This window comes from Arvicola amphibius, chromosome 8, assembly GCF_903992535.2.
Source record: "Arvicola amphibius chromosome 8, mArvAmp1.2, whole genome shotgun sequence".
NCBI lineage: Eukaryota > Metazoa > Chordata > Mammalia > Rodentia > Cricetidae > Arvicola > Arvicola amphibius.
Window position 1 is genome coordinate 70,811,311 of NC_052054.1, and position 142,248 is coordinate 70,953,558.

The 142,248-nt window shown below is 46.6% G+C and overlaps 4 protein-coding genes and 1 pseudogene across 8 annotated transcripts; 2 read left to right on the forward strand and 3 right to left on the reverse strand.

The window, feature by feature from the left end:
- Positions 1 to 12,535: 12,535 nt before the first annotated feature.
- On the forward strand, positions 12,536 to 20,644 carry Bbc3 (BCL2 binding component 3). Its single transcript, XM_038339277.1, has 4 exons — positions 12,536 to 12,804; positions 15,003 to 15,291; positions 16,544 to 16,734; positions 19,722 to 20,644. The coding sequence occupies exons 2-4, from the start codon at positions 15,018 to 15,020 to the stop codon at positions 19,836 to 19,838; spliced, it is 582 nt and encodes a 193-aa protein (XP_038195205.1). The 5' UTR covers positions 12,536 to 12,804; positions 15,003 to 15,017; the 3' UTR covers positions 19,839 to 20,644.
- Positions 20,645 to 26,679: 6,035 nt separating this feature from the next.
- Sae1 (SUMO1 activating enzyme subunit 1) lies at positions 26,680 to 83,208 on the reverse strand. Its single transcript, XM_038339689.1, has 9 exons — positions 81,424 to 83,208; positions 71,573 to 71,684; positions 65,610 to 65,783; positions 63,730 to 63,872; positions 61,853 to 61,952; positions 53,645 to 53,750; positions 34,241 to 34,385; positions 29,956 to 30,025; positions 26,680 to 27,586 (listed from the first exon to the last, which is right to left on the reverse strand). The coding sequence occupies exons 1-9, from the start codon at positions 81,522 to 81,524 to the stop codon at positions 27,494 to 27,496; spliced, it is 1,044 nt and encodes a 347-aa protein (XP_038195617.1). The 5' UTR covers positions 81,525 to 83,208; the 3' UTR covers positions 26,680 to 27,493.
- Positions 77,418 to 77,702, reverse strand: LOC119820948 (40S ribosomal protein S27-like). Its single transcript, XM_038339691.1, has one exon. The coding sequence runs from the start codon at positions 77,694 to 77,696 to the stop codon at positions 77,442 to 77,444; it is 255 nt and encodes an 84-aa protein (XP_038195619.1). The 5' UTR covers positions 77,697 to 77,702; the 3' UTR covers positions 77,418 to 77,441.
- Positions 83,209 to 99,421: 16,213 nt separating the features above from the next.
- Zc3h4 (zinc finger CCCH-type containing 4) lies at positions 99,422 to 139,595 on the forward strand. Of its 5 annotated transcripts, none has more exons than XM_038339028.2 (15): positions 99,422 to 99,819; positions 100,680 to 100,845; positions 116,469 to 116,688; positions 116,972 to 117,082; positions 120,759 to 120,981; positions 122,005 to 122,156; positions 122,690 to 122,786; positions 122,878 to 123,017; positions 124,476 to 124,586; positions 126,051 to 126,162; positions 126,515 to 126,624; positions 130,822 to 131,180; positions 131,348 to 131,739; positions 134,769 to 135,017; positions 135,990 to 139,595. In XM_038339028.2, the coding sequence occupies exons 2-15, from the start codon at positions 100,685 to 100,687 to the stop codon at positions 137,477 to 137,479; spliced, it is 3,927 nt and encodes a 1,308-aa protein (XP_038194956.1). In that variant the 5' UTR covers positions 99,422 to 99,819; positions 100,680 to 100,684; the 3' UTR covers positions 137,480 to 139,595. The 5 variants fall into 5 exon arrangements, with proteins under 5 accessions (XP_038194956.1, XP_038194960.1, XP_038194957.1 ...); XM_038339029.2 differs by having other exon boundaries at positions 99,427 to 99,459; XM_038339031.2 differs by lacking the exons at positions 99,422 to 99,819; positions 100,680 to 100,845 and adding an exon at positions 100,998 to 101,107.
- Positions 128,859 to 129,063, reverse strand: LOC119820565 (annotated as a pseudogene).
- Positions 139,596 to 142,248: the final 2,653 nt, after the last annotated feature.

The window sequence follows — 142,248 nt, forward strand, 5'->3', positions numbered from 1 at the left end:
CAAACACACACATCATCCCTGCCCTGGTCCCTGGAAGCTAAGTGCACGTGGGATGCTGGGAGAGAGATGCAGGGAGGACGTGTGTTTGTGTATTTGTGTGCAGTTCCTCCCCCTTCCTGCACTTCCTGGGGGCGGGGCCAAGCGGCTGCCGCTGTTACCGGGTAAACTTCCCCGCCTCCCCCCCAGTGAGGCCATTAGTCACCCCCCCCCCAGGATGATGTCATCGCCTCATTCTGGAGGCTGAGTAATCCTAGTCCCCGCCCCCTCCCCCCAGGTACCAGGGAAGGGGTGGACCGCACCTGGGCTCCGCCGAGGACTGGAGCTGGGGTCCGGAGCTCAAGGCTCGGCGCCTTGGCTGTCCCTGGGGTGGGGACTGAGGAATCTGGGTCTCTCTAAAGTGACCTAAGAACGCGTATTAGGGTCCCTGGAGACTGGGCTTCTAGCCCTGGATCGGGGCTAGCAGACCCCGGGATCTTCTTTTTCTTAATGCTCGCTCATTTGCTTTATGTTTGATGTGGGGTTTGCTTTGTGTTTATTTATTTGTTTATTTGTTTACTTATTTGGCAGTGCTGGGGCTTCACCCATGCTAGGCAAGGTATCCACCAATGAGCTACATCCACATCCACATCCACGCCTCCCCCCCTTTTTTGTGAGACAGAGTTGCCCCCTGAGGACAGAATTGTCACTAAGTCACCAGGCTGGCCTTGAAGTCATTCTGTTGTCTCTGCACACTACAAACTTTCTATCCTTCTGCCTCAGCTTCCCAAGTAGCAGGGAATACAGGCTTGTATCAGTGTGCTCTGCTTATTTGTGTTCTTATGAAAATAGAGTCTTGCCGGGAGGTGGTGGTTCACGCCTTTAATTCCAGACAGAGGCAGGTGGATTTCTGTGAGTTCAAGGCCAGCCTGGACTACAAGAGCTAGTTCCAGGACAGGCTCCAAAGCTACTTAAAAATAAGGGCCGGGCGATGGTGGCGCACGCCTTTAATCCCAGCACTCGGGAGGCAGAGGCAGGCGGATCTCTGTGAGTTCGAGACCAGCCTGGTCTACAAGAGCTAGTTCCAGGACAGGCTCCAAAGCCACAGAGAAACCCTGTCTCGAAAAACCAAAAAAAAAAAAAAAAAAAAAAAATTAAAATTAAAATAAAAATAAATAAGAAAGAAAATAGAGTCTTACTCTGTAGACCAGTGTGACCTGGCACTCTTAGCAATGAGTGTCCTCCTGGATATTAGAACGTCAGGCATGAGCCATCAAATCTGTTCAGTTGTAAGGTCTTGATTACTCCAAGATACTCCCCACATCTATTTTAAGGGTTGGATTTGCTCTCTCTCACCCATGTTTGGGGGTAGAGCCTGCTCAGGGTGTGTGATGTTCTGTGGTCTGGGACCCTAGGTCAGGATGGATTGGGTGCTAAGGAATATACAAAGCTGTGAGGGCAGAAACCCTGCTTCTGGGAGATCAACAAGATGGACCCTCGGAACAAGTGCTCACAGGAGAGAACAAAAAGCAGACTTTGAGGATGGGCACGTGATCAAATGGATGGAACTAGATACCTGGCTGTCTGGTGATCCATGTGAGCTAACTGTGGCATCACAGGGTCTGCTTCCCAAACACCTGAGTCTCTATGTCCTGTGGACTGAGACATGGATCCTTATTTTCAAAGGATCATTCAGACGTGCCTGGCTCCCCCTTCAACCCCTCTAATTTTTCCAGACAGGGTCTCATATAGTCCAGGCTGGCCCCCAAAACTTACTATGTAGCCTTGAACTCATGACTGTCCTGTCTCTACCTCCCTATATTTGGTATTGCAGGGGTGGACCACTATCCTCAACTTTACAGGGTGCTGTGGATGGACCACAGGACTTCATGGACACCTGGCAAACTCTTGACAAACTGAACCTCATCCCCAGCCTGGCAGCCTTTTAGAGGGAACTCAAGGCCTTGTCTCCTAGAGCTAGTATTCCCTGGGAAGAAGGAATTGTATACTTGTTTTGTAGCCCAAGCTCTGCTTAAACTTCCCACTTAGCACATGCTGGCCTTGACTCTCTGATCCTCCTGCCCCCTCCTTCCAGATACTGGGATAAGCTGGGATAAAGGGGTGCACCACCATTTCTGGCTCGTGTCCTTGCTTTTTTTTCCCGTGTTGTTTTTGGTTTTGAGAAGGGATCTCAATATGCAGCTCAGGCCATCCTGTAACTCTCAATGCTGACCATGCTGGCCTTGAACATAAAGAGACTCCTCCTGCCTCTGCCTCATCTTGCCAAGGGTTGGAATAAAAGTATGCACCACCATGCTGGTCAATGTCCTTGTTTTTATGATTCCAGACATAGCTGAATTCATTGTGTGTGTTTTGGGGGAGGGTGTTGCCTGTCTGTTTTTGAGAAAGAGTTTTGTTATGTGATCCAGGGTGGCCTCAAACTCCTGGCAATCCTCCTGCCTCAGCCTCTGGAGTGCTGGAATGACAGGCCAGCATTGCCTTACCTTGTGTACCAGTGTTTTTGTGAGGCCATAGATGGGTTTCTTTTCTGGAAAATCTTCCAACTTATTTTCCACGGCCAGGACTCTGAATTCTGTTACGAGCATGGGTTGAGTCACTCCCTGCCTCCGTGGGGTCACCAGGCAAAGGTCTCTTTATGGAAGGGACATACATGGTGACTGTTTTCCTAAGACCAACTCCATGGGACTCTCCAGCAGTGTGTGTGTGGGGGGGGAACTTTGCACATCTGCCGTCCCGTCCCCACTCCATCTTAACTGCACATCCTTGCTCTGTAAAGGTGCAGGACAGCATGGAGAGCAGAAGACTCACCCCAACCGGCCCCGAGCAACCCGCAGCTCCCCGGGGCCCGGCTCCCCCACACTCCCACCCAGCACCGAGGGCTCCCCCAGATCCGGGAGGACTTTGGCGGCGACCAATGAGCGCTCTCGCCGTCTCCGGGAGCCGGGTCGGCTCTGCCCGCCTGGCATTGGGCACGCGATGGGCAGCGGCGGGCGGGGCCTGGGGGCTCCTCGCGCCTGGTTGGGCCAGGCTTGTTGCTGGGTAACGGGGCGGCGAGTTTCCCCTGGCAACGGCGGCGGGTACCGCTCACTGGCTGGCCGAGATGGAGGCAGGGCACAGGCAGGCAGGCCCCGCAGACCCCAGCAACAGCGCGGCCCCCGCCCCGCGCCGAGCTGTAACCTTCACACGCACAGCTCGGACCCTGAGGACGCTGGGACGCCCCGCCGCCCCCTGCATCCTGGCCCCACTTGGGGACCTAGGATGTCACTCCCCATCCGGACCTGGGTCCTTCGGTGGAAAGTTAAGTCCTTCCCAACTCCTGAGCTGCAGTTTCTTGCTTTAATTTTTTTTTCACCCTTATATTTTAGACAAGCTCTTACCATGGAGCCCAGACTCGCTTCCAATTCACAACAATCCTCCAGCCGCAGTCTTTCAAGTACTGGGATGACAAGTGTGCACCACACTGAGCTAACAACTGCTTATTTTTTCATATATATATATATATATTGAGACAGGCTCATAACATACTCCTGCCAGACCTGAACCTCACTATGTAAACCAGGTTGCCCTCAAAACTCACAGAGATCTGCAGACCTCTGCTGCCTGAGTGTTGGGATTAAAGACCTTCATCATCACGTCCGACTTGTTTAACTTTATTCTTGAAACGGTCTCATATAACCCAAGACTGGCCTCTAACTTACAACAATTCTCCTGTCTCAGCCTCTCGAGTTCTGGGAAGACAGGGATGAACCGCCATACGGGGCTGACATCTGTTTATTTATTTCATTTAATTTTTTTTTTCTTGAGACAGAGTGGTCTAAGACTTGCTACATAGTCCCAGATGACCTTGAACTTTTGACCCTCCTTCCTCCATTTCCCGGTTCTGGGACTACAGGCCGGCACCACCACATCCAGTCGTACAGGGTACCTGAGACTGAACTCAGTGCCTCGTAAATGCTTAGCAGACACTACAATGGAGTTGCATTCTCAGCGCTGACATCTGAATTTTGGAGCCAGCATCTCACTGGGAAAGTGTGACTCCTGGAACAATCCTCAATCTCAACATGTTGCGAGCTCCAAAGTCCACCCAGACCTTTGTTCAGCTTTGGGATAGATGGGGAAAGAGAGACAAAGAGAGGCAGAAATACTTCATTGAGTGTTTTGGTAAGCTGACTTCAGAGTCCCCAGACTTGTCCACTGCACTATGCAGGAGGCCCTTGAAGGAGCTTTAACATTCAGAATGAGAAACACGGTGGGTGTGGTGAAACACAGTTGGAAACATAGCATTGGAGAGATTGGGGCAGAAAGAGGTCTCAAGTTCCTGGCCAGCCTGGACTACATAGTAAGACTCTTTCTCAAAGAAAAAAATAAATTTAAAAATCTATGGAAGGGGGGCTGGAGAGATGGCTCAGAGGTTAGGAGCATTGCCTGCTCTTCCAAAGGTCCTGAGTTCAATTCCCGGCAACCACATGGTGGCTCACAACCATCTATAAATGAGGTCTGCTGTCCTCTTCTGGCCTGCAGGCATACACGCAGACAGAACATTGTGTACATAATAAATAAATAAATATTTTTTTAAAAAAAATCTATGCAAAGCCGGGCGGTGGTGGCGCATGCCTTTAATCCCAGCACTCGGGAGGCAGAGGCAGGCAGATCTCTGTGAGTTCGAGACCAGCCTGGTCTACAAGAGCTAGTTCCAGGACAGGCTCCAAAGCTACAGAGAAACCCTGTCTCGAAAAACAAAAACAAAACAAAACAAAAAATATATACATAGGGAGCTGGAGTTAAGCTTAGCAGTTAAGAGCACTGCATGTCAGGTGTGATGGTGAACACCCTTATCCCAGCACTTGGGAGGCAGAGGCTGGAGAATCTCTGAGAAAAGGCGATTGGCCAGTAGGCAGGCAGGACAACCAAACAAGGAGAGCGATGGGAAGAAGGGCAGAGTCAAAGGAGACAGGAGGAGACCGAGGAGAAAATGAGGTAACAAGGCATGAGCCACGTCACAAAGCATAGATAAGAAATATGGGTAATTTAAATGTAAGAGTTACCTATAATAAGCCTGAGCTATCAGCTGAGCATTTATAATTCATATTAATCCTCTGAGTGATTATTTGAGAGTGGCTACAGCACAGGAAAACTCTGCGTACATATTTCTGTCAGTTCGAAGCCAGCCTGATCTACAGGTCTACAAAGCAAGTTCAAGGACAGCCAGGATTGCCATACAGAGAAACCCTGTCACATTAAAAAATAAATTAAAAATTAAAAAAGGACTTGGATGCTCTTCCAGAGGAGCAGGTTCAATTCCTTTATACTTACTTTGCAGCTCACCTCACAACTGTCTGTAACTCCAGTTCTGAAAATCCAAAGTGAGACCTTGTATCAGAAAATGAAAACCAAGTGAACAAAAAGTTTTAATAAAGACTGGGGTTATAACTGAGCAAAACAATGTCTGTCTAGACTAGTCTACCCACAGCCCTAAGTTTGGTCCCCAATGGAACAAAAAGGGAGGTCAGCCTAACATCTGAGCTTCCTGCCTCAGCCTCCATAGTGTTGGAATTACAGAGGTGCTCCAGGGGCTACAGTAGCTTTTCAGTTTAACTCACTGGGGATTCTAGGCAGGGCCTCTACCACTGAGCCAATGCCCCCAGCCCCTCACTAGGGGATTCTAGACAGGGGCTCTACCACTGAGCCACACTCCAGCCCCTCACTGGGGGATTCTAGGCAGGGGCTCTACCACTGAGCCACACCCCCAGCCCCTCACTGGGGGATTCTAGGCAAAGGCTCTACCACTGAGCCACACCCCCAGCCCCTCACTGGGGGATTCTAGGCAGGGGCTCTACCACTGAGCCACACCCCCAGCCCCTCACTGGGGGATTCTAGGCAGGGGCTCTACCACTGAGCCACACCCCAGCCCTCACTGGGGGATTCTAGGCAGGGGCTCTACCACTGAGCCACACCCCCAGCCCCTCACTGGGGGATTCTAGGCAGGGGCTCTACCACTGAGCCACACCCCCAGCCCCTCACTGGGGGATTCTAGGCAAAGGCTCTACCACTGAGCCACACCCCAGTCCCTCACTGGGGGATTCTAGGCAAAGGCTCTACCACTGAGCTACACCCCAGCCCCTCACTGGGGGATTCTAGGCAGGGGCTCTACCACTGAGCCACACCCCCACTCACTCCAGAGAACATTCTGCCTTGTTTGGAAAGGTACTGTGGCATTCTGTGGGCAAAGAGGTCAGATGTTACTCAGTATGCTAAAATGGCTGACAACAGAAACTTATTTAGTCCTAAATGTCCATGGAGCTGAGGAGAAGAAATCTGGGTCTAGATTGACTCTCTGCCCTACCACTCTCTCCCGACCCTTCATGACCACTCTATCCCCATCCCTCATGACCACTCTATCCCCATCCCTCACGACCACTCTATCCCCATCCCTCACGACCACTCTATCCCCATCCCTCACGACCACTCTATCCCCACCCCTCATGACCACACTACCCCCACCCCTCATTTCTTCCATTTGGCCTCTTGGGTTTCCTCCACTTCTGTGACGTTGAACTGTCAGTCTGCTGCGTGGGCACCTCACCTCTATCTCTCATCTGTGACTCCTTCAAGCTTCAGAGCCTCCCCAAAGATGGTTTCAGGAGCTTAGGCAGGGAGTCCTGCCAGAATGTCTGAAGACAATATCAAAATGAAAATGAAGGTGGGGTCTATACAATCTCTGTCACCCTAGAGCAGTGGTTCTCAACCTTCCTACTGCCGTGACCCTTCTATACAGTTTCTCATATTGTGGTAACTCCCAACCATAAAATGATCTTCATTGCTACTTTATAATGCAATTTTGATGCCAGGCAGTGGTGGCGCACATCTTTAATCCCAGCACTCGGGAAGCAGAGGCGGGTGGATCTTTGTGAGTTCATGGCCAGCCTAGTCTACAAGAGCTAGTTCCAGGACAGGCTCCAAAGCTACAAAGAAACCTGTCTCAAAAAAAAAAAAAAACCCATAATACAATTTTGATACTGCTATGAATCGTAATGTAAACATCTGTGTTTTCTGATGATCTTAGGTAACCCCTGTGAAAGGGTCATTCAACCCCCAAAGAGGTTGAGATCTACAGGCTGATAGTCACTGCCCTAGATTAAAGGGGTCTCAAAACACAGCCCTTCCTAGCTGGGAAGATGGTTCAGTGGGTAAAGTCTTTGTCACATGAGGATGATGACCCAAGTCCAGTCCCAGCACCTGTGAATAAAGCTGGGCATTGTGGTGTGGGCCCGTAACTCAGACATTGCAGTGTGGGTCTGTAACTCAGGCATTGTGGTGTGGGTCTGTAACTCAGGCGCTGAGAGGCAGGGACAAGAGGACTCCAGGCTCACTAACCAGCTAGTGTAGCCAATGCCTGAGCTTCAGGTTCAGTGTGAGAGAGACCTTACTTTAAAAAATAGGGTGATGGCCGGGCGGTGGTGGCGCACGCCTTTAATCCCAGCACTCGGGAGGCAGAGGCAGGCGGATCTCTGTGAGTTCGAGACCAGCCTGGTCTACAAGAGCTAGTTCCAGGACAGGCTCCAAAGCCACAGAGAAACCCTGTCTCGAAAAACAAAACAAAACAAAACAAAAATAGGGTGATGATGCCTGGTGGTGGTTGTGCACACTTTAACCCTAGCTCTCTGTGAGTTCAAGGCCAGCCTGGTCTACAGAGTTTATTCCAGGACATCCAGTGCTACTAAGAGAACCCTTGTCTCAAAAAAAAAAAAAAAAAAAGGCATCGGTCATCGCCACCCACCTCTGAGAATCCATCTTGATGGTCCCAGCTGAGTTGAGTTTTATCTCCAGCCCTCATTTTACTTTTTTGGTTAAATTTCATTATTTTTATTTTATTGTATGCTGTGTGGGGGTGTTGGATCCCTTGGAGTTGGAGTTACAGACAGTTGTAGTTGTGGACTGCCCTGTGGGTACTGGGAATTGAACCTGGGTCCTAGGGAAGGGCAGCCGGTGCTCTTAACCGCGGAGCCATCTCTCCAGCCCCTCATTTCACTTTTTAATTTTGCAAACTTAATCAGTAAGCTGCTGCTTTTATCATTCTCCTGCTTCGCCCTCTAGAGTAGCTGGGATGAGAGGCCTGGACTAGTAGGCTAATCTTTACTGCCAGCCTTTATTTAATCATGGTTCTTGACCCTCAGGTTTGGGGTGACAGGAGGGTTGACTTTAGAGGTGCCTTTGAGAGATGCTGAAGCCTGGCTCTTCACAGCATCTCCACCCACAGATTCCCACCCATTTCATACTTAATTCCAGCCAGTGTGGTTGCTGCTGGGTCTTGTGTTGGTAGCCTGAGGTCACTGGATAGTGACCAAGGGACCCAGGCTGCACCACAGGCAGAAGGCAAGAGCCTGTCCCCTTTGCAGCTACTTCACTGTGAGGCCCAGAGCAAACACTGTTCCTAATTAGTCCCACTAATGACAACAGCAAATACTGATTAGGCCTTCGTGTCAGACGCTATGTTTAATGACTTCCGAGAAACATCTCATTTAATAAGCCGAAAGCAGGGTTGTGCTGGTCCCTCTAAGCTTGACCTACTGTCAGAAATCTACCTTTACAGCTGACATGGGTGGCTCATGCCTTTAATCCCAGCCCTCGGGAGGCAGAGGCAGGCGGATCTCTGAGTTCGAGGCCAGCCTGCTCTACAGAGTGAGTTCCAGGATAGCCAGGGATATTTAAAGAAAACCTGTCTCGAAAAAGGAGGGGGGGACGGAGTTAGAGAGATGGTGGTTCAGCAATTAAAAACACTGAGTGCTCTTCCACAGGATCCGGGTTTAATTCACAACTGTCTGTAACTCCAGTTCTAGTGGATCTGACACCTTCACACCAATGCACATAAAATGAATTTAAACAAACAAACAAACAAATAAATAAACAAATAGAAAACAAAAAATACAGCCATCTTTGCATCTTCTGTGCCTTCACTATGGTTTGCTGGTTTGTTGGGGGTGGATCTCATATATCCTAGGCGCAACTCAAATTCGCTGTGCAGCTGTTAATGGCCTTATCCTGACTCAGCCTTGCACGGGCTGGGATTGCAGGTGTACACCACCATGTCTGGTCTTATGCTGAGGATGGAACCGAGGGTTTTATGCATGCTAGCCAAGTACTCCAGCTGAGCTATATCCTCAGCCACATTTGGGTGGGATTTTTGTTTTAATTATTAGTTTAAATTAATTAGTTTAATTTGTTAATTTAGTTATTTTGCATATATGTGGTGCTGGGGATAGACCCCAGGACCTTATGCCTATTAAGCAAGTATTCTCTTTGTTTTTGAAACTCCCCAGGCAGGCCTCCTCTGCAGCCCCAGAGCTGGGAGATAGGCTCAAGGGCACCACACCCAGTAAAATGTATAATCAAACTTATTGTTGTGCCCAAAAGCTGTATTTTATTGCCTGTAAATGTTTATCAAGGAGTTGCACTACAGGTTGGTGAGCTGGGGGCTGGGGTGGGGGTTTGGTGATAAAGGATTGGAGTGATATCTCCCTAAGCCCTGTGCCCTGCACTAGTGCCCAGGGCCAAAATAAAAAACCCTGGGAGAAAGAAAGGATGAAGCAGGAAGGAATGGAGGAAGGGTCTAGAAGCCAATAACAGTCTCAGGTGTTTGAAACAGTAAGGTCTCTCCTGAGATTTTGACCCTTATTTTGCTAGATCTAAGTTCCTGGTCATGGGGCAGGTCATGTTTGAGAATCTGGCCTCTTTTTCTCTCTGTTCCTTTTTACTATTGTTCTCCCCTCCCCCTCCCCCACAGGCTGTTATTATTTTGAGACAGGATTTCTTTATATAGCTGTCTGGGCTAGAAGTGCTATATAGATGAAGCTGACTTCAAATCCACAGCGATCCTCCTGCCACTGCCTCTAGTGTTGGCATTAAAGGCATGTGCCACCATACCTAGCTATTTCTATGTGTTCGTTTTCTTCACGCTAGATGCTTTGATCACATCCTTCCCCTCCCCCAATTCCTCCCACATTTTTACTCACCCAACTTTATATTCTTTCTCTCTGCCTTAGCAAAACAAAAGAAAACCCAAAAACAGAAAATCAAAACAAACCAAAAAACCAATAAGACAACAGACAGTGGTAGCACACACTTTTAATTCCAGTTCTAGGCCATCCTTGGGGGTCTTTCTTTCTCAAAAAGCAGGTGCTGGAGGGATGGACCTGTGGTTTCTGCACCAGGTGGCAGTGGCAAATGCCTTTAATCCCAGCACTTTGTAGGAAGAGGCAGGCAGATCTCTGTGAGTTCAAGGCCAGACTGGCTCCATAAACTAATGGAAACCCTGCCTCGAAATACCCAAACAAACAAACAAACAAACAAACAAACAAAAATACCAATAAGACAAAAACTAACGAACAAAGAAACAAAACTAGACTAAGCTAAGTAAAAAAGCACACACAAAAAACCCATGGAGCCTGTTTTGTGTTGGCCAGTGATACTCCACTGAAGGAAACTGCTTTTCCCTCTTCCAGCAGGCCAGCAGATACTAACCGCAAATAGCTTCTCGGATAGAGGTGACACTTGGCGCCCCCTTTCCCTTGTCAGTGCTGGGATTTTGTGGGTAGTGTGTGTGCACGGGTGGTATCACAGCCCTGTTGTGTCTGGAAGACACTGTTCCTTTGGAGTCATCATTGCCTCTGGCTCTTAGAATCTCTCTACCTCCTCTTCTGCCTTCTGAGCCTTCAGGAGAAGGCTTGGATGAAAACATCCCGTTCATGACTGAATGCTCCAAGGTCTCTCACTGTCTGTACATTGTCCAGTTGTGGGTTATTTCATTTTTAATTATGTGTATGTCTGCGGGTACGTGCACACAGATGCAGGTGGTGAGAGCTGCTCGGTCTGTAAGGCAAGTCCCCTGGAGGAGCAATAAGCACTTTTTTTTTTTTTTTGGTATGCTTGTTTTGTTTTGATTTTCAGAACAGGGTTTCTCTGGTTATCTTGGAACTCACTCTGTAGACCAAGCTGGTCTCGAACTCACAGAGATCCACCTCCTCTGCCTTCCAATTGCTGGGATTAAAGTTGTGGGCCACCATCACCTGGAGCAGGAACCATTTGGCCATCCTTCCAACACCTGCTTCACTTTTTTGAGAAAGTGAAAGCCCAAGGCGGGCACGGAATTCACGATAACTCAGGCTGGCTCCAACCTTACAGTCATCCTCCTGCTTCAGCCTCTTGACGAACTGGGAAAACAGGTGTAGTTGTCAAACAAGTTTCTGTGTAGCTTTGGAGCCTGTCCTGGAAGTAGACCAGGCTGGCCTCAAACTCACAGGGATCTGCCTGCCTCTGCCTCCTGAGTGCTGGGATTAAAGGCGTAAGCCACCACCGCCCGGCTTGTACACGATCTTTTCTCACATGTCTCTGTGACATTCTTTCTCCATCATCCCCAGTGCTGGGCATCTGCAGGTGAGTTATATTCTTGGTGAGCTGACTGGATTTGGGCAAGACCCGGACAGACTGTCAGGTACCAGACAGAATGATGTCCAGGGCTCGGGAGGGGTAGAGGTCACTCTGTTTTATAAAGGGAGGGAAATGACAGCTAGAAACAGAAAGGGGAAAGGGAACAGAAACAGCAGACAAGATGAAATAGGGTTCAGGGGGCTGCCCGGGCATGTCAGTGCCAGGAGCTCAGGGCTGCCTCCTCCCAACGGGTCCAGTGCCAGACTGGTGGGAAGCTGGGCCAGGTGTGCATGTTCATGAGCGTATCCCACCATCGGGCCACTTAGCAGGACAGGAACCTGTCACAGGAGTGACTTTGTGAGCACAGGTCAGGGGTCAGTTTCTTCTGTGTCGGATTTAGTCTGTTTTGGAGGGTCACTTTCCAAACCAGCTAGAGCAATCTTGTGGGTGTGCTTTGGGGATGTCATTCTGGGGGTGCCGTTCAGATCGGAGTGTGTGTCTGGCGTGACCTGGCAGGAAGCTGTTCTGAGGTTTGGTGTGAATGTCGTAGGTACCTGGGGACAGGGTTTGTGAGTCTGAGCCGGCTGGAGCATTGTTTGTGAAACTATGTGTGGGGCTGTCACTGTCCCTGTGTGTCCCTGTGAGCTGGGGGGGCTTAATCTGGGTATCTGGGGCGGGGGTGATGAGCTTGTGAGTCCAGGCCCTTGTTCCATGTGTGCATCTGTGCCTGTGGCCAGGTATCTGACTTTGTGTCCCTGTGGCTCAGTCAGCAGTAACTCGATGCACCGTGATGCGCCCGTGGGTCACTCTGAGAGCTTACTCCTTGGGTGTGGGTGTGGGTCCCAGTCAGTGTGTCAGTGTGTCAAGTGTGTGTCTGGACACCCAGGGTCTGGGCTGTCCCCACGGTGCTCCTCCTGCCCTGGCCAGGCCTTGCCCCGCCCCTCGGCTGTAGGGAAACCCCCCGCGCGGAGGTAGGGGGCGCGGCGCCCGCTTGCAAGCCCCGACTTGTCCCCGGCCGCGGGCGGGGCCCTGGCGTCACGCGGGGGCGGGGCGTGGGAGCAAGCGAGAGGCGGGGCGGGGCGGGGCTGCCGCCGAACAAGCGGGGCCAGGGGAATCGCCGGGCGGCCTGAGACGCGGCGCGGATCCACATGCGAGCGGGGCACCCGGGAGGCGGCGGCGACACCAGCGAGTAAGCAGCAGTGGTGATCCGGCCGCAGAAGCGGACGCGCCAGTAGCAGTAACAGCAGCAGCCACTGCAGTTAGAGCAGCAGCAGTAGCAGCAGCTAGGAGTCTCAGTAACAAGCCACTCGGCGGCGCGCCCTCCAGAAGGTAGCGGCCCGCCACCCAATCGCCGCCCTCCTCTGGAGTGTTCATGCCCCCGGGGTGAGTACGCACCCCGATTCCCGACGCTGCTCACGAGCGACCAGGCCGGGAGGGCTCCCTGGAGGAGGTGACGGGATGCACGGGCAGAGCGACTGTCTCCTTGCATTCCCGCTGCCCGTGCCCCAATTTTCGTCACTGGGATCAAGGCTGTGTCGGCTGGGCCGGAAGGAAGCACCTGGGACTCGGGGCACCCGGTCTGGGCGCACAGGTGCCACAGCGGTCTGGCGGGTTTGTTTACAAACAATGGGGTTCGGGCTCGCCCGCGCCCCCTGGTGGCCAGTGAGGTCGGGGAGGAGCGTGGTCCCGGGCTCGCTCGGGTCCCCCGAGTCCCGCTACGGGAGGGTCAGAGTGGGGGGTGGCACCTATGATCGGCCACACCCAGGGCGCGCGCCCGCCGGGGGCGGCGACAGGGGGCGGCGGAGGCTGCGGCTCCCGCGGGCGGGGGCTGCGCCCCAGCAACAGCCGGTTATTGGCCCCGCGCGCGATGGGCGGGCGGGGCGGGCGCACGTGGCGGCGTGGGGGGGGGGGCTGTGACAGCGGAGGGGTGGCGGGGACCGCGCGTGCGGGACTGTGGATCTGCAGGTGTCTCGCCTGGGTGTGTGTGCTCGTGTCTGGCTCCCGAGTTTGTGTCCTTACACCGAGATGTTGGCGTTTGTCACCCGGAGGGGTGTCTGCGTGAGTCCTTGCCCGTGTGCCTGCGGGGTGGGGTGCACCTGTCCGTTTATGGGGTGTGGGTGGCCACCCCCCACACACCAGAGTTGTGTGCGTGTGCTCTTGAGGGGTGACTAGAGGGGAAAGCTATCGCCTGCCTGGTCATTTTGATGGTGGTGCGGGCGATGTGGGGGAGACACTTGAGCTGTGTTTGTGTGTCGCTTGAGTGAGCTGTGTTGGTGTGCAGGGGTCTCTTCCGAGTGTGTGTTGCGTGTGTGCGCGCGCGCGTGCTGTCTCTGGGTATCTCCAAGACATTCATCTGCTGCACCCAGCATTTGGGATAGGGTGCCACCCAGTGCTTGATCGCTCCCTGGGTGACTTCTGAGTGTCAAGGAGGCACAAGGCTATCTCCTCGCTGAGGATGGATGGCTCTGGGGGGATGATTTAGTCAGCGCAGTGGCAGCCTCTCTGCATGGTGTGTGTGTGTGTGTGTGTGTTGGGTCTGAGGGGCTTGTCACTGTGATCCGTGGCTCATATGTGTCATGTGGCTCTCTTCCTCTCTCTGTAGTGTTTATACCAGTCACGTGAGGCCAGTGTTTTCTGTCTCTGCTTTAGGTGTGTGCTGCTGGTGTGTGTGTGTGAGTGTGTATGTCTGTGTGCGTGTGTTCTGGGACTGACAGTTGGCTATGGTGTTTAGGGGCTGGGAGAAGAGGCTGGACTGATTGATGGCTTCTTCCAGCTGAGTCTGGTCCTTCCCGTGTTGCTGCCCCGCATGCGAGGTGGGGGGGGTGGATGATGTATCCGGTTGTGATGACATGTGTCTGTGTATAGCTGTTGTATCCCGGGAGCTCAGAGTTGGGGGTGGGGGTGGGTGTTGCACATTCAGGTGTGTTTTGGGATGATGGGTGTGTGCGCTAAGGTGTAGTAGGGGTGTCTGTGTGTATGCATGAGAAGCACGTTGAAGACTTGTATGTTTTGTTTCTGTGTGTGACGGCTGCATTGTGGATGGGTGAGTGCGGGCTTGTCAGCATTGGGTCAGTATGAGACTGATGTAAATATGTTTAAGGCAGGAGGAGGGCTCTGAATGGCTGTGCATGCATGGCTAAGTGTGTCCCCTTGTGTTTCTGAGTGGACCACCTCACTGGGTCTGGTGGGGTGGAGGTCAAGTTGGACACTTCTGTGAGTTCTCTGATGTCTGAGTTGTGTTCCCATCACACATACACGCACAGGCACACACACGGATCCTGTGTCATTCCTGTATGTCCTGGGAGCCCCAGCACCCCTGCTGCGCTCCTCTCTGTTGGGAAAGTTCTCCCTGGCCCAAACCCTGAGAGTCCTAGGCAGTTTGCTCGGAGGGCTTGCCTCTAGCCCCAGACGCAGTCTGTGCCCCCCCCCCCCCCATGCGTCCATCACCATGTGTTCCGGCCAGGCTGCCCCCTGGGGTCACCCCTCGTGGGCGTGAGTGACCTCCAGGCGGGGTGTCTGCAGGGTGGGGTCCTGCAGCCCCCCTGCAGTCGCCCCGCTGACCTCCCCGCTGTGCCCCGCAGGCTCCAGGGAGCGCCATGGCCCGCGCACGTCAGGAGGGCAGCTCTCCGGAGCCCGTAGAGGGCCTGGCCCGCGACGGTCCGCGCCCCTTCCCGCTCGGCCGCCTGGTACCCTCCGCCGTGTCCTGCGGCCTCTGCGAGCCCGGCCTGCCCGCCGCCCCAGCTGCTCCCGCCCTGCTGCCGGCTGCCTACCTCTGCGCCCCCACCGCCCCGCCTGCCGTCACCGCCGCCCTGGGGGGCCCCCGCTGGCTTGGGGGTCCTCGCAGCCGGCCCCGAAGCCCACGCCCGGACGGTGAGTGCCCACCCCGCACCCGGGGACGCTGAAGCGGGAGACGAGCTGAGTGGGGCCACCGGGAGGGTGTGGCCAGTGTGGTCTTTGTGTAGCAAGAAGCAGGAAGACTGAGTGGGAGACAGGGATGGAAGGACCAGGTCGAGTGGGAAGTCCCTCTTGGAATCTGACTGCAGTTCCCCGAGTTGTAGCCCACGTCCCTTCCAGGGCCTCGGGCAACAGCTGTTTCTCAGCTCCCCTCCCCCATCCCGGGTCCATGGGCGCCCCCCACCCCCTGCGAGGATTGCAGTAGGAAGGAGTGTGGCCAGTGGGAGGACCGTCACCTCAGGACTTTGGGAGGGCTCGAAGGCCTTTCCCTTTTATTTGAGTCTCTTTGGCACTCGCTGGGCTAGCCCGCAGTCCCCGGGGAGGAAGGGGAGGGGGAGGGGCCATTGTGTTGGGAAAGTCCCCCTCGGGGAGAGGGTGAGGCTCAGGGAGGGAAGGGTTAAAGGTCCCCTGCCTGATGGGCTGTTAACCCTGTGGTGCCCGGCTGCGGGTAGTGACCATCTGGGTTTCCCTTCCCATCTCCCCCAACGCCCCCATACAGTCTCCTGAACCCAGGGTTAAAGAGAGAAAAACTTTACAACTTTCCCCGGGTTTCAGGACGAGATTGAGAGATGATGAAAACCGAGGCCCAGGACCTGGTGTGACAGGACGGAGAGATAACGACGAATGCCAGAGGGGGCGGGGCAGAAAGACTTAATCTAGCACCCCTGCCATCCTCACCCCACCCCCAGTCCTCTTGGGCAGCCCCAGTCTGGCCTTCTGGTCATCAGGCCAATGCCACATCCGGGGGTGTGGCCTCACTGTGGTTGGGCAGGAGTGAGCTGGAGACCTGAGGGTAGTGACTGGGTGGGGTCAGTGGCTGAATCCCTGTGTGACCTTGGCCACTGCTCTGGGTAGGACCTCAGTTTCCCTGTCTGTCAAATAGAGCAGGCTAGATTTGACTGGGTTTTAGAAGAGTACTCAGGTCGGATTAGTTGAGGAACTTCCGCACTGATATGGGGTTTAGTAGGGGACTGGCCAGCCAGGTGACCCCAGAGCCACTTCCTCAAGACCCCTTTCTGGGGCTTAGGGAGGGAGTAAGAAAAAGGAATTCTAGAGCGTGTCGGAGGAGGAGAAGGGGAGAAAAGCAGGCCTTAGCTCCCTGGGTGCCTCTGGGACACCTAGGGGCCGGCAGGGTGGATGGTGACCACGCCCCTTCCCCCTCTCCCAGGTCCTCAGCCCTCGCTGTCACCAGCCCAGCAGCACCTAGAATCGCCCGTGCCCAGCGCCCCGGAGGCCCTGGCGGGCGGCCCCACCCAGGCAGCCCCGGGAGTGCGTGGGGAGGAGGAGGAGTGGGCCCGGGAGATCGGGGCCCAGCTGCGGCGGATGGCGGACGACCTCAACGCACAGTACGAGCGGCGGGTGAGTGCAGGGCGGCGGGCAGGTGGGGAGGGGGACCGCACGCCCCCGCCAGATGCGCCGCAGCTGCTGGCCCAGCGCGCGCGAGGTCGCGCCGGGGACAGGCAGATGGGGGTGTGTGTGGGAGGAATCGGATGGAAGCTGGGGTCCGGGATGGGCCGGATCGGGAGCAGAGCCCCAGGCCGGGTCGGAGAAAGCTGCTCGGAGCTGCGGCCCGGCCCGGAGTCCGTGGCCACGGGGACTGAGGGCGGCGCTCGGCGCGGCGGCTCCTATATCCCAGGCTATTTATAGCTGGTGAGTCAGCAACGCGCCGCGCCCGCCCCGCCCGCCCCCGCCGAGCTGCGCCCCGCAGCGCCCCCCGCCGGCTGCTCCGAGCCCGCACTCCCGGGCCAGGTCCGCCACTCGGTGTTCCGTGCCCCCCCAGTCCCCAATGGAACCCCTCAGTCATCCGCGCTCGCCCCCTCCCATCCCCAGCGCTGTGCTCTCTGCACATGGCCCTTGCATTGTTTGCTGATTGCAACAGGAAGGCTAAAGCAGAGAGGAGAGAGAGAGCCCACTGATGTTGGATGGAGGCAGACCCCTCTCTTGCTCTGCTCCCGGGCCTTGTCCCCAACCTCCTTGTGAAAGGGGCCTCCCTCCTCCCAGCCGCGGCTCACTCCCAGCATTTTTTTTTCACCCGCTTACTTGCACAGTCAGGGGCGTTGTTTTTAGCTCCCATCCTGGCTCTGGCGTCTTCCAACTGCAGGTTTCTCAAGTCCTCCAGCCCCTTTATTGGTTACCACTGAGGATATATGAAGTCAAGTAGCTTGGCTTGGTGGCAGCGTGGCCTGGTGGCAGCTTCCTGTAATCCCACTTACTCAGAGGGAGAAAGAAAGTTCAAAGCCAGACTGGACAACCTAGTGAAACCCTGCCTCAAAATTAAGAGGAAGGAGCCTTTGAGATGGCTCAGAGGAGAAAGGCTCTTGCTACTCAAACTGATGTACTGAGTTCAATTCCCAGGACCCACATAGAGGAAGTTCAGAGTCAACTCCTGCACAGTGTTCTTTGACCTCTCATGTGCTGTTCACACATAAATAAATATGACATACAATTAATATATATATATTTACATTTATATAAAGTATGTATGTATATATGCACACACAGAGATGTATTTATGCATACATACTTAGTGTGTGTGTGTGTGTTAAGAAGTGCTCAGTGGTTAAGAGCACTCTTGCAGAGGACTATGGATTGTCTCCTAGCTCACAACTGTCTGTAAATCCAGTTGGGGGGGGATATCTGACTCCCTGTGGTCTCCAAGGGCACACATACATTAAATAAAACTTTTTTAAAGTTTATGGGAGGCTGATATAGCTCAGTTGGTAGCGTGTTTACCTAGCAGACACTAAGCAGTGGGCTCCTTCCGCAGCCCAGAGTGCGATGGCAGCTTTGTTGGAGGCCTTAGCATCTGTGGGCCAAGGTCATCCTCAACTACATAATATAGTTCTGGAGAAGCCTAAGCTACATGAGATCAGGTCTCAAAAATAAGTTTTGGGAATTTGTGTGTGTGTGTGTGTTTTGTTTTTGTTTTTCAAGACAGAGTTTTCACCCTGTGAACCAGGCTGTCCTCAAACTCAGAGATCCACCTGCCTCTGCCTCCCAAGTGCTGGGACTAAAGGCGTGCGCCACTCCCCACAGCTTTTGGAGCACCTGTCTGGAATTCATCAGTGACGGCAGGAGGAGTGTCTTTCCAGGAAGCCCTTTTCTAGCATAAATACATTGACTTTTGTCCTTTCTAAGAGACATCCATCTCTGACTTGGCCCATGTGCCGATATCTCCAGAGTGAACATTGAGTGCTCCAAGCTCCCCCTAATTTAGATATGATTAAATAGGGCCACTAGTGAACTCACAAGGTGAGACCCACCATTTTCACCCTCTCCCAGCTGCAAGGGTGAGGAGGAGGGCTCAGGATGACCCAGCAAGTTGTGGGCATGAACTCCACTGGGTCATCAATCTGACATCTGTGAAGTGGACTGTATTCTCCTCTGCAACCGAGGGGGTGAGCCAGGTGCACCTGCTTGGCCAGGTACCCAGTAGAGGAACTAAATAAAAGCACCATTTTTCTTTTTCTTTTTTTTTTTTTGAGACGGACTCACTAAGAAGCCTTGGCTGTCCTGGAATTCACTATGTAGACCAAGCTGGTCTTGAACTCTCAGAGGTCCGCCTGCCTCTGCCACCCAAATTCTGGGATTAAAGATGTGTGGCATCACACCCAGTTTTCTTTCCTTTCCTCTTTTCTTTCTTTTGAGATTGGGTCTTACTAAATTGTCCAGACTCGCTTTGAACTCATGCTGTAGCCCAGGCAGGCCCCCGACTTTCTATCCTCCTGTCTCAGCCTCCAATGTAGCTGAGATTACAGGCCTGTGCCATCACAGAGGATTCTAGAAGCTGTGTCGCATTTTTATTCCGCCACAAGGTCTCACTGAACCCAGCCCTCCTAGAGGCACCTACTCTAAGCCTTGCCAAGACTGCAGGCTGTTCTTCGCTCATCTCTGTTGTCCTAGAAATGCTAAGGGCCCCATTGCTCCCTTCTGTGCCCCACCAGCCTTTACCTTAGTTATCCTCCAAGCCTCATAAGAAGGTGCTAGGGTTTAGGAACGCGAGCCACCTGCCACCCACCATTCCCACCTTGAACAGGCTGCGATTCAGCCTGCCCCTTAGTGTCCTGTGATCGGCAGGGTGACTTTATCTGAACAACAGGAGGTGTATGGGTGTGGACGTCCCGGCAAGCCAGAGCCATTGGCTGCTTTGTGCGAGGCTCTAGGCTGTGATGATTCTCCAGCTGTCCTTTCCCGTCCTGGGAGAGTGTGTCCTCGTGGATGGGCTCTGGAACAAGGCTGGGAGGAGGGTTGCAATCAGCCTTGGGACTAACCCAGAATCCACACCTTCTGCCCCCTCACCATACTGTCCGCAGGTCCAAGCTAATTCCCCTCCTCTCTCTCCCCAGAGACAAGAAGAGCAGCATCGACACCGCCCCTCGCCCTGGAGGGTCATGTACAATCTCTTCATGGGACTCCTCCCCTTACCCAGGGATCCTGGAGCCCCAGAAATGGAGCCCAACTAGGTGCCTACACCCGCCCGGGGGACGTCAGGGACTTGGGGGGCAGGACCCCCTCCGCCTTCTGACACCCTGGCCAGCGCGGGGGACTTTTTCTGCACCATGTAGCATACTGGACTGCCAGCCTTGCCTGTCCCAGGGACGCGCAAGGGAAGCCACTCGAGCCCAGGCAGCCTGGGTGCACTGATGGAGACTTAGGGGACCCTGGCCTCCTGAAAGCCAGGGGAGGGAGGGCTGACGGACTCATGGTGACCGAGGGGGTGGGGACCGAGCCGCCTGCCTCTGCCGCCCACCACCATCTCAGGAAAGGCTGCTGGTGCTGGCTGCCCGTTCCAGCTGCAGGGGAGACCCTTGGGGTGTCCCCAGTGCGCCTTCACTTTGGGCCTGGCCTCAGGCCCCTGGTGCTTCCCCCCCCTCCTCTTGCGGAGGGGGCCTGTGAAGAGCATATGAGCCAAACCTGACCACTAGCCTCCTGGAGCCAGAGAATGGGGGGCATGTGACGGCCTTCTCAACCCAGTGCCCAGCCATCTTCCCTGAACCGCCGGCGGGCGGTGACCGATGCCTGCCTCACCTTCATCTGGGGGTGTCCAGGAGGGGTCCAGACTGTGAATCCTGTGCTCTACCCGGGACCACCCCCCCCAGTCCCCATCCATCCCATTGCATAGGTTTAGAGAGAGCACGTGTGACCACTGGCATTCATTTGGGGGGTGGGAGATAGTGGCAGAAGCCACCTCAGCCTTAGTCCCCAGGGCAAAGCGCTGGGGGGGGGGAAGATGGGGAGTCAGGGAGGGGGGAAATCTCAGAAGAGGGAGGAGTCTGGGAGCGGGGAGGGATGGCCCAGCCTGTAAAATACTGTACATGCACTGCTGTAGATATACCGGAATGGATTTTCTGTACATGTTTGGTTAATTTTTTTTGTACATGATTTTTGTATGTTTCCTTTTCAATAAAATCAGATTGAACAGTGGACACTGTTTTTTGCTAGCCTTACCTGTGAGGATACAAAAGAGATAGGGACTCATGAGCTCTTCAGGGGTAGTCATACTAAAAAGCAAGCTGGTAGCTACTTAGAAGGCCTGAGCAACTAAGAGATATCAAGTCTTAAAAAATGTAATGGGAGCCAGATGGTGGTGGCACACACCTTTAATCCCAGCACTTGCGAGGCAGAAGCAGGTGGAACTCTTGAGTTTGAGGCCAGCCTAGTCTACAGAGTGAGTTCCAGGACAACCAGACTGTTAAATAAAGAAACCCTGTCTTGAAAAACCAAAAATAGTGATGGGGAGGGGCAGCTGGAGAGATGGCTCAGCAGTTAAGAGTACTGGCTGTTCTTCAAGAGGACCTGCATTCAGTTCACAGCACCCATACGGCAGGCAGCTCATGATCTGTAACTCAAGTTCCAAGAGAGCTCTGGCATCTGGGCCTGTGGATACCTGGCATGCACATAGTGCACATTACCTGCAGGCCAAACACCCATATACATAAAGTTTAGAAAATAGTAGGAAGGCTGGGGGTGTGGCTCAGTGGTAGAACCCCTGCCTAGAATCCCCCAGTGAGGGGCTGGGGTGTGGCTCAGTGGCAGAACCCCTGCCTGGAATCCCCCAGTGAGGGGCTGGGGTGTGGCTCAGTGGCAGAGCCCCTGCCTAGAATCCCCCAGTGAGGGGCTGGGGTGTGGCTCAGTGGTAGAGCCCCTGCCTGGAATCCCTCAGTGAGGGGCTGGGGGTGTGGCTCAGTGGTAGAGCCCCTGCCTAGAATCCCCCAGTGAGGGGCTGGGGTGTGGCTCAGTGGTAGAGCCCCTGCCTAGAATCCCCCAGTGAGGGGCTGGGGTGCTGACTCAACTGCACAAACACCTGGGTTCAATTACCCATACCAAGAAAGAGAAAAGCAGGTCGAGAGAGGCAGACAAGTTGTAGCTACAGAGCTGTAGCCTTAAGAGGGTGAACTCCAGCCAGCTGGGCGGTTGTGGTGGTACACAACTTTAATCCCAGCACCTGGGAGGCAGAGGCAGGTGGATCTCTGAGTTTGAGGTCAGCCTGGTCGACAGAGTGAATTACAGGAGAGCCAGGCTACACAGAGAAACACTGACTTGAAAGAAAGAAAGAAAGAAAGAAAGAAAGAAAGAAAGAAAGAAAGAAAGAAAGAAAGAAAGAAAGAAAGGAAGGAAGGAAGGAAGGAAGAAAGAAAATAGGGCAAGGTCCTGGAGGGCAAAGGGTCTAAGGCTCTATCCTTATTTATTCCACCAGGTGAATGATGTAGTTGGTCTTGAGATTTACTGCATGAATGAATGAATGGCCTATAATTTAGAAGTCTCTGTTTCAAGAGCTGGGGCTCATTGGTTAGGAGACAGTCCCTGTCCATCCTGGACCAAGTGGGAACAAATTTCCTCTGGGGCTGGGAGTGATCTTGATCTTAGTTTGCACCACTGTCCCAAGGCCAAGCACACTGCCTGCCCATTCCTAAGAATCCACTAAGCATTATTTTGAAGAAGAGTTTTCCTCACTAGCTTCCTGAGAACCGGCCCAGAATTGTCTGGGAGCCCTCTCCTGTCTCAGCTTTTGCTTCTCCCAGGGAGAAGCAGATGTGCAATACATAAAGTTGCTGAATCAGGCTGCTGGCACTGTCCCTTTCTGGTGGCCAACGACAGTAAAGGAAATTTGCAAGAAATGGATCTTCTAGGGGGTTGTGGGCACACAGGAGAGAGTCTGAGGAAACCACAAAAGCCGAGTCTGATCTAGTCACACAAGAGAATAACTCCACATTTCAAGAATGTTCAACCATCTGAATGTGTTCAGCAGATAAAGAAACTTGCCACCAGGCTCGCTGACCTTAGTCCAGCCCCGGATCCACATGGTGGAAAGAGAACCAATGTCCACAAATTGTCCTCTGACCTCCCCAAGAGCACTGTGCCTTTAAAACTCAGATTCGCTTGCCTCTGCCTCCTGATTAAAGGAGTGCACCATCACCGCCCCATGTGGGTTCAATTTTTAACCACCACACTTGACATCCCTTACAGGAACAGGTCTGTTAAGTTTAATTATAGTTTTAGTTTGAGACAGGGTTTCTCTGTGTAACCTGGCTGTCCTGGAACTCACTCTGTAGACCAGACTGGCCTCGAACTCACAAGAGATTTCGTCTGCCTCTGCCTCCTGAGTACTGGGATTAAAGACATGTTCCAGGCCAGGCTCTAAAGCTACAGAGAGAAGCCCTGTCTCAAAAACACAAAACAAAAAGAGTAGTTCTTCTTGGGTTCAGTTGGCAGCTCACAACCAGGGGATCAGACTTCTGACCTCTGCACACTGTACACACGATACACAGACAAAACTGTAGGCATCACATTCAGACACACGAAAATGAATTTTTTTTTTTTTTTTTTTTTTTTTTTTTTTTTCTGAGACAAGGTTTCTCTGTAGCTTTGGTGTTTGTCCTGGACCTAGCTCTTGTAGACCAAGCAGCCCTGGTTGAGCCTAATCGTGTGGTCCTAGGTCCTAGTAAGAGACCCTATCTAAAAAAAAAAAAAAAAAAACCAAAACAGCAAGAGTCCAGCATGATAACATTTTTTGTTGTTGTTTTGGTTTCCCCCCCACCCCAGGAACTCACTTTGTAGACCAGACTGCCTTCGAACTCAGAGATCTGTCTGCCTCTGCCTCCTGAGTGCTGAGATTAAAGGCGTGTGCCACCACTACCTAGCAGTAATGCACTTCTTTATTGCAGCTCTAGGGAGGCAGAGGCAGGCAGATCTCTGTGAGTTCAAGACCGACCTGGGAACACAGTGGATTTCAGGCCAGCTGGGGTTGTATAGTGATACTGTCACAAACACACATTCTCCAAAACAAGGTAGTGGCTGATGTAAACCCCAAACTATCTCCTGACCTGCGAAATATGACATGCTATGTGCATACTCTACCACTGTCCTATTTCTCCTATGGAAACATGAATAGATGATCCTACTTGAAGAATGACACACAAAAGCAACCTTGGGCCCCCACACATGCATACACACACAAACAGGCCAACACACACCTTCACACACACACAAACAGGCTGACACACCTTCACACATATGTGCATACACACGTGAACAGGCTGACACACCTTCACACACATGAACAGGCTGACACCTTCACATACACACGAACAGGCCGACACACCTTCACACACATGAACAGGCCGACACGTCTTCACATACATGGCATTTCACAAGTTGCTGGACTGCTATTTGTCCTTCCTCTCTGAGGCTCCAACTGCATGTACTTAAGATGTTTGGGTGCTGAGAATTGAGCCCCTGGCCTTGTGCACCAGTTTACTTCTTTGGATGGTGTTTCACAAGCTGTTAGGTTCTTTTTTGCACTTGTGTGTGAACAACTTGTAGGATTCAGTTTTTGTGCTCTACCATGTGGCCATGGGGGAACAAATTCAGATCTTTAAGCTTGGCTGCAAGCCCCTTTACCAGTTGAGCTATTTTGCTGACTCTTCTCATACTTTTTCTGGCTGCAGAATTTTCAACTCAATGATTCTCACCTCCATCCTATTATGTCTACTGAGTACATTTTTTATTTTTGGTTTTTCGACACAGGTTTTCCAGTAGCTATGAAGTCAATCCTGGAACTTGCTTTGTAGACCAGACTGGCGGGAACTCACAGAGATCCAATTCAACTGACAGGCACCCAATTCATCAGCTTGGCTGCACATAACTTTACCTGTTGGCCTATCTTGCTGGCCCTAATTTTATTTCTTAAATGTATGTACTTAAAACATATTTTGTCTATATGTCTGTCTGTACATCATATGCATGCCTGGTATTTGCATGTTAGGGCTCAGATCCTCTGGAACTGGCTGGGGTTACAGATGACTGTGAGCCACCATGTGGGTGCTGGGAGTCATCTCTAGGTTCTCAGCAAGAGCCAGTTTGTTAACTCCTGAGCCATTTCTCCAGCCCCATAATTAACATAGTATTCTTAGACCTATCACACAAAGTGAATGACAGGCATAAGAAGTCATTTGCCCATGGTCAAGTCAGGGTGGGTGGAACTTGGCCATCTAGATGGCTTCCCTCTCAACAGGTAGGAGGGTAACCTGGGGTGGGGTGGGGGAAGTGTGTACAGCCAATACATCCAGAAAGCATCTCATGTTTCTCTCCAAAATCCTGAGTTTAGCCCTGAGGACAGCTGTCGGATTTATGAGTCCAATAGGCTGCCAGTGCCTGCCTGATGCAGAGTTTGTTTTGGTTATTCTTTGAGATGGGTTCTCACCATGTAGCCCAAGCTGAATTTGAACTCATGATCCTGATGCCTTGGGAGCTGCTGGAAATACAGGACTATACTGCTAATACACGGGGCTTCCACAGAGAGTTTGAAGATAGAGCTTGTGAAGTGACTTGGGAGGGTAAGCTGCTTGCTGCCAATCCTGATGATCTGAGTTAATTCCAGTACTCAAAAAGGGGAAGAGTTGACCCAACACTGCCACTAGAAGGGGTGGCTCAGATAAAGGTGTGTCTTCACACTTGAAATGCTCCAATTAGGTAAAGTGCCCCACAAAGATACCCAGCTGCTTGGGTTTTGGTTAATTCCAGATGTACTCAAGTTGACAACTAAGAATAGTCAACTTGACACACAATCCTATCTCATGTCAGGTTTAACTTCCAAATGAAAATAACCAAGTCATAATTACACCTAACTATCCTCCCAAACAACTGAAAAAGCATAAATCTTATGGATTTTTTTTGATACAGGGTCTCACTGTGTACTCCCCTGCACTGGCTGCCCTGACACTCTGTAGATCAGGCTGACCTCTAACTCAGAGATCCACCTATCTACACAGATAAGTTGGGATTGAAGGTGTGTGCCACCATGCCCAGCTACATTATAAAACTTAGTCTGTCTGAGCTCAGAATGAGCACTGAGGCATGTGTCCCTACATACTTAACACTCAGAAAATGCATAAAAAGTATTTTAAAAAGTAGATAGCTAAGTCTGAGCATACAGGTGATAGTTTTTGCTTTATTATTTTTGGTTTCTTTGGAGACAAGGTCTAAGTAATTGATCTGGAACTCATGATTCTGTTTTCACTTTCTGGGTTCTGGGAGTAAAGGCACACACTATCATGTCCAGTCCTGTGGGTGCACACATTCTGGGCAGCTGACCCTCTCATTCCCGCTCCCATGCCTTCCATCATCAGATCTTCTGTCGCCAGAGAGCTGTACACCTTCCAGAGGTTCTAGAAACCATTACTTTACTGAAAACCTTTCTAGAAACTTAAGGATGTCCACTTCTACAATGTACTTGTAATCTGGAGGTATGTACACAGAATTAGAAAGATTAGTGATATTTCTTGCCTGGGGCTGGCAGTGTCAGATTCCCCAGAGGGCCTCTTGAGTGACTCAGTCCGTTATCTAGAGGCACAAGCTAGAAAGTTCAAGAGTATCTCTGCTCCCCCTTGCGGCCAAAGCTTTACACTGCAACTGGGAAAGTGTCAACTGTCTTTCACACAGCAGCCCAGCAACGTGGCTGTACTAATTAATGGTGCTCGGGAAGGGATCTGCTCCAACAGGGTCCCACTGCACCAGGCACGAGTATGACGGACAGTTGGAATTGTGCGTTTTGTACTCAGGATCACCCGCTTGACCTCACCATTACCACCGAGAGCAGAGATCCCCACACAGGCAGAAATGTAAGCCATCTGCACGTTCTGCCTGCTCAACTGCTGCATTATCAAGAGGATGCTGAAAAAGGAGCGAAGGGGGCAGCACTGGGACAGAGAGGACCTCTGAAATATGAGAGTGAGATCCTTCAGGTTTGGGGAAAAAGGGAGAGTAGCCAATCACAAATTTCTAGAACAGAGGAAACAGGCAAGCTTGACAAGAGTTATGACTTTATTATCATTCCCCACAAACACCAAGGGAATCTACAAACTAGAGACAACAAGCTGTCCCACCCAAGAAGACCAAACCAACTCAACCCTCCACTGGAGGACCTGGGTGCCCAAGATGAGGGACAGTCACCTCTAACTCTGGAACACAACTTGTATTATATTTTGAGACAGGTTCTTAGTACACGTTGTAAACCAGCTTGGCTTGAAACTTACAGCAATCCTCCTGGCCCTGCAACCCATTTTATAGGATTACAGGCTTACATCATGCTGCTGGCACCAAATCTGCCTTTTTAGAAATAAAAATTTGGGCTAAGAGATGGCTCAGCTATTAGGTTAGGTTCACAGGCTCACAACCAAAAGATAAGAAATGAACAATTACACTAAGGCTTATCTTGTAAGAAAGCTGGGAGACAAGAAAGGCTCCCTTTCCAAAGCCCAGGCTACCCTCTGACGAAGGCTCAATAACCGAAGGCTGTTCTCACTCCTTCAGGCTTTGGCAGAAGAGCACCTGCACTGAGTTTCAAAAGCTCTGGGCCTCATACCCCTGCTGAAGGCCTTCTCCTTTCTGATGACCTATGGAAGGGACTAAGTCCAGAAGGTTCTAAGAAGCTCTGACAACACGAAGCATGCTGCTCTTTGATGGTGATGCTACGGAGCTGGCAGGTCCCTGACAGCTGCTAGGACAGAAGCAGGACACAATCTGGTCTACTTGTTCTAGGAAAATCTTTGTCATCCAAAAATGCCTTCTTGGGAAGACAGCAGGTGGCAGGTGGGCTTGGAGCACACACACCGCTGGCTCACTTGGGACCCAGACACTCCACAACTCCACTCCCCTTCATGCCATCAAAAAAGAAGAAGTTGTTGTGAGGAGGGTCCCGTTGAGACAGGGCCTGAGGAGAGACAAGAAAGCTCAGCTTCAGTGTTAAGAGATACACCATAACAACAATAACAACAACAACAAATTGACAGGCCTTCTAAAAGTGGACTGGGTAAAATTAAATAAAAATTACAAAATAAGGACCAAGAGGACTCTGGGTAAAAGCTTCCGCTAAGCCTGATACCCTAAGTTCAACCCCTGGAACCCCCATTCGAGAGAGAACCAACTCTTGCAAGTTGTCCTGTGACTGCCACATGTGTCTTCATGCACCATTAAAAAAGAAAAAAAGTGCTTCAATAGCCATGGCACAGGCCTCAAATCTTAGCACTCAGACCTGTGAGTTCAAGGCCAGCTAGGTCTACATAGTACAGCCAGACACAGTGAAACCCTGCCCTAAACAAAACAAAACAAACCAAATATAAGCTTTTTAAAGCAGTGTTCCTCAACTGTGGCCTGGCCCCCTTTGTTCCAGGAGTCATTGGCATGTCTGGAAACACTTCTGACTGCCACCCCTTTCTTGGCCCCTCCTTAGGGTACCTTCTCAGTAACAAACAGGAGCTGTTGCTACCAAGGGCATATGTGTGTGTGTGGGGGGGGAGGGAAGCACTATCTGAGGATGCCATAAACAGAACACTGAACCCAAGGTAGAGGTGACCCATATGTCTAGGCTGGTCTCATCTCCTATGCTCCCTGGGTCAGTGGTTCAGCCTCCTGAGCAGGTGGAATTGCAGATGCTGGTGCTGACTTGACTCATTCTAACACCGGGTTTGCTGTGGCTGCTGCTTTCACTACTGTCTCTACCAGGGATGACTGAAGGCTAAAGTCTGCCAGGACAGTGATGGACGGATGGAAGGCAGGAAGGGAGAAAGGAAAGAAGGGAAGGAGGGAGGGAGGGAGGGAGGAAGGGAAAGCTGATCTGCAGGACTTTCACACTTGCCCTCTAACTCCTCCTATGTACTTTTTATAGGTGTTCAGAGAGAGGGCCTCAGATGCAGGCCCTTCTGCCAGCTGGCCAAAGTGTTGTAAGCAGAGGGAGTGGAGGGGATGAAGGGACAGGGCACAGGGTGAACATGGGGCAAAAGGTAAAGTGCTTCCCCAGCAAGATGGGGTACGAGATTCCAAACACACCCAGCAACCAAGAATGTGGAGTGCACTGACTGTCTGGGGTAAACAGAAACAAGATGCTGAGCAACAGCTGTCCCAGCAGGCAGGAAGGAGGGGGCAGCACTAAGACAGGGGAGCACAGAAGCCATCATCAACAATGGCTCTAGGCCACCTCCCCCAACCTCTACTCTCTCTACTCAACAGGACAAACAGTGCCAGGCTACTCTCTGGACAGGTGTTAGGGCGCCATCTGCAGGATAACATCAGAAGAGATGCTGAGCTCCCCTGCATCTAGGACTGTCTAGAGTGTAGAAGCAACTCCTGCAAGCTCTGTCTAGAGTGTAGAAGCAGATGAGACTTGGGCAAGAGAGCAAGTCAGTGGGAATGAAAAAGCTTACATCCTCCTTGATCTGAACTTTACTTGCAGAGATGTGGGCAAGTCAGCCATACCTCTGTGCACAGCAGACAAAGATGAGCAGCTACCAGAGACTGCCATGGTAATAGCCCATGCCTGCAATCTCAGCACTCAAGAGGCTGAGGCACAAGAACTGCTAGTTCAAGGTTAACCTGAGTTATAAATTGAGACCCTGTCTGAAAACCAAAAAACAACAACAACAACAAAACAAACCCCAAAAAACCACCAAACCAATAGTTTCTAGGGACTGACACAGAGGTCTTGGGAGTGATAAGCACACACTTTATACCACTGAGCCCTAAAAAAGACAAATTTAACAAAGTTCGGCAAATAGTGAAGTCTCCAAAGGAAATAAAATCCACTTCAATGTTTTAGCAACCCAAACATTCCAGAAAGGCTACATTAGTTCACAGACCTAGTCCTCCTTTGTAAGGTATTAACTGCCCATAACAGGAAGTAACAGATCACTGTAGAGCCTCATGTAGGTGCTGGCAGAGGATATACCCCACAGACACTGAACTAAAAACCTTTGCTACAGATACCCACAGCATTTGGAATAAACAGGAGGTCCCAGACACCACTGTGATGGATGCAGGTTAAGACCTTGGGTGCTGGGAGTCTCTTCTGCTTTCCTCTTAGACTGGGATCTAGATCTAACCACACAGCTGATAGAGCAGACAAAGTGGCAACAATAGAAAGCATCTGAGGCCACTAGCCGGCTGGCCCGTGGATGAGTTGCATAGAAAGCCAGGGTATGCATCAAGGCTGAGGGCGAGAGTTCAGGCAGATCTGAGGCAGCCCTTGGCTCTGTCAGTATGTAGTCAGGGTGCTGGGGTCAGCAGAGGGCTCCATAATGATTTTACCTTCACAATCTCCTGTGCCAAGATTCCTCCAACCACAGCACATACTGGAGCCATCTCAGAGAAGCAGCGCCTAGAAGACAGACAAGTAAAACATAGCACCAGGGCAAGGGGTGGGGGTGCCAGTCCCCGGGCTGTCAGAGGTAAGTGTTAGAACAGGCATCCAGGCGTGAAAATTAAATCTGACCCCAGGGGCTCCTAAAAGGGTGGGAAAGACCTTTACTATAGGAAGCAAGAATTCCTTCACATGATTTTTTTTTTTAAGTTCAAGGAAAGAACTTATATCTGTGCTTCCTAAAATAAGGCCCCCCTACAAATACCAGATGTGTGAATGCCCCTGCACATTCTTGCAATTCTCTCAACACATGGGCTGTGTATTCTTCTGCATGCTATTCCCAGAAGCATGGGCAAGCAGCCTGTGTTAACATGCCAGAAGATGGGAAACACAGGGTATAGCACGAAACCAGTATGACCCTCCTAGAAAGCAGCTTGGGCACTCAGAGGACAGATCTCAGAGAAGACTGTGTCAGCTAACCCCCCAAATTAGCATTCTGGTGTCCAAAACACCTTCAGTCATAGGCTCCCAAAGGATGCTGCCCAGCTAGTTGCCAGACCACAACAGAGGGGTCAATTAAAGGAGCAAACTGAGGTAGCAAACCCTGACCCTTTTACACAGATAAACACACCTTCTAGACATCTTTAAAGGCATACCACTAACATACATACAATGTAAACTCAACCACCAACAACCATTTTGTGATCTGTTAAGGCATTTTGTTGTTGCTTTTGGTTTTTCTGCAGTTTTGGAGCCTGTCCTGCAACTAGCTCTTGTAGACAAGGCTGGCCTCAAACTCACAGAGATCCACCTGCCTCTGTCTCCTGAGTGCTGAGATTAAAGGCGTGCGCCACCGAAAAACAAAACAAACAAACAAACAAAAAAGTACTGTTTCTGGCTGAGTTTGGTGGTGCATGTCTTTAGTCCTAACAATGGAAGGCAGAGGCAGGTGGATCTCTGAGTTCTAGAATAGTTAGGTCTACATAAATTACTAACAATTTTACTTACTCCCATTTTTATTTAATAATGTGGCATGCCACAGCATCAAGTGGTGGTCAGGGGACAACTTGCGGCCATAGGGACTGACTCAGGTTGACATGACTGGTGGCAAGTGCTCTACCCCCTGAGATGGCTAACTTTAGTCATGCATACTTTACTATAAATGTGTTTTGAGACAGGATCTCATATATAACTCGGGCTAGCTTCAAATACACCACATAGTGGAAGATGGCTCCGAACTCCTGATCCTTTTGCCTCTGCCCACTACAGTGCTAATTACTATTATTATTATTATTATTATTTTCTTCTAGTTTTTTGAGACAGGATTTTTCTGTTTAACATTCCTGGCTGTCCTGGAACTTGCTCTGTAGGCTAGGCTGGCCTTAAACTCACAGCAATTTGCCTGCCTCTACTTCCCAAGTACTGGGATTAAAGGTGTGAGCTACCACTGCTCAGAGTACAAAAGGGGGGGGGGGCTGGGGCTGGGGCTGGAGAGATGGCTCAGCGGTTAAGAGCATTGCCTGCTCTTCCAAAGGTCCTGAGTTCAATTCCCAGCAACAACATGGTGGCTCACAACCATCTGCAATGAGGTCTGGTGCCCTCTTCTGGCCTGCAGGCATACACACAGACAGAATATTGTATACATGATAAATAAATAAATATATAAAAAACAATATAAGTTATTTTATACATAAAGTTATGAATGCTTGTTTATGAAATGCTGACACTATAACCACATCCTAATAAACTAAGTGAAAGTTAACAGTTAAACATCCAGGCAGCACAATACCCACCTTGATGTACAAGTAACATAGATCTGTTTAGTACCATAAGTAGGTCGTATTATGGGATGGAGAGATGGTTCAGCATTTAAGAGCCTTGACTGATCTTCCAGAGGACCCACTTCCCAGCACCCACATGGCAGCTCACAACTGTCTGTAAATCCAGTTCTAGGGAATCTGACACCTTCACACCAATGCACATAAAATAAAGTTAAATCAATCATAAAAAATTCTTTAAAAAATAGGTTGTATTACAGTTATACTGCAAAGGGGCAGTCAAAGAATATCCACCATAATATTTAAACAGTAGAAGAAAAATCTGTGAGGCCAGACCCAGAGATGTTAGCAGAAGCTGAAATGGGTCATCTTTTCTCATCAGAAAAGCAGTAAGTCTCTTTGAGGAGACGGCACTCAAAACAAGACGGTGAATGGCACAGACCAGATGAAGGACAGAGACACAAGCATAGCTGTCTCTGCTCAGCAGTATCAAGCAATTTGCAAGGGGTAGCTCAGTAGAGAGCGGGAGACCCATTTTTTTTACTCACAGCCCTATTCTATCCCCCGGGCCGCCAGCAGACAGGCTTCAAGAGGCCTCTGAACACCTCTTACTTAGAAGGCAATAGAAGCAGCTGAACACACAGAACCTAGACAGGGAATGTGGCTTCCACAGGGGGTAGACGGAGAAGAGAGGAGCCAGCCAATAGCTCATTAGGTCATGTATGGCCTGTCCATTCTGGGAAGTAGAGCCTTTAATTCCATTGCCTGGTGAGCAGCCAGTTCATCATCCTAAATGCTCAAATTAGTCCACTGGCTGTATGCTCACAGTCCAGCATCAAACTTGCCACTGACTGCCTGGGTCAGGCACTTCTCCAACTGTTTGTTAGAGAAGCTTGGTGGAATTGAGTGGTCCCCAGGTTGTGAAGTACAGAGCAAGCTCCTCATGTTCTGGTCCTTCCCGGAGCAGAAGCAGAGTACCAAGCTTGTGGTGCTGCCAGCCCTGTTCTTATAGTCTCACTCTTGAAAAAGTACCTCAAAGACTGCTTCCTAGCTTTGGAGGACAGCCTTTTAGTCCATGGTTACATAAGGAGTTAAAGACTCCCAACATAGGTTATGCTGGCTAGGATAGGTATAAGAAGCCCAGGAAAAGAGAAGGCATTAGGAAGAAGGAACCTTCTGACAACTGTATTGCTGGGAAGAACCTGAAAGGAGTATGAACTACCATGGTGAGATACGGGGTGACATCAAAACTATTACTGACACAGACCTTGGCAGAGCCACGCACTGTGACACACACCTATCATCTAAGCACTCACAAAGTCACAACTCAAAAGAGGGTTACAAGCCGGGTGGTGGTGGCACACACCTTTAATCATAGCACTCAAGAGGTAGAAGCAGGCGGATCTCTGAGAGTTTGAGGCCAGTCTAGTCTACCAAGTGAGTTCCAGGACAGGCTCCAAAGCTATACAGAGAAACCCTCTCTCGAAAAACCAAAAGAGGGTAACAATGACAACAAAATGTGAGGCGTGTGACTATCTCTATAGATCATTTCACTTAAATAATGGGGAAATAATCTACAATCAAGAGACAAACACAGTTGAGCAGAAGAAAAACCTCTGTGCATGGATGTCGTGACTGCACTTCTCTGAGCTTCCATCATCCCCTCACCTACAAACTGCATTGCTTTGAGGATTAAGGCAGATTATGAGCTCACTGAGCAACTGCCCTGTTGTCAAGAGCTGTTCAGAAACCGCAGCAAATAAACTGTGCTCACAATTCCTAGGGTTACAGCTTGGAGGCTCAGGAGTTGGAGCGGGGGCAGCAGCTCAAGTATGCAGAAGACAGCAGAGCTACCTGGAAGGAACTTGTCTACAACATCTCAAGCCTGGCTGTGTAAGAGCAGGAGACTGTCAGGGCTAAAGCGTCCCAGAGCCTGGGCACTAGATCTGAGGTTTCTGCTGATATACTACTACAGCTGAATGATAAATGACTACCACAATATCTACCAAGTGACCAAACACACCATTAGACCCAGCAACTCCCTCCTTATTCATCCAGGGGCTGAATCTGGACAGTATATGACTCAAGGAGACACACTACAGCATTACATAGCTAAGGCTGAACACAAGGCCAGCAAGCAGGGGGGCTGCAAAAAACTAAGTGCTCCACATGCTGGGATCTCATCTCCCACCCCGTGACAGGTGAGGAAATGATGCACCGACAGGACATAGGTGAGACAGAAAGGCACAGAACACGTTAACAAACCACATGGCACTCAAATTTCAAACCACATGAAAACCAAACCTACAAGTCTTCACTTCTCTTGTAGTGTTGGTTCTAACACTGGCTGGTGGTTTATGCAGCTGGCAAATGTGGCACAGGAGTCCCCTTTGAGGCTTTGGGTCTCCATAAAGACAAACACCAAAACCAGATGGCTGTCTGTTCTGATACCAACCTGACAAAGTCATCGGGAAGCAAGTCAGGACTGACACCCAGTGAGTCCAGCACATCATCTCGTATCTGCAACAGCAGCTCTGCATCCTCGCTGTAGCTATCAGAACTGGGATCTCTCCCTTTATCTGTACGGAATTTCAGCAGCACTGGGGAAGGAAAAGGGGGAAAGGAAGGTTAGAGAGCCAATCTTATAGTGAATGCTCTGATCTCACTTCAAAACCTCAAACAGAAGGAAAACCCCATATGTCTTTTCTTCTTGTATTCACCTATAGGAAATAATAATCAAAATGTGGGCCAAGTGAAAAGTAATACACGTTTCATCCACCAAACAAATGAGTCAGAAAGGCAACTACAGCATTACAACAACTAAATTTTCTGTGACAAGTGCTTGGAAAGTAGTGGGATCTGACCCAGGTCAAAGTCAGGTAAGGCTTTCCTGAGGAGGAAATAAGTAAAATGTGTGTGGGCAGAAGAGGCCAGCAAAGCCCTGTTACGACCTGGAGGAGAGGTCAGGGTGGGAGGCCTGCATTCTAGGCATCAGTTCAAAGGGCTGCTTCAGCCAGAAAGAATAGCCAAATACTCACTCCGCAGAAAGGCAGGTTTTTGCAAACAAACCTCCCTTAATACAAGAACCATATCAACCTCCAGAAACCAAGGAAGCAGGGGAAAGGTCCCAACCATGTCTTGGCGCCAGGTTTATGTACAAGGCTAGAACTTAGTCCAAATGAAACAACACCACCACGAGCACTTTCTACTGCTGCTGTACCTGGTCCCATCATCACCTGCACACTTCTTCAAGGGAGAGTGTGATCACAGGGAGTCACAGTTTGCTCCAAATCTCACAGAGTATGTCAGAGTGGAGGTAGAAACATGTGAACTTGCTTCTTAGACTCAGTCCTGTGTGCTCTAGGTAGCCTTAAATGGAAAGATACTTTACTATTTGCTAAGTCCACACACAATTAAGTCTTAGCCTTTGTACACCGAGGAAGAGATTGGTGAATTAGTTCCGCAGGGTCAGAGGCTCGTCCCTAAGATTAGAGAGTAGAAGCTGAGCTATTTCAAATTGTTCTGGGCTCTTAAAAATACAAGCATTTGGAACTTGCCCCAACTAAAGAATTATTCCTTTTTTTTTTCTTAAATCAAGATTTTTAGTGATGTATAGGTGTGTGTAAATGCATGTGGGTATGTACATGTGAGTGCTGGTTCCTGTGGAAGCTAGAGGTGTTGGATCCCCTGGAGTTACAGAGGGCGGAGTCACCTGAATTGGGTGCTGGGAACCAAACTCTGCTCCTCTAATAGAGCAGCAAGTATTCTTAAACCCTGAGCCATTTCTCCAGCCCCAGGACTTTTGTTCTTCCTTTTTAAGCTCATTCTATTATCCTGAGACTGACAAACAGCTTAACAAATGAACACCCATGACTAGAGCCAGTTTCCAAGTAGCACAAACTCTATTTGACCAGACTCAGAGGCGCTTATTTGGTGCCAGGCAGACCTGGGTATGAAAGTACACTACTGGGTATCTGGAAAGCTTATGGCTGGGGCAACATTCATGACAGAAAATTCACAAAGCCAATGGTCCTCCACCAATGTTGGAGCAGAATTTGGAAATGCGTTCCAAGTTTTCCAAGAAAATCATAAACCACAAGAGCCCAGGCAGAAGAAAAGACTATGGTTTCTGGGATGTTTCCACTGAAGAAAATATCGAGTTTCCATTTCTCTTGCAACTCTCATGGAATTACTGCTTGCTCAGGGTATTGTTTGTGTTCTGGTATGTCAGCCTCTCCAAGGGCATCATTAAACTCCTTAGTGCTACAAGAACACTTGACAAGTTAGAGGCCAGCCACCATGCACTGCCACTCTGTGAGCTTGGTTTCTAACTACACATCAGATGTGCAATGAAGGCACTGAAGGGGCATCTGGAGTCTGGCGGGAGTGGCAGCTACAATCTGTTGTACAGAAAGCTCCTTTCCCAACATCCCGAGAAAACAGAGAAACCCAGACACTAGACAGCCTAGCCTCAGCAATTTCTCTGGGTGGCCCTTGCACAATGCCAGTGACTCCTGAGAATTCAAGACACCAACACCCGGAGTGGATAGTGGGTGCTCTTGGCACAGAAGGTGGATGTGATGTCAGATGGCTAGACGAGGCCCAGTGGCTCACGGCAGAAAGAGGAAGCCAGACTGCAAGCTCCCGGACAGGAGAAGCAGCCCTACAATTGTAGCCTCCTGCATAGTCCTCTCCTTTCTATCACTGGGAAGACCAACTTTCACAAGTGGCCAGAAAATATCAGTTCTGGGAACAAACTCTAAATAGTGATAGACCTGCTATGTGTAAGGAGCCATGTTGAACATACTACATGTATGAGTAGCTTCACAAGGATAACAGGAAAGGACGGTGACAACCATCACCCATCTACTTTTAGAGGAAGAAACATTCAACTGCTCAACTGCAAAGGGGAAAGAAAGGAGTGGGCATGTAAAACGCAGGCCTGCTTCTGGAATCCAAAAGTGGCAGAACCATGCAGGAACTTGGCACCAAAGCTGCCATACAGTCTGGCCCCTCACTGCACTAGACTATGTTTTTGCAAGACACATTTCCCAGATGGTCTTGAATGTTCACAAAGGTAACATCGACTGCAAGCTACTAGATCAGAGGGCGAGCAGAGGAAGCAGAAACCCTTGTCCATCTGTCTTCAGAGAGTAACACCAGCTTCATCTCAGAAAGAAACCAGGTGGCACCAAAAGGAAGAGCAAAGGCAATGGCCTGGCTGTACTGGGTGCAGACTGCCTGGATGATGCCGGCAGGCTGGCACCGTGCACATACCTCATGACCACATCCGAGGTGCTCTCAGGGCCACTGGGAAGGTGGCCAACAGCAGGGCCACTTATTTACAGTAAAGCAAACAGAAGTGGTCTTTCTCCCTCTTTTTCGAATGTCAGCACTCATTAGCAGAAGTGAAAGGGGTGGGAAGAAACTCATGTTACAGAAATGCAGCAGCCTCAGGACTGACCCCAGCCCCTGGCAAGTTCTTAACTACATTCTGCTCTTTGTTCTGCTCTCAAACAGCCAGCCACACAGGGGCACAGCTGATGACTCTGCATTTCTAAAGTGCACCTCCTCACCAGTTTGGGTTGTAATTTGCTCAGATCAAACACTGGGATGAAGAACTATTTTACCAAAGGATGACTCATAGGGCAATATAAAATACTACAAAATTAGAGTTCCAAACTTGATTAAACTCATCTAAACTATTTAACTCAGGTTGCCCAAGTCTAGGGGGATGATGACATCTATGATGAAGATGTACTGATGAATGTTTCTGCCTAAGTTAATGGGAAAGACAAACTATGAAATTAAGTATCTTCTCGGCAATGGTGGTGCATGTCTTTAATCCTACCATTCAGGGAGTCAGAGAAGGGTAATTTCTGAGTTTGAGGCCAGCCTGATCTACAAAGTGAGTTCCAGGACAGTCAGGGCTAAACAGAGAAACCCTGTCTGGAAAAGCAAAGCAAAACAAAACAAAACAAATAAACCAAAAACAAACAAACAAGTTTTTTTTTTCATTTCAAAGAGACCCTATGTATATGTGAACATAACAAAACCTCTGCAAAAATATCTAAGTATACTCAAATTTCATCTAAATTCAGAATATCAGCTCAGTGCTGATAGTGCTCAGTGCTGACACAGGTAGAAGGTCACTTATAAGTTTACATCCAAGTCTAGTTTTGGCTACACAGTGAGATACTGTCTCAAAAGCCAAAAAATAAACAAAATATTATTATGATAGGGCTGGGATGTACCCAGTAATGGTGTAATGGTGTACTTCTCCAGTAGGAGCAAGGCCGTGGGTTCCATCCCCAGCACACAAGCAACCAGTCAGCCAAATACTGTAGTATTTAATGTGATCACCAAAGCCACCCAAAATAAAGCAACAAAAATAGAAGACAATTAAGCTGGCGGGGAATGGCACAGTCCCTGGAGGTGTCTATAAAGTGGCTCTCAGACTCTTATGGCTTGCGGCATCGCTTCATCTGCTCAGATCAGTGCCCAGTGTTTCCCTACTGGCCTCAAGTCCAGTCTCAGCAGCATCAGTCCATGCATATGTATACTTCTTTCATGACACTCCCTGAGCCCAGGTCTCCACCCCAGACCTGAGATGGGGACCCTACATTCCACAAATGACATATTTACAAGTACAGCTTGATGCCAGAGCCACAGTGGTCTTCCCAAAGACTCTCAGATGTCCTGTATGAGGTCCAAATCCTGTCTACAGCTTTCATAAATGTTTACATGACAAAACCTTGGTTCCTAGCTTGCATAACTGGGAGGTCTGAGGGCTGTTGAAGGTACACTCGATAGGGATTATGGAATCCAAATCTTCTCTTCCTTTGTTTCCTGACCATTGGCATAGGTGAATGGTTCTGCTCAGCTATGTACATACATAGTGGTATTCTCAGTCAGTTCCAAGACACTGCCAACCCAACACACACACATTTTTTGTTTGTTTTTTTGTTTGCTTTTTGAGATGATTACATTTGGCAGCCCTGGTGGTCTCAAACTGGCACTGGCCCAGAACTTGCAGCTATCCTCCTGCCTATACCTCCCCAGTGCCACCATATTGGGATCTTGTTCTCTATAAATAGTTTACTGCCTCAACTTATTTGTTATAATGACAGAAAGCAAGCACTTCACCCTTTCATCTCTTCAATAAAACTTCATCAATGGCCTTATGATGAATCAGCTCAAAAAAGAGAAAGACACTGTCACTCTCTTACTTCTGAAAAACTCCCAGACAGCCACATGAAAGCTGTTGATGGGTTAAGGAGACCAATTCTCAGAAATGACTCAAAATAAGATGCCCTTTTTGCCTATCAAATTACACTGAGATTACTCAAGCAAAAGACAGAGGACCTGCATCTCATCTACTGCTCAGAAGAGGCAGGAGTGTTCAGTGAATCGCAGAACATGTTAATAAATACCTACAATCGAAGCTCTAGGATCATCACAAGCTAAAGGCCCTGCCTACACTGAGGTCTAAGCTAGTCAGGGGTATACAGCAAAACTTTCAAAACGATTCTTCACACAAGGTAATGTAATAGCACTTAACTGATTATGCACAAATGTTCACCACCATGTTATTTATACCACAGTAAACCTGGGATTACTCTCAGTAATAGGATGGTAACTATGAACAGAACAGAATATCCTGCAGTTACTAAAATCTTCAAGCTAAATTTTTAGTCACATTTCTTTCATTAATTGGATTAAAATCTATGACACTTTCATTCAGATTCCAGTCTCTGCCAGAAAGTCTATTTTTCCCTCTATGAATGATTCCAGGGTGACTCTTTCCTTTAATGGGGACATTATAACTAGCATAAAATGTTGGTAATTAATGAAGGAAAACAAAACAGAGACGAATCACAAAGGGGCGTAGTGTGAGCCACGGACTGTGTCTAGCCTGGTCAGCACATGAAAGTCACACAACTACTATGACAGGCCTCTGCACTCAGCCCACTCTGCCTGGTCACAAGCAGCAGGGAAAGAGAGTCTTTTCTCCAACCCAGCACTTGAGTGGCACGTGGCCTTGAATCTGGGCATTTGTTGCTCTCTGCCAACCACACTTGAGAGGGAAGATGGCACAGGACATTCCCGTGACTGCTATCTGACAGTCAGAGAAAAGATGTGAGGCTCTAACGACTGCAGCTGGGACTGGGGCTTGTCAACAGCTCATAGGCAGATGCTGGAAGTGGGGGCAGGGGACATGACCTGCCAAGTAAAAACAAGGCAAGTGGCTGACAATGTGGCTCATTACTGTATCTGATTGTGGTGGGTCTCAGTTTTCCCATATTTGATTGTTTTTTTTTGTTTGTTTGTGTTTTTTTTGTTTTTTGTTTTTTGAGACAGGGTTTCCCTGTAGTTTCTGGAGCCTGTCCTGGAGCTAGCTCTTGGTCTCGAACTCAGAGCTCCGCCTGCCTCTGCCTCCCGAGTGCTGGGATTAAAGGCGTGCGCCACCACCGCCCGGCAGTTTTCCCATATTTGACAGCAGAGTAAGACAGACAAGGTTCCCAGAGTTCCTAAAGTTCAGATAAAGAAGAGTCCCTTCCATTAGCACCATTCAGAGTCTCACAATCAGGGCCACCGAACAGTCTCATAGTGCTTTTGAGGTGATGCTTTGCTCAGTTTAACTCTGACAGCACCCAGTCATTCAGATGCAGATGTCTCTGTGTGAGAAATGAATGAGATCTGCCCTTGTGTGGGGATGAAGGTAATAGTCACTGGTGAAGCATGCTGCCAGGTCCTATTTGGACACACCAAGAAGCACCCAGTCTCTGGGCCTGTGGCTCTGGGTCTGTTTTCCTGCACTAGGCACCTGCCTTCTCACCACTGAAGCTGGTGGAGGATCACCCCCTCTCCCCTGGATGGTAATGCCTTCCTCTTTTCTCAATGACTGTGGTCTCTCAAGTCTACCACTGATAACAAAGTGCTGCAGAGACACAAACACCACCACTGCTTTTGCCTACAAATTATTTTTAAACATCTGTGGTCAGGATGACAGCAAATCAACAAGTAGTTGCTACCCCATTATCACAGATGTCTCCTAGGAGCTGCTGCTCCTTTGGAGCTCTTGTCCTTGCTGGGCACCAAAGCCCCTCTGGGCAGCACCATGCTCAAATAGTGCTGATTAACTATGACCTGTTTGGCAAAGGTTATGAGTTTTAAAATAAGAAATTTCTTCTAGGGGCTGGAGAGATGGCTCAGAGGTTAAGAGCACTGACTGCTCTTCCTAAGGTCCTGAGTTCAATTCCCAACAACCACATGGTAGCTACAACCATCTGTAATGAGGTCTGGTGCCCTCTCTGGCAAGTAGGCATATATGCAGACAGAACACTGTATACATAATAAATAAAAAAATTTAAAAAAAAAAAAGAAATTTCTTCTAAAGAAGATCCCATCTCTACATCACTTAGGTGGGAATCTAAGAAACATGATTTGAAACCGAAAAAACAAGTGGCAGTTTCCCTTAAGGAATTAAACACTAAAATTTTTTTTTTTAGGAACCAAAGAGAGAACAGAACGATTTCTAAGATGAAAATTGTGAGTGACAGATTACCATGGTCCTTCTCATTATGAAAGGAAAAATTAGGATCCATGAAAAGCAACAAAACTTGCTTGTTCAATGGCAGGAAGCCCTGAGCTAGTACACAGCAAAGTTAGACCTGAGCATCTTTCAAATCCAAGCATATTAAGTACTTTAAAACCAACCAACCAAACAAACAAAAACAAAACAAACAAACAAACAAAAAACCCCGCGGGGCCAACCTGGTCTACAAGAGCTAGTTCTAGCCTGGCGGTGGTGGCGCACGCCTTTAATCCCAGCACTAGGGAGGCAGAGGCAGGCGGATCTCTGTGAGTTCGAGGCCAGCCTGGTCTACAAGAGCTAGTTCCAGGCCAGGCTCTAAAAAAGCTGCAGAGAAACCCTGTCTCGAAAAACAAAAAAGAAAAGAAAAGAAAAGAAAAGAAAAGAAAAGAAAAGAAAAGAAAAGAAAAGAGCTAGTTCTAGGATAGGCTCTAAAGCTACAGAGAAACCCTGTCTTGAAAAAACAAACCAAACCAAACCAACCAACCAACCAACCAACAACAACAAAAAAACCCTAACTGTATTTAATAAATATGGGTGTTTTTGCCTTTATATATGTGTGCAACATGCATGTATATGCCTGGTACCCATTGAGGTTAGGGCTGGAATTACAGGAGTTTGTAAGCCACCATGTAGGTGCTGGGAATCAAATCCAGGTTCTTGGAAGAGCAGGCGGTGCTTTCAATCACTGAGCCATCATCTCCCCACACCAACTTCAAGTACTTTTTATGGGAATAAAGTAGCTGTGAGCCCCAGACTTGGTTGGCTAAATTCAGAAATCAAGAACAAGCAGCTGCCTTAGAAAGACATTATCATTCCCACAGGCCAGTGTCCCAAACAGTTCCTAGCTGTTTGATAGTGCCTGAGTGTAGGTAGCCAGGCCACTAGCAGTAGCTGTCTTCCAAAAGGGCACAGCTCTGCACTTTGAGGCTTAGATGCATTTCCTGGCTGTGACACAGTGGGAAAAGGGCCAAGAGTCTACTATGTAAATTGCCTATCTAGACTGCTTCACAAGGTCCTAGGATAAACTAATGCAGCAACAAAGTAAGAATTAGTTAGAATCTCCAAATTTGGGACAGGTGCCAAGAGACCTCAACTAGCCCCCATTTAGCAAGCAGACTGTATCAGACCAATGCTAGACAAGCAAGAGGGGAGAAAGTCTCATCTAATCAGCTCTTGTTGTCCAGAAGGTACTATCGGATCAGAGGAGGGAAACCTAACTCAAAACACAAGGAAAGGGAAATGGGAAGTTGAGCAGCGAGGGCAAGTATGCAAGGCTAAGGACGAGAGCACAAGAACAGGAACGATTACAGTATGAGCTGGCAGAAGCCTCCTGGGGAGAAAAGATGTTTAAGTAGGACAGAGGTACAGAGAGCTTCAGGAGAAAAGGGAGCAGAGTGAATGGCCAGCAGATAGCAGCTGTGGGTGCCAGTATGTACCTATAGTCAGAACTGTTTTCTAAAGAAAAGGTGAAGTGTGGAGCTAGGGACATGCCGTAGTGGTAGAATGTCTACCATGACCACTAATTGGGCAGTGGTGACTTTTTGGGGATTGTGGAACTATCTAGATAACTTGATGGACCAATGTGGTGACCAGGGGGTGGTCAGCCCAGTCCTCTGGAATTAAGTGTGAGAAGGGAACTCACTTGGGATAAGCTCAACTTTGTCCACGTAGTTCATGCTGCTGCTCACCAGTTGTGTGACGAGGCTGCCAATGTCAGTCTTTCTGAGACAAGGTCTAACTTACTATGTATCCCTGACTAGCCTGGTCTACATAACAAGTTCTAGAATAGCGATGGGTATACAGAGATACTGTCTTCAAAAAGAAAAGGAAGAGAATATAGTAAATGGGTTAGAACAGAATTCAAGCACAATCCAGAGCATACTACTTTTTTTAATTATTTATTATGTATATAGTATTCTGCCTGCATGTACATGTACATGCAGATACATGTACATGCATGTACATGCAGATACATGTACATGCATGTACATGCATGCAGGCCAGAAGAAGGTATCAGATCTCATTACAGACGGTTGTGAGCCACCATGTGGTTGCTGGGAATTGAACTCAGGACCTTTGGTAGAGCAGTCAGTGATCATTACCTCTGAGCCATCTCTCCAGCCCAGCATACTTTTTTTTTTTTTTTAATATATATTAATTGGTGTTTTTCCATGGGTTGTCAGGTCCCCTGGAACTGAAGTTACAGTTGTGGGCTGCCACATGGGCCCTGGGAATTAAACCCAGGCCCTCTGGAAGAGCAGTCCATGCTCTTAACCACTGAGTCACCTCTCCAATCCACATACTGGTTTTTTTTAACAGATTAAGTAGGGATAAATTCTCCCCTTCCCCCTTAAAATTCAAAAAAAGGTTTCTCTGTCATTTGGGGCTGGAGAGATGGCTCAATGTTTTTTTTTGAGACAGAATTTCTGTGTAGTCCTGGCTGTCCTGGAACTCATTATGTAAATCTGGCTGGCCTTGAACTCAAGAGATCCTTCCTCGGCCTCCCTGGTACACCACCACCGCCTGCCAGGTGAACACTTGCTGTTCTTGCAGAAAATCCTAAGTATGATTCCTCTAGCACCCGTGTTGGGCTGTATCATCCTTAAATCTAGTTCCAGAGGCTCCAATTCCCCTTCTGGCCTCCAAGGACATCAGACATGAATTCATATGCACATATATAATTCATATGAATTCATGTATACACACACACACACAGACAAAACACTCAAACACATAAAATAACAGCAATATATCTTTTTGTTGTTGCTGTTTCCAGACGGGGTTTCTCAATGTAACAGCCCTGGAACTCTGTAGACCAGGCTGGCCTTGAACTACTCACAGAGATCTGCCTGCCTCTGTCTCCCAAGTGCTGAAGTGCTGGGATTAAAATTTGGGGGGGTTCCGAGACAGGGTTTCTCTGTAGCTTTGGAGCCTGTCCTGGAACTAGTTCTTGTAGATCAGGCTGGCCTCGAACTCATGGAGATCCACCTGCCTCTGCCTCCCAAGTGCTGGGATTAAAGGCGTGCACCACCACTGCCCGGCCATAAAAAATATTTTACATGTACAACTGTACATGTGGATGTCAGATCCCCTGAAGCTGGAATTACATAGAGATGATTGTGAGACTTGTGATACGGGCACTTAAAGTTGAACTCTGGTCCTGTGCAAGAGCAGCAAGACACTTTAATGTATGAGCCATCACGGCCTGCCCTTCGTGTTATCTTGCATTTGCCCATACTCAGGAGGTGAAGGTGACTCCCCCATCTACCTTCTGCACCCTACTCTACCCTATACTGCCTAGCTACTACTTTTTGTATCCCCTAAGGCACTACTCCGTTTTGATAAAAGTTGAATTTTTCTGCAGTCACCAACCAGTAATTGTTTATAGGGATGTGTGTGCTCCCCATATTCCAACACCAGTACTTGGTAGAAATAGAAGTCTTTTATAAAGAAAGTGCCTTATTCAACAACCCCCACTCTTGACACATCACACGGGCTTTGATCGAATAGTTTAGAAAAGAAACACAATTCTCTTTCCCAGAGATGAATGTAAGCAGAAATCTCATCTTAAGATTCCCATCTTCTGATCAGGAGAGATAATGATACACTGCTGAGCAAGACTTTGGGGCTGGAGAGACAGCACTGTGACCAACTGCTTATCTAGTAAGGTTAGGGTCTTAGGTCTCCTCCCTAGTACAATGGGGTAGGGGAGAATGGGGTGAGTGGAGAACCCACTGACAACAAACACCACCAACAACAAAAAACAACCTTTCTATGGACCTAGAGTGACATCTTATGTTCGGCACTGGTATCTTTCTAGGGGCTGACTTGGGTCTTTACGGTTCTCACACCACTTTTTTAAAATTTTAATTACGTATCTGTTTATCCATGGGGGTGGGGAAGGAGTGTGTGCTTGTGCACCCTCAGATACCAGAACTCAGAACTGTTGGATCACCTGAAGCTGGAGTTACAGAGTTGATTGACAAGCCACTCTTATGGCAAGGCCTGGCTTGAAAACAGAAGGATGTAAGTGCCTCCATCTCTCCTGGAATGGTAGTAGAAGCACAACACTGTCCAGCTTAACAATTTTTCTCTTTTTAAATTGTTTTACTTATTTGTGTGTGTGTGTGTGTGTTGAAATTTGAACTTGAGGTCCTCATAATTAATTGGAGAGGAAGTGCAACTATCCACTGATCAGTCCCAGGTTTTTTAAATGTCTATCACCCCTCCTACATGTATTGGTTATTAGTCGTATTCTTTTGACAGGAGCCACTATTCTTTCATACTTTCTGGCACAGTAGGATGTTACGAGCCCACCTGTAATTTTCCTATCCCAACTCTGGAATCAGCCATTTCTTGAGAAACCTTGGTTCCACTTAGTGGGAAAAGATAGCAACTACTACTGCAGTTTAAGTGAGCAAGGCAGTCCTTCCAAGGTGCCTTTGCATTTAAGCCTTTTTGACTCACAGGTCTAAGAAACACACTTGCAGAAGAGACAACACATACATGCACACACAGGTCCACTTTCAAATCTGCAGATAAGCCACAAGCATATTTACTCTGCTCCCTCCAATCCACTCACACAAGGCGTCTTCTAGACTGTTCTGCCTTCCATACAGTGCTCTGCTAAAAGGAAGCCTGACTGTCCTCATGCACATTGGCTACCTACTTGCTCACTCCTGAACACGTGTAAACACCGTATTAAAAACAGACGTGCCTGTTGTGTTATATCCTATGTCTGTAACCACAGCACCTATTGGGAAGAAACAGGAAGATGAGAATTTTAGGGCCAGCTTTGGCTACATAGGGAGTTCTGAGGCCACGGTGGTTTATTCTGGTTGAGATCCTGTTTCAACAAACAACAATAAACCCACCGCACAAAAAGTATTCCAGGAGCTTCCTTTTGTTCCTGATTCAGCACAATATTGTTAGTTAAAAAATAAATACTAAGAACTTGTTTAGATTAAAACCGAGGTGACCGAGACTTTGGTTTGAGGTATGGTTTCTTTCCCTACTGTAGTAGTCTCTCTTGAGAACTTTAGAAAAACATCAGGAAGCAAGTCACCCTGTTATTCTGAGCCAGCAGCAGGAGAGATGATTTGTACTTCCTGAAGGTCTCTGGTTCTCATATCCAATGGGAAGCATGGTCATTAGACCCTGCTCTGGCCTCCAGCTGCTGTGTATTATCTTTCTCTTTACTTCTTAGCAAAACCTGTTCGAGGCAGTATGTATCTGCAGAGGTGCCTACACTTCCAGTTCCTGGAATGCTCTTAAAAGTCTGCTTTGATAGCTGTGGAGTAATTCAGTCATGCTGAACGCCAACAAGACAGCAATTTTTTTCTACAGCCTACATTAAGGCTTTCCTCACAAGGTTAGTGTGAATTCACAGCTAAAGTGATCAATTCTTTCTCTTCTGATTCTCAGCAAGAGATCTTGCAAATACCAGATGCACCCCAAATGTTTGATCTTAGGTTGTCTTCAGTTCTAAGGCTGGAGTATGTGCTAAGTATTTTTCCACAGCTTGTTAGAACTGACTGAGAAAGTGGGGACAGTAGGACCCGTAGGATAGTAATTCATCATGAGATATGGTCCTATTCCTTCCTGCTCTCAGCTAAGCCTGCATGTTACTGTCCATGTTCGTAAGAGAATAGTTTCCATAAGAGAGATGCTATTTTTAGCACTCCTGTTATGATAAACTCACAGTAACCTCAAAAAGAACAAATCAAAGTCAACTTTTTACCACAGGAAACCAGCTCACACTTAATGTTTTGCAATATACCATGGGAGAATAATAAAAAGATGAGCTCTTTCTGCACACAGATGGAGAGGATGACAGCTTTCAAGGTAGTGGGAAAATGCAGCAAGAAGCATTCAGTCTGACCACTATTGTCTTAGACAAACTGGAAAAGCACCTAATTCCCAAACATGATAAGCACAGAGAGACAGCAAAGCAACATGAAACTTTGTAAGCAACCAGCTAAAATTACACAGGACATCACCCTGGTGTGTGCTAGGCTTGACTGCGTTATTACGTGAGGGACTGAGGCAGGAGAATCACAACTTAATACCATAAGACAACCTAGTATGTCAAAATTAATGGGGGAGGGGGCTGGAGAAATGGCTCAGTGGTTAAGAGCACTGACAGCTCTTCCAGGGGTGCCAGGTTCAATTCCCAGCACTCACATGGCAGCTCGTGTCTGTAAATCTAGTTCCAGGGTGATCTGACTCCTTCACACCAATGCACATAAAGTTAAATAAAATCCTAAAAAAATAAAAATATTTTAAATTTTAAAAATCATTTTATATGTATGGGTGTCTTGATTGCATTTATGTCTGTACCATGTGTATGTCTAATGCCCTCAGAGGTCAGAAGAGCATCAGATTTCCTGGAACTGGAGTGATAGACAGTTATGAGTTGCCATGTGGGTGCTAGGAATTGAACCCAGGTCCTCTGCAAGAGCAGCCAGTGCTCTTAGCTGCTGAGTCATCTTTCCAGCTCCTAGAAATATTTTTAAAGGGCCAGAACAGTGTTGAAGAACACTCATACACATAAGGCTGGCCCTAGTTTCAACATCAAATGGGGGTGGGAGGTACAAAGAAAAAAAAGTTTTGTCAGGACCCAGAGAGCAGACAGCAAGAGGACACTGCAGGGACACCAGCATGTAGACAGTTCTCATTCTGAAGCCCGAAGTGGAACAAATGAGCAGACAAGCAGTAACCAGTCACTCATACAAAAATAGTCACTTATCTAGCAACCAGCGTTTTCCACTAGGCATGGGGGAAATGAGGTCAGGTTCTTTTTTTTTCCTCAGGGTGCATCATAGCCAAGCACCCTGTCTGTCCTCACTGGGCACTATCAGGTGACATGAAGTCATCACCAGGTCATATAGGTCACATTTTCAGGTCTAGAAAAGCCCAAAACTACTTACACATCACTCCAGGTCAGCTGGACAAAGATGACGGTATGTCATCCAGCCAACAGGAGAACAAGGCCACTCATAGGTCCAAAGATCCTTCAGTATCATTTAAGCTATCACATAAAAATAACAAATTAGCTGGGTGTGGTGGAAGCAGGAGGACCAGGAGCTCAAGGCCAACTTTGCTATAGAGAGTTTGAGTTTGATTGAGGCACTGAACTACATGTACCACTCTTCCAGAGGGGTTAATTCCGGCATGTGGGGGGGGGGGGCCTCAAAACCCACCTGTTAACTTTAGCTTAAGGGGATCTAACACTCTTCTGGCCTCTTAGGGCAGTCAGTGAGCCTAACCACTGAGATATGTCTCCAGTCCCCAACCACGAGACTCTCGTGTATACTTTTCAGGGCAGCATAGCACCTTTTGTGTGTATACTGGCTTTACGCTAAGCATCTTGCCATTAACTGTTGGAATGCCATTAAATGTTGGGAATCTTGAGTAAAGAAGTCAACTTGCTGAAGTGGTGGGGCACACCTTTAATCCCAGCACTCAGGAGGCAAAGGCAGGTGGATCTCCAAGTTTAAGGCCAGCCTGGTCTACAGAGTGAATTTCAGGACAGTCAGGGCTACAGAGCAACTCTGCTTGGGGGACAACGACAAAAACAATTAGCCTTTTGGGGAGTTTGTTTACTCAAGCTATGAGATGACAGGAAGAAATTAACTGACCAGTCTCTTAAATCTGAATTCTAAATAATCTAGTAAAATATGAGTTCATTTGTGTATATTTATCTTTGTACATTTTTATACTTCAAACAACTCTGCTGATGTATGATTTATTAGGTCATGTGTTTTTTGGCTTTGAGAGATATGGTCTGTGTTAATTTCTCCTTCCTTCCCTCTTTCTCCCTCCCTTCTTCCTTCTGTCAAGACAGGATTTCTTTGTGTAGCTCTAGGTGTCCTGGAACTCACTCTATAGACCAGTTTAGTCTGAACTCACAGAGATTCGCCTGCCTCTGCCTCTCAAAGGCATGTACCACCACCCCCTGAGTTAGTTTCTTTTCAATGCTGCTTAAGGAACCTAAGGCACAGGCGAGACAGACACTCTAACCACTGAGGTGCGCTCTCCAGTCCTTTTCTATGTCTTGCTTTGAGACAGGGTTTCATTAAGTTGCTAGGCTGACCCTGAGATCATGCTATCAAAGACCATGAATTAACCCTGTCTCAAAAAAAAAAAAAAAAAAAAAAAAAACCAAAAAAGACCATGAATTTACTATCCTGCTATTTACAATCCTTTGGAATTTACTATTCCGAAGAACCCAAACTGCTGTCTAGGGTCACCAGGCCTAGTTTCACTAAGAATACATCTCAAAAACAAAACAAAACAAAATGAAGGGCTGAAAGATGTACTTAGTAGTAAAGAGCTTGCCTATCATAAGGTCATGGGTTGAATAGTCAGTACCATAAATACAAAAAAATTACATACACACCTCTATTAATTCAATGCATCTAGTTGTAGAATTTCATAATTATTAGAATCACTTTTCTGTTCAATCTAGTTTTTTTTTGTTTTTGTTTCCCTCTGTAGGCACAGTTGGCCTTGAAGAAACAGCAATCCTCTAGCCTCTGCTTGCTGAGTGCTTGAATTTTAGCTGTGTCCCCCACCTGGCTACTCGCTGTTTACACTGACAATGAAGTAGTTGACAATACTGCAACATGGAAAAGGAGCAGGCTTTGGTGACCAACAGCCAGTCCCTAGGATCACTGCCCTTATCTCACTCACTCGGGTGTGCACTCTACACAATGGCTCTAAATTTTCCAGAAGTTGAGGGTGAACTGCTTCAGGAAAGGCAGTGAGGTGGTATTACTGTTCTTTGCTCTCTACCAAAAGCTTCCCTTCTCTCTGGTTCTAGGGATTGACCATGAAGATCTTGTGTATGTTAGGCAAGTGCTCTCAATACTGAGGTACACCCTTAGCCCCTTAGAGAACTTGTAGTCCCTTGGAATGTAAGGATCACTCACTTCAGAAAAATGGCAGAATAAGCCAGAAATGGCAGGTCAGATTTATTCCAATACCTAGTCTCAAGAACTGTAACTCATTAATCCCAGCACTCAGGAAGCAGAGGCAGGTGGATCTCTGAGGGTTCAAAGCCAGCCTGGTCAACATAGTGAGTTCCAGGACAGCCAGAGTTACATAGTGAGATACCGTCTCAAACAAACAAACAAAAATAAAAAACCTGCCAGATGATCACGACATTATTGGAAATGGAGACTTCCCTGTCTTGCCCTGTCTAAATCATCACTCAGAGACTTAATATTAATTACAAACTGTTTGGCCTATAGCTCAGGCTTATTACTAACTAGCTCTTACTTTTAAATTAAATTAATCCATTTCTATTAATCTATGTATTGCCACGTGGTCATGGTTTTTACTGGTCTGTTAGCACCTTGTTTCTTAGGCAGCTGGCTTCTCCCTCAACTCCACCCTTCTCTCTCTCTCTCTCTCTCTCTCTCTCTCTCTCTCTCTCTCTCTCTCTCTCTCTGTATTCAGTTTGGCTTTCCCACCTAGCTATAAACCAAAGCAGTTTTTATTATCAACCAATGAGAGCAACATATATTCTCAGCATACAGAAGGGTTATTCCCCAGCATATTGTAGTTAATACCAGGTACAGATAGTACATATACTTGGAAAACCAACACCTGGAAAGCTGAAGCAGTACTCCAAGTTGGTGGTCAGCATGGCTTATGTAGCTATCTAAAAACAACAATAATAACAAAGCAAAACAAAACAAACAAAAAAAAAATCGGGAAGCTTTTGCCCCTCCAAGACAAGTCACCTAAATGCTCTTGGTATCTTCAGGCCCACACAGGGCTGGACCAAGCTGGTAGTGCTTGTCCAGAATGCATAAAGCCCTGGGTTCAGCCTTACTACCTACCACACGGAGGTACATGCCTATAGTTCTGAGAAAACTCTGAAAGATTAGTAGTTCAAGATCATCCTGAACTACATGAATACTTCGAGGCCAGCAAGGGCTACATAAGATGCCTTTGTCAAGAAAACAAAACAAAACATTAGACATGGTGGTACATGCCTTTAATCCCAGTATTACTGAGGAGGAGGCAGGCAGATCTGAGTTCAAGGCTACCCTGGTCTACATGTTCCAGGACAGTCAGGGCTACAAAGAGAAACCTGTCTTGAATGAATGAATAAATACAAATGAAAATCAAAACAAGGACATCTATGTACTTTAGGAGACTGCTGTGATATTGAGATAGATGGGAAAATCCCCATAAATTGCATTCTCAGACATAACATTCTTTTTACTTATTCTTTTTCTTTGAGACACAGTCTGCCTGTTTTTGAGGCTAGCCTTGAACTTGTTACAATCCTCCCATCTCAGCATCCCTGAGCTAGGACGATAGGTGTGAGGCTAGAGCTTGCATTGACATTTCCAGTGGCTCAACTTCTGCTATGGGAGCTGCTGTGGGCATGTTTCCCACTAGATGCCAGGAATGTTCCCCAGAGTCCTAATCACCAGAACTAGAACTACACACCAGACAGACATTCCAGGTCAGACTCAGTGGCTTCTTCATAAGCAATTGTTAGAAAGGGTTTTACCATATCCAAAAATGCTGCAAACTAGTGGCTACTGCTTCATGTGCCAGACCTAGGACTTGCTGAGAACCCTGGTCCAGAGGAGCAGGTGCTTCTCGCAGTACAGCTGACACTTCTTCCATGCAGGCTCCCACAGTCCTTAGGGGAGGCATTTCTCACATTCCTAACACTCATTCCTACTTAACCCACTTAAATATTTCTGTATGAATGGACACCAGGGTTTTAAAATACTTCACCCCCTGAAATTCCCTACTCTGTCCTTTTTCTGATTTTGAGACAGCATTTCACGTAGATGAGGCTGTCATCAAACTCACTGGGTAGCCTGAGACAAGTCTGAAGATCCTCCTATGTCTCAATTCCAAGTGCTAGGATTATAGGGAAATGTCACCATGTCCTAACAATTATTTTTTAAATGGCATTTTAAAAGCCGAGTCTCAAGCCAGGCGATGGTGGCACAAATCTTTAATCCCAGCACTCAAGAGGCAGAGGCAGGCAGGTATCTCTGTAAGTCTGAGGCCAGTCTCGTCTACAAAGCAAGTTCCAGGACAGTCAGAAAAACCTTGTCTCAAAAAAAGCAAAACAAAACAAACAAACAAAACAAACAAACAAACAAAAAAAACAAACAACAAAAACCAGCAAGCCTAAAACTGAAGCTCAATGGGGCTGGAGAGATGGCTCAGCAGTCACAAGCATTTTCTGCACTTGCAAAGGGCTCAGGTTTAGTTCTTAGCACTGACCACCCGTAACTAAAGCTCTAGCACTTATACAAATAGTGCAAGTATATACACACCAGCAAAACACTCGTTCATAAAAGAGGAAACAAAAATAAATAAATGATTGAGACTGGGAGTTGTGGACTACGCCTAGAGGCAAGGAGACCTCTGAGTTCAAGGCCAGTGAGGTCTACAAAGTGCTTCAGGTCAGTCAAGGCTGTTAACAAATCCTGTCAAGGGTTGGGTGTGGTGGGGTGATTGTGTGGAGCCTGATATCACGGTGCAGGCCTATAATAATAATAATAATAATAATAATAATAATAACAACAACAACAACAATAACAATAATAAAGTAAAAATAAAAAATAATCCCAGCACTCAAGATACAGAGGCAGGTAGATCTCTGTGAGTTCAAGTCCTGTTCAGTCTAAACAGACAATTTCAGGACAAAACTATATAGTAAAACTCTGTCTTAACAACAATAGATAGATACTAAAATGAACAATTGAAACTGTAAGGGACAGGAACACTGAGAAAACAATCAATATTTTGCTAACAAATCCTTGAACACCAGCAATGATACACTGAAAGATGGCTCATTCCGTTTGGGAGAAACCAGGTAGGATGGAGGGTAAATATATGAAAATGAGGAAGAAGGATCATCTAAAGTTAGAGCCAGCATGGGCTCTACTGTGAGGCCTCACTGCAGTAAGTAAAAAGTAAACAACTCAACTCAAAGAAAAAATTCAAAACTCTTGTCAGAAGAATGAAGGTTTGAGACCAGGCCACAGTTACAAAGGGAAAGTGGAAAAGATACTGGGGAGCTTACAGTCACCAGGCCTAACTGTGCACAAGTCATTTTGACAGATTTAGAAAAGTTATCAGAAACCAGACCTCAGTGAGGCTGCATCTCATCACCCTGTGCTGAGAAGGAGACAGAGAAACCCATACAGTATATGGGCCACAGTGCAGTAGTCAAAGCTGGAGCCTGCCTGGGGTGGCTCCAATTCCAGGCCTTACCTTGCAGCAGAAAGTAGTCTGGGGCTGTGCGCTTCAGAGCGGCCTTGGCCTTCTCTCCACTCCAATCCACTTCCAGCGCCTCTTTTACAGGGCAGAAAAGCACTTTCTGTGGGAAACGGCAGAGTGTTTTTAGGAACAAGCATGCTGGTTTGAATCGAAGCAGAAACTCTTTTCCAGCTCAGACAAATTTCAATAATCAAAGTCTTATTCTAAAAAGTCAACACCTACTAAAACCTAAGAAATACTTCCTGCATACTCTGGGGACAAAAGGACGGATATGTGCTCCCTGTGTGGGAAGATGACACAGCCAGTCTCCTTGGACCTGGTTCATTCTTTGGTCTTACTATGTAGCTCAGGGTGAAACTATGTAGACCAGGCTGGCCTCAAACTTGCAGAGATTCTCCTGTTTCAGTCTCCCAAAGACTCAGACTCAACTGGATGAGGCGGTGGTACAGAGGATTTTAATTTCAGAACCCAGGAGATTGAGGCACGAGTATGGCAAGTTTGAAGCCAGCCAGCTTGAGCTACTATACAGTAAGACTCAATCTCAAAAACTAAAAAAGTTACTAAAAGTATTCTTTTCAATTATATACAAGAAAATAAAAATTTAGCCAGGCTGTGGCGGTGCCTGCCTTTAATCCCAGCACTCAGGTGGCAGATGGATCTCTGTGAGATCCACTAGACCAGCCTAGTATACAAAGCGAGTTCCAGGCCAACTAGGACTGTTAACACAGAGAAACCCTGTCTAGACAAGACAAAAAAGAGCATATATAGATTAGAGAGACAGCATAGCAGTTAAGAGCATACACTGTTCTTGCAGACAAACTAAGTTCAATTCCCAGTACCCATGTCCAGGTCCTATAACCTCCATTCCAAGAGACCTGAAGCCTCTCTGGACTGCACCTGCACAGGGATCGATCTAAACATACCAACACACATACATGCAATTAAAAATAATTAAAATAAACTGTTTTGACCCCCGAGACAGGGTTTCTCTGTGTAGCCCTGGCTGTCCTGGAACTCACTCTGTAGACAAGGCTGGGCTTGAACTCAGAACCTCCCCCTGCCTTCCGTGTACTGGGATTAAAGACATGCACCACCATCACCCAGCTAAAATCAACATTTTTTGTTTGTTTTTTTGTTTTTCGAGACAGGGTTTCTCTGTAGCTTTGGAGCCTGTCCTGGATCTAGCTCTTGTAGACCAGGCTGACCTCGAACTCACAGAGATCCGTCTGCATCTGCCTCCCGAGTGCTGGGATTAAAGGCGTGCGCCAACACTGCCCGGCTAAAATCAACATTTAAAAAAAACTCAAACATCACTTACTTTTCCCTGAATAATATAGTAAAAAAGTTGAACCCTTCCACCCTCACAAAAAGACATTTTCTGGCTGGGCAGTGGTGGCGCACGCCTTTAATCCCAGCACTCGGGAGACAGAGGCAGGCGGATCTCTGAGTTCGAGGCCAGCCTGGTCTACAAGAGCTAGATCCAGGACAGGCTCTAGAAACTACAGGGAAACCCTGTCTCGAAAAACAACAACAACAAAAAAAGAAAAAAAAAGAAAAAGAAAAAAAAGAAAAAAAAAACATTTTCTGGGAAGGGAATTTCTAAGCAAGGATTCAGGAGATGGGTGTCCTGGGTGAAAGGTTTAAGCAGATATTGTAAGAAGGCTATCCCCATAGGAACAGTAACGGGACACTGGTTCCATCCAGTGGTTGACACAAGAAAATACTGGAATCTGGGGAGTCAGGCTTGCTTATTAGAAGAGAATTAATTAACACATGAAACATTAAGAAACTAGAATGAGCATTGTGCTGAAAGGTGTTGGTGTGGACTCACTGGCAATATACAGAGAAATAAATGCATCTGGTTACTGGTCAGGCATGTTGTAGGCTTGTAATCCCAGCACTTGAAGGGCAAACTGGCTATTTGAACTAGCTGAATTGGAGGGCTCTGGGTTCAAGCAAGACATTCTACCTCATCATATAAATCAAACACAGCAATCAAGACAACCTTAGGTGGCCTCTATGTGCAACTTGTACCGTACACATGTATAACCCATATATGAATAAGCACACGTTTAAAACTGATTGCAAGTTGGTGAGAACTGAGATAGAGTTGGCTCAGCGGCAAAGAGCACTGGCTGCTCTTGCACCAGACCTAGATTTGATTCTCCCCATCCACAGAGCAGTTCACAACCACCTGTAACTCCAATCCCAAGGAATTCAACCCCTCTTCGGGCCTCCATAAAAACTGCACGCATGTAGTAGTACATGCATATTCATGCAGGCATAACACCCATACACATATAAAATAAAGGTGGAAAATTTTATTTTATTTTGGCTTTTTGAGACAGGGTAGCCCTGGCTGTGCCAGAATTTAATGAGGACCAGGCTGTCCTGAAATTTGGATATCCTCCTGACTCCCAAAGGGCTGGGATTAAAATGTAACAACAACAACAACAAACCCCATTATGTTGATACATATGCATAATCCCAGTATGTGGGAGGTAGAGGAAGAATGCCAACTTCAAGGTCAGCATGGGCTATAGATAGATAGATAGATAGATAGATAGATAGATAGATAGATAGTAAGACCCTATCTGAAAAGAAAAAAGTATTCTAACAAATAACAACTACAAACTGGACAATTTTCACTGAATAGCATAGTTGAAACAAAGCCTGAGGCTATCAAGTGTTACTGTTACATGTTATTGGCCATTGAATGTAAATTGATAAAAATACTTGAGAGTAATTTAACAGAATCTGAGAAAATTTAAGGTACCCTTAACCTAATTTTACCCTACAGAAATGAATACAATTGCCCAAGTAGATTATAGATTACAGTCTGGCATATACAAATAGAGGCTTACTGCAGCACAACTTCTGAAAGGAAAAGTTTGCACAGATACAAAAACAGTAATCTATTCATTCACACAACAGAAGTCTTGCAGTGCTATCCAAAAAGACTTCTTATGATGGGGTAGGCCACGTATACATGCTGTGCAACTACCATGCTAGCAGCTATAGGTACTTATTAAGCATTAAATGAATCTGATTCTACCCTGTATTTAATATCATATAGCTGTATGTGGCTAGTAACTACCATAAAGGACAGCAAAGCTCCACAAAGATACACAAACAGATGGCCTCACCAACATAATGTTGCTCTTACAAAGCAGGTGGCAGCACACATGTAACATGAAACCAGTTCTGAAGCAGTGAAGAGACACGGAGAGCAAATCTAGTACACAGGCAGACATGAGAAGAAACACATGGTAAGAAGAACCAACTGTTAATAGCCATTACTTACACTGTCAGAGCAAAAAGGCTCAGTCATACCAGAGAAGTTTGTTACTTTAACTTAGTAATATATATGGTGCTAGCTAAGAGTCTTATTTTATGCTTAGACTCCTGTATAGAAAGTTGCTTTTTTCTTTATTTTTTTTAAAGAGTAACTTTAAAAACAAACCATTTATTTATTTCCTTCAAGTATGAATGTTGTGTACCACATGCAAGCCTGTTGGATCCTCTGGAACTGGGGTCCTCTGTAAGAACAACATACACTCCTGATGCTGAGCCACTTCTCTAGACCCCAAAATTGAGTTCTTTGCATCTATAAATATATGCTTAAACTCAAAGGCAAGTAAGGATGACTGGGAGCCTGTCCCCTTCAGGTGTCTTTTTAATCCATTCACACAGCCTAATAGCCCCAGAGTAACCTGGCTAATAATAAAATAAAGCCAAAAATTCAGAAAAGACAGGTTAGTATGTTAACACTGAGAATGTGAGTGTTTAATGAACAGTGTTTGTTCTATTATATGGATAATCTGCAAGGATGTGGCATGTGTACACGATATATGCAGTAACATACATACTATACATGTATCAGAAACAGTGGCAACAGATATAATAGTGCATCCCTATACACTCAGCATTCTGAACCAAGAAGACTTGAAAGGACAAGGCCTCTTTGGGCTACAGACCAATTTTACAACCAGCTAGGGTATCTTTGAACCATGGAGAGAGGAAAGGAGAGAGAAATGGAGGGGATGGATAGACAACCAAATAACCCCCTCCCCTAGCCACAATTACTAAGATGATAAGGGCTAAGCCTTTTTGTGTTCACTTCATTGGAAGTTAGAAATTTTTCCTCACAAGGCAAGACACCACTCCCATCTCAACTAACTCTCCTCCCTGGAAAACCTGGAATCAGTATCCCTCCAAACCTCCTGCAGATACCAGAGCACTGCATGCCTCTAAACCAGCGGTTCCCAGCCTTCCTAATGCTGCAACCCTTTAGTACTCATGCTGTGGTGACCCCAACCATAAACTATTTTCTTTTTTTCCAAGACAGGTTTTCTCTATGTAGCCTTGGCTGTCCTGGAGGAACTGGCTCTATAGATCAGGCTGACCTTAACTCAGAGATCCACTTGCCTCTGCCTCTGGTGTGCTGGGATTAAAGGTTTGTACCGTGACAACCCAGCCATAAAACTATTTTCATTGCTGTTTCACTACTGTAATTTGGTCACTGCTATGAATTGCAATGCAAATATCTGTTTTCTGATGGTCTAAAGAAACCCCTTGTGGAAAGGTCATACAACCCCCACAGGTTAAGAACCTCTGTTCTAAATCAAGTGGATCTTGACACCTGGGAGGGCCATAACCTTTACCGGCCTGGAGGTTCCTGTCTTAATTATTCAGTGACTGTTTCTGGGCAAATTCTTTATCTTCTTTGGAATTCTAGACTCTCTGATCAAGCACAAAAACTAATGTACTGAACACAGTCCATTCCATAATCTAGGTTTAAAATGACAAAGATCTCTTTCAGGGTTGTCATTTCCTGCTACAGGAAGTGCCACTACTCTGAACTGTATTTCCTGACTATAACTGTGCGTAAGCAGTGGCCTAGGAATATGGCAATAAACAAAAACTTCCCTGCCCTTAGAGACTAAAATCTAATATTCATTCACTCATTAGTTTACTTATTTATTATGCGTGTACACACATAGACACAAGGAAGTCCGAGGCCAGTTTGTAGGAGTTGATTTTCTCCTCCCACGATGTGCGTCCTAGAGATCCAATTTAGGTCATCTGGCTTAATGACAAGTCCCTTAATCAACCGCATGCATGGGTATCTCACCAGCCAGCCCAGAGAATTAGGGATGTAGCTCAGTGGTAAAGGAACTGCCTAAAGCACTTAAAAGGTCACAGACAAAGCATGCACACAGAATAAACAAATGCAATTTAAAAACCAAAACATCCAAAAAAAAAAGTGACAAACTCCTGGATGCCAGCTGCCTCCACTCAGACTTTCCTACTGCCTTATTTATCAGAAGCACATGTGTGCTAGAAAGGCCTAAGCTTCCTAGATGTGCGAAAACCACAAGCTCTGTTTTTCCTCTTTGTTTTTTGAAGTTTCTAATTTAGGAGCACACCATGTACCTTGAACCCAGAGTGGTTTTACAACATTTGATTGAACCTAGGACAAGTGGGAGGAGAGAGGGACTCTGACAGATGCCTTTCACAGGAAACAGGAAGTAGCTGCTTCCCCCACCCCATCCTGCAATCTGGGTAGAGCCCAACTAGTTATTCTGTACAATTTAGGAAACCTTAAAATCTAGGTGGAGGAACTTCTTAACTGGAAAGAGCTTCAAAATCCCAGGGCTGCCTTTAAGCCCAGCACTCAGACAGGCAGGAAGATCTGGGTAAGCATGGAGTGCATTCTGAGTTCCAGGTCAGTCAGGGTTGCAACAGTGAGAATCTGTGTCAAAAAATTATAAATAAAATAAAATCCCAAGGCCCTCTTGGACCAGATGGAGAAGTTGTTACTACCAGGTGGCAAAGTCACAAACTCAAACAGTGCCACACCCTGCCTGAACTGTGTTCTAGTGAGACACACAAAGCCAAGGTCTGGAATCCAGGGGATTGTCAGAAGGAATGTGCTGCATTCCGTGCACCCTCAAGGGCTCAGGGCTGGAATCCTAGCTCTACAGCCCCATTGTAACAGCTGACTAACAATGTCAGCTGGAGAATATTTTGATATCTTCAATTTCTGCCCCCTGTAAGGAAGACACTGCACAAAAGGCAAAGTGCCGGCAGAGCTCTCAGGAATGGCACAGCAAGACTGCCAAGTACTGGCCTGGGCTCCACACATTCTCCTCATAGTGAGAGGCTTCCATATCTACCCCAGTGGACTCTATCAGAAGTGACTCTGGGGAAACTTCCAGCTGTGAATGGCTAACAAAGCAAGGGCTTTTTCCATTTGAATGCAAAAAGTGGGCCTCAACCAGAGAAGGCCCTTAAGACATAAAACCCTTCACACCAGGGCCAAGTGTCACACTTGTAAGAGGGTGTGATTTATAAACTGACAGAGCCGCCCACAAAGCACCTTTTGTGCCCCTCCATTTGTTAACAATGTCTCTCCCCATCAAACTCAGGCAGCCATGCAGAGAAAGCCTAACTGGGCCTCAAAAAGAAAGGACCCCAGTTTGGCCCAAACTCTAATGTTCACTCTGGGTAATTACAGTCCTGTGAATAGACACTAAAATTAGAGTTTAATAATTCATTTCTATCAGGCTCACAGATAAAGTTATCCCAACACAAAAACCAAAGTAAGGGAAAGAAAATACACAGCTCTGCCTTACTCCCACATCTGTGAATCCTGTACTTTGCGGACCCTTAACCCCCAAAGCAACTTTAACTGGACATTCCAACTAGCTTATTTTCTCAACACTTAAATCTATAAGATAAAGAGTAAATATGGGCTTGGATGCATCATTTCTCAGTTTAACAAAACCAACACCAGCCACTTTAAATTGTTTTCTCTAGTACAAGATTCCCTTTCCTAACACCAGCTAGAGACATCACTGCGTCTGACCCCTTTCCCAACTGCTTTCTCTAAAACGAAAAGAAACATGGCACCAGACCCGAATAACGGCCAAACTCCTAATGGCCCTGAAGCTCAGTTGTAGAGCACTTGCTTACCTAGCAAGTGCAAGCCCCTAGGTTCCATACCCAATACTGGGAGGGAAGGGGGGTACCACATATAACGATTACACACATATCAAAGAAAACCTTTGTTCTGAAACAAAGTCTAGTGTAGCCCAGGCTAACCTGGAACTGGGGCAAATGGCTTTGAGCTTCTAGCCCAGAGTCTCTACCTCCCAAATCCTGGGATTACAGGCATGAGCTGCCATACTGGGTTTATAGGCCACAAGGAATTAAACCCAAGACCTAACAAGGGTGAGCTCCAGTCCCACTCTTTATCTTAGAGACAGGATCTGTCAATGAACCTGGAACTCACTTCACTGACTGGCCAGTAAGCCCCAAGAATCCTCTTGTCTCCATCTCCCTGGCACTGGGTTAAATACAGGTATGGGCTGTCATGCCCAGCCCCCAGCCCGACATCTAGGAATGGACTTGGTCATCATGCTTGTAGAGCAAACACTACAGAGACCAAGCACCTCCCGGGGTCACATGGTGACTCACAATTGTCTGTAATTCCAACCCCAAGAGGTCTGAGGGCGCTGTTACATGGCACACACACAGTCATAAAGGCTTTAAAAAAAAAAAAAAAAACCCTGGCCTACACCCAGGCACACTCATGCACATTACGCACAAGTACAGTTACTAAGGGAACGAAAAGGGAGAGAAAAAAAAAAATCAGATTTAAACTGGCTCCTGCCCAGTTAGGACCTGTATACCAATCTAAAAAAGAAAATGATTGGAAGGGGGCACATGGTAAGGGAAGGCAAAATGTAATAACTTCTGGTCCAGACACCAGAGGTTAAAACTGGTTATCTTCTGTGGCAAATAATTAAACAAGCTTGCTATGTCAGGCCACCATGGTGCTACACCAGAACAGTACCTGAAGCAATTTGAATAGGCTGCCAGAATTGCAAGGGACTTCTATTTTTCTTAAAGAATCTCATTTGGAATATAAACACATTTTCTTTGGAGGGAAAGAACAGGTTAGATGGGTGGAGTCCAGTAGCGGGGCCTAGGGTTTCTGACTTCAGCTCTTTTTTTTTTTTTTTTTTAGGTTTTTCAAGACAGGGGCTTCTCTGTAGCTTTAGAGCCTGTCTTGGCACTAGCTCTTTAGACCAGGCTGGCCTCGAACTCAGAGATCCACCTGCCTCTGCCTCCGGAGTGCTGGGATTAAAGGCGTACACCACCACCACCTGGCCTGACTTCAGCTCTTAACGTTACCTTTTTGATCATGGTTGTCTCAGGTGAATCAAGTTTTGCTCGCTTGGTATCAGGCCCATCTTCTACTCCTTGACCAACTTTGGCAATTTTGGTTTTCTCTCTAGAGAGTAACAAGGTAAAGAAATCACACTTGAGTTACAAGTCACATGTCTGGAATATGAATTTTTAAAAAATGCTATCAGCTCACAGGATATAAATGTACAAGAGCAAAATAACTGAGTTCGAGGCCAGCCTGGTCTACAGAGTGAGTTCCAGGACATGCAGGGCTACACAGAGAAACCCTGCCTAGGAAAAAGTGCAAAACAGCTTTGGAGTCAAAGAGGCCTGGGTTCAAATGTTAACCTCAGCTAATGAAGACCTGGTAAGTCAGTTACCCACTCTTGGAACATCTGTCCCTGATATGATTAGTGGAAGAGAAGGGTGTAAGCAAACTCCCTAGCATAAACAAATTCCCATAAACAAAAGAGACTGTTTTGCAAACATTGTCAAGGAATCATGACCTGAAGAACCAAACCTGGGCAGGTGTGATGGCTCACACTTTTAACCCCAGCAGAGCAAGATCGGTCTACAAAATGAGTTCCATAACAGTCAGGGCTGTTACATAAATTAAAAAAAAAAAAAAAACCCAAAAATAAAATAAAATAAAATAAAGCAAAACAAAGAGTCAAACCTAATTCCTCCTTCTGTTGTGGGAATCTCCTGCTAGAACAGCCCAGCCTGCTTTTGTTATAATCGTTCAATGTATAACATTCCTAGAACCAGGTCTTTCTAAAATGTTTGTATGGTGAGAACATGTTGAAAATGTTTGTCCCTTTCAAAGTTTCTTCTTTTTTTTCCCAAGACAGGGTTTCTCTGTGTAGCCCTGGAACTCACTTTTTAGACCTTAAACTCAGAGATCCACCTAACCCTGCCTCCCAAGTACTGGGATTTAGGTAGGGCATCACCATCCAGCTCAAACTTTCATTTTACAGGCAAGAAACCTGTGGGCCAGAGAAATAACAATGACTTGCTGGAGAGGTTGAACAATGAGAGTTCTGTCTAGTGGAAGTTCTACCCAATCAGGTCTAGGCCTCTCTGTATCACTGCTCATTGACAAGGTAGGCTTCAGAAGCTGAGTGCATGCATGGAGAGAGAGAATGAAAATTTAATGGATGGTGGCCAAATACCCAGGATATATAGTTTTATAGTACTCTATCATCTGCCATCTTTCACTTACTGAGGTTGTAAATAAAAAACACTACAGGTCTTGTCATGTGAGAATTACTAAGCTCTGCAGCCTTATCTTCAAAGTGGGGGATAAGGTCTGTCTGCTCCACTACAGTAGGCTCTGGATCTTGGAGCTTGAAAAGGCAGGCTGAATGTGTCTAGAGGACCACCCAATTAACTATCTCCATCATCTCTCAACATGCAAACACAAACTAGGGAAACGAGCTCACCTTCCAAGGACAGCATATGTGGGTTCCAGCCCTTAAGTACACAACTCTGCCTGCTTGGGCTTCAGATGACATCATAGTTTTAAACAGTAGGCTCCACATATCTCCTAAAATTCTGAACCTACAAGACAGGCGTGGTAGTGCATACCTTTGATCCTAGCACTCAAGAGGCAGGGTTAGGTGGATCTCTTGAGTTAGAAGCCAGCCTGGTTTACAGCATAGTTCCAAGACAATCAGACAGAGAGAGAAAAACCCTGTCTTAAAAAAACAACAAAAATGTAACCCCACAAAGCACTCTACTTAGTGATCTGTTAATTGCTTGTCTCAGAATGTTCTAAGTATTGTAGCAAAGTAAGCTACTTCATAAGGACAGTTCATTTCCTGCCATAAATACTATTCCAACTGTGGAAACATTCCCTACAACCCACTCCTCCCAACACTTACTCTACAAACTCATGCTCTCCAAGATTTGCAAAGGTGTACCCATGGTACCCAAAGACATCTCCTGTGAAGAACTTGATGCTGTTTCTGTGACAGATCTGGTCAACTTTAACGATGACATCCCTGGAGCAGCAAGTCAGACACACCTGCAGAGACAGGAACTGACTGGTAAGAGCTGAAAACTGTGACTCACTGCCCTGCTCTCTACATAAATCTTAAATTAACTGTCTCTCTGGCAAGGTTAAGACCAGTTTCAACAGGTACAACAGGTTCTTTGGGTACTATGATTAAAAGACAAAAGAGAAGTTGAAGGTTTCAGGGTGCAGAAAATGTAAATGATACGACGGTCACTTCTGACAACTAAAGGACTAGTTGGAAAGAAAAACCACTTGACAATCTGTTCCCTTAATCCAAGAACATATAAACTATACTTCATAGTTACCAAAAAGACAGCAATATCAAAGTAATCTAAACTATTATCTAATCTGCTAAATATCAAGCAAGATCAGTTTTTTTTTAAACAGACCCATAGGTCATGTTTGAGGAAAACCTCTCTGACACACACATAAAATTTTTTAAAAATTTTATTTCATTATTTTTTGAGACAAAGTTCTTTCAGTGTAGCCTTACAAGCCTGGAACTCATTCTTATAGATCAGGTCTGCCTCTACCTCCCAAGCACTAGGACTAAAGGTACACACCACCACAACTGGCTATTTTATTTATTAATTATGAGTGTGACCAGGAGTAGTAGTGCACAACTATAATCCCAGCCCTCAAGAGGCAGAGACAGGCAGATCTCTGTGAGTTTGAGGTCAGCCTGGTCTACAGAGTGAGTTCCAGGACATCCAGGGCTTTGTTAGAGATCCTGTCTCAAAAAAAGAGAAAGTCATATGCCTTAACACAGAATTTAGCTTTTCCTTTCACCTCCACATCATCTTGGCATTGAGTAGATGAGGTTAAATAAGCCTCATCTGGTTTATCATTGTAGTTACTCTGTCCATGGCCAAAATAGTTGTGTAAAAAAAGGTACAGACAAATCAAGATCAGACAGATGTTGCCTTTTGGTTATCTTTAGTTTTTTTAGACAAAGTCAGCCAGGCATGGTGGCTCATGCCTTTAATCCCAGCACTTGGGAGGCAGAGGAAGGCAGACCTTGTAATTTGAGACCAGCCTGGTTTACAGAGCAAGCCACAGGACAGCCAGAACTTAACAAGAAACCCTGCTCAGAACACCCCCTCCCCAAAAAAGATACTCTTATGTAGCCCAGGCTGGCCTCAAACTCTGTCTTTATTTCTTTTCTATTCCTCCTGCCTCCATCTGCCAAATGTTGGGATTTAGGCATATGCCACCAAGCCTGGCTAGGTATGCTCTTTTTTTTTTTTTTTTAAACACAAAACACAAGCTGCAGCTCCATTATTTCTAACATATAAGTCCAGCTGGCAACAAAATTAATCAACAACTTAAGATTTCAACACAAGCAAGATTATGAAAGAAAATAAAATACTAATGCTGAAACTTAGTCTGGGGGAACATAAATCAAGACAGAAGCAACCAGTACAAAGCAGGCACCTCACAACCAAACACAATAGGTCCAACAGACTGGACCTACACAGAAACATACTGAATGTGTCAAACCTAAAGATTAGAAGTTTATAAATGTACATGAGAGGAAAACTCAGAATGTGTTACTTGAAAGGTCTAGTAAGCCTACAGTTAATCTTACTATGTTGTCCATGCTGGCCTCAAGCCTGAAACAGTGAACAGTCCTCCTTCCTGCCTCTGTTCCTAAGCACTGGGGTTACAGGAGTGAACCCACACTGGGCTTCCACTACTACTTAAACTTGCTGACTCTCACAGCAGGCTTAATATTAAGAGACTCACCGCATCAAACTGATTGAAGAATGCCTCTGGCTTCTTCTCTATATCCTCAGTATCCACCTTTACATCCACCATGGGGTTGAGATTCTGGGCTCGTTCCAAAGATGCCTCAGCCCTATTTTGGCCCACTGACCCAGTTCGAATCAAGAACTGAGCTCCATGATCTTCTGGAGATACCTAAGGAAAAAAAATTCTCCTTAATTTTTTTAATCTTTCTGCAATGAAAATCTCAAAGACATTGAGCCTATAAGGATACTAAAATGCCCACAACCAATTGCTATTATTGTTCCTACAGAAATTTATTTGTCTAAACTGGGCATGGTGACACACACCTTTATCACTTGGGAGGTTGAGGCAGATCTCTGTGAGTTCAAGGCCAGTCTGATCTACAAAAGTCCAAGACAGCCAGAGACAGTCAGTTTCTCTGTTACACAGAGAAACCCTGTCTCAGGAAAGAAAAAGAGAGAGAGAGAGAGAAAGAGAGAGAGAGAGAGAGAGAGAGAGAGAGAGCGCGCGAGCACTGATCATGGTGATGCATGCCTTTAGTGCTGGTACTAGAGAAGTGGAAGCAGACAAATCTCTGAGTTCGACACCAGCCTGGTTTGCTTAGTTCCAGCACATGCCAGGGCTACACAGAGAAACCCTGTCTCAGAAAAAAACAAACAAAAAAACAACCGGGGGAGGGGGGTGGCACATGCCTTTAATCCCAGCACTCGAGAGGTAGAGGCAGGTAGACCTCTATGAGTTCGAGGCCAGCCTGGACTGGTCTACAAGAGCTAGTTCCAGGACAGGCTCCAAAAGCTACAGAGAAGCCCTGTCTCGAAAAACCAAAAAACTAACTAAATAAAATAAAGTAAAAGAAAAAAATTAAAACTTAAAAAAATAAAAAACTACAGCGAAACCCTGTCTTGAAAACACACACACGAACAAAACAAACAAATAAAAACACAGAAACAGAGATCAGCCAATATCACTGAGGCAAAAACTTCTAGGAAATGTTTGTTCGGGGTCAGCACACAGTAGCTGGTAGTCTGGAGGCGGCCAAAACCAAACACTGTGCTAGCAGCCAAACTCAACAATGTGTAAGAGTCCTCTAGAGATACTGCTTTTGAAGACATGAAGGAGCTGTAGAGAGCAACTGAGGTACAGCAGGGTCAGAGTGCATGAGGGAAGTCTAGGAGGGGCCTGTGTTGGAAAGTCCAAGAGGGTCTTGTGGTGAATGTGCAGTCCTGCTGCCACAGAGATGCCAGGACCAAGGACAGCAGCAGCTGTGGCATGGAGCACCGCATGATCTTTGAAGCCCAGAAAAGCCCGAGTCAAAGAAGCAAAGCTTTACTCTGTTGGATTTTAGTTTTGCTGTGACTGTACTACAGTAGGAAGCATTTAGTTTCTTTCTTTTTTTGCCTGAGCACACAGCTGACCAACTTTAGGTATTTTAGAGAAACCTTGAAAGGTATTCTGGAAGTGTAAAAAGATAAAGTGTTTGAAATTTTAACTACTTTAGGACTTTTATTTAAAAATTGCGATGTTAAAGCCGGGCGGTGGTGGCGCACGCCTTTAATCCCAGCACTCCAGGAGGCAGAGGCAGGCGGATCTCTGTGAGTTCGAGGCCAGCCTGGTCTACAAGAGCTAGTTCCAGGACAGGCTCTAAAAAAGCTGCAGAGAAACCCTGTCTCGAAAAACCAAAAAAAAAAAAAAAAAAAAAAAAAAAAAAAAAAAAAAAAAAAAAAAAAATTTGCAATGTTAATCTAAGCACACGCCTTTAATCCCAGCACTTGAGAGGCAGAGGCAGACAGATCTGAGTTTGAGGCCAGCCTCGTACAAAGTGAGTTCCAGGACAGGAATAGTTGACTATTACAGAGAAACCCTGTCTTAAAAAATATCAAAAAAACAAAACAAATTAGGCAAGAAAAGTTATAGTTGAATAGTGGTATTAGATTTTGAGGTTTCTGTTTGGTTTTTTTGGTCAACATGACACAAAAATTATTAGGGAAGAGGAAATTCAAAGTGAGAAAAGGCCCTCATCAGTGGTGGCGCCTGGGCAGGTGATCCTAGATGCTCTAAACAAGCAAGCTGAGTAAGCCAGCAGGCAGTACTCCCTAAGGCCTGTCTCAGTTCTCGCCTTGAACTCCTGCGCTGACTTCCCTGGGTCACTGAATGTGACCTCAGAGTTGCGAGCTGAAATAAAATGTTTTCTTCCCATGCTGCTCTTGGTCAAGTGTTTACAACAGCGACAGAAACTCTAACACCAACTCCGGTTCTTCCTTCTGGAGTTTTAAACCTGTTATTGGTTTAAAACTGGCCATTGATGATTAAACAGCACCCCCTTGTGCTTATAAGAGAAACTCTCTCCAAAGTTTAATATCTCCTCTATTTAAGTGTGTTCTGATTTTTTCTATTTGTTTGTTTTTTGAGGGAGGGTTTCTCTGTATAAAAGCTCTAGCTGTCCTGGAACTCACTCTGTAGACCAAGATGGTCTTGAACTCGCCTGCCTCTGCCTTCCTTATATTTGTTCAGATTTTTTAATTGCTAACAAAACGACTGGTTACTAGTGCTCAGTAGTAAATTGTTTCCCAGCCAGATGAACACCTTTAATCCCAGCACTTGGGAGGCAGGGGCAGGTGGATCTTTTGAGTTCGAGGCTAGCCTGGTCTACAAAGTGAGTTCCAGGACAGGCCCCAAAGCTACACAGAGAATTGTCTGGAAAAACGAAACAAAATAAAAAATGCTTCTTCCCTAGCACACACAGGACCCTTAGTCTGACCTCCCTGCCGGGTGCTGGAATGGAAACAAGCACCTCAAAGACCAGGACTACTAGTAAACAGATTCCATATCTCTCTGTAGGCCCATATTTCTATATGGTATGACAGCCAAGCTATCAAGCCATAGGCCACACCTGAGAAGGGTTCCAGACAGGCTGTCACTAACCTAACAAAAGGTCAGGATGTGGTTTTGCTCCTTTTTTTGTAATTTGGAGGATGCCTGATAGAGATGCTAATTCAAACCTAAGTGACAGATAGCATACACTGCAGACAGGTAGTTGTGGACATGACTAAAAGCCATTCACCTGGTTACCTAGGAAACAGAATGCTAGTGTATTTTCCTCTTGGTTAAGTTTTGGTATATAAGGCTGTTTGGAGAATAAACAAAAGGGATTCTTCAGGATGTAAACTCAGGACTTCATGAGGGATCACTGAGAATCTCCCTCCTGATAAAGCCATGTGAGTTACGTCTTTATTTCCACATCTCCACACTGGTCCAGAGAGAAATAGTTTATGCTGGGATCTGGTTGATAGAAATAATTTATGGTCCGGGCTAGAACCAGACTCCGATATCTCTCAAAGTATTTCACACACAAAATATTTAATTTAGCAAATCACTTTACCACCTCACTAGAGCTAGTAAGTTATCTCCCCCTATTACCACCACCCCAATTACCTACCAACTATCTTAAGACCAAATCCTTCCTTAGGATCAAAAAAATGAATGAACTTCTCAAACCAACCCTCTACAGGGGCATGTTTTTTACGTTACCACATCCTGTTCTTCAGGGATCATTCCCTACTGCAAGGCTGGAATCTGTGATTAAGGGCAATTCAGGTTAGATTCAAATCCCCAATTCAAATCTTGGTTCAACCACTGATTGTTGTTACCTACGTGTACAGAAACCTGTGATATAGATGCTTATCAATCCACAGATAACACCTACCACACAATGTTCTACTTCCCTCAGCTCTCAGGTCCCGTCTCATCTCTTCCCTGATGAGACATTCTCTCAACAAGGTTCTCTGAAATACAGAGCTGTGCATAAAAGTCTAGCTCAGGGCCATTCACTTCACAATGCAAAATTCCATAAAACAACTCATTGACCCTATAGCCAAGTCTACAAGGTTCCACAGTCTTCTGAACTATTTTGCATCACTGCCTATCGGGAGTGTTCTTAGGGAAATTGCAGGAGGAAAAGCATGGTATATTTATGGACTATTAAATTTATCTGTTGGGGGTTGAGCTAGTTAAGCCGACCAGCACTAGACTACAGAAAGTCCATTAGAAACCACCATACCTAACTTAACCCTGAGAAGCTTTTATATTACCACTGCCCAGGTTCTCTCCAGTGTAGCTGGGGTTGAGGACCACTACTTCAAAAAAGGAGAAGGCACTGAGGCCCTCCAAGTAAGTAAGGGAAGAAAATCAGCCTATGCCTTAGCACTCTTCTGACATAGCATCAGAACCACATCACACACATGCTGGTATAGGATGGACCCACTGGAGTCTCACTGCCAGATGATGGCTTGTGAAATCCCATTTGCGTTCTTGATACCAAGAGCCATCAAATACAAAGTGTCTTGGTGGCAGGTGTACTAATTCGCCTCTGTGTGGTCCTGCCTCTAGAGGGCACTGTAGTCTTAGACAAGTCCTCTGTCCTGACTGCTCACAAAAATTTCCTTAGGTTTTCTTTCATTTTTTAAAAAATGCTTGTTGTCTGAGAGTTTTGATATGTAGCCCAAGATGACCTCAAGCCTGCAGCAATCCTCCTGCCTCTGCTTCTTCAATGCTGGGATTTACAGGCATGCACCGCAATGCTACTCTCCCCTTAGGTTTAACTTAAAAATCAATTTTTAGGTAGGGATAATAGCCTAGCTGGCATTGTATTTGCCTAGCAAGCATGAAGTCCTGCGTTTGACCTCAAGTGTTTCATAAATAAGAGTACAGTGGCTCATGTCTATAATGAGAGCATTGGAAAAGTGGAGGCAAGATCAGAAGTTCAAGGTGACCTTCAGCTGAGGTTTGAAGACAGTTTTAGGTAACTGAAATTCTATCACAGTAACAATAAAAATGCCAGGAGCAATGGTGCATTCCTTTAATCTCGGCACTATGGAAGCAGAGGCTGGCTGATCGATCACTGAGAGTTTGAGGTCAGCTTGGTCTACATACAAAGTTCCAAGCCAGTACCTACAAAGTAGAGAGCTAGTCTTAAAAGGAGTTACAGCTGCCTGCTATATATAGTGAAGCATGCCTTTAGTCCCAGCACTCAGGAGGCAGAGGGAGGTTGGTCTACACAGAGAGATCCTGTCTTAAACAATTGCTTGTGACTGTGACAATAAGTAAGTGAAGCCCAAGTTCCACTTCATATTGCAGTAGAAAGTTCTAGATTTTTGAGACTAGATCTTATGTAGCTTTCAGGCGACGCTGCAGTTCCAAGGCAGCCTAAACTAGTGAGTTCCTGCCTCAAAACACAGAGAAGCAAGCAAATAAACAAAAAAATTGTTAGAGAACACACATGCCACTGAGGCTTGGAGATGTGTACAGAAACACATCTGAACAAAAGACAGGCTGGAAAAAGCTACACTGGAACCAGGTGCTGCTGTAGTACCTCCATATGCTTCTCAGTTAATACTGGATGCTCACGTTCTCCTCTGTGTAAGCAGGATGGATAGATAGATGATAGATAGATGATAGACAGACAGACAGATAGATGATAGATAGATAGATAGATGATAGACAGACAGACAGATGATAAATAGATGATAGATAGATAGATGATAGATAGAGAGAGATGATAGATAGATAGATAGATAGATAGATAGATAGATAGATAGATAGAGAGATACCTTTTCTCGGATTCAGTATTTTTCAAAGTAATGTCAGTGAACCATCTACATCGAGATTATTTTGGCTTTTTTCTTAAGAGTCTCACTTATGTAGCAAAATCTAGGCTTGAATTTGCAATCTCCTGAGTGTTGGGATTATAGGCATATAACATCACATCGAACTGAGACATCTTTTAAATGTACCCATTCCTGAACCACCCCAGAACTGTGAATCAGTAGTTTAGGAATGAAGGCTATAAATAAGCCTCAAGGCCTCGGTCTCCCAACTACCGTATCACTGAACCTGGGTTTGTACTGCCAAACTCAACAGCACTGCATCTTGAGGGGAGACAGGGCGAGCAGAGGGATACATACCTGTTCGTGATCCAGCATGGTCAGTCCTTTCACTCCCGCCAGGATAAGATTCTTGGCAATTTCAGCCCCAAGTCCTTTCATGCCGACAATCAACACCCGGGAAGCTCGAAGCCTGTAAGATACCTGCTATGTTAACTTGATTGACCCCAACTAGTGGGACTTGCTCAATTACAAGACGATTAAAAAAAATTTTTTTTCACTATATTCACTGAAGCACCACTGAATCTTCAGATCTAGAAAATAGGTCCCAGCTGGGCGGTGGTGGCGCACGCCTTTAATCCCAGCACTCGGGAGGCAGAGGCAGGCGGATCTCTGAGTTTGAAGCCAGCCTGGTCTACAAGAGCTAGATCCAGGACAGGCTCTAGAAACTACAGGAGGGAAACCCTGTTTCGAAAAAACCAAAAAAAAAAAAAGAAAAAGAAAAAAAAAGAAAAAAAAAAAAGAAAAAGAAAGAAAATAGGTCCCAAACTATCCCATACAGAACACCTACCATGGCATGTACCCTCTCTACAGTGTGTAAACAGCAATGGATAATAAGGTAGCTCTTCAAGCAAAAGACCTGAAGAGTCTTTTGGGGTTGGGGCTATAGCTCAGGTGGTAGAATTTTGCCTTCCACATATAAGGTCCTGCATGATTCCCCAGAACCACAAAAAAATAAAATAAAATAAAAAGACGACAAAGGCACACGCCTTTAATCCCAGCACTCAAGATGTAAAGGTAGGCAGTTCTCTGTGAGTTCAAGGCCAGCCTAGTCTACAGAGTTCCACAACAGCCAAGACTACACAGAGAAATCCTGTTCCGAAAAACAAATCAACAGCAATGAAAGAAAATTTTAAACAGTACAGTGATAATGATGAAAACCTCCAGCTGAGACAGGAGGGAGCTCCAAAAATTCAAGTCCAAGACTTGATTACAGAGACCTTGTCTCAACAACGACAAAAAACCCTGTTTTTTAATCAAAAGGAAGTAAACAACCAATCAACATAGAGACAGTTGAAAAGAAAGCATTCCAACAATAGAAAACTAAACCTGTAAACACACAAGCTCAGGAAACGGATGCCTGGTTTATCATTTTTCAGATACAGCAAGAACACAGAGGCTGCAAAGCAGTGCACAAGGGACATATGCCAGGTAAGAGAATGAGGGGCAAGGCATGAGGGCTTGTGGGCATTAAAGAATTCTGGACTCAAGTCTAAGCCAAATGGTGAGATGATGTCACAGTTAACAGAAGACCGGGGTGGTTATGTGTGCATAGCTACTCAGACTAGTATGATAACCAAAAAGGGCAAGTATATTTACTGTGGAACGAGGGACTGAACTCAGGGGCTCTTGCAAGTGCTTTATTAATGAGATATGACTCCAACTCAGCAAGAGAACATTATTTAATCTGGAGTACACATGCAAAACATTTGGTAGCATTAAAGTGTGTTTAAGAATGAGATTACAGGCACACACTTGTAATCCCAGCACTGGGGAGGTGGATAAGGAGTTGGGTTCTGAGTCATGCATGGATCCACAGTTTCAGGCCAGCCTGAGCACAACAAAAACAATGGGTAGGGGAATTGCTTTATCTCTGTCAAGAGAAAGAAATGAGACAAAAAACAAAAGCAAAACAAAAAAGTAACCCAGTTGTGAGAGGCAGGCTTGTTTCACAGCATCCTGAAAGTCTTGATCCACATCTAAAGTCAGAATGTATAAAGCCTGAGAAGCAATTCAGACCTTGCTTCTGAAGCCCTAAGAGCCAGGCAGTGCAGTCCATCACAGCCACACTGGGGATTGGTAACCCAAAAGCTGCTAGCAATCCTAGCGCTACTGCTGTCCTGGGTCTGTGAAACAGTAGGCCAGCTCTGTCCAAGTACCAGCACCTGGAGAACACCAAGGGGTCTTCAAAATTACCCCAATGATCATGAGTGCTTACATAGAATTACATTTAGGAGCCTTTAATAAGCACAGGGGTCATTAGGGTGCTGGAGTGCATCCCTAATCCCAGCACTCAAGAACCTAAGGCAGCAGGATTGGGAGTTTGAAGCCAGCCTAGGTTATAGCACTATAAAATTATAAAGCTAAAAACAAAACAAAGCTGGTTGGGGGGGATGTGGGGGCAAGCCCTATAATCCCAAGCACTTGGATCAGAAACTCAAGGTGCTTGAGGTCAGCCTGAGCTTTGAAACCCTTTCTAACAAAAAAAAAAAAATAATAATAATAATCAGTAAGGCATGATGATGCCTATCTAGTTTATATGAAAACCAATTTTATGGCTATGTAATAGAAATGAATATTCTAAAAAGGAAACTTTAAGAAGTTATCATTTAGGGAGGGGAGCAGAGAAAAATGTATAGCTCAATAAAATCAATAAAAAAGATTTAAAATAAAAGAAGTTTAGCCAGGCATGGTGGCACATACTTTCAATCTCAGCACTCAGGAGGCAAACGCAGGCCATTTCTGTGAGTTCGAGGACAGCCTTATCTACAGAGTGAGTTCCAGGACAGCCAGAGCTACATAGTGAGTCCCTGTCTCTAAATCACCAAAATAAATAAATAAAATGTAAATTAAAAAAAATAAAATTTGTGTGATGTGTACATGAATGAGTGAGATCACAGGAAACTTTTAGAAGTTGGTTGGCTCTCTCCTTTCCCCATGGTTTTCAAACAAGCACGAGTTTGAAGCACAGGCATGATCTACGGAGTAAGTTCCAGCACAGCCAGGAACTTACCTGTCTCAAAAAACAAAAAAGGGGGCAGATAAACACAGGCTTGTACTGCAAATGTGTCATCAGAGTTTCAAGCTTGTCAGGACCACAAACAAAAACATCATCTACATTCTTGTGCAATACCTGGCATGTAACAAACGCTGCACAGACTTACCCAACTCTTCAGCCCCAACCACCTTCATTATCAAAGCCTGTCTAGCCAAACACTTGAATCTGGAATTTCAGCACCCACTCTCAAAAAGAATTGAGACTTGGTCTCATACATCACAGGTTGCTCTACAACTTTGTAGCAGAGAATAGGCTTGAATTTTGACCCTCCAGCCTCTTCCTCCACTGTACTGATAGATGTACACCTTTTTGCCCAGTATATGTGGATCAAACGCAGGACTTCGTGCATTATGAGGAAGGCAAGCAACTGAGTTCCATTCCCATTTGATAAAATCTACAGCTCACACGTAGTTCAGAACTTATCTACACTACTTTACTAGCTTTATCTCCCATTAGTACCAGACTACTTACCACCAAGCATGCCCTCGGCTTTCCATCTCCAGACTTCAAAATCAGAGGCCCTTAAACACACCACCTCTTCCTCCCTGGCCCACTCAAGGTCTCACCCTAATGCCATTTCCCCAGAGCCCATGGTGATTAATATCACTGTCAAATTGATTAGACTTAGAATCACCATGTACACACAGGTCTGGGTATGTTCTATGACAGTGTTTATAGAAAGATTAAATAGGCTGGGCAACAATGGTGTCACATACCTTTAATCCAAGCACTCAGGAGGCAGAGGCAGGTAGATCTCTGTGAGTTGAGGTTAGCCTGGTCTACATAGTTAGTTCCAGGACAGTCAGAGCTACACAAAGAAACCCTGTCTCAAATAACAAAAAACGAAGAGAAAGAAAAGTTCAATAGAAGAGGGCAGACCTACCCTAACTATGACACCATCAATGGAGTGGATCCACATTCAGGAAAAAAAGAGAGAGTCCACAAGAAAAAGTGCTTGCTGCCTGAGGATGGAAGCCTGAGGACATGCATTCCATTATCAGAAGCCACGAAAGTTAGCAGAGAACCAAGTTCACAAAGCTGTCTTCTGACACACATGCCAAGATATGTAACCCCCCAACAAACATTCAATAAGTAAAATTCCCAGCATTCAGGAGGCAGCAGCAGGCATACCTCTATGAGTTCAAGACCAGCCTGGTCTAGAGAGATACTTCCTAAACGAGCAAACAAAATAATAAAGTTTAAAAAGTGGGCGGGGAGCAGAGCATGGATTGTTCACCTCTTTCCTGACCAACTGCATAGAGACCAGCTGTCTGACACACAATGCTGTTGCCTGGCTTTCTTGTCACAATGGACTGTACCCTCGAAATAAATCACAGCAATGAGAAAAAATATTAACATACAGGTCTTTCTTTTCAAATTTTTATTAAATTATTTTTGTGTGAATGCATGCCATGGCCATATGGGGAGGTCAGAGGAAACTCAAGAGTCCATTCTGTTCTTCCACTATGTGGGTCCCTGAGACTGAAGCCATGATGTCAGGCTTTGCAGCAAATGCCTTTTACCTGCCAAACCATCCTGCCAGTTCCAGGGGTCTTTCCTACCATAGCACACTCAAGGAAAAATGACCTCTCCAGAACTTTCCTTGCAACAGCAATATTAAGGTCTCTAACAGGCCTTATGGAGCAGGTTTGTCATCCCAGCTGCTCAGGAGGATGAGGCAGGAGGATCAAAAGTACAGAATGAAGCAAGCTGGGAGAGGTGGCTCACACATGTAATCCCAGCACACCATAGGAAGTTCCAGACCAGTTTGGGTTGCAGTTGAGACCCTGCCTCAAAACGCACACAGAGAATTGAAACACTGAAAAGAGGGCTGCTGTGTGTACAAATTTACAGAAAGAAAAGGGTTCTGCCCAGTCTCAGGTAACTATAGGGCTTCTCCTGTTCCCCACCCCACAACCATTACAAAATAGTTCCTTACAATGAGTGGTCTGGAATTGCCCACTTTATTCAGCAACAACCAAAATGAGTATCATATTTTTAAATCTTTTTTTTTGGGGGGGGGGGGGTTCGAGACAGGGTTTCTCTACAGCTTTTGAAGCCTGTCCTGGAATTAGCTCTTGTAGACCAGGCTGGCCTTGAACTCACAGATCCGCCTGCCTCTGCCTCCCAAGTGCTGAGATTAAAGGTGTGCACCACTACCGCCTAGCCATATTTTTAATCTTAACCACATGACAGAACCCCAGAGACTAAAACTTACTTATGCCTCAATTATATGAAAAGGACTAAAACACTATCTGGCACTTAATGAAGTAGCTATTATTCATATTCTCTGAAGTAGCAATTCCCCTTCTTGGAATCAATTCTACAGAAGTACATGAACATAAAAATTGTATACAAGCTTTCACAAAAGAAATGCTGTAGTCAATGAAGTTTGGTTTGAGGCACAATTATTTTTTGAGTTGAAAAAATGCACAACATACAAAACAATGTGGTTTATCCACCTTCTTCCATATGCGAAAACTAGACCCTAACCTATGCAATCATCAGTTCTCACCCACAAATTTCAACTGGACCCAGGAGTAAGAAAGCACATGTAGTTCCAGCTAAGTAGGAAGCTGAGGCAGAAAGGTAATTACTCTAACCCAGCAAGAACAAGCAAGACCCTGTTTCTAAAAAAAAAAAAAAAAAAAAAAAATTAATTATTTTGTATTTGTTTGCATTGCAAGCATTTTTTGTGTGCCACATGTGTGCAGGAACCACAGAGGCTAGATTCCCTGAAAGCAGAGCTGTAGGAAGTTGGAGGCTGCCATATGGGTACCAGGAACCAAATTCCAGACTCCTGAGAGAGCAGTTAAGTGTTCTTAACTGAGTCAATCTCAATAGCCCAAAACCCTGTTTCTTTTTCTTTTTTTGGTTTTTCTAGACAGTTTCTATGTGTAGCCCTGGTTATCCTGGAACTCACTCTGTAAATGAAGCTGTCCTCGAACTCAGGGAACTTCATCTGCGTCTGCCTCCAGCATGCTGGGATTAAAGGCATGCGCCATGACCCAGCCCTGTTTCTTTCTCTTTTATATATATATATAATATATATATATATATCCAAAATGTGTTTATTGGGATGGTTCCCACTCATCTCGAATCAGGTGCTTTTCAGTGCTGCTTCCTCCTGAAGGAGCATCCTTCTGTCAGTCTTGCTTTCCCGCCTGTAGGCTGACAGAGGACAGTGGAGCAGCCGACACACAAGACTACCGTCTGTGCATGGCTAAAGACCGTGGTGATTTTATAGCATCCTGGGCACTTCACATCCATAAAGTAGGAATTGGGGCTCTGCACCAGGGGCTTTTTCTTGTGTTTCCTCTTTTCCTCCTCTGGAGAGGGATGAAGGAGATCCTTTGCGAGAGGCATGTTCGGCCCTGTTTCTTAAAAGCACAAAAACAAAGGAGCTGTGGCTAAAGTTCAGTTGGCAGAGTACTTGCCTAGCATTCACAAAACACTGGATTCCATCCCCAGGACAGCATAACTGGGGTGTGGCACACACTGGAATCCAAGCACTTCAGAGACAAAGGTAGTAGAGGCAAAGTGGATCAAAAGTTTAAGGTGATCAGACAGAGTATAAGGACAAGATGGGTTGCAGGAGATCCTATTGAAATACATTTGGCCTCTCTGCCTCCATTTGTCCCTTACAACTTTCTGTCCCCATTTCAAAGACATATTTTATTTGCCCTACACAGGGGTATAACTCAAGGATTCATATACTAACCACTGATCAGTCCAGACAATCTTACAATGTGAGCTACATCTTAAAACTGTTCAAAGCTGGGGGCTGGAGGGATGGCTCAGAGGTTAAGAGCACTGGCTGCTTGCTCTTCCAGAGGTCCTGAGTTCAATTCCCAGCAACCACATGGTGGCTCACAACCATCTGTACTGAGATCTGGCGCCCTCCTCTGGAGTGCGGGCATACATCGAGGCAGAATGTTGTATACATAATAAATAAATAAATCTTAAAAAAAGAAAAAACTGTTCAAAGCTTTGAATGATCTCTCTGCAAGCTCCTTACTGGACCCAGTACTGTGGATCCTCTCATTTCAGTTCATTCTACATTCTTTTCCCTGCTAACCTGCTAAGACTAAACCAGGTTCCCTTCTCAGAAACTAAAGCTGCTTCCAACAAAGGACCCTGGCATTAAAGGATCCCATCTGCCTCCCTCCAAGTTTAAACAAATGACCCATTCATTAGGTATCAGACAAAATGCTACTTTCCTAGAAGCCCAAAATGACCTTCTAATCTTTGTGGAGTGTTTTTCTTTTTCTTTTTCAGGAAGAGAAATGGGGTTGAGATTAGGGAGACGAGCTACTGAGCCCTTTTTTATGCAGTGAGCCTGGGCTTTGTATATGCTAAGCAAGCACTCTACCACACACCCACCTAATGAGTGGGTTGTGCATAGGTCAACCCATGAGGAAGTCTAACCAAACTAAGTGACTTGCCCAAATACAAGACACATCGAATTTCACCAAAAGAACATAAAGCTCTGTTTCATAATAAAATCCTCAGAAGGAAAATGCTTAGCAAAACAGAAATTACTTGTTTTGTTTCTGAGAAAGTCTCCTGTAGCCCAGGCTGACCTTGAACTCGTGGTCAGGGTTTGTAAGAATGTTCAATACTGATGAGCCAGCCAGGCGGTGGTGGCGCACGCCTTTAATCCCAGCACTCGGGAGGCAGAGGCAGGCGGATCTCTGTGAGTTCGAGGCCAGCCTGGTCTACAAGAGCTAGTTCCAGGACAGGCTCTAAAAAAGCTGCAGAGAAACCCTGTCTTGAAAAACCAAAAAAAAAAAAAAAAAAAAAAAGAAAAAGAAAAAAAAAAAAAACTGATGAGCCAACAGTCCTAGGAATGGGCAGGAGGACTCTTCCAAGTTTGTTAGCAGCCTAGTCTAGAACAAAACCCAATCTCAAAGGAAAAATTAACAATTTGCTGGGATACACTGGGAGGCTAAAGTGTTGGTACCCCAGGTGAAACATACAAGCCTAGTATATGATTCTATCCCTAACACTGGAACTGTCTGTAACTGTTCTTAACTCTTGGGGATATCAGTGGTTCAATATTCTTCCTACCCCCCCAAGACAAGGTTTCTATGGCTTTGTATACCCGGCTGGCCTCGAACTCACACAGATCTGCCTGCCTCTGCCTCCCAAGTGCTGGGATTAAAGGCGTGTGCCACCACCGTCCAGCTTGGTTCAAAACTCTTAATACTTTCCCCTCTTTTGTTGCTGGTTGTCTAGAGTTGTCTAATAATGTATAAAATTCACTGATGTCTTCTGAGTGTAGGAGCTGCTTATATGCTATCTCATTTACTTCTATCTCAGATTTACTCCTCTTTTCTTCAGAGATGTTATGTGTATGTGTGCAAACATCTGAGTTATGTATGTGCAATACATGTGTGCAGTACCCACAGAGACCAGAAGAGGATGTCAGATTCCCTGAACCTTGAATTACACATGGTTGAGGAACCAAATCTGGTCTACTGCAAGAATAGCCAGCTCTCTTAACACCCCACCCTACCCCCACTTTTTAAGAGAGTCTCACTATGTAGCAGTGGTTGACCTGGAACTCATAATGTAGACTAGCTGGCCTCAAACTCACTGGGAAGAAAGGTATACGCCACTATGCCAAGGCTAGCCTTGAACTTCTGATCTTCCTGCATCTACCTATTGAGTGCTACAATTATAGACATTCACCCACAGATCTAGTTTATACGGCACCTCCCTCCCTCCTCAACCTGGGATTACAAGTGAGAGGCACCTCATCAATGTACAGTTTTCTAGTTTATTTGGAGGGTATGTATGCAGCCCTGGCCTGCCAAGCCTGGCAGTGTTTTTGATTTTTTGAGGTAAGGTGTCAGTCACTATATAGCACAGAATGGCATCAAACTCACTATGTACTGCAGGATATCCTTGAGCCCACTCCTCCATCTTCAGCATCCTAAGTGCTGGGATTTCAGGTGTGCCACTACCCTGGAGCCTTATTATTTTGGAATCTTATTGTTTATAAATACTGTTCTCAGTCCCCATCAGAATATAAGCTTCAAGTGGGGAAAGGGCCTATTTTGCTCCATAAAATGTGTTCAGGGAGTCCAAGTACGACACCTCATCAAGCAAACTGCTTGTCTTGAAGGTCTGGGGGAAGCCTGGTAACCTGAGTTCAAACCTCAGAATCCACATAAAGGTGAAATAGAACTGACTGCACAAAGTTGTCCTTTGACATAGCCACACCATAGAACACATACACATAAATACAGAAAATTTAAAACTTCTCCCCCAAAAATGCTTAGAAAACCAAGGTGTGGTGGTGCATGCAGGATCTCTCTGCAAGTTAAAGTCAGTCTGGGCTATAAAAACAATAACTGGTTTTGAGACACGATCTCACTGTGTAGCCCTGGCTGTCCTGAAGCTATATAGACCAGGCTTTCCTCGAACTCACGGAGGACTGTCTGCCTCAGTCTCAAGAGGGCCGGAATTAACGATATGCAAAACCATACCCAGCAATAATAATAATAACAGTAACAACAACTTAAAAAGAGAAAGTCGTCTGTGGTAGCACACTAATCCCAGCTCACTCGGGAAGCAGAGGCAGGCAGATCTCGAGTTCTAGGACAGCCAGGGCTACACCGAGAAACCCTGTCTTTGGGGCGGAGGAGGGAGGGAGGAAGGGACGGGGAACAGAACCCTTGGCAATGTGCTCAATAAATTCGGCCACTCTGAGCCTCTGCAGGTGTCCCTTTTTCAGGGTTTGCCAGGTACCCAGGGCTTCCAACACAGGTTCCCACCAAATGAAGTTGATGAGCTCACCCCGCCCCCACCCTCTGCACGCATGCCCGCCCTCTTACGATCTAAAAAGCCTCCCGATAGACAACCATCACCGAGTTCGAATCCTCACTCTTCTCCACCTCCTCCGAGGACACTCGCGCTACCACCCGGGGGACGTCTCCACCTCCCATACTTTCCAGAAACATCCTCCATTCGTCCTTTCCAAGTCACTAGGGAACCCAGGTGCATCAATCCCGACGCGGCTCTACAAACAAGCCCCACCCGCTCCCTCAGGGCCCACACGCCGGCCCGGGCCCGCCGCGCCCCTCACCGCTTCTGGGCCTCCAGCCCCCACAGGCGGATCTGTCGGTCATACTGCGCCGCCTCCTCCTCGCTGATGCCGCCGCCGCTGGCCTCTTCCTTCTCCACCATGGCGCCGGCTCTTAGCTCACCCGCTCCCGCTCTTGCCAACTGCCAGGAGAGCCGTGCGCCGGGGCAGCGTCTGCGCCCGCGCAGAAAGCCGCGTCTGCGCAGTTGCCGCCTTCGTGCGTTCGGAGGGACCACGTGGGTTCCCGAGACGCCAAGGCTGCTAGCTGCCGCGGGTCACGTGATGGAGACGCCGCTCAATCCCGGAGAGGAAAAAAGAAAAGAAAAAAGTGGCGGGCGTTTTGGCTCCGTGGGGATGTCCACGTGGTCATTTATGAAGCTGTTCTTGCGTTTATCGAGTTCTCGCGGGGATTTCAGGATCGATGGCATGAAAAATAAAATAAAATGAGTATTTTAAAATAACGGCCTGCTCTATTAGAGTTCACCACCTATTGTCGGAAAAAACTAAATAAAAACAGACATATTCCTGCTGGAGGTAATGGAGGTGGGTAGGAATGGAAGGGAGTCTCTACCCTCTCCCGATAATGAATTCTGTAGATCCTCAAACCCTTACATAAAATGCAGTACTAAAATTGAACATATTGGACCATGCCTGTGATCACAGCTTTTGAACAAAAGAAAGGATTCAAAAGTTCAAGGTTTGGGCTGAAGAGATGGCTCAGCGGTTAAGAGCTTTGGCTGCTCTTCCAGAGGTCCTGAGTTCAATTCCCAGCAACCACATGGTGGTTGACAACCATCTGCAATGAGATCTGGTGCCTTCTGGCATGTGGGCATACATGGAGGCAGAATGTTGTATACATAACAAATAAATCTTTAAAAAAAAGTTCAAGGCTGGGGGATTGGTGGTGGCGCACGTTTACTAGATAGTCTGTTACAATGAGGAGCAAAGAAGGAAAACAGCTACCATGGAAATGAGAGTACCAATAAGTCTTTGAGATGCTGCCTTGGTTTCCTTTGCATATACCCCCGGAGCGGGGAGGCGCTGATGACTGTTGCTTCTAGACTATTAATTTTTAACAGTTTAAACAGTTTTTAGGCTGTTATTTTTAAATTGTTAATCGGAATAGTTGCCAAATTAGGCCTCTGTACCTTAAAGACGGGGAGAGCAGTTATTCAGTAGTTTAGGCCCCTGGGTTTAAAGATTGAGAAATTACCTCCAGGGCTGGAGAGATGGCTCAGCCGTTAAAGGCTAGGCTCACAACCAAAAATATAAGAGAAATTACCTCCACCCAGATGACTGTTCACCACTCACTAAGGTGGGAATTCTCTTAATCACACCTGCATATTAGCATCATCTAGAGATCTTTGCAACAGATGCCCTACCAATTCACGTTCAGAGACTCCATTAATTGGTCTGGAGTGGAGCTGAGATACTAGGAATTTTACAAACCCTTCCCCTGGTGGTTCTGAAACTCAGTCCCTGCAATAACAGCACAGAAATGTCTGGCTATGCTGGCCCATTTAATCCCAGCACTCGGAAGGCAGAGGCAGACAAATATCTTGTGAGTTTGAGGCCAACCTGGATTACAAAGCTAGTTCCAGGACAGCCAAGGCTAATATTGCTTCATTCCAATCATGATTCTTTTCTTTGAGTGTTAAGAAAATGTAACAGGCTACTCAGTGGTGGTGAATGCCTTCAATCCCAGCACTCACTCGGCACAGAGGCAGGCAGACATCAGAGTTCCAGGACAGCCAAGTCTTCAAGAAGAAACCATGTCTCAAAACAAACAGGGTTGAAGAGATGGCTCAGTGGTTAAGAGCACTGGCTGCTCTTTCAGAGAACCCAGGTTCAATTCCCAGCACCCAAATGGCAGCTCACAATTGTGTAGCTCCAGTTCTGGGAGATCCGACATCCTCACACAGACATTTACACAAGCAAACACTAATGCACATAAAAATAAATAAAATGGCTGGAGAGATGGATCAGAGATTAAGAGCACTGGCTCTTCTTCCAGAGGTCCTGAGTTCGATTCCCAACAACCACATGGTGGCTCACATTCATCTGTAATGAGATTTGTTACCCTCTTCTGGCCTGTAGGGATACATGCAGACAGGACACTGTATGCTTAATAAATAAAAAAATATTTAATAAATAAAAAAAGAATGTAATAGGCTGGAGGGATGGCTCAGTGGTTAAGAACACTGTTCCAGAGGACCTGGGTTTGATTCCCAGAACTCACATGGTAGCTCCCAATGACCCAGTAACTCCCATTCCAAGGGATCCAGCCTCCCTCTTCTGGCCTCTCTGGGCACCAGGGACTCACATGGTTTGCAGACATACCTGCAGGCTGAATACCCATCCACATAGAATAATACAATAATTTTTTTTTTTGATTTGCGAGACAGGGTTTCTCTGCGTAGCCCTGACTGATCTGTAATTTGATCTATAGATCAGGCTATCCTTGAACTCACAGAGTTTCACCTTTCTCTGCCTTACAAGTACTAGGATTAAAAGTGTGTATCACCACTGCCCAGCAATAATTTTTTAAAAAATGAGATGATGATGGTGTAGGAGGTCCTTCTGTATTTGTGTTGCTTTCATTGGTTATGAAACTGCCTTGGCCTAGTTGATAGGGCAGATCTCAGGTAGGTGGGAAAGACGGAACAGAATTCTGGGAAGAAGGGGAGACTGGCAGACACCATGAATCTCTGGCCTGGGACGGACGTAGGTTAGAATCTTGCCAGTAAGCCACAGTCACGTGGTGATACACAGATTTAATAGAAATGGGTTAATCAAGAAATGAAAGTTAGCCAATAAGAGGTTAGAGCTAATGGACCAGGCAGTAATTTAATTAATACAATTTCTGTGTGGTTATTTCAGGTGTAAGCTGGCCAGGCAGGACGGAACAAAAGGGCCTTGTGTTCCTTACAACAAGATGATACTGGGCATAGTTGTGAATGCCTTTAAGCCCAGAGGCCTAGGCAGGAGAATCTCTGTGAATTCAATGCCAGCCTGGTCTACATAGTGAGTTTCAGGACAGCCAGGGCTACATAGAGACCCTGTCTCAAAATTAAGTAAATAGAAAAGCAAATGCTTTTAAAAGATAGAAACATAACAGTGGTAGTAAGAAAGTCCCTCAGTCTCAAATATTTGATTGCTTGGCCCCATTTGGGGGTACTGTTTGGGTAGGTTCAGAAAGTATTGCATGGGCTGGAGAGATGGCTCAGCGGTTAAGAGCACTGACTGCTCTTCCAGAGGATCCGGGTTCAATTCCCAGCACCCACATGGCAGCTCACAACTGTCTGAAAATGCAGTTCCACGAGATCTGACACCTTCACATTAATGAACATAAAGTTAAATAAATCATTAAAAAATTAAAAAAAAAAAAGAAAAAAAGAAAGTTTTGCATTACTGGAGAAGGTATTGTAATGGTCTTTCCTGTCCCTTTAAGAGACAAACTATGGCCACTCCCTCCCCCATCTGCCTAGGCAAGCTGATCTTCAGCTTCCAGCTCTCTCTCTCTCTCTCTCTCTCTCTCTCTCTCTCTCTCTCAGAGAAGCAGCTTGTGTCTCTCCCTTCTCCCCACTTCTCCCCTTCCCCCCTCTCTGTTTCTCTCTCTCTACACTTCCCCCTTCTCCCCTTGACCCCTTATTCCCACCCTGTTTCCCTTCCATAACTCACTAAATATCCAACTTTACTTTACTCTTCATGGCGTGCCTATCCTTCTTGGTCTCTCATCCGCTATGCAGCTTCCTGCCTGGGACCCGGCTGCCTTCCTGGCCTGCTGTGGTCTCAGGACCCACTGCCCGCTGCCTGCCACACCTAGAGGACCTGTGGTGTGGTCTCATGGCCCCCTACCACTGTCACCACTGGGGGACCTGCAGCATTTCTGCTGCTGCACCCCTCGGGGGACCTTCAGCATTTTTATTTTTACCGTTATGGGTATGTCATGGGGGCTAGGCCACTGTCCTTTCCCAGTTTGCTCCCTCTGCTTCCAGCTTGTGGTTATGAGCTCTCCCCTGTTGCCGTCCATGGTCGCCATGGGAATTGCCATTGTCTGTGCTGCTACCTGAATCCATGTCAATGTCCACGATCCCAGCTGTGTCCAGAAACCATGTTGATGTTCATGATCTGTGATATCTAAGTTTTTCTATTATTAATAAAACCTTGGGATTCAGATAGTAACATATGAACCTGGTAGATCCAAAAAGCAATAGAGAAAAGTCCCATCTAATCCTTTTCTCTCTTTTCCAAGATCCAGAAAGGCCCAGAATCTCCTAAGCCCCTCCTCCTTCACTGTGTCCCTCTTTTCCCATCTGAGTCCACCAAAAACTCAATATGCATTGATCAACATGTGTATCTTATAGTGTCTTTTCTACCAGAGCCAAACTCAAATCCTTATCACCTTGTAAGGTTGGAAATAAATTACTTAGTTCTTGAGTTGTTAATCTAACTGTGAGCTGTAGCCAGTTAATATGTCCCAGCAAATTCTGAAACTCATTAAAATTTCATAATTGATAGGGATAGGCTCCAAAGCTACAGAGAAACCCTGTCTCAAAAACCAAGAAAAAAAAAAACTTCATAATTGATCTCTCCTGGTTTGTACTTTTGGTGGTTGAATTTTTCTGTGAACCTAACTTATATCCAAAGTAATTAATAGAATCTCCTCTTTCCAATTTTTCAGGAGCAATTTGTGATGCACAATAAGGCAAAATTCTCTTTACATTTTTAAACATTTTTTTCTAAAGTATCTGTGTCTGAATCAGCTAATGAGATATTATCCATATACAACATATTTATTTATTTATTTATTTATTTGGTTTTTTTGAGACAGGCTTCCCCTGTGTAACAGTCTTAGCTGCCCTGGAACTTGTAGACGTCTTGTAGACCAGGCTGGCCTAGAACTCACAGGGATTCTCCTGCCTCTGCCTCCTAAGTGCTGGGATCAAAGGCATGCATCACCACCACCCAGTCCCATATACAGTATCTTTCATGCTGGTTATTTAACCCCTTGACACTCAGGTACTAATGAGCAAATGAGGAAACTCTGATCTTGTTGCCAAGGGGTTAAAATTGGGAACGTCAGTTGCTACTAAATCATAGTTTAATAACACAACAAACCTAATAATGTTGTCATTGTTGCTATCTGATTCCATAGCAGCAGTCACTAAATTGAAAACCAAGATTGCAACATGACAAAAAATTGTGTAGTATTTACCAGCACCATTCAGTAATACAACCTTAAATATACCTCCTTGAACTATTTCATAACTTGTCAAGAAGAGCAGTTTGCACCAAGCAAGGGCATGTGGAATGCACCTAGTATTAAAATTGTTTTGTCTAAAATTTGAGCGTGAGGATATTAAAAACATGTTGTGAAGAAGACTACTTAAAAAAAGATATTATCCATATAATGGTAAATTATAGATTGAGGGCAGGAGAGATGGTTCAGTAGTTAAGGGCACTGGCTGCACCCGTGGTGGTGGTGGTGCACACCTTTAATCCCAGCACTTAGGAGGCAGAAGCAGGCAGATCTCTGTGAGTTCAAGGCCAGCCTGGTCTACAAGAGCTAGTTCCAGGACAGGCTCCAAAAGCCACAGAGAAACCCTGTCTCAGGGGCTGGAGAGATGGCTTAGACTTTAACAGCATTGCCTGCTCTTCCAGAGGTCCTGAGGTCAATTCTCAGCAATCACATGGTGGCTCACAGTCATCTGTAATGAGAACTGGTGCCCTCATCTGGTGTATAGACACACATGCCGAGAGAATACTCTATACATAATAAATAAATATATATTTTTTTTTAAAAAAAGAAACCCTGTCTCAAAAAAAACCAAAAAATAATAATAATGCTAATAAAAATAAATGTTCTACGCTGGGTGGTGGTGGCACAAGCCTTTAATCCCAGCACTCGGGAGGCAGAGGCTGGCAGATCTCCGTGAGTTCGAGGCCAGCCTGGTCTACAAGAGCTCCCCAGGACAGGCTCCAAAGCTACATAGAAACCCTGTTTCCAAAAACAAACAAAAAAAAATAAAAAAAATAGAATGAAAGCCATAGAAAGTTTTTTTTGTTTGTTTGTTTGGTTGGTTGGTTTTTGGGGTTTTTTTTGTTTTTTGTTTTTTGAGACTTTGAGACAGGGTTTCTTTGTAGCTTTGGAGCCTGTCCTGGGGAGCTCTTGTAGACCAGGCTGGCCTTGAACTCACAGAGATCTACCTGCCTCAGCCTCCAGAGTGCTGGGATTAAAGGCGTGCAACACCATTGCCCCGCTGAAAGTTTTTGTGACCACCTCTCTTCCCTCACCCCCCAAAAGAAACATTCTAGACATGAATCCATTGAAGAGAAGTCTTAAAAATTGTTTTAGAGATGCTGAAGTGTAGCTCTTTACAGTTGATGACTTCTGGAAGTGGTACCGGTCTGATCCCACATCTTCCTGCCCCTACTGTCATGATTTCACCAAACCATCATGGGCTTTAACCCTCTGGAATCATAAACACAAATGAACTCTTTTATAAGTTACCTTGATCATGGTACTTGTCCTTATCAAGGATCTCAGTTTGATCCTTCTCAACCACATGGCAGGTCTCAACCACATGTTCATAATCCCAGTTCCAGGGGAACCCTCTTCTAAACCCCTTGAGCACCAGGCATACACGTGGTACACATACATGTGAGAAGGACACACATACTCATATACATAGAAGTAAAATAGGAACTCTAAAAAGAAAAAAATAGCAATTCAATAAGGTAAGTAATGCAATAATACTCACATTGGATACATGGCTCAGGGGTTCAGAAAATGTACACTCCTTGTAGAGCTTCATTCCCAGTACCATATTGGACAGCTCATAACCTCCTAAAACTATCTCTAAGAGATCCTGTGCCTTCCTCTGCATTCCATAGGCACACACACACAGACACACACACACACACACACACACGCACACACACAGAGGGGAGGAGGAGGGAAGGGAGGGGGGAGGGAGGGAGGGAGGGAGGGAGGGAGGGAGGGAGGGGGAAAGGAAGGCCGGAGGGAGAGAGAGAGAGAGAAGCTGTAAAACCCAAAGCTTGCTCACTCAACCAGGGTCTCCTGATATGGTCACTGAGAATGAAAACCAGGTTGGGTTAGAGGAGTCTCAGCAAAACCAAGGCTGAATCTAATTTATTGACAGCAATCAGACTTTTTATATTGATATTTATTGAGCTCTACATTTTTCTCTGCTCCCTTCCCTGCCTCTCCCCTCCCACTTCAATCCTCTCCGAAGGTCCCCATGCTCCCAATTTACTTAGGAGAGCTTGTCTTTTTATACTTTCTACTTCCCATGTAGATTAGATCTATGTAAGTCTCTCTTAGTGTCCACATTGTTGTCTAAGTTCTCTGGCATTGCGTTTTTTCTTTTTTAAATATTTATTTATTATGTATACAATATTCTGTCTGTGTGTATGCCTGAAGGCCAGAGAGGGCACCAGACCCCATTACAGATGGTTGTGAGCCACCATATGGTTGCTGGGAATTGAACTCAGGACCTTTGGAAGAGCAGGCAATGCTCTTAACCTCTGAGCCATCTCTCCAGCCCCCTGGCATTGTGGTTTGTAGGCTGGCTTTCTTTGCTTTATGATTAAAAACCGCCTATGAGAGCCGGGCGGTGGTGGCACACACCTTTAATCCCAGCACTCGGGAGGTAGAGGCAGACGGATCTCTGTGAGTTTGAGGCCAGCCTGGTCTACAAGAGCTAGTTCCAGGACAGGCTGTGGAAACTACAGGGAAACTCGGTCTCGAAAAACAAAAAAAAAAAAAAAAAAAAAAAAAAAAAAACACCTACGAGTGAGTACATGTGATAATTGTCTTTCTGTGTCTTGGTTACCTCACTTAAAATAATGTTTTCTAGTTCCATCCATTTTCCTGCAAAATTCCAGCTGTCATTATTTTTTTCTACTGTGTAGTGCTCCATTGTGTAAATGCACCACATTTTCCTTATCCATTCTTCGGTTGAGGGGCATTTAGGTTGTTTTCAGGTTCTGGCTATGACAAACAAAGCTGCTATGAACATAGTTGAGCACATGTCCTTGTGGCACGATTGAGCATCCTTTGGATGTATACCCAAAAGTGGTATTACTGGGTCTTGAGGAAGGTTGTTTCCTAATTTTCTGAGAAATCACCATACTGACATCCAAAGGGGTTGTACCAGCTTGCATTCCCAGTAATCAGACTTTTAAAAAATAATTTATTTATTTTTGTGTACATTGGTATTTTGCCTGTATGTATGTCTGTATAAGGGTATCAGGTTCTCTGGAACTGCAGTTACTGACAGTTGTGAGCTGCCATGTGGCTGCTGAGAATTGAACCCAGGTCCTTTGGAAGAACAATCAGGGCTGGAGTGATGGCTCAGAGGTTAAGAGCATTGCCTGCTCTTCCAAAGGTCCTGAGTTCAATTCCCAGCAACCACATGGTGGCTCACAACCATCTGTAATGGGGTCTGGTGCCCTCTTCTGGCCTGCAAGCATACACACAGAGAGACAGAATATTGTATACATAATAACTAAATAAATATTTAAAAAAAAAAAGAACAATCAGTGCACTGAACTGCTGAGCCATCTCTCCAGGCCCTGCAATCAGACTTTTTACCTCATCAGAAACTTTGTAGACAGGTTTCAGTCCTGCCCAGTCCTACAGCCATTCAGTCATAAAGAAACACACAGAGGCTTTTAACAATTATAAACTGTAGCTGGGCGGTGGTGGCGCACACCTTTAATCCCAGCACTCGGGAGGCAGAGACAGGCAGATCTCTGTGAGTTCGAGACCAGCCTGGTCTACAAGAGCTAGCTCCAGGACAGGCTCTAAAGCTGCAGAGAAATCCTGTCTCGAAAAAAACCAAAAAAATTATCAACTGTTTGGCCAATGGCTCAGGCATATTTCTAGCTAGCTCTTACATCTTAAATTAACCCATAAGTCTTATCTATGTTTAGCTACATGGCTTGGTACATTTTCTCAGTGCAGCATTTTCTTTTTTTTTTTTTGGTTTTTCAAGACAGGGTTTCTCTGCAGCTTTTTTAGAGCCTGTCCTGGACCTAGCACTTGTAGACCAGGCTGGCCTTGAACTCACAGAGATCCGCCTGCCTCTGCCTCCCGAGTGCTGGGATTAAAGGTGTGCGCCACCACCGCCCGGCTTCAGTCCAGCATTTTCATCTTGCTTCCTCTGCATCTGGCTAGTGATTGCAGACAGCCCTTCTTCCTCCCATAAGTCTCCTAGTCTGGTTGCCCCGCATATACTTCCTGCTTGGCCACTGGCCAATCAGTGTTTTATTAAACCATTATGTGTGACAAATCTTCACAGCACTTCCCCTTTTTCTTTTCTTTTCTTTCTTTTTTTTACAGATTTATTTATTATGTATACAGTATTCTCCTGCATGCATGCATGCATGCCTGCCAGAAAAGGGCAACAGATCTCACTTTAGATGGGTGTGAGCCATCATGTAGTTGTTGAAAATTGAACTCACAACCTCTGGAAGAGCAGTTAGGCTCTTAACTTCAGAGCCATCTCTCCAGCACCCCCTTTTTTTTTTCAAAACAAGAACTCTGAATCTAATTTTCTTTGTTTAGCTTTTTCCATGACTGTTATCAATAACAACTTGTAACCAACATTCTAAACAAAGGCAAGGTTCCATAATTCATTTTGGGGGAATGTGGGCATAGTTTTCTAGACTACTTCCTACTGATTGAGGAAACTAATAATCTTATGGGGACCTAAAGAAAATTTAGGATTATGGTCAAGTCCTGACTGGAGTATTCTGCAAACCTTGATTATCTCAGCCTGCAGTCTTTTGTGGTTTTTGTAGACCAGGTTAGCCTCGAATTCACAGATATCTGCCTGCCTCTGCCTCCCGAGTGCTGGGATTAAAGGCATGCACCACCACTGCCTGGCTCTCAGGCAGCAGTCTTGAAGCTGTTCTGGATGTAGAACTCAGAGGAAACTGCCACAGAGGTGGCTCTGAAACATTGGATAATCTGGGCCATCTGTTCCCACTGGAGATTTTTCAGGAGGTCTTTCTTCATCAAACCTTATTTTCTTAAGCCAGAATGAATCTACAGCCTCTCATTTGCTGTGGAAACAAAAGCAAAACCTCTTCTCCAAAGTAACATATCTTTTGACATAAATTTTGAAGTCACGGAATTTTCAAAATATGTATGTTGAATTAACCTGGCAGCATTTATAATCAAATGTCTTATAGTAGCTGTTGCTCCTTCCTTAGCAGTCAAACAATTCAAAGATAACACAATAACATATAGTATCCAGATTCTCTGTGTATTTTCCATCTTTATGTGGCTTTTTAAAACCTTTAATTTTTTAGTTTTTTGAGACAAGGTTTCTCTGTGTATCTTTGGCTGTCCTGGATGGAACTCACTCTGTAGACCAGGCTGCCTTTGAACTCATAGAGATCCATCTGCCTTTGCCTCCCAAGTGCTGGGATTGAAAGGTATGTGTTACTACACCCAACTACTCTAATTTCTTTCTTCTTCTTTCTTTTAGAACTTTATCTATCCTTTTTCTTTTCTCTCCGAAGTCTACATATATTTTTAAACACACTGTAAACTGTTTAGAGGGTTTTTTTTTGTCTGAATCTTTTTTTGTTTGTTTGTTTGTTTGTTTTTGTTTTTTGAGACAGGGTTTCTCTGTAGCTTTGGAGTCTGTCCTGAAACTATCTCTTGTAGACCAGATTGGTCTCAAACTCATAGAGATCCACCTGCCTCTGACTCCTGAGTGCTGGGATTAAAGGTGTGTGCCACCACCACCCAGTCTGAATCTGTCTTTATTGTATATCTCTCTGACCACATGAGTCTTTAATTTTTTAAGCAATATGGCTAGAATTAAAGCCGTGGCTTTGGCAGCTCTATCTGCCCTACACCTTGACTTCCTGGGAGTCTAGCTTCATGGCGGAGGTACTGGTGTGAGCCATGTTTTTTACCGAAACTCTATGGAGTTTCTAGGTCCATGCTACTGCCAAGAAGCATGATGCCAACTTCTCATAAACATCACTTTAGTGTTTGGTGACAGGGCCTCTTAAAAGAGCTGCAAGGCTTTGGCTGCTAATGCTGAGTTAAGAAGCCTCTCTTAAAGGAGCTGTGACTCTGTTTGCCACCAGTACATAGAGCCCACCCAAGATGATGCTGCTACCAAAAAGCCATGTTTAACTATGTTCTTTTGTCTGTCTAGAATCCTCCCCCCCTTTATTAAATTTAAGCTTTCTCAAGCTTTATTTGGAAATTCTTGCCAAACATGTGGGTGCCATTATGTAATCGGAGAATGCAATTTTCTTTCCCAACCACGCAGACCTGAATAATCTTGGATCATCTGAGCCATCTGTTCCTATTGGAGATTTTTTTCAGGGGGTCTTCCTTGATCAAACCTTATTTTTCTTAACCCAGAATAATCCACAGCCTCTTATTTCCTGTAAAAGCAAAACCAAAACCTCTTCTCTAAAGTAACATATCTTTTGTCTATAACTCCAGTTCCATGGGATCTGATACCTTCATACCAATGCATGCAAAATAAAGTTAAATAAATTATTTTAAAAAAACATTATGAAGGGGGCTGGAGAGATGGCTCAGAGGTTAAGAGCATTGCCTGCTCTTCCAAAGGTCCTGAGTTCAATTCCCAGCAACCATATGGTGGCTCACAACCATCTGTAATGAGGTCTGGTGCCCTCTTCTGGCATGCGGGCATACACACAGACAGAATATTGTATACATAATAAATAAATATTTAAAAAATTATGAAAAAATAAACTAAAAATTAAATAAATAAGTAAAAGATTAGGTATTTAAGTCAGTGGCAGCATTCCAGGCACCCAGCCCTACCCTTGTTCCATTACCAGGACTGCAGAAATAAATTAATTATATAAACTTGTGTGCAGCGTGGCATGGTTTCTCATATCTGTAATCCTAGTCCTCCAGTTGCTGAGGCAGGAGGATTATTTTTTTTAATATTTATTTATTTATTATGTATACAATATTCTGTCTGTGAATATGCCTGCAGGCCAGAAGAGGGCACCAGACCCCTTTACAGATGGTTGTGAGTCACCATGTGGTTGCTGGGAATTGAACTCTGGACCTTTAGAAGAGCAGGCAATGCTCTTAACCTCTGAGCCATCTCTCCAGCCCCAGGATTATTTTTATTTCCAGGCCAAGATGTTAGACTAAGTGAGATACCATGTCAAGACAAAAGCTAGGTGGTGGTGGCATATGCCTTTAATCCCAGCACTCGGGAGGCGGAGGCAGGTGGATCGCGTTCTTAGCTAGCCTGGTCTAAAAGAGCTAGTTCCAGGACAGCTAAAACTGTTACACAGAGGCACCCTGTCTTGAAAAGTCAAAAAATTAGATAGATAGATAGATAGATAGATAGATAGATAGATAGATAGATAGATAGATATTGTAAAGGCTCTGCTTTCAAAGTGCCCATGTGGCCTCATATTCCTGCTGCCATGCCTTCCCTGCCATGATGCATCCCACCACCAATCTGTCAGAATATCATGCCTGCCTGCCACCCTTCTCTAAAGGTGTAACACTCAGGGTCCAAAGAGTGAGCACTTCCTGTAGGTGACATCAGTGGGCCGAAGAGTGGTGCTCAGGTCATTGCTGGAATGGAAAGAGACAGCCATTCCTAGCCCTCTTCTTATTTACTGTGTATTCACAGGGATCAGGAAACTTCTGGGACAGCAGCAGCCCTCAAGGGCCTTGGTGAGCGGCTGTAACCACCATTGCTGCTGCAGTTCTTCCAAAATCAAGACCTAATTGCAGAGCCAAAGGGTAAGGAAAGGCTGAGAGGCCACAGGGTTCACAGAAGAGAACTGTAGTGTGGGTCCCTTGCCTGCTGTGTGAGTAGCAAGGGAAAGAACAAAGGCAGAAATGGTAACAAGTGGACCCAGGAATGGAGATGGCTTAGGAGTCAAAAGCCCCTTTGGTTTGTTTTTATTTTATGTGAATGGATGTTTTTCGTAAATGTGTGTCTGTGCGACACATGTGTACGTCTTTGGAGGCTAGAGGAGGTTATGGATTTACCTGAACTGGAGTAAGACGCAGGGATGGATATATATATCCATCCATATATATATATATCCATATAAAAAAAATATATATATATATTTTGGGGGGAGTGTGAGCATAATTTTCTAGGCTACTTCCTACTGATTGAGGAAATTAATATTCTTATGGAAACCTAAAGAAAATTTAGGATTGTGGTCAAGTCCTGACTGGAGTATTCTGTAAACCTTGATTATCTCAGCCTGCAGTTTTTTTGTAGACCAGGCTAGCCTCGAATTCACAGAGATCCGCCTGCCTCTGCCTCCCGAGTGCTGGGATTAAAGGCATGCGCCACCACTGCCCGGCTCTCAGCCAGCAGTCTTGAGGCTGTTCTGGATGTAGAACTCAGAGTATATATATATATTGGTTTTTCAAGACAGGGTTTCTCTGTGGCTTTTGGAGCCTATCCTGGAACTAGCTCTGTAGACCAGGCTGGCCTCAAACTCATGGAGATCAGTCTGCCTCTGCCTCTGCCTCCCAAGTGCTGGGATTAAAGGCAAGTGCCAGCACTGCCCTGCTAGACGCCGGTATTTTTAACCACTAGCTCCTTACAAGTCTTTCTTTCTTTTTTTTCTTTTCTTTCTTTCTTTCTTTCTTTCTTTCTTTTTCTTTTTCTGACAGAGTTTCTCTGTGTAGCTCTGTGTAGTCCTGGAGTTTGGCCTCCAACTCAGAGATCTGCCTGACTCTGCCTCCCGACTGCAGGGAACAAAGGCGTCCACTACTGGCAGGCTTATGAGTCATTTTCAAGTGGACAATTCATAGTGACACAGTGCAGTTATTATGTCAACCAATCACTGTCCCAAATGACAAAACATTTGTCTTTTTTTTTTTAAATTTTTTTTTATGGTTTTTTTTATGGTTTTTCAAGACAGGGTTTCTCTATAGCTCTGACTGTTCTGGAACTTGCTCTGTAGACCAGGCTGGCCTCGAACTCACAGAGATCCGCCTGCCTCTGCCTCCCAAGTGCTGGGATTAAAGGCATGCACCACCATTTCCTTCCTTCCTTCCTTCCTTCCTTCCTTCCTTCCTTCCTTCCTTCCTTCCTTCCTTTCAAGACAGGGTTTCTCTGTGTAGCCCTGGCTGTCCTCTTTCTTTTTCCATGACAAGGTCTCACAAAGCCCAAGCTGGACTCCAAGTAGTCACATCCTGGAGGATGACCTTGAACTCCTGATGTGTTGTCTCAACTTCTACAGTTTTGGAATTTTTTTTTTTTTTTTTTTGGTTTTTCGAGACAGGGTTTCCCTGTAGTTTCTAGAGCCTGTCCTGGAACTAGCTCTTGTAGACCAGGCTGGCCTCGAACTCAGAGATCCGCCTGCCTCTGCCTCCCGAGTGCTGGGATTAAAGGCGTGCGTCACCACCTCCTGGCTCAGTTTTGTAATTTTTGCCTTTTGCCTCAGGCATGGTTTGCACTAACTGTTAATGAAGTCATCATTTATGATGAGTGCAGATCCCTGGAAACAGACCCCCTCATCACTGTAACTAACAGCAAAAAAGGGAAATTAAAAAAAAAAAAAAGATCCTAAGGGAGGGCACACCATTCCCCTCAGAGAAAGTTGATTACTGAAAACCACTCATTAATTTTCCTCAGTAATTTCACAGAGATCCTCTAGGGGGCGAAATCATCCCTTGGAGAAGAGGATGAATCTAGCTCTCAGCTTTGTTCTTTTTATCTGGCACCTTCTTGTGCAAAGCAGGGCTTCATGAAAAGAAGAGGGAAAGAGAAATTGGATTGCATGCAACAGGGCCAAGTCAGTGTAAGCCTCTCGCTCTTTTTTCTCCAGTTCTCTCTCTCTCTCTCTCTCTCTCTCTCTCTCTCTCTCTCTCTCTCTCTCTCTCTCTCTCTCTCCCTCTCCCTCTCCCTCTCCCTCTCCCTCTCCCTCTCCCCCTCCCTCCCTCCCTCCTGTCCTCCCCCTCCTGGTTTTTGCTCTGTGTAGCCCCTGCTGTCAAGGGTGGCCTCCAACTCACAGAGATCCACCTACTTCTACCTCAGGAGTGTTAAGATTAAAAGTGTGTGCCACCACCATGCCCAGCTTTTTTTTTTTAAAATAACTTCCTTCTCTCTCTCTCTCTCTCTCTCTCTCTCTCTCTCTCTCTCTCTCTCTTTTTCTCTCTTTCTCTCTCTCTTTCTCTCTTTCTTTCTTTTGTTCAAGACAGAGTTTCTCTGTGAAACAGTCCTGGCTGTCCTGGAACTCACTCTGTAGACTAGGCTGGCCTCGAAGTCACAGAGATCTGCCTGTCTCTGTCTCCCAGGTACTTGGGATTAAAGGCGTATGCCACTACCACATGGCATATGGTGGACATTTTCTGTACACATTACTAATATTCACAAGGACCAGGAAAGAAGGGCTTGAGGCTTTGGAGTCCTTGACATGGTCATGCCAGCAAAACATCCAGAACCTCCTTCACTCAGTTTCTTCTACTCCCTACAAGCAGTTTCTCTCCTTTTATCTTACTGAAAATCTTTTGGCCCAGGAGATCTAGACCAACTCTACTGCCTCTGCCTTCTGTGTGCTATAGAGTACAGGGATTACAGATGTATACCACAGGATTGGAATATTTTTGTGGGGGCTCAGGGGATCAAAATCAGGTTTTCATGTACCTGTTTGCTATGTTACCTGCTGTGGAGTTCTTTTTTCTTTTCTCTTCTTCTTCCTTCTTTGCTTATTGTTATTTTTTTTCCTATTTGGCTTTTTTGAGACAGGGCCTTGCTCTGTATTCCAGGTTAGCCTTGAACTCACAGAGATCTGCCTGCCTCTGCCTTCCAAGTGCTGGGATCAAAGGCTTATGCCACCACTGCAAGTTTATTATTTGTTTTTTAGATTTTTCCCTTGTTTTGTGGGAGGTTTTTTTTTATATAAGAGATAGGGTCTTTTATTTTTAAACTTATTTATTTATTATGTGTACAACATTCTGCTTCCATGTATGCCCACACACCAGAACAGGGCTCCAGGTCTCATTACAGATGGTTGTGAGCCATCATGTGGTTGCTGGGAATTGAACTCAGGACCTCTGGAAGAGCAGTCAGTGCTCTTAACTTCTGAGCCATCTCTCCAGCCCCGAGATAGGGTCTTACTCTGCAGTTTAGGTTATCTTGGAATTTACCATGTAGCCTGGATAGTCTTCCTGTCTCAGCCTCACAAGTGATGAGCAATGGTGGTGCACGCCTTTCATTCCCAGTACTCAGGAGACAGAGACAGGGGCATCTCTGTGAGTTAGAGACCAGCCTGGTCTACCATGTGAAGTCCAGGACAGGCTCCAAAGTTACAGAAAAACCCTGTCTCAAAAACAAAACAAAACAAGAAAAAACTCTCCTACTCCCCCCCAAAAAGTGTTGGGATTACAGGTGTTATCTACCATGGTCAGTTTATAAAGATATTTTTAGATAATTTAGTTATGAGCAGGTCAAAATATTTGCCCTTAGGGAGACATTGCATATGAGAATAAGTTGAGTTGTGGCTAATTTCAACTCCAGACACTGGTGGATCTCTGGGAGTTTGAGGCCACCCAGCTCTACATAGGAAGGTATATTGTGAGACCCTGTGTGTCGGGGGTATAACTTCTATTAGATTAGGAACTGTGTCTGGGTGTCTCAGAGAATTTGTGTAGCAAGTACAAGAGTTTGGACTGCACCCAAAGAAATTAGATCGGGGCCTGGAGAGATGCCTCAGCTATTAAGAGCCATTTCAGAGGACCTGAGTTCAATTCCCAGCACCCACATGTCGGCTTATACCTGGCTGTGACTCCCTCCAGTCCCTGGAGAACTGGCCCTCTTCTGGCACTGATGTACGTGGTGCACATACATACATTTAGGCAAATACCAAAACACATAAAATAAAAATAAAAGAAATTAAATTAGGGATTGAATCCTGACAGAAACTTTGGTTAAAGACCAAAAGGCTCTTAGCAAGCAGTCTCAAATGAGTGGCTCACTAGTTTCTCAGAACTAATTTTTTGTCACCAACCCAACATATATCTCAGATGAGCTATAAATTTTGTTTCTTTCATTACAAGGCCCCTATCTTCGTACACTTTTCTTTCCCTTTTGAGAACGAAAGGGATACCTGCTTCAAAAGGGGTAAAAGATCTATTTCCTCCCTTCGGAGCTTTCTCTTCTTCCTGTCCCTGTCATCATTATTCTTGCTTCCACGTTCTCTCCCTTAAGGGCAATTTCCATTACTAAACTCCATGATGCTGTGCCCATCTTTTGTCACAGAAAGTGGCACGGTAGAAAGAACTAATGAAAACGTAGATCTCTGGGTGCAAACAACTGAACAATTTAGCCTGGCGGTGGTGGTGCACGCCTTTAATCCCAGCAGAGGCAGGAGGATCTCTGTGAGTTGGAGGCCAGCCTGGTCTACAAAAGCTAGTCCCAGGACGGGCACCAAAAGTACAGAGAAACCTTGTCTCGAAACAAAACAAAACAAAAGAACTGAACAACTTTTTAAATTATTTAGTGTGTGAGCCCGCGCCTGAGGTTAGAGGACATGGTATCTTTCTGGAGCCGTTTCTCTCCTTCCCTCAAGGGCCAGGATGACCTTGGATTTCTCATTTTTCTGTTCCCCAGACTCCACCGCCCCACGCCATCCCCTGAGTGCTGCGGGGCTGCCGCGATCGGTTCTACCCGGTGCTGGCAATATATGCTTAGAACCAAGCACTGCCAACTGAGCTTTTTTCCCAGATCCTGGTCCCAAACCTATGATCTTAAGCCAATTGAGCCTTCAGCCTTCGGTTTCAGCCTCCATTAAAGAAGACCATCAACTTGGGAATGTGGTGAGGATCAAAAGATTTCGTTCGTGGTTTAAAGAACCTAGAGGATTTTCACTAAGCCCGCACAGTCAGGCCCCGCCCTTCTCGCCCCCAGGGATGGCGTCACCAGCCGAGTTATGTAGTGACGTCATCTCCGGGCCGCCTCTGCTCCAGCCCCTCTTCGGAAACGTCCGGCTCCTGGGACCGGTCTCCGGCTTTCGGTTAAATTTTTTTCCCTCCCATTCTCCCACCTAAAACTTTTGACTCTTCCCGCCTTCCTTCAAACTAGCAATTTTCGGTTCTTCTCGCTTGCTCTGGGGCGAGCTCCTGAAAGTCATTTACTCTTTGAGTTAATTAATCGCCTTTCCAGCCCCACCCGTGCAGCTCATTCGCTAATTCCTATTCGCTCAGCTCGATTTATTTCAGCTACTTCCGCCTCTTGCCGCGATCCCTTCACTGACTTCGGCTCTTTCCGGATTATCTCAAATCCTCGGGTTTCTCCAATCCCGAAGCGCTTCGGCTATTTCCGGCTCACGGTGCCTTCTCTAGTCCCACCCCCACGACCACCCTTGGTTCTTTAGGTGGGTCTCCGATCCGCTTCACGTTCCTTCAGTGACCTAGATCATCCTTCGGCTCTTTCCGGCTTATTTCAGCCTCTCGGGTTTTTTTTCAGCTGCATTCGGCTCTTTCCGTCTCTCCACCGCCTCTCCCTTCCGCTTCGGTTCTTTCCGCCTTCTTTCGGGCGGGCTGTCTCTGCCCCTCTCCACGTGACGCTTCTTCGGCCTCTCAGTTACTCCCTCCCTCCACGCCCTTCCTCCAGCTTCAGCCTCTGTGCTCGTCCGGGCTGTGCCGCCATTTTGTGTGAATTCCTGACCGCGGCGGGGGCCCGGCAGCTGGGGCATCTAGGGCGGGCAGACAGTCGGCCCATCTCCGCAGCCCGTTCCTTCTTCTCCCTAAATTTTTTTTTAACCATCCCCTTGCTCGCTCTCCTCTCTACCCCTTCCCCTTCGCTTGCTCCGTTGCGCGCGACCCGCGCTAATTACACCCAACCATCCACCAGTGTCCGTGTCCCCCGGGTCTCCGGCCTCGGGGGCCCGTGTGTGTGTGTGTGTGTGTGTGTGTGTGTGTGCGTGTATCGGAAGGGGACCTCTCGCCCCGATGAGGGTCCCGTGCCCGTGAGCGAGTGATCGCAGGGGCGGGCTGCGGAGAAAGGCGGCGGGTGGCCTCGCCGGGGCCTAGGCCGCGCGGCCTACGTAGAAGTTGGCTCAGAGGTGATTCCGAAACCGAAAAAAACCTATATATATGTATATATCTATAGAAAGAGATAGATAGATAGATATATGCCCAATTCCCATCAGGAGCCTTGGAGAGCTGAAGTGTGCCCCTCCCGCCACGCCCAAGCAGTCCTTTTTCGTGCATTAACATCCCCTCCCCCTCAAAGGAACGATGGAGGCCGCGCCCGGGACCCCCCCGCCGCCGCCATCAGAGTCGCCGCCGCCGCCATCGCCGCCGCCGCCATCAACGCCTTCGCCTCCTCCGTGTTCCCCCGACGGCCGCGCGGCCACCCCGCACCTCCTCCACCACCGCCTCCCGCTCCCTGACGACAGGTCAGGCCCCCCGGCCTGAGCCGGGCAGCGTCCCCCGGGGGGGAGGAGGAGGAGGAGGAGGAAGGGGACGGCCGCCATGTTGGGCCGGGCCGCGGAGGAGGAGGAGGAGGAGGAAGGGCGGGGTCGGTGGGTGTCTCTAGCTCGCTCGCTCTTTCTCGCTTCGCTTTCTCTCCCGGCCTCATGCGTTGCCCCCCCTCGCGGCGTTCGCCCGCTCTCCCTCGCTCTCGCTCTGTCTTTTTTTGGGCGCCATGCTGAGGGGAAGGTGAGGAGGCGCCCCCTGGACCCCCCGCGCCCGCCGGTCTGTCCGTCCGTCCGCTCGCCCGGGTCACGGGCCGCCAAGGGGGTGGGCTTGCCGAGGCCCATCAGACTCCTCGGCCGCCCCTGCGCCAGGAGCTGGCCGTCAGCGGCCTGTCGCCTGGCTTCGGGGAAGGCTTTGGGGGAGGGGCCCCCGGATTCTCTTGTTTTAGGGGGATCTCCAGTTTACAGCTCCTCTCTTAGGGGTTCGGAGTTGGGTGTCTTCCCAATCCCTGACAGTATCCTTTCTCCTGGGGGAGGTATATACCCTGCTCATTTTGGATAGGTACCCGAGTCTAACGGAGGCAGAAAGTGGGGGTTCGGATCAGCCTTCGCTACATCCTTCTGTGGAGGGCTCCTTAGGATGGGGGCTCTTGTGCACTCTGAATTTTTTGGCGGGAGGTATTTTCTAGTTACTCCCTAGAAGGCAGGCAGGGAAGGGTGCATCTCCAGCTTTTTAGGTGAAAGCTCCTGACCTTTTTTTTGTAAACTCTGCTTTTTTTTTTTTCTCAGGGTCCCCTCTTTTTGTAGGTAGGTGACATTGGTGGAGGATTCTTAAGTTGTGTTTTTGTTTTTTTTTTCGGGGGTGTTGAAGGTTATTTGCTGTAGATAGGAGAGGAAGTTGGCCACTGTTTTCTTCTGGGCATGTCCCCTTTTTAAGGGTAAAATGGGGTGCTATTGCTCTTATGGGAGCAAAGGAGGTTCCCTTGTACTTTGGCAGGATGTGAACTGTGGCACCCCATGTCCTTTATTAAATGCGAAGTGGGTTCCCCCACGCCCTTCTCTGGCGGGTAATAATGGGGACAGCCCCGCGCGTTTTCAGGATGAGGTTTGGGGCCCTTTTGGCCTTCCTGGAGCATAAGGGTATGGGGTACAGGATTTGCTGACTTCTGGGGGTTGGAAGGAGTAGATTTGAAAATAGAAAGGTGGGTTTCAGTGGGCAGGAAAGCGAGTCTTGCAGGCAGTGGGGGCAGGGGTAGAGTGGAGAATTCGCTGGACAGATGGCTTGCAGCCGCTGGGAAATCCCAAAGCACCCCTCCAGACAAGGGTCTCAGCCCTTTATCCCCACTCCCACGTCCTCTTTCGTTTCCCTTTCTCCTTCACAGACCCTCCTTTGCCTTTTAAAAGAAATGGCACCCACATTCAAAGACACAGGTGCAGCAGTTTGGTGAGCTTTTTACTTTTTTTTTTTCCTCGTTTTGTTCTAATTAAATGTATCGTCCTGGGAATCGCAGCCCTTCGCAGCCAGACTACAGTTCAAGGAAATAAACAGATTAGCGGAGGTCTGTTCGCTAAGCCCACGTTGGGCTTCCAGGCCCTCTCGGGGGCAGGTGCCTTACTCAAAGGTGCTTACAAGCTTTATCCGACCTCTAAGGAGTTCTCTTATGTCAGAAGTGTATGTCTTACAATGGGTTGGGATGGTAAGTAGCCTCTTTTATTGAGTAATTCAATTATCTCCCTCTTTTAGTCCCTTTCCTGCCTGCTTCCTCCTCGCCTTTAGACCAAAGTGATGCTTGAGAGTGGATTTATTATGTTCAAATCAGGATTCTAACCCTATTGAGCCCTTTTAGACTTGCACATCCTTTCAGTGTTTAGTTTTGAAAATTTGATGTACACAGTTTTCTTTCTTTTTTTTTTAAAGTGTTACTGTAACATGACAAAAATCCATGGAAAAGGCCCAGTATGTTTTCCGACCCTTGGTGACCCTCTTTCCAGACCCATCCATTACTTTGTCTGCAGCCTTCAGAGAAAGTGGCTGCTTCAAGTGTAGGGAACAAGCTTACTGATTTGGTTTATACTTTTATTCAAGTTAAAGTCACATCCTGTTCCCCCTGCCCCCGAAAAAAGACTGTTTCAAGCAGGTCCTTATTTTACTGGAATGTTTCTTATGGTGATAGACATTTAAATTGAGCAAGTCATTTGTAAAGTACTGTCTAAGCACAAAATGTATCTGTAAACTGTGTCAAACCCTGATCTCTCCTGTCTCCACTGCTCTTTGTTCGAAAGCACATGCCTGACTGTGAAAAGTTGATGTAAAACGTGTTACACGCCCAGTCATGTTGGAGAGAACACCTCCCATCCTCAGTGCCCCCTCATCCTACACATACAAGTTAAAAAGAAACATGGACAACAAAAACAGCAGCAATGACTTGCAGGACCTAACACTGTCCTTCTAATGTGTTTTACAAGCATAAGTTCTAATGTTAAAAGACAAAAACACGTTGAAGTACCATTGTCCCCTGGCCCACTTTTGGTCCCTGATGTACTTTGTGAGGGAAGTCGTTCTCACACATATGCCTAGTCCCTTCCAAAGAAACCTGTTTCCCTTTTTGTGTCCTCAGGAAAAAAATAGGCCCACCTGCCCTTGAGCATGGAAGCTGCAGTTTGTCAGGCCTCTCATTTTATTCCTTTTAATATATTCACAGTTACCTGCCATGTGATGGTGGCCTGATGTAAAATCAGTTATTCGAGGAAGAAGTTTCCATAATATACCATATTACTGCACAAAATGTCTAAAGCACGAACTCAATACACTGTCCAGTGCGCTGGGTCAGCTGGAAAAAACATTTGAAGGTTCCCATCTTGTGTAAAATTCCTCCTCTAGGAGCTCAGAACAGAAACTGATAACCTTTCCATTCCACATGTTTAGGGTTACTAAATTGCAAAAGGATGTTTAAACTTTAAAATAAAATGTTAGAAAGAAATGGGATTCCTTTGGAAATGAAAATTTTAGCAGTCATTTTGCTGAACTTGATGTTTTCTCAACACATTTTAAAGAGCTTTTAGGCATAGCCACACAAGGGTTTGTTGTTTTTGATTTGCTTGCAGAGGAGTCCCTGATATTAAGTCAATTGCGTTTAGGTAGTCCTTATTTTTGGAATGTCACAGTAGTACCTTTTTTTTCCCTCCCCAAACTGATGTACCAGTATTAGTTAATAATGAAATTAATGGATGTTGCAAAAGCAAAAGAAAAGGGTGTCACTTGGAATCCCTGATTTTAACAGCAAAGCTTTAATACTTTGTAACCTTGGAAGTTTTTGTTTTCTCTGGATGAAAAGTTTAATTTGAAAGCAAGTCAAAAATCTCCCAGTAAGAGTACAATGGGCTTTGACCATGACAGTGTAGATGCTTCAAGTCAGAGCTACCCCTACCCCCATTCTCCAGTTTATTCCTCCAAAGATAAAGTGATTGATTCTGTATAAGGGCTTTCTAACTCCTAGTCTGTCTTCTAGGGCTTTCCTTCATTGACTTTTAAGGTTTAGATTTTTGATTCTTGATAGAATTTTTTGGAAGTAAAGTTAGCTCTTTTAGAAAATCATCCATGTGGCTTTTGCCTTAGTCAGAGAGACCCAAGAGGAAATTGTGTGGGAAGGCAGGCTACCCTTACTTCCCTGCCTGGCAAATTAGAGGTGAATGGATGTGTGGCTCTTGAATTTGAGTGTTTGCATATAGCTGAACTCTAGGATAGGGACCCTGGCATTGCCCCTCTTCCCCATCCATTGCTGTTCAGTCTTTTACCTTCCCTGTGTACTGTCTCATGTCTCAGAACCACCTTCTTCATTGTTCTGTGGCTGAGGTGTCCCTAGAAACGTTTTTCATGGAGGTGAGGATTAGGGATTCATTTCCAGTGAATACCTCTGTTGAAAGCGACTAATTAAACTGTCTCCAGGTCTCTGTGGATAGTTTTAAGTCAAACCAAATTTAGGGAACCTGTATGTGGTCTGTATGGATGGAAACTTCTAGTAGTACCAGAGTGACTGGTTCTGCCCTGCTGTGGAATCTTTAGTGATGGGCTTGAGTTGTAACTCATCACTGCTGGGGTGCAGAGCCAGGATGGGAGGGAAACAGGAAGGTTGCAGCATTCTGGCAGTTGTTACTTGCTGAGTGCTTTGAGGGCCTGGAGGAACAGCCCGCTCATTGGCAAGAGGTAATGAAGGAAATGGTCTGGAGTCAGTTACATAATTAAGGCCTCATAGGCTGTGGCAAGTTGCCTGTTTGGATGGATAAGTAAAGGCAAAAATGAACTTGCCCAGAGGGAGCCAAACTTTCCAGCTCTGGCTTTTGTAGTTTGGATGGGATGCCTCGTCTGCTGCAAAGCTCTGTTGCATTGTGAGTGCTCTGGACACACTGTAGACGCAGTGCAGCATTCGTGTTGTGACATTGCTGTGTGGAAGGTGGGGTGGTTTCACAGTCAATTTCAGGCACATTGCCCATTGAGGTGATTCTTGAGCTGCAGTGACAAATGAAGAGATGGCCTCTTGGTTGGTGCTAGTTACTGCCACATCATCATAGAGATAATTTTTCATTAGCAGGTTGTAGACTGCTAGGAGTAGCTTGTTTCTCCTGGCCAGATTGCTCCTCCCGACAGAGTACCTTACTGTTTTCCCTGCTTTGGCTCTGTTGATTGGTGACTCAGCTCCCTGTTTGTCAGGCAAGTGGTGACATATCTGAACACTGGAGGTGGCAACAGGATGTGAAGGAAGACAGTGGGTATTTGGAAACAGCTGTTACTATTCAGGGCTGGTGCCTTCTAGCACCAGTGCTCACTTCTTGGTCACTACAGTCCAATGAGTACTGCAGAGCACCCACGCAGTGGCTGTGGCTCAGTGCCTCTTTCCTTACTTAGGAGGAAATTCTAAATAGAACTCTGGTGGTCCTGTCTGTAAATAGGAGCAGGATGTGTATGACTGAGAGAAGTTCACTCATCTTGGACCTTTCAGATTCTGGGCAGCTTTCTTAATCGAAAGCCTGGTGGGGACTAAAGTCGATGGAAGCCATCTTGTGGCACTTCTTCTTTCACAGTGCTTATTCTAGATGCTAAAATGTCCTGCTGTCTTGAGCCAGTGCCTGCTGTACTGGCATGTATTTGCCTTCGCAGTTAAAAGTGGAGTGAGTCAGCATTCCAGCTGAGCAGGGCCTCCTGAGAACCAGAAAGCTGGGGATTCAAAGCCAACCCTCACTCTTCAACCCAACTTCTTGCTCTTCTGGTCTGAGTCTCTGAGGGCCAAGTGTGCTGGATTCCAGGATCTACCACCCCTTGTAATTTGACTGTTTATTCAGCAGCAAGGTTTGTCCTGCATTTTGCTTGGAACAGAAATGTTTCATTGTTGTGTTTTGTTTTCAGTACTAGGGGAGGAACCCAAGGCCCTGCACCTGCTAGATTGTTGCTCTACTACATAGCTGTATCCCTAACCCTTGGTTGTCGTTTTTGTTTGTGAGACAAGCTCTCACAGTTTAGTACATACTAGCCTCCAATTCTTAAGTGATGCTGTTTCTTAGACTTCAGAATGCTGGGATCATGCAGGTCAGTGGTGGCACACACCTTTAATCCCAGCACTTGGGAGGCAGAGGCAGGCGGACAGATCTCTGAGTTCAAGGCCAGCCTGGTGTACTGAGTAAGTTCCCCGACAGGCTCCAAAGCTACAGAGAAACTCTGTCTTGAAAAACCAAGGGGGGAAAAAGAATGCTGGGATCACAGATGCAGCCAACATGTCATACTAGCCCCTAGTATTTGTTGTTTGGGCTGGTTTAACAAGAGAGGTTCTCACACAGCTCTTCCTGGCATAGAACCCTGGCTGTCTTACCGTGCTGAGTCAGTCCCTTGAAGGACAATCCTTCTGCCACTGCCTTCTAAGTGCTTGCATTGCAGGTGTGTTCCTCTGTGCCCTTTGACTTGAGGCTGGCTCTCCGTAGCATAACTGTACCTTTATAAGTTGAAAGGTCAAAGGGTAACCTTCAAGGCCTGCTGCAGTCTTCCTGGTATTCCTACATTAGTTACTTAACCTTTGCTGGGAAATCAACAAAAAAGATTTAATCATGAAAAGTGCTAGAGGCTGTATGTGACAGGTGCTGTCTCTCCCCACTGCCGTCCTGAGTCTGCTACATTGCTCTTCTCTCTCACTTTTAGATTGGTTTTATTTTAAATTGTGTGTGTTGGTATGTTTACATTAGTGCAGGTGTCCTCAGAGGCAATAGATTCCCTGGAACTAGTGTTACACCTACTTGGGGACTGGCAACTTCTTAGGTCCTGTAGACGAGTATTTAGTGCTCTTAACAACTGAGCCAGGCCGGGCGGTGGTGGCGCACGCCTTTAATCCCGGCACTCGGGAGGCAGAGGCAGGCGGATCTCTGAGTTCGAGGCCAGCCTGGTCTACAAGAGCTAGATCCAGGACAGGCACCAAAAACTACAGAGAAACCCTGTCTCGAAAAACCAAAAAAAAAAACAAAAACAAAAAAAAACCAACCAACTGAGCCATCTCTTTAGTCCTCTTTCTTTTTTGATACGGAGTCTGATTCTATAGTTCAGGCTGGCCTTAAACTTGAAACAGTCCTTCTGCCTCAACTTCCCAAGTGCAATGGTATAGTAGTTTATTGTTTTGAGACAGGTTCTAAACTCGCTACATAGATCAGGTTGGCCTCAAACTCACAGAGATCTGTTTGCCTCAGCTCCCACGATTGGGACTATAGACAAGTACCACCATACTCATCATACTGCTACAGTACTTTTCACACTGTAGCATGTGGTCTTTAGTGGGCTGTGAAGTCCATTTACTGATGTGTCTTCATGCTAGGCAAACATGAGAAGAGGGTAGGAATGTAGATAAGTGAAACTTCCTTTATATCTTTACACAAAATGTAAAAGGAGATTAGACATAGGTCAAGGGCAAAAAGTTTGAGCCTGGCATGATGATCAGGCCTACAGTTCCAGCTTCCTGGGAGACTAAGGCAAGAGGATCACAAGGCCTGCTTTAGCTAAGCTCATCGATGGCTGGGTAACTTTAGCAAGACCCTGTCAAGATAGAAGTAAAAAACGGAACTGGCTGGCGATGTGGTCAGTGGTATTTTGCATGTTCAAAAACCTGGGTTCCATTCCTGGCCCCAGTACTACAAAAAAGAAATTGAAAAGAAAGAAAATAAAAAATGAAAGCTGTTCATCTAGTATAGGACTTTGTCCCTTTCCTTTGTCCTGAGTCAGTTTTTATAGGCCGAGTTTATCAGCATGGCCATGCCCATCTGTATTATCCTCAGCAGCAAATGGAAGAGCTGAGAAGTTGAGACAGCACCATGTGGCGTGCAAAAAGCTGACAGTGTATACTCTGGGCCCGTGACCAGGCTTGTTGGCCTTTGCACACAGTGGCCATAGTATGCTTATGTGAAAGTGGATGGGAAGTATAAAGTTGGTGAACACTGCTAGCCTCCCAGTTCATAGAGGCTCCATCATCCTTGTGTTCAATGCTTGGGCATGTAGGCCCAAGCTTTTTAGCTGCAAAGTGGATGGGTGAATTTTTCCTTTTTGAGGTACTGGGAATGAACCAAGAATGTTCTAGATAAAGTGCTGTATCAATGAGCTATATCCCCACCCCTCATGGCTGGGATTTTCATTCATGAGAAGTAACCAAAGACTTCCTGAGGCCCAGCTCTGAAGTGATCACAGCTAATCCATCCTTCTGTGACCTAACCCTAGGCAGTTGGGACAAGATTCTTGAGTCTCTTGACTAAATATTTACTGCAGGTGGCTTGGATAATTGCCCTCCTTTTCCTAACAGACGGCTGGGGCTTAGTTTTTCTTAGCATGTCACCATACAGAACACCAGCAGATGCTATATGCAGTTAATTGCAACTCTTCAGAAGTTCTTACTGTGTGTGTGTTTTAAGATTTATGTCATGTATGAATGTTTTGGGAATATGTGTATGCCTGATGCTCAAAAAGGGCATCAAAATTATTGGAACTTTGAGTTTAAGTTCAGCCTGTTCTATAAAGTAAGTTCTAGAACAGTCAGAGCTGCACAGAGAAACTGTCTTAACCCCCAAAAGCAAACAACAAAAAGCCCTAACTCAGTGGTTAAGAGCACTTGGTGGTTGTCCAGAGAACCCGAGTTACTTTCTCAGAACCCACAGGTACATACACATACATAAATAAAAATATATTTTTTTTCTTTTTTGGGTTTTTCGAGAAAGGATTTCTCTGTGCAACAGCCCTGACTGTCCTGGAACTCACTTTGTAGATCAGGCTGACCTCGAACTCACAGATGTCCACCTGCTTCTGCTTTCCAGCACCACCGCCTGGCTCATAAATAAAAATCTTTTTTTTTTTTTTTTTTTTTTTTTTTTTTTTTTTTTTTTTTTAAGATACTGTGCAGTGTGGTACTATCTTTAATCTCAAGCACTCTGGAGGCAGAGGCAGGCAGATCTCTGAGTTGGAGACCAACCTGGTCTATAGAGTGAGTTCCAGGACAGCCAAGGCTACACAGAGAAACCAAAATAATAATAAATAGATAAATAAAAAGGTCATACAAAGGTAGGGAATATAGTTCCGTGCTATGCTAAAAGCATGCACAAGGCTCTATTGGGTGGCAGTGTTAATTCCTCTAAAAAATTATAAAGTGGAGTCTTCAGATTAATTAGACATTTCTCTCCTGAGTAAGAGAAATGCTTTCAAACCATACAAACTCATCAACTGGTACCCCCTGCCAGCAAAGGGTGTGATAGTCATATTTAGCCATGTGTCCTGGCTATTTGCCAACTGGTAGGAGTCAAGACAATAGCTACTCCCACAAAGGAAATGGCAACTTTGTGTCTGGGAGGTTAGTCTGGGCTTTCTTTCTTAGGCCGTAGATTTGAGCTGCTAAGAATTTTGTGCTTGAATGAACCTTAAGGTGGGGGCTGCAGCTTGTGAATACAAGTGTGCATTTCCTTAGGGCACTTTTGAAAATTTCCTCTTTTGGGTTTGCCTTGCTTGCTTACCTGGTTTCCCCACCCCAAGACTATGTCTTACTCTGTAGTCAAGCTGTCCTGATCTGATGGAGGGTCGTCTTCCACCTTGGCCTGGGTTCTGACAGCTTATATTATCAGAGGCAAGAGCTTTTACTGGCTAAACCATCTCACTGGTCCTCCTCCCTCATTTTGACATTTCTTGGAATTCTGTCATTTTAACCATTTCATATACATATTGCTTATTTTGTCTGTTTAATAAATTATTCCTGTACAGATTATTTCTGGCTATTTTAAGGCTAGAGATTAAGAGCTAGGCTTTGGGATCAGAGTCCTGATTTCTATTTCTAGTTCTGCTTGTTATCCTATAGGCAGATTTCTTTCCATTTCTTAGCCTCAGTTTGCTTGTCTGTAAAATGGAGATGTGATGAAGCACATGGTAACAAGAGGAGACAAGGGTGAGTTCAGCGTGGAGCTGTAGATGTTAGTAGTGAGCAGTGCAGACTGCCTTCCGACTGCCCAGGACCCCAGGATACAGGAAGTTGGACAGAGGCGTCGCCCAGCCCTTGCCTTGTTTCTTCCTATTTTTTCTTTCTTTTCTTTCTCTGTATCTTTGGAACCTGTCCTGGAACTTGCTTTGTAGACCAGGTCTGCCACCCGAGTGCTGGTATTAAAGGAGTGTGCTACCATGCCTGGCTAAGGATATATATTTATGTATATATCTGTGTGTGTGTGTGTGTGTGTGTGTGTGTGTTGGAAACCTCCATTATTCTTAACAAAATTAGCAGTTAGCCATTAAGTGCCTGAAATACCCAGTCCTGGTTGAGCCCCTTGGACGTCTCTTGTGTGGCATGCTGTAGGTCCATGCACCGACATCAGGTGGTCTCTCTTCCTCTTGGTCTGTGCCAGTGGCTCATCTGGTTGTCACAAGGCAGGCACGTTACCATGGAGATGGCATGACATCACAGAGCGGACTATGATTGTGCCTGCAAATGCCAAGGGGAGGGCAATAGAGCTCACTTGCTCTTAGTTTCTGGTTGATGAACTGGGTAGTAAGGACACTGACAAACATGTGTGAGGTGTAGAGGCTTAATTCAGGGCTTCCCTAGCTCTGCAAAGCCCTCAGTGCTGTTCCCCTTGGCTGCTGTACCACTTCCTAGATCAAGGAAGGGAAGGTCATGGGTAGGGAAGGGAGGCTTCTTTAGGTATGAGCCCAGGCCAGCCTTCTAAAGGAGAGGCTCTGTGCCTTGGTTCCTAGTGATTGACCTGTCCTACAGGGCCAGGCCAGGATCCTTGACTTCTGCACTTAGGCTGGTTGTTAAACATTTGAAGAGGCAGTGTCTCCTTAAATTTTTGTGTTTTTTTTTTTGTCCCTAGTTAATGGGTCATTAAGAGCCTACCTAGGCAATTTGTTGAGAGTCCGGTCAGTTAATGATCATAACCCTGACCTTCACATTAACCTAGCAGTCTCATGAGCTTCAGGTAATAGCCATTGTTCCATGAGTTTCCACTTCTATTTTGTGGTATGTGTCGTCCTCCCTGCTCCCCAGTGTAAGAGCCATGAGCTCCTGGCTTCTTTGAACTTGGTTCAGTACTCTATCTGTAGAGTTGCTGAGAGCTGTGAGCTTCCTTGTCCTATGGGGTTTTGTCTTCCTAACAAGCTTGATTGCTCCTACTGTCTTTGTCAGCTCTGCCTCTCTTTTTTCTCTGTCAGACATTTTGAGGCTTTGTGGTCCCACATAGATTAGTTGAAGAAATGGAGATAGTTTTATCAGCAGGATTGGTTGAGAGAGAATGGCCACAATGAAATGGTCATTTGTTGGTGGGCAGTCAGCAGTATCACCCAAAGAAGTGGCTGTCTCTTTCACCCATGCCTGTTCCCCAGTCACATGCCAACTCCTTCAGGCTTCTCCATGTTGTGTACTCTGGTACTACTATTCTACCTAATTCTTTGGGTTTTGGTTTTTGAGACGGTCTTGTGAAGCCCAGGTTAGCCTTGCTCTGTAGCTAAGGATAACTTTGAGCTCCTGATGCTGCTGTCTCATCTAGTGCACTAGCTCCTATTTGGACAAATGTAGCTTCTATGTTGTTGCTTACTATATGAATGTTCCTTATGCAGGGCTTTGTTGTCTTCCACCCTGGAAATCCGTATAAGGCTATCCCATTGTCCAGATAAGAGCCCATTCTAGGGAAGAGGCAGAATTGGTTGTGTATCACTTGGTCTGCAGGAATAAGCATCTTGCCCCATTCCTTAGCCTGCTTGGGAACACCAGATCTCCTTACTGAATATTTTTTGGGAAGCCCATGCTGTATGAGTCCGCAAGCTAAAGACTCTGGGGAATTAAACCCTGGAAGTGTTGTGTTGCTTAGACTGGGCATCTAGGTGTATTCTTTGACCAAAGAGGAGCTGCAGTGAGCTCCAAAAATGGAAGCTTTGTTCAGGAGATTGGAGGCAAAGCTGCTGGAAGCGAAGTGCTGTCTGTTCTCTTTCATTTTTATCTGCTGGGCAGGCAGTCTCCTGGGATGACTGGTTCTTATCAGTCTAGGGGGCTTGGGAGTGGCTCTGGCTGCAGGCTGGTAAACTGCTAGGGGCCAGGGAGAAAGGCAGTCTTTGCAGTAGCAGTAGCCTTTTCCCCCTGAGCACCTGTCTCTAGAGGGCTTAGCCGTCTAGATTGACACTATTAGTGCAGTGGGGCTTCCCCCACTTTTCTTGGGGGATTATGTCACAGTCTATTAAGCGTGCTCCCTTGGTGTTTAATCCCACTCTGACATGGATTTTTCTGGCAGCCTGTTAATAGTGCCATTTCGTAAACCTGCCAGCTGTATTCTGTCCATGGCCCGTGGGATATCCGCCCTCTCCCAGTGGGCTTCCTTTCTGTGAATAGTCTGCAGGAAGTAGTCAGACCTGATACACCTCTTAGCTGGGGAGGCATCTGTAGCATGATGGTGGCAGAAATCATATGGGTCTGTAGATATAGTGACCAATCTAATGTCACCTTCCCAGTGCCTCTTCTAAGTCACAAACAGTTTTCTTTTAACTTATTTTTTATAATTTTGTCATTTTGTAGCCCAGGTTGGCTCTGAGCTAGAGATCCTCCTGCCTCAGCCCCCTGAGTGGGGTTACAGGCACAGATTACCATGCCTGGCTATATTTCAAAAAAAAATCTCTATTTTTAAGTGTCTCTCCATTCTAGGTAAACAAAGTTTCAAACATGTGTCAGCCCATTTTGTAGAAATTTGTGCATGTAGCTCTTGCTGAGCTCAGATTTGCCTGGACCTATTAGCAACACTATTGGCGAGAATTTTGGGCTGAAGTCTTTGTAGGGTAGGGAAGCTTCTGGAAGGAAAGCTGTATGATTCTTTTTCTTTTTTGTTTTGTTTTTTGAGACAGGGTTTCATTGTAGCTTTGGAGACGTTCCTAGAACTTGCTCTATACACGAGGCTGACCTCGAACCCACAGAGATCCACCTGTCTCTGCCTCCCAAGTGCTGGGATTAAAGGCATGCATCACCACCACCTGGCTTGTATGATTCTTGATGACAGTCAAGGCTCATAAGTTCCTAGGATAATCTTGTCACATGTTCCTAGGGTGTTAGAAGTGGGGCACCTCGCCGGGCGGTGGTGGTGCACGCCTTTAATCCCAGCACTCGGGAGGCAGAGGCAGGCGGATCTCTGTGAGTTCGAGGTCAGCCTGGTCTACAAGAGCTAGTTCCAGGACAGGCTCTAAAAAAAAGCTGCAGAGAAACCCTGTCTCGAAAAAACCAAAAAAAAAAAAAAAAAAAAAAAAAAAAAAAAAAAAAAAAAAAAAAGAAGAAGAAGAAGTGGGGCACCTTCATCAGAGCCAGCTGTAACTTGGGGACAGGGTGGAAGCCTCACCTGACCTTGGGCAAGATTTCCAACTGCATAGCCCTGTGCCTAGTGACCTATCTAAGACTGCCAGATGGACTGAATTTCATGTGATTCCTGCTGTTTTTGTATAAGGAAACTGCAGGAAAGGAGGTAGTTGGGAACCCATTTCCAAACACCATTAGCTTTTCTCCACAGGGATTCTGGCTCCAGCCTGCCCCTAGGCTCTCCCTGCTCCTCCCTCTTTCTCTGAGGTGTGGCCCTACCCCACCCACGGTATTCCCATCAGAGATATTAGGTGGGTTTGCTTCCATCACTGAGTGACCATGCCACACAGAGTGAACAGCTTTTTCCTTGAGACAAAACCAGTTTTCCTGGTCAGGTGTACTCATTGCCACAGGTTCTGAGCTGAACCTGCAGAGCGCCTCACTTGACAGGAATGCTGCTCTTCCCTGCCTCAGAGTTGTCTGTGTCTTCTGCTTTGGTGGGAAGCCTCTGAGGTACACAAGGCCTCTCTCCCCACTGTGGTTGCCTTTGATAAAGCATTAGGAGCCTTGTGCCTTGCTCTCTGAGTGCTGTCCTTGACCTCCACTTTGTGTGTCTTTGGGGCTAGGCCTCTTGGGTTTGAGCCAGGCCAGGATCCTTTGAATTGTGCTCTAGATTAATTAGAGAAGCGCCTCTTGAAGCTGTGGAAGGGCTGTGGAGAGCTTCGGAAAGAGGCTGTTGTTTCCCTTGGAGCCCCTTATAACCCTCAGGGCTTCTAAGTGGTTATTACCTCCTTCTGTAAAGCCTCTTTGGGGGTTGTTACCTAGTCCCTTGTTTTGGTTAGCTTTTTCCAGGCCTGTTGTATTTTTTAAAAATTATTTTTTGGTGTAGTGTGGGATAGACCTGAGAGTGTGCATGCTAGGCAGGTAGCCCAGGTTGACTTTTATCCTGCAGTCCTCCAGGTTTAGCTTCAATTCTCTTACTCTTGCCGCTGTTATCATATAATCTCGGATGCTTATTAGTTGCAGTGTATGGGACTTTTATGCCCATTCAAAGACCTTTCTGTTGTCATTTATGAGGAACATAGGGAGCTATAAAATAATTTGTTTGTTTTGTTGTTTGCCTTATTTATGTGTGTGTGTGAGAGAGGGGGGGGAGAGAGAGGAGAGAGAGAGAGCACTACAGACAGGGTTTCTCTATGTAATCCCTGTGCTGGTTGTACTGGAACTCACTCTGTAGACAAGGGTGGCCTCGGATTCATAGAGATGTGCTTACCTCTACCTCCCCAGTGCTAAAATTAAAAGCATGGGCCACCACTGCTCAATTGTTGTTTGCCTTCTGACAGAGGGTCTCTGTAGCTCTGACTGTCTTAGAATTCACCATGTAGACTAGGCTGTCCTGGATCTTACACAAATCTCCCTCTCTCTTCCTCCTGAGTACTGGGATGTTTGTGTGCTACCAGACAGGGCTGAGAACTCTTAAAAATTTTTTTTTAATACCCCAAACAGGGTCTTGCTGAGTGCTTTTACTGGCCTGGTACTATGTAACCTTGTTTCAAACTCAAAGAGATCAGCCTGCCTCTGTCTGCCATGACACCCAGTTAAATTTAAAAGATTTTCCATTCTCCCAATTCCTATACTTAGCAACATCTGTGTCTGTGGGTCTGTCTTGAACTTTGGATTCCTTTCCCACCTGCTACTTTCTTGACCCTCCCCTGACTCCACCCATATATACCTGCCCCCTCCCCCCAGCCTGTCCATAGCTATTTAGACTGTTTGGTGACTCATAGTTTGTTAGGCTAGGAGAGAGTGCCTTTACTTTACAAAGTGCTGACACTGGGTAACTGGGGAGTTGAAAAAGTTAGGAGAACTGTTTGAGAGGTGTGGAAAGATGTACCTCGAGGCACGGCGAGGGAAGTCAGCTGGGAGAGGGCCCAGCAGGAGTGGGACTGACTCTACCGTCTTGGTCCCTAATGGAACAAATTCAGTCGGCTGTTTATCTCCATAAACCAGAGTGTGCCAGTTGGGGTTCCCAGCAGATGAACTTGGGTGGTCCAGTAGGTTTCAGTAATGCTGTAAAGAATAGTTTTGTGGGATCTCGTCAGCTAGACCACTTAGCCTATGGCAATACCCAAGAACACATTCCTCAGCTGTATGGTCACAGGACATACTGCTTTTGTGCTGAGAACACTTAGGCTCTGGAATGGTGGCGAATCCTGAAGTAGGTTTGTCTGTGTGAGCATAGTACCTTTCTTTTTTTTATTATTTATTTCATAAGTGGGTTATTTTTTTATTTTTGTTTTTGTTTTGTTTTTCTGTTTAGGTTTTGAGACAGGTCTCACTATGTAGCCGTGGCTGGCTTGGAACTCCTATGTAGACCTGGCTGGCCTCAAACTCAGAGATCCTCCTGCCTCTGCCTCCCCGGTGCTTGGATTAAAGACTAGTAGTACCATGCCTGGCTTAGCCCGCCTTTTATTTTTTTGAGTGCTAGGACTGGGACTCAGGGCCTCTTGTGTGTTAGGCAAGCACAAGCACCCTACCACTGAGCTGTACTACTTGCCTGCTTGTGGTAACCCCTCCACCTCTTGTGACCCAGTTAAACTCACAGGCACAGCCCCTTTTGCAGAAGGATGAGAGTTGGCTGTGTAACCTCCTGGGGCTTGTCTTAGCCATTAGAGCTGCACACCCCTCATTAGGCTCTCTGCTGGTATTTGCTTACAAGCTTAGAGCCTTCAAAAGGCCCCCCGCAATTCCTGAGTTCACAGTGTTTTGGGGGTTGGTTTGCAGGGAGGATGGTGAGTTGGAAGAAGGTGAACTGGAAGATGATGGGGTTGAGGAGACCCAGGATGCCCCTGGGGGACAAGAGAGGAGTCGGAAAGAAAAGGGGGAGAAGCACCACAGCGACTCAGATGAGGAAAAGTCTCATAGGAGACTGAAACGGAAGCGGAAGAAGGAACGGGAGAAGGAGAAGAGGAGGTCGAAGAAAAGGCGGAAATCCAAGCACAAAGTAGGTCCCAAAGGGCTCCCCACACCTCCACTGCTGGCTCAGAGCCCACCTGCATGCCCAGCGGGCACTCTTAGTAACAGCCTTTTCTAGCATCCAAGGCCTGGGGACAGTTCATAAAATCTAGAGCTTATGCTCTGTTGCCTTTGAGTGCCCCTAGGTTAGGAGTTCACAGGCTGAACACAGAGCCCTTCTGGGCACATTCCATCATTATTTGTCCTGGGGCAGGCAGTGCCAAGCTGACTCGCCAGCAGCAGCACAGTCATAGTGCCTTCTCTCATTGCAGCGCCATGCTTCTTCCAGTGATGATTTCTCGGACTTCTCAGATGACTCAGATTTCAGCCCCAGTGAGAAGGGTCACCGCAAATACCGGGACTATAGCCCACCATATGCACCGGTGAGTGACACTGTCACATACATTCTGGTATGGAACAAGTGAATGGTAGCCCAGAGACAGTGGCTATTGTTTTTATTCCTATTTTATAGATGAGAAAACAGAGAGTTAGAAAACGGGGCTTGAGTCACAGCAATGACTTTCTCCACAAGGCCTACTCCTGAGTTTGCCCAGTGTCAAGTCTCCATGACTTGGCAGGACTCAGTATGTCTAACTCATCCAGGTCACAGATGACTGCTTTCTACTGTTCATAAGTGACCTTTTGTGGGAAATTGGCAAGAGAATGAAGTGGCCAGTAGAGTAGATTATCTCCAGGGCTGCCTAGTTAGAAGTTAAATACCCCATTACAACTCTGAACTTAACCATAAATTTACATCATTTGTCTGGTGTGTTTATACTTTTTCTTTCAGAAAAACTTGTATGGAAAAAAAAAAAAAAAACAAGGGCTAGGGAGGTAGCTCAGTGGTATAGTGATTGCCTTTGTACTCATAGCCATGGACTTCATCCCAGCACCACTGCCACTACTACCAATACTAATAATAAGTAATAGAAAGTAAAAACCAGGAAATGGAAGCACAAGCTAGTAATTCCAGGATTAGGAAGGTTGAAGCAAAAGATCAAGACTTGGAGCCCAGAAGCTGGAGAAATAGCTCATTGGTTAGGTACGTGTACTGTTTTTGCAGAGAATGCGACACCTGTGTGGTGGCTACAAGTATGTTGTGCCTCAGTTGTGGGCGGTACATAGATGCACATGCATCAGAGCACTCTTACATATAAAAATCAATAATAATAAATAGAGTTTGTCTTAAGGTTTCTATTGCTGTGAACAGACATCATGACCATGCCAGCTCTTATAAAGGAAAATATTTAATGGGTTGTCTTAAAATTTAAAAGGCTTAGTCCATTATCGTCATTGTGCCATGCTGGAGATGATAGTCCTACATCTTGATCAGCAGGCAACAGGACGTGAACTGAGACACTTGAGTGTATATGAGACCTCAAAGCCAGTCTCCACAGTGACACACTTCTTTCAACAAGGCCATACCTATTCCAACAAAGCCACATATCTCCCCCATCCCCAACCCCATAGGGTTTCTCTGTAGCTTTTTTGTTCATTTGTTTGTTTCGAGACAAGGTTTCTCTGTAGCTTTGGTACCTGTCCTGGAACTAGCTCTTGTAGACCAGGCTGGCCTCGAACTCACAGAGATCCGCCTGCCTCTACCTACTGAGTGCTGGGATTAAAGACGTGCTCCACCACCGCCCGGTTCATCTTTATTTATTTAAAGACATGGTAGTTCATGTCTTTAATCCTAGCACTCAGAAGGCAAAGGCAGGCGGGTCTCTTGAATTCAATGCCAGCCTGGTCTACAAAGGTAGTTCAGGACAGCCAGGACTACACAGAGAAACCCTGACTTGAAAAATAAAGAAAGAGCTGGGCGGTGGTGGCACACGCCTTTAATCCCAGCACTCGGGAGGCAGAGGCAGGCGGATCTCTGTGAGTTCGAGGCCAACCTGGGCTACAAGAGCTAGTTCCAGGACAGTCTCCAAAAGCTACAAAAGAAACCCTGTCTCGAAAAACCAAAAAAAGAAAGAAAGAAAGAAAGAAAGAAAGAAAGAAAGAAAGAAAGAACAAAGAAATAAAATAAATAAAAAACCACAGGTTACACAGGATGTGATGGCACCTTTTTACTTTAACTAAAAAAATCTTTTTTTTTTTTTTTCTTTTTTTTTTTTTTTTTTTGGTTTTTCGAGACAGGGTTTCTCTGTGGCTTTGGAGCCTGTCCTGGAACTAGCTCTTGTAGACCAGGCTGGTCTCGAACTCACAGAGATCCACCTGCCTCTGCCTCCCGAGTGCTGGGATTAAAGGCGTGTGCCACCACCGCCCAGCAACTAAAAAAATCTTATGTGACTTTTCCTGTATGTCTGTCTGTTTACCATATGCATGTCTGGTGCCTGCAGAGGCCAGAAGAGTGTCATATTCTCTGGAACTAGAGCTACTTACAGTTGTGAGTCTCTATATGGGTACAAGAAGCCATGCCCAAGTACCAGGGCTCTTAACTGCTGTGCTGTCACTCCCGCCCCATGGTGGCACTTTTTAAACCCTTTGCTATGATAGCATCATGCACCACAGCAGATGATGGAGGGTCATGTACAGTAATGCAGACTAATTTCTGCAGAAGGGTGCCCTCTCCATCCTAGGGGATGGTTTGATTATGACCTGGAGCTTGAGTGCTTATGTGTCTATGTAGCTGTGTCTTGCATTTTCCTGTAGTGAGTGTGGATTTCCTTTTTGAGTTGAGCTGGTGTCACTGAAATATTCCACACCTATGCTACAGTGTTACAACTCATGAGTAGATGTCCCTTTAGTGTCCACTTGTACTCCTTGCTTGGATTAGTTTTCTGTAGCTCTCTGAGCTTTGTTACAGTAGTTTTGCTGCTCCAATGCCCCCTGCTCCTCAGTCCTGTCACCAAAGCCACCGAATCAAACGTTTTATAGCATGTAGGGACTGCCTAGCTTTCCTTTAATAATATGCTAAGATATTTTTGTTTGTTTGGTTTTTTTTTTGTTTTGTTTTCAGTTTTGAGACCAAGTCTTTACTTTGTTACCTAGGGCAATTGTGAACTCAAGCAGTTTTTCTGCCTCAGCCTCCCATGTGGATGGAATTACAGACATGGGCCATCATACCCTACCTTAACAATATGTGTTTAAAGCCAGGTATGATTGTCCATGCCTCTAATCCTAACATTTGGGGTATGGAGACAGATAAAGAGTTCCATGCTAGGATGGAGTTCCCAGCACTGGGGAGGCAGAGGCACGCAGATTTCTGAGGTGTAGCCAGACTAGCGTAGTCTACATAGTGAGTTATAGGACAACTAGGGCTATGCAGAGAAAATCCTGTCTTTTTTGTTTGGTTGGTTTTTGATACAGTATCCCCTGTATATTGTTGACTGTCCTAGAATTTACTCTGTAGAGGAACCCTATCTTGAATCCTCCCCCCACAAAAAAATTAGTGTTCCTGGCCAGGCTGAATTACATAAGACCCTGTCTCAAAACAGTGTTTTCATTGCTTACAGCTTCCATTGCCAAGGTGGACCTCATTGTGATATACTTTGTTCACCTTTTGAAAGGCATCTTGAGAAGTGTCTTTGGAAATAGTCTGCCATGGCCACAGTAGGCCATTCATTGAAATCTAAGGCCCTAGGTCAGGCTTGGACAAACTTGGATTCCTAGTCCTGACTCCAGGCTCTTCCCCAGGTGTGCTTGCTCTTAAAGACAAATGTGTCCCAGAGCCTATCAGGGTAAATAGGTCTGCAGAGAGGCCAAGAACCAGTTAAACTAGGGACAGTAGAAATACCCAGACAAGGCCGGGCGGTGGTGGCGCACACCTTTAATCCCAGCACTCAGGAGGCAGAGGCAGGCGGATCTCTGTGAGTTGGAGACCAGCCTGGTCTACAAGAACTGGTTACGAGATAGGCTCCAAAGCTACAGAGAAACCTTGCCTTGAAAAAACAAAACAAAACAACCCCCCCCCCCAAAAAAAAAAAAAAAACAGAAGAAAGAAAAGAAATACCCAGACAAATGCACAAGTTCAAGTTCTGAGAATTGAGGTGGACCTTAATGGTTCTGATTCAGGCATGGGTACTGGCTCACCCTCTCCCTACTCTCTCCTGAACCCAGTCCCACCAGCAGTACTCCTCATCACACAATGCGCCCCTGCCCAAGAAGTCCTATTCCAAGATGGATAGCAAGAGCTACAGCATGTACGAGGACTACGAGAATGAGCAGTATGGGGAGTATGAGGGGGATGAAGAGGAGGATATGGGCAAAGAAGACTATGATGACTTCACTAAAGAGCTGAACCAGTACCGGCGTGCCAAGGAGGGCAGCAGCCGGGGCCGAGGTGAACCCTTCCCTCCCCTCCCTTCCCACTTCCAGGGCCAGTATTGCTGTTGAGAGTGGAGATTTTCAGAGTCAAAGATTTGCAAAGTCAGAGTCAGATTTTCAGCCAGCCTTTACTGAGCTTCATATCTAGGAGAGCTAGGCAGTCTCTCAGAGATGACCAAAGTGCACAGAAGCTGTACACTCGGGTCATAAGGGCTAGGGACAACCTTGGAACAATAGGCACAGAGCAGGGCTCTGAGCTAATGTCTCTCATCTGGGCCAGAGTGAGGACAGCTGGTGGCCCAGCTCTGCCCACCCCCAGTCCTGGGCTGTCACCTGACCACTTTGTTTACCTCTGAACTTTGTACTTTAGGAAGCTTGTGAACTTGTAGCTGGAGGCTTGAGGGAAGATGGGGGAGGGGATAACAAATCAGGCAATCTTGTAGAGCCAGAAAAAAACAGACAGTTGGAGGAGGTTTCTAAACTTCCAGCTCAGGTTCTTAGACTTAGGATACAGGTTATTGTTAAGAGTGGCTGTGCTTGTTTCCTCCTGGCACCTTTGAACCAGGCTCCGCTTTGGTGATGCAGTGGACCACCCACATGAGCACAGTGAGAGTAATCAGGTCACACTTGTTTATTACTCTGTCTTAGCTTTACCAGACTCTATACTAGAAGCCTAGACTTTGGTGGTCTCTCCCTCTCTGTTCTCCCTAAGATTTTAAAATCTAGTATGCATTTCACAGTTGCAACCAGCAACATGTCCTAGGCTTTTTAGCCACATAGGGCTGGTGACTGCTGTCTTGGACAGTGCAGCCCTGAGTAGATAGATATCAGGAGGCCAGCTAGTGAGGGCAGGAGTTATGTGTCCAGGGTGCCGGGTGAGCCCCTTCAAGGGGACCAGAGGCCCTGTAGTCTCTCTGGGCCAGCTGGAATGGCTCCCTAAAGGAGGAGCCTTCAAGTAACAGATAGGAAATGGGTTTCTCTCTTTCTTGCTGTTGTCATCTGTAATCATGCGAGGTTCACTGTCCCATTCACTCTACAGGTAGCCGAGGCCGGGGCAGGGGCTACAGGGGCCGTGGAAGCCGAGGAGGATCTCGAGGCCGAGGAATGGGCAGGGGCAGTCGAGGCCGGGGCAGAGGCTCTATGGGAGAGCACCTGGAGGATGAAGAGGACTTTTACGAGGAGGAGATGGAAGTAAGGTTTTCTGTAGCTCTTGGTGATGCAGTGTGACTGGCAGGCTCCCTGGGCTGCAAGTATTACGGGTGGGTACTGTGAGACTAAGGTAGGAGGACTTGTGGTTTCCTGAAGGAAAGGCTTTGTGATAGGCACACATGTGTTTAAAAGGTTCTTTGTGGGGAAAAAGAAAAAAAAACTTCAGTGGCTGAAGCAGGAAAGGCACCAGATGGTAGACTGCAAAAACCCTGACCTGAGAAGGCAGGGCTTCTCTGAGTGTCTTCTACCTCTTGAGGCAGACAGAGGAGTGTGCAGAACACATACCATTCTGTCCCTGTCTTCTAAGTCCATGTTGTGTGACCTATTTCTTGAAATCCTATTGTTCCTTGTGCCCAGAAACCCTGTGCTTGGCTCTGCCCAATGGGATGGAAGTCTGAAGTGAGAAGGCTGCAAGAATAGGGCTTGGGACTGCCCACCAGCTGTGAGGCCGCTCAGTGTTAGGGTCAGTGTTGTCTCTCGCATGACACTTCTGTCCTCTTCTTTCTTGAACGCAGTATGGAGAAAGTGAGGAGCCCATGGGAGATGATGATTACGATGAGTACTCCAAGGAGCTGAACCAGTACCGAAGGTCCAAAGACAGCCGAGGCCGAGGTGGGCAAGGGCTCTGCAGGGACAGGTTGTCCCGGCTTCAGCAGCTGCTGGCTTAGCATGAGAAGTAAGACCCTTCTCTCCTCCTCCACAGGCTTAAGTCGAGGCCGAGGCCGGGGTTCCCGAGGAGGTCGAGGGAAGGGGATGGGCCGGGGCCGAGGTCGAGGCAGCAGAGGGGGAATGAGCAAAGGCGGGATGAATGACGATGAAGACTACTATGATGATGACATGGGCGTGAGTACACTCTTGTGATCTAATGTAGATTTTGTTAGTTTTGTTTTCCTTTTATTTTTAATTTATTTATATTTCCTTTTGCTTTAGAACATTTTTTCTTTTCCCAGTTCCCCCTCCCTTCTCCCCCTCTTCCCTTTCCTCCCCTGCCCCCATCCACTCCTCAGAGAGGGTAAGGCCTTCCTTGGGGAGTCAACAAAGTTAGGCATTATCAAGTTGAGGCAGAACCAAGCCCCTCCCCCTGTATCAAGGCCTGAACAAGGCATCCCACCATAGGGAATGGGCTCCAAAAAGCCAGTTCATGTACCTGGGATAAGTCCTGGTCCAACTGCCAGCCCCCCTACCCCAACAGATCAATCCACATAATTGTCACATTCAGAGGCCCTAGTTTGGTCCCATGCAGGTTTCCCAATCCAATGTCTGTGAGCTTTGATTTATTTTTTTAATTATCTTTCTGTGAATGGATGTTTTGCCTGGTACCCACAGAGGCTAGACAAGGACATTGTATACTCTGGGGCTGGAATTACAAGCAGTTTTTGGTTTTGTTTTTTATACTTTTTTTATTGATATTTATTGTGCTCTACATTTTTCTCTGCTCCCCTCCCTTCCTCTCCCCTCCCCGCTTCAATCCTCCCCCCAAGGTCCCCATGCTCCCAATTTACTCAGGAGATCTTGTTGTTTTATACTTTGTACTTCCCATGTAGATTAGATCTATGTAAGTCTCTCTTTGTGTCCGTATTGTTGTCTAAGTTCTCTGGGAACTCATTTTGTAAACAAGGCTGGCCTTGAACTCACATCTGCTGAGCAGCCACTTCTTAGCCAGTGAGCTCTCTCTCTAGCTTTTGTGATCTGATGTTTTGACCAAGGCTATTTCAGAGATTTTTGTTTTTTTTTTTTTTTTTTTTTTTTTTTTTTTTTTCCTTTTGGTTTTTCAAGACTTCTCTGTAGCTTTGGAGCCTATCCTAGAACTAGCTCTTGTAGACCAGCCTGGCCTCAAACTCACAGAGATCCATCTGCCTCTGCCTCCTGAGTGCTGGGATTAAAGGCATGCACCACCACCACCTGGCTGATTTTTGCCATTTTCTAATGAGCTGTTCTCTGAAGGCTAATCCTGTCTGTTCCCATCAGTCCCTTAGCCAGGGGCTGATCGGTATTTTTCAGTTGCCCAGAGGGATGCTCTGTTGGTACAGCTTTCTGTTTAAAACCACACTTTAGCAGTACTTGCAGCCATCTTGTTAAGTTTCTAAGGTGGAAAGTTTTCTAAATGATACACCCCAATGCTCTAGGAAAGTTTCCAGAAGAACTTGGCTGCCCCCTCTAAGAGGGATGTGTACCTACATAGCATATGGAGCACCAGAGTTTTTCTAGTCTGAGTTCTGTGTTGCATGTCGTGACTTAAGCTGCCTATACCTGTCCTGTTCTCTCATAGACTTAATGCACTTCCTTCTCTATTACTAACAGGATGGTGGTGGTGTAAGCTACCGGCGAAGTGATCATGACAAGCCCCACCAGCAGTCTGACAAGAAAGGCAAAGTCATCTGCAAGTACTTCGTGGAGGGGCGATGCACTTGGGTAAGCAGCACCCGAGGACGTGTGGCATACACGGACAGGCTTCCATAGTGCGCGCTGTTGGCAGCCTGGAAGTCTCAGCTCATTTCTTAGAATTAAGAGGACTCAGAGGAAGCAAGAGTTGAGAGTTTGAGGCTTAGGGATGCTTTATGGTAGAACTTTTCATTTAGTCTATAGAGTCTCAAGTGAATGTATAAAGGTTAATTTCTGGTTATGCCATTGAACTTTAGGATTGGAGAATTGGAGTTTTTTTCTACTTTTTATTTTATGTATTTGTTTGTTTGTTTTTGAGACAGAGTTTCCCTGTGTAGCTCCAGCTATCCTGGAACTTACTCTGTAGACCAGCCTGACCTGGAAATCACAGAGATCTGTCCATCTCTGCTTTCCAAGTGCTGGGATTAAAGATGTGCACCAGCACACCTGGCTTGGAGAGGCTTATTAAAGACCTCGGGCTTCAGAGTTGTGCAAAAGAGAAGTATGGCCACTCAGACAGTTGGCTTGTGACTGTGATAGAAGGCAACAGGCAGGTGGCACATAGGCCTGAGTGGTGCTGCTCCCACAGGAGTCAGGAGGAGTAGCTATTCTTAGCAGATAGTTGTGTATAAAATAATTACTACTCTCAGTTTTAACTCTACTGATTTCAACACATACATGTTTGTCACTCAACAAGAAGTCTCAGTCAGGGAGTTTAAGGCTACAGTGGTCAGTGGCTCTCTAGAGACCTAGATTCCTTCATATTTAAACATGTGGCATTTGGCGAGGTGATGGTGCATACTTTTAATCCCAGCACTCAGGAGACAGAGGTGGGCAGATCTCTATAGAGTTTGAGGCCAGCCTGGTCTACAGAGCAGGTTGCAGGATAGCTAGGGCTATCTACAGAGAAACTCTGTCTTGAAGAAAGAAAAGACGGAGAAAGAATCTGCTTTTTGCCAGGTGCATGCTTTTAATCCCAGCACTTGGGATAAAGAGGCAGGCAGATCACTGAGTTTGAGGCCAGCCTGGTTTACGTGTCAAGCTATAGACGTAGTGAGGTCTTGTCTCAAAACATAAAAATTATTTTAAGTCAAGAAGAATCCTGCCTGGAAGCTTCTACTTGTAATTTATCGGCTATATAAACAAGGGGAGCTGGAAAATGGGGTATGTTTAGTCAGGCAGTCTTCCTCCAACAAAACCAGGGTTCGCTTAGGAAGGACAGTACATGGGACTGACTTAAGTAAAGAGATTTCGTTGTCAGACAGCAAATGGTATGCAGCAGAGCAGATGGGAGAGGAAGGAAAGAGGTGAATTAGGAGGAAACAAATGGCCAGAAGTGCCCAGGGCAGGATGGGGAGCAGGCATTGGGTTGGGAAGCACTATTTGGGAGCCTACTTTTCCCTGGGGAATATTTTCTTATCTGTGGTCCCTCTGTAGACAGAAGAGAATCAGAACTCATTTTCCCTACCCTCACTCTTCCTGCTTCTATTCCAGGGAGACCACTGCAATTTTAGCCATGACATCGAACTGCCAAAGAAGCGAGAGCTGTGCAAGTTTTACATCACAGGGTTCTGTGCTCGGGCTGAGAACTGCCCCTACATGCATGATATCCTTTGCTGTCCCGTCTCCTGGTTGCCCTGTGCGGCTCCTCCTGGGGTCTCACTGGGCTGCCTCCTTTTTCTGCCCCTTTGAGCCACTGTTCGAGCAGTCCACATGTTCACCCAAGAAAGCCCGCAGACATCCTTTACCATTCCCTTTTCTGTCAAAGTCTGAGGACCTTTTCCAAGGCCAGCTCTGCAGGCCAAAACTTGCTCTGAAATAAAGCAGTGTTGAGAATGGTACCTGCCGATCACTGCACAACCCTGAGTGTGTCACTTCACTTCCAAAACAAAGGGGGTTGCTTGTGCTTTGGGGTTGGTTCTGAGAGGAGGAAGCATTTGCCTTAATTAGTCATGAACGTGACTTTCCCTGTAAGTTATACCACACCACTGGAAACTGCATCAATGGTGACGACTGCATGTTCTCTCATGACCCGCTGACTGAGGAGACACGAGAGCTTTTAGATAAGGTAATGTTGGGTGGCACGGGCTCTTCAGGATCAGAGTCCTGGATATCTGGACTAAGACTTTGTTAGGGGGGGAACAGCTAAATTCCTTCCTACAGGAGAGGTGGGGGTCATATTGTATCCTACCCCAGACCTTAGCCACTGTCTTCCCTAGGAGATAACAGAATGAAAGGAATGTCACCTTGTGGTGTTTTGTAGAGACAGAGATGCACAGAGGGGAAATGCCAGTGTCTCTCTGAGTCAAAGGGACTCCTACAGAGAAGGGACGGAGGTCCAGGATCTCACAAACCAAGTGCCATTTAAAATTCACCTTGGTGTCTGTTGTTTTCTCTAAACTAGCACAGTTTGTGGGGATGCTTGCTTGGCCTTTCTTTTTGGCAGCTATTTGCCTAGGGCAAGATAATTAGCATCCAGTCAGTCACTTGGGTCTTGGAAAGGTCCAGTAGTGTCTGATTGAGGGCCGCCCCCTGCTGGAGGTTCAATGTTCACACTCAAGCAGGAGCCCAGTAATCCCTCTTGGGTTAGTTTAGTTTTTCTTACAACTTTTAGGTTTTTTTTTTTTTGGTTTTTCGAGACAGGGTTCCTCTGTAGCTTTTTTAGAGCCTGTCCTGGAACTAGCTCTCGTAGACCAGGCTGGCCTCGAACTCACAGAGATCCGCCTGCCTCTGCCTCCCGAGTGCTGGGATTAAAGGCGTGCGCCACCACCGCCCGGCTCAACTTTTAGTTTTAAAAGTTTGGTTGGGGGGGTGGTTTGTGCTCGTTTGTCTATTTATTTATTTATTTGCTTTTCTTTTTTTGAGACATGGTCTCTTATGTAGTCCTGGTTGTCCTAGAGCTCGCTGTATAGACCAGAATGTCCTCAAACTCAAAGAGACTCCCCCACACACATACAGTGCTGGGATTAAAGGTGTGCAGCACAGTATTAATTATATTATTTAAGTTTTATTACATTTTTTGGTCTACCTTTTCTTTGTGTTTTTTTTCTCTTTTTTTGTTTTGTTTTGGTAATTTTGCTATGTGGCCCAGGCTGACCTCTAATCCTCTCTCCTACTCTTCTCAGTGCTAAATATGCAGGCATAGACTCCCAGTGTCACTTGCTACATTTTTAATGAGCCGTTTTCCAGCTATCTGGTCTACTTTGGGAAGCTTGCCTCTATGAGGCAAGTGATGAGGCTTATGGGAGCAGTGGAAATAGGCATTAAAAACATGAAGCAGGTCTCTCCCTATCCCCTGTGTGGGTAGGATTTGCCTCATTTTCTTTCTTCCTTTATGAGAAGACAGGGTTTCTCTGTAGCTTTTTGTGCCTGTCCTGGAGCTAGCTCTTGTAGACCAGGCTGGCTCAAACTCACAAAGATCCTCCTGCCTCTGCCTCCCGAGTGCTGGGATTAAAGGCATGCTCCACCACCGCCCTGCTGAGATGGGGCTTCTTTGTGTAACATCCCTGACTGTCTTAGAACTCTATTTGTAGACCAGACTGGCCTTGAACTCACAGAAATCTGCTTGCCTCTGTTTACTGAGTGCTGGGATTAAAGACATGAGCTACCACTGGTAGGCAAAGGTTTCCTTCTTCCTTCCTTCCTTCCTTCCTTCCTTCCTTCCTTTCTTTCTTTCTTTCTTTCTTTTTTCCTTTCTTCTTTTCTTCCTTCCTTTCTTCCTTCCTTCCTTCCTTGCTTCCTTCTTTTCCTTCGTCTTTCCCATTCTTTTTGACTTCCTTTTTTTTAAATGGAAAAAAAATGTTTTGAAATTAGTTTAGAAATAGAAAACCTTTAAGGGGGGGGAAGACAAAGTATGCAGGCAGTTTTTTTTTTAAAGATTTATTTATTATTTATTTATTATGTACACACTATTCTGCCTGCATTCCAGAGGAGGGCACCGGATCTCATTACAGATGGTTGTGAGCCACCATGTGGTTGCTGGGAATTGAACTCAGGTCCTCTAGGAAGAGCAGCCAGTGCTCTTAACCTCTGAGCCATCTCTCCAGCCCCAAACAAGACTCCAAGTTTTGTTTACTTGTTTTGGTTTCTCGAGATTGGGTTTCTCTGTATTGCAGCCCTAGTTGTCCTGGAACTAGTTCTTGTAGACCAGGTTGGCCTTGAACTCACAGACTTCTGCCTGCCTCTGCCTCCCAAGCACTGGAATTAAAGGTGTGCGCCACCACTGCCTCGCTGCAGGCAAGTTTTTACTTCATGCTCTTCTTATAACCTCATTTGTTTACTAGTTTCCATATGAGAAAATATTCAGCCATCCAAATTAATGTTATTAATAGGTATATAGATTATAGATCAGTTTTACAAAGAAGCCAATTAATCTCAAGATCTCAAATCCTATTGCTATTGCCACAGCAGTATTCTGGAATTCTTTTTTGTTGTATTTGGTGCATTTTTTAACTAGTCCAGTTACAAACTGCTGACTTGGCTACACAGACTGCATCACCTGATCCATGATAGTTTGCTGGATGGCAGTTCGAGAAGGTAGAGTCTCATGGCACAGGAGAGGAACTTACTTTCTTAGGTGTTGAGTTATGCAAGAGTACAAAATCTCTTCTGCACAATTTAGACCACACATGTGAATTCTCAACAGCTGAACCCCTCTATCTTTTCCTGTCAGTGTCCTATCCCAGCTGTTCCTTAGCAACTGCCTCTATGGTTTCTTTCCCTATGGTTACTTTTTTGTCTGTTTTTATGGTTTTTTTGAGACAGGGTTTCTATCCTGTCTATCCTGGCACTAGCTCTTGTAGACCAGGCTGTCCTCGAACTCACGGAGATACTCCTGCCTCTGTCTCCCGAGTGCTGGGATTAAAGGTGTGTGCCACCACCGCCAGGTATCCCTCTGGTTACTTTTTTAGAGAATCATAAGGATGGGGAGCAGGGGATAACTAAGTGGTAGAGCCTATGTTTCTTGTGCACAAGGCCCTGGGTTTGATCCCTTTCATCACAGGAGAAAAATGAGTGTTTTCTAAGTAGAACTGTACAGGTTATGGGGGTGTGTCTGCCTAGTGTATGCCGTAATGCACTTTTCCATATGCTCATGGCTCTGTGGGTCTCTACAGTTTAGTGGTGTTGACTGCAGAGTTGAACTTAGCTGATGGCTAAGTTTGTTGATTGAGGTATTGGTTGAAATCCCTTTATATATTTCCAGTTTGGGCAAAAACCTAGAATTTGTGACAACTACCTACCTTGCTTATTTGTGTATGCAGGTGGTAAGCAGGCCTCTTTTTTTTTTTTTTTTCTTTTTTCTTTTTGGCTGGTTAGTTTTTTCTGACAAGGTTTCTCTGTGTATCCCTGACTGTTCTGGAACTCGTAGACCAGGCTGACTTCATATCCATAGTGATTAGCTTGACTCTGTCTGCAGAGTGTGTGTACCACCACACCTGGTGGTGACTGTCATTTTTGCATTCTAGCATCAACTCTGCTGAAAGATTTGGGGACATAGCTAGACACTAGAAATCATGATAGACAAGAGTCTTTTAGCAGTGGTCATTGCCAGTAGGGAGGTCATGCATGAAAAGGTTGTAAAGGAGTGTAGAGACAGATCTGTGCTCCACTTGTGCTGAAACGGCTGGTAGGTAGTTTATGTTCTATCCTCTGGTCATTTCCTCATGTGTTTTTTGCATGTCCGTGTCATTGTGCTGGGTTGAAAGGCCCGGTAAGGAATGGACTCAGGCATCGTTCTTAGGCTGTCAGATCTGCATTGTGGAAGGCAGAGCCCAACTGTAGGACTGCCTGAGAAAGGTTGCGTGTCCGTGTTAGAAAGCATCTCTAAGGGTGCTGAGCTGGGTGCCAGCAAGATTGCTTTGATCTAGTTTGTTACCTGGCAGTACTTGATAGAGTTGAGCCCCCAGGCCTATCCTAGCTGGTAACTGTCTGTAAAGGATATTGGACAGGTTTTCACACTTTTTCACTGGTAGTGAGAAGTACAATATGTTTTGAAGCCTTGCTGGGCAAATCTCTCTCAGGGCATTGCAGACCTATGGACATTGTAATGGGAAGCGTGGCAGTGAGGAGAAGTTGATATTTTCCTTCCTCAGCATCCCCAGTGCTAAGATTCCAGATGTGTACCACTATGCCCAGTTGAAGATGAATTTAGGTCCTAGACCCTACACTCTGAAGGCCTTCTGCAGGCTTGTGTTTTAAGTTTTTTCTCAGAAAATTCAGCTTTCCACACAGTTTGACTTGGTGCAATTTACTTTGATACCCACAGATGTTGGCTGATGATGCAGAAGCAGGTGCTGAGGATGAGAAGGAGGTGGAAGAGCTGAAGAAGCAGGGCATTAACCCCTTGCCCAAGCCACCTCCTGGCGTGGGGCTCCTGCCCACTCCTCCACGGCCCCCTGGGCCCCCAGCTCCCACCTCTCCTAATGGCAGGCCCATGCAGGGTGGCCCTCCTCCACCACCACCACCACCACCCCCACCTCCAGGGCCTCCTCAAATGCCCCTGCCGGCACATGAGCCACTGTCACCGCAGCAGCTACAGCAGGACATGTACAACAAGAAGATCCCCTCTTTGTTTGAGATTGTGGTGCGGCCCACAGGGCAGCTAGCTGAGAAGCTGGGTGTGAGGTGAGTATACTGCCCACAGAAGCACAGGAGAATGGCCTGGTAGGGCCCTGCCCTTCTTCGAAGCTGTCAGATCCTATTTAGTCTCTTGGCCTTAGGCAGGTGTCCTGGGCTGGGTGCCACTACCTTTTTCTCAGCAGCTTCCTTACAAGTACCATTTTCTCCTTTAGGTTCCCTGGACCTGGTGGACCCTCAGGGCCAATGGGTCCTGGCCCCAACATGGGACCCCCAGGGCCAATGGGGGGTCCCATGCATCCTGACATGCACCCTGACATGCACCCAGACATGCACCCAGATATGCACCCAGACATGCACCCAGATATGCATCCTGATATGCACCCTGACATGCATCCTGACATGCATCCTGACATGCCAATGGGTCCTGGCATGAACCCTGGTCCTCCCATGGGTCCTGGTGGCCCCCCGATGATGCCCTATGGTCCTGGAGACTCCCCACACTCGGGAATGATGCCTCCCATCCCACCAGCCCAGAACTTCTATGAGAACTTCTACCCACAGCAAGAAGGCTTGGAAATGGAGCCGGGGCTCGTTGGGGATGCAGGTATGTAGGTACCAGCTGAGCTGTAGAGCTGGGCTCATCAAGGCGGGATGGTGGACAGAAGTGACTTTTCTTCCTTGGTCAAGTCTTACAGCAGCATTCCAATCCCATTCTTGTCTCATGGGTGTTTTCGGTATTGTGGGACCTTTCCCTTGTGAGGGCAGAACTCTTGTGTTTGTGGTCAGTGTAGGAACCTGTGCTCACCTGGTATCAGTCAGAAGCAAGCTTTGAGAAACTTCTCATGCAAGTGCCCTAGAAAAGGTCTCTCTTCAGGTAATGCTGGGCTTGGTGACTTTGCCTGCCTGACGCCATGACTACACAGGTTCCTTCCTCTCTTTCCTATGATGTTAACAACCTCAGTGTCAGGACTAGATGTCTGGGTGGCAACAGAGTATATATTGCAGCCTCAAAAAGGAGGAGGGACCAGCCCGAGCCCAGAGCTCACAGCAAGCATCCTCTGTCCTTGCTGTGCTTACATTTTAGTAAGAGGGAAGCAGAGAGAAGTCAGTGGTTCATTTGCACATGGGCCATTGTTAGAAAATAGCATGGGACAGTGTAAAGAGTGGTGGGACATAGCCAAGGCCCTAGCAGGGACAGTCAACTGGAGCTTCTCTGAGAAGGTGGCCAGGTACCACAGCTGGCCAGCTGTCTGAGGAGAGCAGAAATGCTTATGCTATAAAGGAAGGAGTATGTGTCACCTGGCAATAGTGGCCTTGCCTACTCTACAGAACAATGGGGGGGCCACAGGACATACGTTCCTGTGGTTCCCAGCACTCAGGAGGCTGAGGCTGGTGGATCACTTTGAGTTCTGGGCCAGCCCTGGATACAGTGAGACTACCAAATGATCAGAAAAGTGGAGGAAATTCCCAGGCTTCCATGAAGTTGCCTACAGCAGATTTGCTGTAGTGGTGGCATGAGATAGCCAAGAGATGTCCAGAGACAGGTCATGTGATTTGTACATGGCACTTTGGAGCCAGTGTGACCTGTATATGCTGTGTAGGGCTGGAAGGAGCATCTTGGAGGATGGGTCCAAGCATAGGCAGACCTTTACCGAAGCTCAGGCTGGTCTGTTGGATGTGAGCATCACTACTGCCTCAAAGCACAAGGAGCATGTGTGTGGGCTTGAGCAACCATAGTGTATGCATGGCATATATGTATGGTAAAGAGTAGTGCTTTAAGAGATGCTGTTTCCAGGCAGGCCGCCAAGATTGAGGTACTAGTGCCTGGTCTGCATCAGTTGGCTTGTTGATGATAGGTGTTGCTATAGAAAGTGAGTTCATCATATGAGTTCCAGGAGGCACCCTTTAGAGCACAGAGCTGCTGTGGTTTCTGCACACCTATGTGGCCTTGTAATTTGTGTTCTGTGGAGGTGGAGCCTCAGCCTGTGACTGAGCATAAATTCGGTCTCATTAGGCTCATGTACTGACCAAATTAAGGCTATGGTAGTAGGCCTCCTATCACTATGTGTGAATATTTACCAGTTTTGCAGTTTGTGGTGTGTGTGTGTGTGTGTGTGTGTGTGTGTGTGTGTGTTTGTGTATGGGGGGTGCACATGAGCAGAGGGCACCTGTGTGTAGACCAGGTTGACATCAGTTGGCTGTATATATTGAGGCAGAGAATCATTTGAACTTAGAGATCATCATACTAACTCATTTGAACTTGAAATCACCATTTCAGCTAGTCTGGCTAGCTAGATCTAGGAATACCCTGCCTGCTTCCCAAGCACTTGGTATTACAGGCTGTTGCCATGTCTTACTTTGCTTTATGTCCAGTTGTGCAACAGTAGCACAGTGAACCATCTTTCCAGTCCCCAGTGTCTCAAGTTAAACTATTTAAAATACCAGACTGGCTTTCCTGGTAGCATGATCTACATCTCTGATGCTCAGTATATTGCCCCAGCTAGATAAGAGTCCTTACCACATGTGGAAGGAACAGAGTGGGGCTCTTAACAAACTCTGGCTCACCATTCTACATTCGGGGTGTTGCAGTAAGATAATGGTACTGTGTCTAATGCACATAGTAGAGCCGGTTTGGTGAGGGAGGGAAGACTTGCTGTGGCCATGCAAGGGAATCTGCCGTGCCCTGCCTTTCATCTGCCTATGTACTCAGTAATTCTAGTGTCCAGAATCCCTAGAGGACAGAGAGGAGAGAGGCGGTGCCCTGAGCTGGACTGAGGTTTTTAGTGAGTTTTGTTCTCTTCTGGTTCTGCTTCTGGGAGATACAGTGATTTTCTTTCTTACAGGCATGTCCAACCTGCAGCTTAGGCACTGCATGCAGCTGAGAGTAGATGTGAATGCAACATAACACAAAACCTTAAACCTTGATGGGGCAGTGGTGGCACATGCCTTTAATCCCAGCACTCAGGAGGCAGAGGCAGGTGGATCTCTGAGTTCAAGGCCAGTCTGGTCTACAAGAGCTAGTTCCAGGATAGACTCCAAAGCTACACAGAGAAACCATGTCTCGAAAAAAAAAATCTTTAACCTAATAACCTTTATGACTAGTCTGACCATGATGGCTTGAGGGGCAGAGGCAGGTGGATCTCTGTGAGTTCAAAGCCAGCCTGGTCTATTAGAGAGTTTTAGTACCTTTTTGTGCGAGATTACTTTTAGTTTGATTACGTGCTTTCTCAAGCATGAAGTTCGTAGATGACAACATCACATCATGATGTCAAACAGTTGGACATGCCTTCAGGAAACCATGAGACAGCTCATGGCAGATGAAGAACCAAGCCTGCTTCCTGTGAGGACAGCAGCAGCTACCTAGCCTGAAAGGGATATGGCCTGTCTACAGGGAGTTTCCATCTGAGGCATATGCACGCAGTTCTGCTGACATCCATAAGCATCCACCATGCCCTCCCTGAGCCTCATCCTTTCCCTGCCAGCTGGCCCACTGTGGGCTCCTGCTGGACTCTCAAGGCACCCAGGCCTGGGGAGGAGGAAGGGACGGGTGGCTATCCTCATCCTCGCACTCGCCACCCAGCTTGGCTTTTCCAACGGAGGCCTTCCCGACACAAACCCTCTTCCCTGCCACAGAGGACTACGGGCACTACGAAGAGCTGCCGGGGCAGCCTGGGGAGCCCCTCTTCCCCGAGCACCCTCTGGAGCCCGACAGCTTCCCCGAGGGAGGGCCCCCAGGCCGGCTGAAGGCGGGCGCCGGTGTCCCTGACTTCCTGCCCTCGGCCCAGAGGGCCCTGTACCTGAGGATCCAGCAGAAGCAGCAGGAGGAGGAGAGAGCGAGGAGGCTGGCTGAGAGCAGCAAGCAGGACCGGGAGAATGAGGAAGGCATGTGTCCCCCGGCAGGGGCCCAGCCGACTCTGTGCAGGGACGATGGGGGGGCACCTAGGCTGGGTGCTGTGTTTTTGAAAGAAGCTTGGCAGGGAGGCCTGTCCTGAGCTGCTGTCTCACGCTGAGGAAATGGAGGCCAGGGTTCCTCTGTATCTTGGGTTCAGGAGACTCCTGACTCAGTAGGAGAGGGTGGTGGGCTGGTTCCTAGCAGAGACAGTGCCCTTCCTGAAGCTTGAGTGACACTCTCATGGCCTGATCCCTAGAACACATATTTGGGAATTCAAAGCCAAAGATGGGCCAGCCAGCCATAGAGATACGCATCACCAGTGGTGTAGTCACAGGCTCAAGTGGTCGCCCTGGTGGCATACACCTTAGGGCTGAATGGACCAAGGGTCTCAGGAATTTGGAGCAAGCCAGTGGGGACAACAGGAGGAAAGACAAAGTTGGTGGCCCCTCCCTGGTGGCTCAGGTTTCCCTCCTGGCTCTGTTTGTGGTTGCACTTGCTCTTCCCTGACCCCTGGACTGTATAGAGGGTTCTGGGGATGTGTATGTGAGCTGTCAGCATGGCTGTTGTCCAGACCTCTAGAAAGGTGACTAGAGCTGGTCTGGAGCAAACCTGCCTGGAGGGTGGGAAGAGATAGGACCCTGGGCTCTGAGGCCCAGCCTTACCCTGACCTAATGGCACAATACCTCCATTTCCTTATCTGTCCAGTGAGCATGTTGATGATAGGACCTCCTGGGGTTATGTGTGAGTTATTCAGGTCAGACCACCTACCAGGGATGGTACTGGCCTGAGAGAGAAGCCGCGATGATGTCAACACCCAGAGCCAGGTTGTGCACCCCTGGCTCCCAGCTGGGGCCATAGGAGATGCTAACTAACAGCACAGAACCACACACCAGGACACCAAGGGGTCCACAGGCTTATGGAATATGGCCATTCATGCCTCCCACTATTCTGCTCTCTCTCAGGTGACACCGGAAACTGGTACTCAAGTGACGAGGATGAGGGGGGAAGCAGTGTCACATCTATCCTCAAGACCTTGAGGCAACAGACATCAAGCCGACCCCAAGCTTCAGCTGTGGAACCGAGCAGCAGTGGGCTGGGGGATCCCCGCTTGCAGAAGGGACACCCCACAGGAGGCCGGCTGGCTGACCCCAGACTCAGCCGTGACCCCAGACTCAGCCGCCATGCAGAGACTTCAGGAGGGACCGGCCCAGGGGACTCAGGGCCCTCTGACCCTCGGTTGGCTCGTGCCCTGCCCACCTCCAAGACTGAAGGCAGCCTTCATTCCAGCCCTGCGGGCCCCAGCAGTTCAAAAGGACAGAGCACTGCAGAAGAAGAGGAAGGGGAGCGGGCCTTGCGTGAGAAGGCAGTGAACATTCCCCTGGACCCCCTGCCTGGGCACCCACTGCGGGACCCTCGCTCTCAGCTGCAGCAGTTCAGCCACATTAAGAAAGATGTGACCCTGAGCAAGCCAAGCTTTGCCCGCACTGTGCTCTGGAACCCTGAGGACCTGATCCCCCTGCCCATCCCCAAGCAGGACGTGCCCCCGGTGCCTGCTGCCCTGCAGTCCCTGCCTGCCCTGGATCCCAGACTGCACCGCTCCACACCCCCTGGGCCTCCCAACACCCGGCAGCGTCCAGGCTCCACAGATCCCAGCACATCTGGCTCTAACCTACCTGACTTTGAACTTCTATCTCGAATCCTCAAGACTGTCAACGTCAACACCCCTGGCCAGAGTGACAAACCCAGCGACCCCAGGGTGCGGAAGACCCCTACTGACCCCAGATTACAGAAGTCAGCAGATCCTGCGTCAACATCCCGTGCAACCAAGCCCTGTTCCACCGAAGCATCACCTCCTGCTGCCAGCCCAAGTGGAGACTCATCCCCACCAGCCACGGCTCCATATGATCCCCGAGTGCTAGCCGCTGGTGGCCTGGGCCAGGGCAGCAGCAGTGGGCAGAGCAGTGTGCTGAGTGGCATCAGCTTGTATGACCCAAGGACTCCCAATGCAGGTGGCAAAGCTGCAGAGCCAGCCTCTGACACGAGTGCTCAGCCCAAGGGTCCTGAGGGCAATGGCAAGAGCTCAGCCTCCAAGGCAAAAGAGCCCCCGTTTGTCCGCAAGTCTGCCCTGGAGCAGCCAGAGACAGGAAAGGTCAGCGCAGATGGGGCCACAGCCACAGACAGATACAATAGCTACAACCGGCCCCGGCCCAAGGCCACTGCAGCACCCACTGCTGCCTCATCCACACCGCCCCCTGAGGGGGCCACACCCCAACCTGGAGTGCACAACCTGCCAGTGCCCACCCTCTTTGGGACTGTGAAGCCTGCCCCCAAAACAGGCCCAGGAAGCCCCTTTGCTGGCAACAGCCCTGCTCGTGAGGGTGAGCAGGATGCAGGGTCCCTGAAGGACGTTTTTAAAGGCTTTGACCCTACAGCCTCCCCCTTCTGCCAGTAGTATCTGTTGGGGCCAGTGCTCCCTCCACTCCACCACCCTTCCAGGGTGACATTTAAGGGCAGCAACCAGAGTTACAGGTGGGGGACAGGCAGGGTGTTCTTTCTTAACATTTTTCTTCCCTTTCTTCCTTTTTAAGTAGTACTTTCTTTGAGTCATAAATTGTATCTAACCGTCTTGGGTTCTGGTCAGTGCTACAGGCTCCTGGGCTCGCTGTGCCTAGTGAGCAACTTGTGCCCTGCTTTGGACAGTGGCAAGTACCCAGCCTGGGGCTTTCCTGGAACTAAGGGAAGCCTAAGTGTCTGGGAAGGCACTGAAAGCCACTCACCCCATGCTTCTGGGAGATAGACTAAAGCACATTTGGTGGAAGCCGGTGCAGGAGTTTCTAAAGCCACAGGGTGAGCTGGCCTCTCTTCAGCATGCAACCTGTGACAGCCTGCTTCGGGACAGAGTAACAGAGAAGTGAGAAAATGTCCAGAGGAGAAAAAGGTCCTGGTCCCAGTCCTAACCTACTCGGGCCTGTGCATCCCAAATCCTCCGTCCAGGGTTTGTCCTGAAAGTGACACCCTCTAGCCCTCCAGGAGACTCTGGGTGAGACAGACCTGCAGCCTGTAGGCCTGAGAGGGGTGGGGCAGCCCCTCAAAGCCTTCTCCCTCAGTATTACCTGTCCAGTGCCACTGGCCTGACCCTCGAGACAGCTCAAGGATCCGTGATGTCGCTACCTGCCAGACTCCCGAGGAAGGAGGCTAAGGGTGGCCCTGGCAGAGTGTGTCTGCTAGCTGCTTACATGCGCCTTAGCCGTGTTCCCTGTAGAGTACCAGAAAGTGTTTGCTTTTCCCTCTCAAGCCGACCGAAGCAGGGCATCAGCTGTCTGTTGCGGTGTTGGATTAATGGGTTCTTTCCAAAAGGGGGCCTGAAGAAACAGTAGAGTCTGGGGCCAAAGTGGTGTGTTGGTCCTTTCTAGGAAAGGAAACTTGGGGTGGGGAGGCCTAAGGCATCTGCCAGATCCCAGTCAGCGGAGGCATTGCCACAGCCTCCCCTACTGGTACCCTTAGGTCTGGCCTTATCCAGAGCCCCAGGGGAGACTTCCTGTGACCAAGTCCCCAAGATTGGATGGGGAACTGGGTAAGACCTGCTGCAGGCCTTTCTACCTCTGGGTCACTCGCCAAGCCCTAGAGGTCTGCTTTCTTGTAGCCTGCCTTTTCTATATTGGGTCTCTTGGCTCAGCTGCTTCCTTTTGGTGGCAAGGAAACCTGACACACAGCTAGTGGGTCCCCTCTGCCTCAGGGGGAGACAGGCTCCCACATCCCCATCCGCTCCTCCCCCAATGCCCTCCACGTCCCAAAGAGAAATCCCTTCTAAACAATTCGGGGCCTGAAGCTGGGGTGGGAGGGGCTTGTGCCCACAGGCTAACCCCCTGTGGGGTCAGTGCACCAAGATCAGGTTGGTTTTGTTTGCCTTTGTGTTTTTTATTTTGTTTTGTTTTCTTAAAACAATCATCAATGAGATTTGTCTTTGGACTCCAGCCTTGGCCTCCAAGACTGGGGCCATGGTAAGTGTCGGATAGGAAGAGTAGTGTGGCAGTGTTCTGGTCCCCCTCACCCCTTTGAAAGTTCTTTTGTTAACAGCCAGGCTTGGTCGTGCCTACCTGTCATCCCAGCACTCAGGAGGCAGAGGCAGAAGGATCACGAGTTCAAAGCCAGGCTGGTCTGCATTAGAAAAATAAAATTTTTCTTTTGTTAAAGGAAAATTAAATGAATTTTTAAATCTGAAATCTGTGGGTGAGAGGACCTATTCCTCCTCTTGGAATAGTCAGCCGAAGACCCTCCTGGGACAAGGAACTCCGCCTGAATCCCCACTCGCCAGCGGGCCACACTTTTAAAGAAAAATTGTTCTCTAACCAGGATTGTAAAAAAAGTGTAAATAGCATTTCTGAGTTGAAAGTCGATGGTGCAAATATGTATATAACGTACTGTATTTTTACAATGATCGTCGCATGGCTCTCCCGCCCCCTTTTGTACTCAGTATCTGTCTTCCAGAAACCTCACCTGCCTTCTCTCATGTGGTCTCTTAATTCAGTAATTGTATTACTGCCATTAAAGGATGCAGTTATTTTAAACAGCCTGCCAGTCTAGTCTCATTTCTGCCCTGCCAGGGAACAAACAAGGCGGGGGTGGAGTGTGGCAGGGCTCTCAGTTGTTTCATTATAGTGAGCCAAGCCCAGGACTTTGTGCCGGTTTTGGAGGACTAGGCCTTGCCACATCCCCAGCCCCCAGATACTTAGCAACAATAACCAGACCCGCACAGGCATGTGATCCTAGCACTTGGAAGGCTGAAGCAGGAGAACCATGAGTTTGAGGCCACCTTAGGCTAGACCTGAAAAGTAAAGGAAGGGAAAAACTTTGAACTCCTGGTCCTCCTGCCTTCCCTTTCTGTGTTCTGGGGTTCCAGGTGCACACTACCAAGCCCCACTTTGTCTCTGTGAGCACACGGATGAGTATAGAAACATGTAGGTACATACACACACCTACAGATAAAGATGGTTTAGCTTGACTTTTGACACTAGAGTGTGCCTATTCAGTGTACTTTGAATTTGGATTTTTTCCCTGGCTAGCAATCCTGAATTTTTGTTTGTTTTGGTGTTTTGTTTTTGAGGCAGGGTTTCATTGGTATTCAGTTCATATAGCTAAGGATGACCTTGAACTCATGGCCTTCCTGTTTTCCTAGTGCTAAGATCACAGGCATATGCTATCAACTGAGCTATATCCTCAGCCCTCAGCATACAGTCGCATTTGCAAAGCTGGGATGGGGAAGAGAGTTGGAGCTGGAAGACAGACATGAAGCCTTCATCACCAAGCAAGGCAGGTTTGTGTCAGATGCTTGTGCCCTGAGCATGCTAAAGTAAGATGTGCTCACGGCTCTAAAGGGGCTTAGATATAATGATACTGTTTCTTGTTTGTTTGTTTGAGACAAGGTTCACCTGTGAAAGCCTAGGCTGGCCTTATACATTTCCTGCATGCAATTGCTCTGTCTCACCCTCCCATAGGCTGTGATCATAGATGTACCTCACCAAGCCCGGCTATTTATAGCTTTTTATTTTATTTTTTCGAGACAGGGTTTCTTTGTAACTTTAGAGTCTGTCCTGTAACTCACTCTGTAGACCAGGCTGGTCACCTGTTTCTGCCTCCCAAATGCTGGGATTAAAGGCATGCATCACAACCGCCCACCAACATAACTATTTTTAATTAAAGATTTACTTTCTATTTTCCGTGCATAAAGTGTTTTGCCTGCATGCATATCTATGTACTTGATGCCTCCAGAGGCCAGAAAAGGGCATTGCATCCAAGAACTGGATTTTGAGCTGCCATTTGGGTGCTAGGTGAAGACCCTGGATCCTCTGGAAAAGCAACCAATGCTCTTAAAAGTATATATGGTAGTGGCACACACCTTTAATCCCAGCACTTGGGAGGCAGAGACAGGCAGATCTCTGTGAATTTGAGTCCAGTCTGGTTTACAGAACAAGTTCCAGGACAGGCTCCAAAGCTACACAGAGAAACCCTGTCTTAGAAAAGAAAATCATAATTTAAAAATAAATTTAAAACCCAACAAAATAACTCATGGACTTGGCTTAACACATTTTCTCTTAATGTTCTAGAATGTGAGAAGTCAAAGATGAAGGTTCCTGTAGATTCAGTCCTTGGTAGAGGCTCTTCCTGACTTGCCTAGGTCACATCTGACTGTCTTTACAGGGTCTCTTCCTAAGTGCATGCAGGATAAGGGAGCAGGGGACAGGGAGGGCAGAGGAGCACTCTAGTGTCTCATAAGATATTGAGCCCGTTAGACTGGGTTCCCACCCTCAAGACTAGAACATTGGTTCTAAACCTGTGGGTCACGGCCTTTGGGGTGGATGTATGTCAGACATTCTGCGTTCAGACATTTACATTATGATTCATAAAAGTAACAAAATTACAGTTATGAAGTAACAGTGAAAATATTTTTTTATGGCTGGGGTCACTACAACATGAGGGACTGAATTAGAGGGTCGCAGCATTAGGAAAGTTGAGAAGCACTGCTCCGGAGTCACCTCGACCACCATTCACATGTGAAGTCACAGTGTCTTTCACACCCTCGGGCCTCCTTCATGTGTCCCCAGGCAGAAAGAGTGACAGCAAACAAGCAAGGGGCTTGTGACATTCTCCAGCACTCAGAAGCACAAGTATTCATCTTTTTTTCAAGATGATTTTGTAGCCCAGGCTAGCTTTAATAGGTGGTCCTCCAGCCTCTATCTTCCAAGTTCTAGGATCACAGGCATGTAACTTCATTCCTATGTATTTCTTGTTATTTGCCCCCCGCCCCGCCCCCAAGAGTAAGTAGACTGTAGAAGCTTTGTGTCAGCTTCCTGGTCCCTTCCATCTCTCCCCTACTTTGGCTGTTCTTTATTTATTTTGCTGTTTTTTGAGACAAGGTCTCTTCAGTGTAGCCCTGGCTGTCCTGGAACTCCCTCTAAACCAGGCTGGCCTCAAACTCACAGTGATCTGCCTGACTCTGCCTCCTTAGTACTGGGATTTAAGGCGTGCAAAACTTTCCAGCTTGGCTTGCTCTGTTTTTTAAGACAGGATCTCTCAGACTGGCCTCAGACTTGCTGTACAGCTGCAGATGGCTGTGAATTTCTGATCCCTCTGCCTTCTGGTTTTCCAATGCTAAGATTACTGTTGTATCCATCAGAACCCACTTATGTAGTGCTGGGTGTGAAACCCAGGATTCAGCTTATT

Coding starts and splice junctions, on each gene's coding strand:
- Bbc3 (XM_038339277.1), top strand. CDS start 15,018: ATGGCCCGCGCACGTCAGGAGGGCAGCTCTCCGGAGCCCGTAGAGGGC. Junction 15,292..16,543: donor CCGAAGCCCACGCCCGGACG/GTGAGTGCCCAC, acceptor CCCCTCTCCCAG/GTCCTCAGCCCTCGCTGTCA. Junction 16,735..19,721: donor ACGCACAGTACGAGCGGCGG/GTGAGTGCAGGG, acceptor CTCTCTCCCCAG/AGACAAGAAGAGCAGCATCG.
- LOC119820948 (XM_038339691.1), bottom strand. CDS start 77,696: ATGCCTCTCGCAAAGGATCTCCTTCATCCCTCTCCAGAGGAGGAAAAG.
- Zc3h4 (XM_038339028.2), top strand. CDS start 100,685: ATGGAGGCCGCGCCCGGGACCCCCCCGCCGCCGCCATCAGAGTCGCCG. Junction 122,157..122,689: donor TTTACGAGGAGGAGATGGAA/GTAAGGTTTTCT, acceptor TCTTGAACGCAG/TATGGAGAAAGTGAGGAGCC. Junction 131,181..131,347: donor GCTGAGAAGCTGGGTGTGAG/GTGAGTATACTG, acceptor TTTCTCCTTTAG/GTTCCCTGGACCTGGTGGAC.
- Sae1 (XM_038339689.1), bottom strand. CDS start 81,524: ATGGTGGAGAAGGAAGAGGCCAGCGGCGGCGGCATCAGCGAGGAGGAG. Junction 71,685..81,423: donor GGGCTGGAGGCCCAGAAGCG/GTGAGGGGCGCG, acceptor GGTATCTTACAG/GCTTCGAGCTTCCCGGGTGT. Junction 27,587..29,955: donor TGGCACAGGAGATTGTGAAG/GTAAAATCATTA, acceptor GTCTCTCCTCAG/GCCCTGTCTCAACGGGACCC.